This window comes from Indicator indicator, chromosome 32, assembly GCF_027791375.1.
Source record: "Indicator indicator isolate 239-I01 chromosome 32, UM_Iind_1.1, whole genome shotgun sequence".
Lineage (NCBI taxonomy): Eukaryota > Metazoa > Chordata > Aves > Piciformes > Indicatoridae > Indicator > Indicator indicator.
Genome location: NC_072041.1, coordinates 8,601,531 through 8,737,966, shown reverse-complemented (window position 1 = coordinate 8,737,966; position 136,436 = coordinate 8,601,531). Strand labels below are relative to the sequence as shown.

At 61.3% G+C, this 136,436-nt stretch overlaps 7 protein-coding genes across 7 annotated transcripts in view; 4 read left to right on the top strand and 3 right to left on the bottom strand.

Moving 5' to 3' along the window:
- Positions 1-11,012, top strand: part of PHC2 (polyhomeotic homolog 2) — a 15,718-nt gene extending 4,706 nt beyond the window's left edge. Inside the window, exons 5-14 of the mRNA XM_054394927.1 lie at positions 96-200; positions 272-485; positions 1,233-1,564; positions 2,605-2,764; positions 5,462-5,670; positions 5,759-5,888; positions 7,352-7,466; positions 7,561-7,705; positions 7,838-8,132; positions 10,823-11,012. Coding sequence (XP_054250902.1) covers positions 96-200; positions 272-485; positions 1,233-1,564; positions 2,605-2,764; positions 5,462-5,670; positions 5,759-5,888; positions 7,352-7,466; positions 7,561-7,705; positions 7,838-8,132; positions 10,823-10,977 — 1,860 coding nt within the window. The 3' untranslated portion in view covers positions 10,978-11,012. The remainder of the gene's footprint in view (positions 1-95; positions 201-271; positions 486-1,232; positions 1,565-2,604; positions 2,765-5,461; positions 5,671-5,758; positions 5,889-7,351; positions 7,467-7,560; positions 7,706-7,837; positions 8,133-10,822) is intronic.
- A 3,906-nt stretch (positions 11,013-14,918) lies between these two features.
- Positions 14,919-29,770, bottom strand: ZNF362 (zinc finger protein 362). Its single transcript, XM_054395008.1, has 9 exons — positions 29,746-29,770; positions 27,253-27,340; positions 20,932-20,995; positions 20,563-20,809; positions 20,085-20,406; positions 19,754-19,978; positions 16,981-17,059; positions 16,703-16,861; positions 14,919-15,035 (listed from the first exon to the last, which is right to left on the bottom strand). Exons 1-9 carry the CDS (start codon positions 29,753-29,755, stop codon positions 14,919-14,921), a joined length of 1,311 nt encoding a protein of 436 aa, XP_054250983.1. The 5' UTR covers positions 29,756-29,770.
- Positions 29,771-39,251: 9,481 nt separating this feature from the next.
- On the top strand, positions 39,252-45,540 carry LOC128977460 (E3 ubiquitin-protein ligase TRIM62). Its single transcript, XM_054394999.1, has 5 exons — positions 39,252-39,659; positions 40,334-40,429; positions 42,868-43,124; positions 43,630-43,745; positions 44,990-45,540. The coding sequence occupies exons 1-5, from the start codon at positions 39,252-39,254 to the stop codon at positions 45,538-45,540; spliced, it is 1,428 nt and encodes a 475-aa protein (XP_054250974.1).
- A 2,508-nt stretch (positions 45,541-48,048) lies between these two features.
- Positions 48,049-49,183, top strand: SVBP (small vasohibin binding protein). Its single transcript, XM_054395086.1, has 3 exons — positions 48,049-48,077; positions 48,757-48,878; positions 48,971-49,183. Exons 2-3 carry the CDS (start codon positions 48,759-48,761, stop codon positions 49,055-49,057), a joined length of 207 nt encoding a protein of 68 aa, XP_054251061.1. The 5' UTR covers positions 48,049-48,077; positions 48,757-48,758; the 3' UTR covers positions 49,058-49,183.
- A 952-nt stretch (positions 49,184-50,135) lies between these two features.
- On the bottom strand, positions 50,136-57,032 carry TMEM269 (transmembrane protein 269). The gene is made up of 7 exons (XM_054394878.1): positions 57,008-57,032; positions 55,798-55,842; positions 53,560-53,713; positions 52,500-52,597; positions 52,264-52,407; positions 50,341-50,541; positions 50,136-50,245 (listed from the first exon to the last, which is right to left on the bottom strand). The coding sequence occupies exons 1-7, from the start codon at positions 57,030-57,032 to the stop codon at positions 50,136-50,138; spliced, it is 777 nt and encodes a 258-aa protein (XP_054250853.1).
- A 98-nt stretch (positions 57,033-57,130) lies between these two features.
- On the bottom strand, positions 57,131-64,491 carry LOC128977368 (proproteinase E-like). Its single transcript, XM_054394877.1, has 9 exons — positions 64,458-64,491; positions 64,275-64,348; positions 64,094-64,191; positions 62,894-63,028; positions 62,668-62,804; positions 61,741-61,886; positions 61,457-61,635; positions 58,806-59,064; positions 57,131-57,241 (listed from the first exon to the last, which is right to left on the bottom strand). The coding sequence occupies exons 1-9, from the start codon at positions 64,489-64,491 to the stop codon at positions 57,131-57,133; spliced, it is 1,173 nt and encodes a 390-aa protein (XP_054250852.1).
- Positions 64,492-69,992: 5,501 nt separating this feature from the next.
- On the top strand, positions 69,993-135,406 carry HSPG2 (heparan sulfate proteoglycan 2). Its single transcript, XM_054395119.1, has 93 exons — positions 69,993-70,052; positions 77,460-77,592; positions 80,000-80,083; positions 80,846-80,955; positions 81,061-81,119; positions 81,480-81,640; positions 81,840-81,965; positions 82,724-82,975; positions 83,622-83,741; positions 84,350-84,481; positions 86,189-86,333; positions 86,895-87,043; positions 87,117-87,263; positions 87,822-87,985; positions 88,067-88,243; positions 89,494-89,690; positions 89,767-89,914; positions 89,993-90,120; positions 90,486-90,572; positions 90,827-90,885; positions 91,006-91,073; positions 92,145-92,285; positions 93,141-93,314; positions 93,786-93,965; positions 94,045-94,163; positions 94,246-94,357; positions 94,748-94,861; positions 94,941-95,068; positions 95,146-95,232; positions 95,322-95,371; positions 95,462-95,550; positions 95,627-95,767; positions 95,866-96,057; positions 97,584-97,676; positions 97,768-97,848; positions 97,935-98,165; positions 98,291-98,404; positions 98,503-98,630; positions 98,707-98,793; positions 103,273-103,499; positions 103,696-103,806; positions 104,211-104,311; positions 105,363-105,543; positions 107,083-107,142; positions 107,352-107,474; positions 107,568-107,708; positions 108,351-108,493; positions 108,578-108,713; positions 108,793-108,938; positions 109,021-109,159; positions 109,240-109,394; positions 110,326-110,464; positions 110,586-110,737; positions 111,923-112,061; positions 112,237-112,394; positions 113,069-113,207; positions 113,281-113,432; positions 113,530-113,668; positions 113,754-113,905; positions 113,992-114,130; positions 114,211-114,362; positions 114,827-114,965; positions 115,048-115,199; positions 115,954-116,092; positions 116,169-116,312; positions 116,410-116,544; positions 117,093-117,274; positions 117,763-117,955; positions 118,054-118,233; positions 120,558-120,818; positions 121,768-121,963; positions 122,044-122,141; positions 123,034-123,300; positions 123,381-123,493; positions 124,447-124,594; positions 124,679-124,795; positions 125,484-125,568; positions 125,673-125,817; positions 125,913-126,012; positions 126,115-126,224; positions 126,308-126,416; positions 126,497-126,595; positions 127,564-127,785; positions 129,012-129,244; positions 129,602-129,692; positions 131,970-132,104; positions 132,186-132,239; positions 132,345-132,420; positions 133,963-134,041; positions 134,152-134,222; positions 134,318-134,401; positions 134,476-134,579; positions 135,243-135,406. Exons 1-93 carry the CDS (start codon positions 69,993-69,995, stop codon positions 135,404-135,406), a joined length of 12,516 nt encoding a protein of 4,171 aa, XP_054251094.1.
- The last annotated feature ends 1,030 nt before the right edge of the window (positions 135,407-136,436 follow it).

Here is a 136,436-nt window from a genome sequence, read left to right as displayed (position 1 = left end):
GCCAGACTGGGGAGGCCTGGGGACACCTGTGTCATGCCACTGCCCCCCACGCCCCCCATGGGCTGCCCCCAGACCCACTCTCTGTCTCCCCCCAGCTCATCTTCACACCCACGGGCCCGGTCAGTGCCGTCCGCCCCGAGAGCCCGGCGCCAGCCCCGCCACCGGCCCCGCCGCCTGCCCCCCAGCCCGCCGCCCCCCAGGTGAGCCCCACACGCCCCCCAGCCCCCCCAGAACCGTCCCCCAGACCCCTCCTGACCTGCTGCCGTTGCAGGTGCACAGCCTGGCCCTGCGCCCCGCCGGCCCCCACCTCCCTACCCTGGCCATGAAGCCCCCCGGGGGTACCCCACCCCGGGCTGCCCCCCCCCGGGGGCCCCCACCTGACCCTCCTGCCGAGCACCTCAAAAAAGCCGAGGGGGCCGATGCCCGCGCCCACCCCCTGGCTCGCGCCACCGCCCCCACTGCTGCCCACCCGCTCGTCAGCCCAGGTAAGGCTCCGCGCTGTGCCGCGGGGCGTTGCTCTCACACCTACCGATGGTTTGCTGCCCGCTCCGAGGCGATGGCCAGCCCTCTCCTGCCCGCTTCCGGGGGCTGTTGCCCCCACCTCGGGTACTCAGAAAGTCAGGAGGAGGTGAGCGGGATGGGCACAGCCCTCGGGCAGCAACCTGCGGGGGGCTGTTCACTCCCAAACCTCTTGATGGGGCTTGGGTTTCTCTCCTCTGCATGGGACTGGCGGCCCCCAGGGGTGCATCCAGGAAGTCTGGGTGAGGTGCAGCCCCCAGCAGCCTGGGTGGTGTTCACTCTGAAGCCTAATGATGCCCCACACTGGTTTCCTTTGCCTTGGCACCCTGCCTGCAACTGGATCCTTGGGGGCCTACACGTCCCCTGAGGGGCCCTGCCTGGAAGGGCCTCAGCATCCATGGGATCCTGCAGCCCCTGTGGCTTGAGACTCTGCAGTGAGGTGCAGAGAGCTGGAGCAGTGAGGGTGTGGGCCAGGGGACAGGAAGGGGGTGCTGGAGCTCTTGGGGGTGCTGGTATGGCTTCCAAAATGGGGGACACTCCTGCAGCAGCAGCAGGAACTGGCACCACTGCTTGTCAGTAGGCACCAGAGTGAACAGATGCTAAAGAGCAGCCCTGCTAGAGGCAGAGAAGACCCTGGGGGTGGGTAGTATCCATCTGAACTAAAGTACTGGTGACAAGCTGGGGCTCCCTGTCCCCCATCACTGTCCCTGCAGCCTACACCCCGCTGCAGCCCCCCCAGTTCCTGCAGCAGCAGCAGCCAGCACCGAAGCCGATGCAGACGCAGCAGCAGCAGCAGTTCGTCATCCAGCAGCAGCAGCTGGCACCCCGCGGGCAGCCCCCCCAGGGCTCCCCTGCCAACCCCCAACTCCAACCCTTACCCCCTCCCAGCCCTGGCCCGGCCCCCCAACCCAAAGTGGGGGTTCCCCAAGGAACAGGAGGGGGTGAGGGTGGTGCCCCCAACGGGCACCCCACCTGCCACACTGCTCCCCGCAAGTTCCAGCATGCCTCTGCCGTCATCCTGCAGCTGCAGCCCGCAGGCCCCACGGTGAGGGGCCCCCCTGAGCCTCCCAGCAGGGCGTGGGGGTGCAGGGAGGGGAGGGACCTGTCCACTTGTGGTGGGGGGAGGAAAGATTGGGGGAGCTGGGCTGGGTGGGGGGTGCAGGGGCTGGATCCGTGCATGTGTGTGAGGGGGCACGCACGTGGCAGAGCTGCACCCAGGAACCTGCTCCATGCATGTGTGCATGTGTGAACCTGAGCCCTGCACATCTGTGAACCTGAGCCCTGCACATGGGCATGCATGTGCTTGATGCACGTGTGTGTGCACGCTCACGCCAGCTTCATGCCTCTGTGTGTGGTGTGCCAGCTCCTCGGGTGCATGCTCAGGTTTGCCATATGCACCTCCCCCTGTGTATTTGTGTCCCTCAGCTGTGCCCAGGGCCTGATGGATCTGTGCATGTCTGCATGTGTGTGCAAGCGTGTGTGCACGTGTGCCTGCTCCCTGCACACCTGTGCCAAATCCATGCACGGATAAAGGCCAGCTCCATGTGTCTGTGTGCACAGCTGCAAGTGTCTCATCATGCGTGTGCTTGATCCACATGTGTCTGATCCATGCACGTGTGCCAAATCCATCTGTGTCTGTGCACACCTGCTGGTTCCACAGCTGTCTGCTCTGTGCGTGCGCAGGCTCCTGCTAGAGCCATGTGCACACGTGCTGGATCCATGCACAGGTGTGTGCATGCATCTCCCTGATCCATGCACATGTGCTTGAGCCATGCACATCTGACTCACGTGTGCATGGTCGTGCAAGGCCTACATGCATGTGTGTGCATGTGCACACTGGCGCCACATGCATCTGTGCATGCATGCACCAGACCCGTGCATGCCTGTGTGTGCATGCTGGTTCCATGCAGTCGTGCAGACACGTATGTCAGGTTGCACAAGCATGTGCACACGCCTGCCACATCCACACCCACACTTGCATGCTCAAGTGTGCACGCGCATTGGTGTGCACTGCTGTGTGCCACCCACACACACGTGTCTGACTCTCGCCCTCGCGTGTGCCCCACTCCCTTCCCGACACCGCAGCCCCCACTCGGGGTCCCCGAGGGCACCCGCCGGGACCCACCACCCGCCCCGAGGAACACCGAGAGCCCGCCCGCCGCCCCGTCGCAGCCCCCCGCCCTCTCGCCGCCCGTCGCCCCCCCGGGCCCCGACACCCCAGAGGGTGAGCGGACCCCCACGCACGGTAAGAGCTGCCCTGCATCCCCGGGGAACCCATTCGTGACCCTCAGTGAGCCGCAGCAGAGGGAAGCCTAAGTGCCGGCGGAGGGAGCACACTGAGCACGGGGGTCTGCCCTGGCCTTTGGGGGTCCCCAGGCGAGGGCCTCCCCCTTTGGCCGTGGCTGCGGGGGGCACCGCGCTCAGGCGTGCGGACGGGAAGCTGCGGCCCCCAGTCTCGAAGAGACACGTGCTGCAGGGGCGTGGTCTCACTCTCCGGGGTCCCGCCTTCCCGCCCCCGGATTCGCGGAGTGCCGCCGGAGGTGTGACCACGTTCTCCGTAGCCCCGCCCTTTCCCCGCCGCTCTACCCCTCCCGGCCCGCAGGGGGCGCAGGCTGCCCAAGGGGGCGTGGCTCCGCGGCCCCCTCCTCCCGCCTTCAGCCTCCGCCCGCGGGCTGCGTGGGCGCGCGTGCGGCGGCAGCCAATCGGGAGACGCGGGGCGTGGCCCCGCTGCAGGCCCCGCCCGGCCCCGCGCAGCCGCCGCCGCCGCCCCGGCCCGGCCCGGCCCTGCCGCCGCCTTTGTCCGCGCTCGGCCGCCGCCACTGCCGCCACCGTCGCCCTTTGTCCACGACATGGGGCCGCCGAGCCGCTAAGCGCCGCCGGTGAGTGCGGCCTGGCCCGGCCACGCCCAGGCCCGCCCCGGCCAGGCTCGGCCTGCTCCGGCCCGGCCCGGCCCGGCGGGGCGGCGGGCGCTGACCTCACTTCCGCATCCGGCCCCCCCAAACCCCCTCTCCGGTCCCGGCTCCGCGGCCCGGGCGCAGGTAGGGGTGGGGGCAGTGGGTTCCGACGCCGGACAAAGGTGGTGGGGCCTACAGGGGCCTAGCGAGGCCTACCGGGGCCTTGGCGGGCCGGGCGGGGACAGAGCAGATCTTGCTGGGGCAGCTGGGGGGCTTACTGGGGGGGAGGGCTGCTTCCTGGGGTGCATCAGGTCTTACTGGGGCTGTGTGGAGGCGTACTGGGGCATCCTGGGCCTTACTGAGGGAGGTGGGGGATTTCCGAAGTGGCTCTGGCGCTGCTGGGGTCTGTTGGGGTGTACTGAGGTCTCCCTGGGATGTTTTGAGGCTGGCCTGGGGCCTTAGTGATGAGGCTTTAGTGGGCTGGACTGGGCCTTAGCGGGGTAGATCGGATTTTTCGGGACTAGATCAGACCTTAATGGGGTCTGCTGGGATATGCTGGGGCTTTACTGGGCTTTTATTGATGTGTATTGAGGCGTTACTGGGGGCTTACTGGATGTATCTGGGGGCTCTTCAGGGTCTGGAGGCTCTCTGGGCTCCAGCAGGACAGTTTGAGGTGCACTGGGCGGGGGCTGGGGGCTCCCTGGGGCCTCCGTGGATACACGAGAGCTCTTTGGGGCTTACTGGGACCCACTGGGCCACACTGGGAGCGGCAGCAGCTGCTCTCCCCCCGCCCCCCTTTGCCGGAGCAGCCCAGCTGTATGGTAATAGCGGCCCCGGCGTCACCGCCGGCGTCACCGCGTCCCCCGTAACCAGCTGCGTGTGTCGTGCCGTCCCCCGCCCCGTCACCGCGGCCCCCTCTTAGCAGCGCTCTGTGTTCCCTCTGGCACCGCATCCCCTGTAGCCGTCTGTATGTATCGACACCCGATCCCTGTCCCCATGTCCCCGTAGCCGTTTGTGTTTCTCCCTGCCATCCCCGCTGGTGTCCCCATGTCCTCGGGAACCGTCCGTGGGAGCCCCCCCGCCCAGTCTCCACCAGTGTCACCACTTCCTCTGTAACCATCGCTGTCCCCGTGTCCCCCTTAGCCGTCCATGTGTGTCCCCCCACCACTGCATCCCTCACGACTGCCCCCAGTCACTGCTGCTGTCACTGTGTCCCCCATTACCGCTGGGGTCACTACATGTCCCATAGGGGTCTGTGTGTGTCTGGTCCTGTCCCCTGCAACTGTCCTGTGTCCCCATCATTGCCGATGCCACCATGTACCCCCCATCACTCTGTCCCCTCTGTGTTTGTGTCCCCTCATGCCCGTGTCCCCTGTGACTGCCTCATCTGTGTTGGTGTCACTGTGTTCCCCATCACCAGCCCGTGTGTGTCCCCCATTACTGCTGGTGTCACTGTGTGTGTCTCCATCACTGTGCCCCCCACAGCCATCTTTAGTGTGTTTCCTGTCACCACTGGTGTCCCTGTGTCCCCCATAACTGTCCACATGTGTACCCCTCGTCACTGTGTCCCCTGTAACTGCCTCGTCTATGTCCCCTCTCACTGCTGCTGTCACTGTAACTGCCAGCATGTGTGTCCCCCATCACCATGTCCCCCATCTGTGTCCCTGTCACTGCTGATGTCACCACGTTCCCCACAAATGCCTTTTGTGTGTGTTCCTTGTCACTGTTGGTGTCCTTGTGTCCCCTGAAACCACATTGTCTGTGTCCCCCATCACTCCAGGTGTCACTATGTCCCCCAAAACTGTCCATATCTGTACCCCTCATCACTGTGTCCCCTGCAATTGTCTGTGTGTCCCCCATCATTGCTGGTGCCCCCCGTACCTATCCGTGTGTCCTCCATCACTGTGTCCCCTTTAACAGTCTTGTCTGTGTGTCCCTCAATGCTGCTGATGTCCCCCATAACTGTCCATCTGTGTGTCCCCCGTCCCCGTGTCCCCCGTAGCTGTCTGTCTGGGTCCCCCCCGTCACCGTGTCCCCGGTCCCCGCAGAGCCGCCGGCCGACCGCCTTCATGCGCAGCCCCCGCCCCTGGCCAGCGTTCCCGGCATGACCTCGGGCACCGGGAGCTCTGCCGCCACCGTCGCCGGCGCTGCCCCCCACAATGGTGAGAACAAACCCCCCCAGGCCATCGTGAAACCCCAGATCCTCACCCACGTCATCGAGGGCTTCGTCATCCAGGAAGGGGCAGAGCCGTTCCCGGTAAGGTATCCCCGCCGCCGGCGGTCCGGGGAGCGGGGCGGGGGCGGGGGGGCGGCGGGGGGCAGCTGCTGGTGTTGTCCCGCCGCAGGTGGGCCGCTCCTCGCTGCTGGTGGGGACGCTGAAGAAGAAGTATGCACAGGAGCTGCTGGCGGAGAAACTCCCGCAGCAGGACAACACCACCACCACCGACTCCGAGATGGAGGAGCCCTACCTGCAAGGTAGCGCCCGGCCCCCCGGCATGGCACCCCCTGACCCCCCACCGTGGCACCCCCTGAACCCCCGGCGTGGCACCCCCTGACCCCGCCATGGCACCCCCTGACCCCCCGGCGTGGCACCCCCTGACCCCGGCGTGGCACCCCCTGACCCCCCGGCGTGGCACCCCCTGACCCCCCACCGTGGCACCCCCTGACCCCGGCATGGCACCCCCTGACCCCCCAGCGTGGCACCCCTGACCCCCCGGCGTGGCACCCCCTGACCCCCCGGCGTGGCACCCCCTGACCCCGGCATGGCACCCCCTGACCCCGGCATGGCACCCCTGACCCCCCGGCGTGGCACCCCCTGACCCCCAGCGTGGCACCCCCCAGGCTCCCAGCGTGGCACCCCCCAACCACTGGCATGACACCCCCCAACTCCCCCCCGGCATGGCACCCCCCAGGCCCCCACCATGGCACCCCCAGGCTCCCAGCGTGGCACCCCCTGAACCCTTGATGGGGTTCCACAGATCACCCCAAGCCCCTGCCAGGTGGCCCCAGAACTACTCCATCCTCAAATGGGATGGGAGGACCCCAGCTGGGCACCCCCAGAACCACTCCATCCTCAAACAAGGAGTGGTAGAACCCCAAACGTGTGTCCTCACCAAATGGGGTGCAGTAGAGTTCCCCCCCAGCTCCCTGTTCCATGCCCCAGTGGGGTGTGGTGGAGCTCACCCCGTCCAACTGGGTGCCCCCAGGCAGGGTGTGGTAGAGACCCACTTGGGTTCCCCACAAATTATTTCCTCCTTAAGTGACACCCCAAGAGAACCTCTCCAAAACTGAGTGTGTGTGTCCCCCCAGCTTAACTGAGCACCCCCAAAACAATTTCCTCACTAAGTGGAGTGCAATAGAGACCACTCCTCCCCAACTGGGTACCCCCAGAATGATGCCCTCCCCGAGTGGGGTGCAGTAGAGACCCTTCCTCAACTGGGTATCCCCAAATTATTCCCTCCCCAAGTGGGGTGCAGTAGAGACCCCTCCTCCTCAACTGGGTACCCCCAGAATGATGCCCTCCCCAAGTGGGGTGCAGCAGAGACCCCTCTTCCCCAACTGGGCACCCCCAAAACGATTCCCTTTCCCATGTGGGGTGCAGCAGACCCCCCCCACACACCCACCTGGGTTTCACCTCACCCAACTCAGTCTGTCCTACCCCCAATTTCCTCCCCAAATGGGATGTAGTCGAGCCCCCTCTCCCCAACTAATTGCCCCCACCCCATTGGTTGCCCCCCCAAAAAAGACCCCCACTCCAAGCAGGCTGTGGTGGAGACCTCCCCCTCCCAACTAGCTGCCCCCAGCACGGTTCCCCCTTGCAAGCAGGGAGCAGCATCCCCTCCTCCGGCCCCCCCCCCCGCGCCCAGGCGATGTTTTGGGGCTCCCCTCGGCTGAGCTGGTTGCGTTTCTCTCTCTGGGTGTCCCTGCACGCCCCCCAGAGTCCAAAGAGGAGGGGAACCCCCCCAAGCTGAAGTGTGAGCTCTGCGGCCGAGTCGACTTCGCCTACAAGTTCAAGCGCTCCAAGCGCTTCTGCTCCATGGCTTGTGCCAAGAGGTACCCCCAGCCCCCCAACCCCCCCTGCCCCACCCCAAGGGACCCTCTGTGTCCCCCCGCCCCCGTCTCACCCCTTCCCTTCGCCCCCCTGCAGGTACAACGTGGGCTGCACGAAGCGGGTGGGCTTGTTCCACCCCGACCGCAGCAAGCTGCAGAAACCCGGCGGGGGTCCCCCGCACGGCCGCCGCCGAGCCTGCAAAGGGACCCTGCCCGCCCTCGGCAAAGACACCAAGAAGCAGGTGAAGGCGGGCAGGAGGATGGTGGGCCCGCAAGATTCGGGGTGGGGGAAGCAGGGGAGGAGAGGGACGGGAGGTCGGGGGGCGGCGGTGAGCCCGGAGGAGGGCTTGGGCTCTGACGGTGCCGGCCCGCAGCCGCCGGTGTCCCTGCCGCCGGGCTCGGTGACGGCGTCGTTGCAGCTCAACCACAGCCAAGAAGATTCGAGCCGCTGCTCGGACAACTCGAGCTACGAGGAGCCCCTCTCGCCCATCTCCGCCAGCTCCTCCACCTCCCGCCGGCGGCAGGGCGACCGCGACCTGGAGCTGCGCGACATGGAGCTGCCCGACGTGCACGTCCGCGACCTGGCCGCCATCGGCCACCGCTTCCTGCCCAGCGAGCCCAGCAAGTGGAACGTGGAGGACGTCTACGAATTCATTCGCTCCCTGCCCGGTCAGCCCCCGGGGGGACGGAGGCTGGAGGGAGGCGGGATACGAGGGGTGGGGGAGGGGCTGGGAGGTGAAGAAGGCTTTGGGAAGGGTGAATGAGGGGCTGGGGAGATGAATGAGGGGGGTCGGGGTGGGTTTGGGGGGTAAATGAGTCAGGGTGGGGTGAGTTTGGGAGGGTAGTATGAGGGTTTTTTTGGGGTGCAGGGGTGGTTTTGAGGGGTAAATGAGATTTGGAGATAAATGAGGGGGGTTGGGGTGCTTTGGGTGGGTAGTTGGAGTTTTTTGGGGGTGCAGAGGAGGTTTTGGGGTGGTGTTGGGAGGTAAAGAGTGGTTTGGGAGTGATAAATGAGGGTTTGGGAGATGAATGAGGGGGGCTGGGAGGGACTTGGGGGGTAAATGAGTCAGGTTGGGGTGGGGAGTTGGAGTTTTTTAGGGGTGCAGAGGTGGTTTTGGGGTAGCTTTGAGAAGTTAAATGAGATTTGGGGGAGACAAATGAGGGGGTTGGGAGGGTAAACAGAGGCTGGGGTGGTAATGGGAGGTTTTTTGGGGGGCAAAGGTGGTTTTGGGGTGGTTCTGGGTGGTAAATAGGGATTTTGGGGTGGGTTTGGGGGGTACATGAGGGGTTTGGGGTGGTTTGGGGGGTAATGGGGTTTGGGGGGACGGGGTAGATGTGGGGTTTGGGAGGGGTAAATGAGGTTTTTTTGGGGGTGAAGGTGGTTTTGGGGTGGTGTTGGAGGCTAAAGAAGGATTTTGGGGGTGGTTTTGGGGGGGTAAATGAGATTTGGGGGAGATAAATGAGGATTTTGGGGGTGGCTTGGGAGGGTAAGTGGGGATTTGGGGTGCATTTGAGGGAGGGAAGGTATTCTGGGGGGACTAAAGGTTTTGAGGGGAGGTCAAGAAGGGGTTTGGGATGGTTTTAGAGGGTAAGTGGAGGCTTGGGGGTGATTTGGGGAGATAAATTACTGTTGAGGGGGGTAAGTTTATTTTGGGGGTGATTTGGGGGTAAATAGGTTTTGGGGGGTGGTTTTTAAGGGGTAAATGATAGTTTTGGGGGGGTGGAGTGATTTGGGGGGCAAATGAGGTCTGGGGGGGGAGAAAATGAGAGGTTTGGGAATGGATTGGGAGAGGGCACTGAGTTTTGGGGGGTAAGGTTTTTTTTCTGGGCTGGTTTTGGGGTGCAAATGAGGTTTTGGGGGGTTATGGAAGGTAACTGGGGGGTAAATGAGAGCTCTGTGGTCATTTTGGGGGTCATTGGATTTTTGGGGGGGTGGTTGGGGGGGAGCTGGCATTTTTGAGGGGGCTGGGGAGTCAATTGAGGGTTTGAAGTGAGGTTTCCTTGAGGGGTAATAGGGGGTTTTGGGGGTACACAAGGATTTTGGGGTGGCTTGGGGCATAAAGTGAGGGGTTTGAGGAGTTCAGTGAGGGGTGTGGGGGTTTAGGGGAGCAGCTGAGGTTTGGGGGTGTTTTGGGGCAGTAAGTGAAGGATCTGGGATGGTTTGGGGGCTCAAAGGAAGGCTTGGAGGTGGTTGGGGGGTTTAAAGGAAGGTTTGTGGAGGATTGGGGGGGTTAGATGAGAGGTTTGGGAGGCAGTGAGTTTTGGGGTGGTTTGGGGCAATGAGTGAAAGGTTTGGGGTGGTTTGGGGGCTTAAAGACTTTGAATGATTTGGGGGGGTTAGATGAGGAGTTTGGGGGGTCATGGGAGTTTGGGGGGAGGTGTGGTGTTGGGGTGGTTTGGGGCAGTAAGTGAAGGGTTTGGGGTGGATTTGGGGCTTAAATGAAGACTTTTGGGGCGAGTTTGGGGTTTGTGAGTGATTGGGGGGGGTTAGATGAGGAGTTTGGGGGTAATGGGAGTTTGGGGGGGCAGATGTGGTTTTGGGGTGGTTTGGGGCAACAAGTGAGGGGTTTGGGATAGTTTTGGGGTTAGATGAAGGGTTTGGGGGGTAATGGTTTAGGGGTGGACAAAGGTTTCGGGGTGGTTTGGGGCAATAAGGGAGAGGCTTGGGGATGGGTTGGGGGTTAGATGAAGACTATAGGACAAAAGATTTTGGGGTGGTTTGGGGCAATAAGGGAGGGATTTGGGGATGGTTTTGGGGGTTAGATGAGTCTGGGGGTTTAGGGGTGGACAAAGGTTTTGGGGTGGCTTGGGATAGCAAGTGAGGGGTTTGGGATGGGTTTAGGGGTTAGATGAAGGGTTTGGGGGTAACAGGTTCAGAGGGGGGACAAAGGAGGTTTTGGGGTGATTTGGGTGTACAAGTGAGGGGTTTGGGGGTGGTTTTGGGGGTTAGATGATGGGTTTGGGGGATAATAGTTTAACGGGGGACAAATGAGATTTGGGGGTGGTTTGGGTATACAAGTGAGGGGTTTGGGGTGGTTTTGGGGTTAGATGAAGGGTTTGGGGGGAACAGGGGTTCAGAGGGGGGACAAAGGAGGTTTTGGGGTGGTTTGGGGCAGTAAGGGGTTAGGGGCTGAGGGGTTAGATGAGGAGCTTGGGGTGTAATGGGGGTGGTCATTAGGGGTGGACAAATGAGAGTTTGGGGTACAACAAGAGAGGGGTTTGGGGCTGGCTTTGGGGGTTAAATGAGGGGGCTCGGGGGGTAACGGTGGTGCAGGGGTGGACAAAGGAGGTTTCGGAGGTGGTTTGTGTTGCGGAGGGGTGCGGGGGGGAGGGTGGTGAGCGCCCCCCTGTGGCCGCAGGCTGCCAGGAGATCGCGGAGGAGTTCCGTGCGCAGGAGATCGACGGCCAGGCGCTGCTGCTGCTGAAGGAGGATCACCTGATGAGCACCATGAACATCAAGCTGGGGCCGGCGCTCAAGATCTACGCTCGCATCAATATGCTGAAGGACTCCTAGAGCCGGCCGCTGGGGGGGGGGGCACCCATGGGACACACACACCCCACACGCACCCCACCATCTGCCCACCCCCACCCCACCCCCAAAACCCCGCCCTAGCCACGGGGAGGTGGCTGTGGAGTATGGGGGGTGGGGAGCCACATCTGAGCACAACCCAGTCCCGGGGTGACCCCCCCCGGGTGTGTACATAGCCCCTAGCTAGAGTGTCCCCCCCCTCCCCCACCTTCCTCTCAAATACGGGGGGGGGGGTCACCCCCCCCTTTCTTCAGCAGGGATGGGGGGGTCCCCACCTCTCCCCATTGTTCCCCCCTCCCCATAACGGCAGGGCGAAGCAGGATGGTTGCCTTAACGTGTGCCCCCCCAGGCCCCCCCAAAACCTCAGCCAGGATTTGAGCTGCCACCCCCCCGGGGGAGGGGCATCAGCTCCTGGAGGGGGGAGGGGAGCTTGAAGGCATCACCCCCACACACACTGGGGCTGGGTTGGGGGCACCTCAGTCGAGGACAGTGATGGCAGTGGAGGGGGAGGGCTCCCAGGCAGGTAAGGACCCCCCCACACCTCCCTCACACCTCCCCCTCCCCCCCCCCAGGCTTTTTAAGAAAAGAAAAAAAAAAAAAGGAAAAAAAGAAGCTCCCAGGAGTCCTCCCCTCCCCCAGCCCTTTCCTCCTGAGTTTTTTGTTTTTGTTTTTAATAAACACTGAAAAAAGAAAAGGGAAAAAAAGAGACTTGGCTGGTGAGGGGGAGGGCAACTTAGCCTCCCCTGTCACAGCCTCCCCCTTGGGTCCTTCCTGGGTGCCCCCAGGTGCCAGTGTGGGTGGTGGGGATGGGGCTGGTGTCACACCCCTCCCCCACCCAGTCCCTGTGTCCTGGCCTGCAGGACTCAGGAAGGGGGTGGCTGAGGTGTCCCCACTCCGTGCCAGATCCCAGGTGGGACCTTGGGAGGTGCCACCCCTGTGAGTAACCCCCAGAGTCCCAGGGGCAATGGGAACACAGAGCCCCAAAGTACAGGAGGGGACATGCACCATGGTGGTCCCTGGAGCTGGGGACCATGGTTGTGAGGTGTCCCCACAGCTGGCACCCATGATGGTGACATCCCTGGAGCTGGTGGCCATGGTGGTTAGGAGTCCCCAGAGCTGGTGGACATATTGGTGACATGTCCCCAAAATTGGCACTCATGGAAAGGTGTCCCAAGAGCTGATGTCTATAGTGAGGTGTTCCTGGAGGTGGTGACAAGTCCTTGGAGCCAGTGCCTGGCAGAAGGTTTCCCCAGAGCTGGTGGCCATGGTGGGGAGGTGTCCCCAAAGCTGGTGGTTCTCACCAGGTGTCCCTGCCAGGGATGTTCATGTCAGTGACATGCCCCTGAAAGTGGTACTGTGGTGATGTGTCCCTGGACGTGGTGCCCCCAGTGAGGTGTCTCTGGACAGAGCAACATGGAGCTGGTGCCTGTGATTAAGGTGTCCCCAGAGCTGATGTCCATGGTGAAAGGTTCCTGGATCTGATGGCTGGGAATGGTGAGGAGACCTTGGAGCTGGTACCCATGGTGAGGTGTCCCTTGGAGGTGGCAACGTGTCCTTGGAGCTGGTGGCCATGGTGGTGAAGTGTCCCCAGAGCTGGTGTCAGTGTTGCTGAGGTGTCCCTGGAGGTGGTGGCCACAGTGAAGCATTCTTGGAGGTGATGAAACTTGCCCAAAGCTGGTGGCTCTGGTAAGGTGTCCCCAAAGCTGGTGCTCGTTCTGGTGCCATGGAGCTGGTGCCCATGGTGAAGTGGCCATGGTGAGGTGTCTCTTGGAGGTGGCAACATGGAACTGGTGCCCACATAGGTGAGGTGTCCCCAGAGCGGGGGCCTGTGGGGAAGGGTCCTTAGAGCTGGTCTCAGCTTTGAGGTGTGCCAGGTCTGGTGCCCACAGCTCATGGCACAGAACCATGGAACCCTGAAATCGTTTGGGTTGGCAAAGGCCTCCAGGATCACCCAATCCAACCATCAGCCCACAGCCACCAGGGCCACCACCCCATGTCCCACAGCGCCATGGCCTTCAACGTTCCTTCAACACCTCCAGGGCTGTCCCCATAGCCCAAGCCCTGCTGGCCTTAGGGAGGTGTCCCCAGCTCAGGGTGACCCCAGGGGGGCTGCAGCACTGCCACTCCGGGGGGGGGGTTCACAGCAGTGACCCTCCAACCACTGGTGGGGTGACCAACAACCTTCACCACCCCCAGGAGGACCAAGCAGGCCATGCCCTCAGCAGGAAGCTCTGCCCACCCCGGTGCCCTCTGCACAAACCACACCAACAGCTCCGGGACCAATTCACTGCTTTGCTCCTCTTTATTCTTCGTTCCTGGCAGCTGGGGTAGGGGGGGGGCAGGGGAGGGTCCCTCCTTCCCACCCCCACCACCAACACTCCCGGTGGGAGCCCCCCCCCTGCTGTGTATGCCTCAAACCCCTCCCCTCCCCCAGCTCCTCCAACCACCACAAATCACCACAGCAGGGCGGGGGGGAGGAGGGGGAGGGTCAAAAAGGTTGTTTTTTTTTCTCCTCCATTTTCACCTTTTTTTTTTTTTTTTCTTTTTTTTAACCATTTTTTCACCTTTTTTACTAAGGTAGGAACTAGCTCTAGGGAGGTGGGGCTTGGTTTCTTTTGTTTTTTTTTTTTTTTCCTCCCCTCCCCCCAACAAAAAAAAAAAAGCCCCCAAATTGGGGTGGGGGAGGGGATGAAAGGGGGAATCTGGGGGGGTGGGGGTTAAGTGTATAAGAGACTATTTACAAGGTATTAACATGCCGACAAAAGGAGGTTACACATCGCTATGGTACAACATCGAGGGGGAGAGAGCAAGGAAGGAGGGAGAGAAAAAAAAAATAGAGGAGGGGGGTGTTTAAAAATTAAAGGAAGGTAAATGAAACCCCCCCCCCCTCCCCCCCAAGCAGAAAAAAAAAAACAACCCCAAAACAAAAACAACAACCCAAAGGAAACACTGAGTTAAGGCTTAAAAAGTGTATAAAAAAATAACACAGCTCAGCTCCCAAACTGGAACCAAAAGGAGGTTTTGTTGTGGCTTTTGAGGTGGGAGATAGGAGGGGTAGAGGGGGGAGGTGTATGGACACCCCCTCCACTCCCCACTAAATACCCCTCAGCTCTATTTACAGGCACACGGCAAAGCCACTCCCCCTCCCCCCACACACACATCCCCCTCCAAAAAACAGGGATTTTGGAGGGGGTTTCCTTGGAATTTTAAGTGGGGAGGAGGTTGGATGCAGCTGCAGAGTTCTGCCTGGCCTCAAAATGCTTCTCCCCACTCTCCCCTTACCCCACTTTGCAAAAAAAAAAAAAAAAAAAACCTAAAAAACAAAACCGAAACAACCCCAAATTGGTTAAAAATCCCTCCCCTCCCCCCTCCCCCCGGAGGCGGCGGCCGCTGGAGTCCATACTGGCAGGGGGGGAAGCAGGCCCTTGGACGCCCCCTCCCCAAAGCTTCATTTCTGTCTCCGTCCAGGGTGGGGTTTGGGGCTCATTCCTCTGTTCTTAGCAGCACCAAAGTTCTTGGCCAATAAATATAGAATATATATTTGTATCCAAAAGTGATGGGGAGGGGTTGGGAGAGAGGGAGGGCGGGGCAGGACCTCCCCCTTCCCACAACCCCACCTCCTGCGGCCCCCCCAAGCCCCTCCCCTCCCTACCCCACCCTCCCCCCTCCCCAAATTACCCCAACCCGCCGAGATTCAAAGTGCTCTGAAACCGTCGTCTTTGGATGTCACCAAACCCACGGGGAGGGGACAACACGGCCCCAGGGGCGTCCGGCCAGGGCTGGGGTGCTGCAGGTGGGTTCCCTCCTTCTTCCTCTTTCTCCTCCTCCTCCTCGGTGGTGCTGGTGGGGGGGGGGGGGGGTGGTCTCCTGTCCGTCTGTGTTGTGTGTCCCCCCCCCGGGCCCCGAGCCGCCGCCGCTGCCCGCGGTTAGATGAGGGAGATCCGGACAGGGATGCCCGGGGACTCGGTGCGCTGCGGGGAGTGCTGGCTGACCAGGTGCTCCACCACCGTGTGTTTGGACATGTGCTTCATCAGGTATGTCTCCTGGGGAGGGCAGCAACCAGTCAGCATGCTGGCACCACTGGAGCTCAGCCAGCCCAACCCCCTGCCCCAGCAGGGCACCCACAGCAGCTTGCCCAGGAGCACAATGCCCAGGGGGGGTTGGAAGCTCTCCACACAAGGACACTCCACAACCTCTCTGGGCAGCCTGCTCCAGGGCTCAGCACCCTCACACCAAACAACTTTCTCCTTCTGCTCAGGTGGAACCTCCTGGGGTCTAATTTGTGCCCCTTGCCCCTTGTCCATGACTCAACAAGGCCAAGGGCTGGCTCCTGCACTTGGGTCACAACAACCCCAGGAAGGCTCCAGGCTTGGGGCATAGAGGCTGGAACTGCCCAGCAGAGAAGACCTGGGGGTGTTGGTTGGCAGCAGCTGAAGATGAGCCCAGGGTGTGCCCAGGTGGCCAAGGAGGTCACCAGCAGCCTGCCCTGAACCAGCAAGAGTATGGCCAGCAGGAGCAGGGCAGGGATTGTCCCCTTGGACTGGGCACTGATGAGGCCACACCTCAAATCCTGGGTTCAGGTTTGGGCTCCTCAATCCAAGAAGGACATTGAAGGCTGGAGCAGGTCTAGAGAAGGTCAACCAAGCTGGGGAAGGGTCTGGAGAACAGGGCTGGAGAGGAGCAGCTGAGGGACCTGGGGGTGTTCAGCCTGGAGAAGAGGAGGCTGGGGGGAGACCTTCTGGCTCTCTCCAGCTCCATGACATGGGGACAGAGCCAGATAGGAGCTGGGATCTTCTCCCAAGGAACAAGACAGGACAAGAGGAAATGGCCTCAAGTTGAACATAGCAGGGTTTAGGTTGAACATTAGAAGAAACTTCTTCACACAAACTGGCCCAGGCTGCCCAGGGAGGTGGTTGAATCCTCATCCCTGGAGGTGTCTCAGTGCCAGAGAGATGTGGTGCTGAGGGCCATGGTTTAGCCCCAGCCTTGGCAGAGTTAGAGAAGGGTTGGACTGGATGCTCTGAAAGGTCTTCTCCAACCAGAATGATTCTGTGGTTCCATGATTCCTCTCCCTGGCCCCAGCATCTTGCCCCCCACAGGCCCTTTAGCTCTTACTGAGAATTGCTCAGATCCCCTCTGGGGCTGCTCTTCTCCAGGCTCTCAGCCCCAGGGCTCTCAGCCTTTGCTCCTTCCAGAGCTGCTCCAGGCCCCTCAGCAGCTTCCCAGATTCCCCTGGACTCTCTCCAGCAGTTTTCTGTCTCTCTTGTGGGAGCCCAGGACCAGACCCAGAACTCCAGAGATGGCCTCACTAGGGCCGAGTAAAGGGGCAGGAGAACCTCCCTTGACTGGTTGGCCACACTCTGTGCACCATTTGCCTTCTTGGTCACAGAAGTACCTTGCTGGCTCCTGGGCAGTTTGTCCCTCAGCACTCCCAGGTCCTTCTCCTTGGAGCTGCTTCCCAGCAGGTCCCCCCTCACCTGTACTTCTGCAGGAAGGGACCAGGACCCTACCTTGCCCTGGTTGAACTTTCTGAGGTTCCTCTGCCCAACTTCCTCTGCCCAACTCTGCAGCCTGGCCAGGCCTGGCTGGATGGCAGCACAGCCTGAGGGGGCATCAGCCACTCGTGCCAGTTTGGGATCCTTGTTTTTGGGTGCTGGGGGGGTGCTGAGGGGATGCAGGGGGGTGCTGAGGGGGTGCAGGGGGGTCTCACCGAGGTGTAGGCACGGCCACACATGCTGCAGCAGTAGGCCTTGGCGTGCTTGATGGCGTGAGCAGAGAGGTGGATCTGCAGTGAGGCCGAGTCGGTGTAGGCCCGGTAGCAGTTGGGGCACTTGTAGGGCTTGTCCTTGTTGTGCTGGCGCTGGTGGGACTGGGAAACGGTGGAGAAGGAAGGTTATGGTGGACACTGTGCTCCCCACGACCTCCCCATGCCGGGGAGGGGGTTTGGGGGTCCCTCAAGCCCCTCCCGGGTCCTCCCCTGGCGCTGACCTGGAGGTTGGAGAGTTGCGTGAAGGCCTTTTCGCAGCCGGGGTGTGGGCACTTGTAGGGTCTGTCACCAGTGTGGATTCTGGGGACGGAGGGACATCAGTCACTGTCCCCTGTCCGCCCCTCCAGCACCCACCCCAGCACCCCCAGTGACCCCACAGCAGCTGGAGGGGTCACAGCAGGGATGGGGACAGCAGTGACAGCACCCCGTGGAGCAGTGGGGGTGAAGAGCCCAGCAGGGCAGAGAGAGAGCTGGGACAGCACTGGGCTGAGAGCCAGGAGGGCTGGAGGTGAGAAAGGTGCTGGAGGTGATGAGTGTGAAGGGGACAACGAAGGTGCTGGAGGTGATGAGTGTGGAGGGGACAACGAAGGTGCTGGAGGTGATGAGTGTGGAGGGGACAACGAAGGTGCTGGAGGTGATGAGTGTGAAGGGGACAACGAAGGTGCTGGAGGTGATGAGTGTGGAGGGGACAACGAAGGTGCTGGAGGTGATGAGTGTGGAGGGGACAACGAAGGTGCTGGAGGTGATGAGTGTGGAGGGGACAACGAAGGTGCTGGAGGTGATGAGTGTGGAGGGGACAACGAAGGTGCTGGAGGTGATGAGCGTGGAGGGGACAACGAAGGTGCTGGAGGTGATGAGGGTGGAGGGGACAACGAAGGTGCTGGAGGTGATGAGTGTGGAGGGGACAACGAAGGTGCTGGAGGTGATGAGTGTGGAGGGGACAACGAAGGTGCTGGAGGTGATGAGTGTGGAGGGGACAACGAAGGTGCTGGAGGTGATGAGTGTGGAGGGGACAATGAAGGTGCTGGAGGTGATGAGTGTGGAGGGGACAAAGAAGGTGCTGGAGGTGATCAGCAAGGTGGAAGTGATGAAGGCAGTGGAGATGACAAGGGTGGTGGGGATGGATGAGCATGGCAGGGACAAGGGTGGTAGGGACAACGCAGGTGCTGGAGCTGATGGGTGTGGTGGGGATGATGAAGGCAATGGGGACAAGCCTGGTGGGAGTGGATGAGCATGGTGGGGAGGAAGGTGGTGGGGACGATGAGGACAGTGGAGATAGCTGAGTGTGGAGGGGACAAAGAAGGTGCTGGAGGTGATGAGTGTGGAGGGGACAAAGAAGGTGCTGGAGGTGATGAGTGTGGAGGGGACAAAGAAGGTGCTGGAGGTGATGAGTGTGGAGGGGACAAAGAAGGTGCTGGAGGTGATGAGTGTGGTGGGGACAATGAAGGTGCTGGAGGTGATGAGTGTGGTAGGGACAATGAAGGCAGTGGGGACATGTTGGTGTGGTGGGGACGGATGCTCATGGTGGTCTCAGTAGGTAGTGGAGATCATCAGCATGGGGGGCTCGATGAAGGTGGTGGATACTATGAAAGTGCTGGAGATGATGAGCATGGTGGAGATGATGAAGGCAGTGGGGATGAGAAGTATGATGAGGATGGATGCTCATGGTAGGGACAGGTTAGAGTAGTGGGAATGAGGAGCACAGTGGAGATGTATGAGCACGGCAGGGAGCAACGAAGGCGCTGGAGATGATTGGACTATGCTTGGACACAAGGATCTTAAAGGTCTTTTCCAACCCAAATGATTCTTTGATTCTATGATGGGTGTGGTGGGGACAATGAAGATGCTGGAGATGACAAAGATGGTGGGGGTGGATGAGCGTGGTGGGCTCAGTGAAGGTACTGGAGATCACCAGTGTGGTGGGGATTGATGAAGATGATACAGACTGTGAAGATGCTGGAGATCATGAGATGATGAAGGTGGTGGGCATGATGAGCACAGAGAAGTGTGGTGGGGATCAACACAAGTGCTGGAGATGACTGGACTGCATTTGGACTCAATGACTTAAAGGTCTTTTCCAGCCTACCTGACTCTATGATTTCATGATGGGGACAATGAAGGTGCTGGAGATAATGAGCATGGGGGGCAACGAAGATGGTAGAGATCATGAGCATGGTGAGGTGTGTGAAGGTGGTGGAGATAACAGGTGCCTGGAGATGCTGAGCATGGTGGGGATGATGAAGGCAGTGGCACCCATGAACGTGGGAACAGGTGAACATGCCAGGGATGAAGGTGGGGATAGGGACCATGAGCACAGTGGAGACAAGTGAGTGTGACAGGCACACTGAAGGTTCTTAAGATGATATGAGCATGATGGGGCTGGACTGGCATGGTGGGAGCAGTTGACCACCATGCTGGTGTTGATGCAGGCGCTGGAGATGATGAGCATGGTGGGGACAAAGAAGGTGGTGGAGATGGTAAGCACAGTGGAGATAGGTAAGTGTGGTGGGAAGCAATGAAGGTGCTGGAGATGACCAGCAGGGTAGGGTCAGTGAAGGTGCTGGAGATGACCAGCAGGGTGAGCAGAGGTAAATGACCATGGAGGAGCTGATGAATGCAGTAGAGATAAGGAGAGTGGTGGGGCCAATGAAGGCAACAGGGACTGACTGGCATGGTAGGCACAGATGAACATGGCAGGGATCTTTAGTGTGACAGGGACCATGAATGTGCTGGGGAAAATGAAGGTGGTGAAGATGATGACCATGATGGGGGTGACAAAGGCAATGGGGACGAATAAGTGTGGTGGGGGTGGATGGACATGTTGGGGACAAAGAAGGTGGTGAGCATGATGAACACAGTGAGGTCCATGAGTATGGCACGAGAGACGCGGGGTGGACGCCCCAACACCCACTGAAGGGAGACAGGGCTGAAGAACCCCTCCAAAGCCCCTCAGAGCCCTCCCCAGCCCCTCTGACCTCCACCAGGCCCTCTGACCTGGTGTGCTGCTGGAGGTGGGAGAGCTGGCGGAAGGACTTCTCGCAGTAGGAGCAGTGGTAGGGTTTGACGCCCAGGTGGATGCGGAGGTGCTGGGCCAGGTAGGAGGCGTTGGCGAAGGACTTGGAGCAGTGAGGGCACTTGTGGGGCTTGGCCTCTGTGTGCGACTTGGAGTGGATCTGCATCTCCGACTTGGTGAAGAACGTCAAGGGGCAGACCTTACACCTGGAGAGGTGGGCGGGTGGAGAACCCCGCAGGGACCAGGCTGGGGTTGGGGGGAGCACCCCAACGGCACCTTGGCCTCCCTCCCAGCGGGCGGGTGGGTGCCTACCTGTACGTCTTGCCCTCTTTGGCCGTCTCCCCAGAAGCCAGGATGGGATAAGGAACCACCAGGACTGGTGGGCCCGAGGGATTTTCCGCCTTGATCTTCTTCCGGCCTCGCTCGGTCTTGGGTGCTCCCAACAAACCGTGGCCCTGGATTGTCTTTATGGAGTCGAGGAGTGGGGGGCTGGTGATCCCTGAGATTAGGGTGGGCGAGGAGGCGATGAGGCGACTCTGGCTGGTGGAGGTGGGAGTTGAAGGGGTGGTGGTCCCTGTCCCTGGGCTGGACTCCGAGGTGCTGACCGCCGGAGCACGAGAAGCCAGCCCCAACCCTGGTGAGCAAAAAGAGAGGGCGGGTGTTACATTTTGAGGGGGTCCAACCTTCCCTCTTCTCCCCTAAATTGAGGGGAACCCTCCCCAAAAACATCCACAGAAGCCACCAACCCTCCCACACCATGGGGGTCTGCAAAAAGTCTTCGTGGTGGTACCTGTGACGGTGCTGGTGGCTGGCCGGGCGTGGAGGGCCACATCAGGCTGGGGGACAGCTTGAGGATGGAGACCTGGGACTTGCTGGAGTTTGGGGAGGGACATGATGGACTGGCTGCTATCGGCGGGGGAGGGGGGCACCAGGAGGGGCTGCTGGGAGGCCACCGAGGTGGGGGGCAAGTGTGGGGGTCGGATCTTCTCTGCCATCAACTGCTCCTTGATTTTGTTGATGAGGACAAGGTTGTCCAGCTGGTGGTGGGGTGGGAGAAGAAGGCATAGGTGGGTCAGAAGTAGAGGAGTCAGCACCTTCCATGTCCCTCTTTCCTCCCCCCTCCCAAAAATCCCACTGGTGGGAGCAGGGGGGGTCCTACCTGGCTGGGCATGGTTGGGGGGGGCGGCCAGAAGTAGGGGTTGTTGAAGCGAGGTTCCGCCATCCTGTGGGGAGAAAAGGTGGGGGTGGGTTATGGGGGGGGCACCAGACACTGCACAGACCCTGCCCCTTCCCATGTCCCACCTCCAACCCCCCTCAAAAAAAGAAAACAACCCCCAGGCTCTGTAAGAGGGCAGGGAGCAGGCAGGGAGCAGGCAGGGCTGGGGGCAACATATAAGGGCCTTGAAGACCCCAAAATACCACTGAGGATGAGGAGTGTAGATACCTCCAGGGCTTAGATTTGGGGTTTTTTACTCCAGATTTTTGCCTCTGGCAAAATCTGGGGTAAAAAACCCCAAATCTAAGCCCTGGAGGTATCTATACTGCTCCTGCAGTATCTCCAAGGAGGGATTCTAGAGGTGGGCACAACGGTGGCACACTGAACATCAACCCAACCCTGCTTGGGCTGATTCCACACCCCAAAATACCACCCCTAATCCTAAGGGAAGCTCCCAAGGGAATTTCAAGGCAGCATCCAGAGAGGCTTGATTGGAAACCAAACAGCAGCAGGGCCAGGACGTGGTGGGAAAAGGAATTTCTTGGAGACAGGGAATGTTAGGAAGGGGGACACCAAGGACACTGGCATCACTGGGCAGCACTGCACTGGCAAACCCCATTCTGGGGGCAGGGGGGGTAAGGGGTAAGGGGTCTATGAGACCCTGATGGGATGCAGAGAGGAGGTCCCTGGGGAGATAAGGATGGGATCCTGGGAGAAACCAGACCAGCAAAGCATGTCCCCAAAAGCCATCAGTGGGGTGGGATTTGGGGGTGACTACGGCAGAGCGGCGGCAGTTGGGGAAAGCAAGGCAAGGCAAGGACATGGCTGCTGGATGGGTGGCCTCCTCCAAGGGGTGATGGTGCCACCAGGAGCATCCCTGCTACCACAGAACAAGTGCTGTGGGGTGGGATGGGACAATCAGCCATCCATCTTCTCCTCATCATCATCACGCTCACTTGGTGTCCCTTAGTTTAAGTCAGAGCCTGGACTCTGGTGGACTGCATGCAGAAAAGGGCTGCCGGTCCCAGCAAGAGGGGTACTGGATCCCACTGGGAATTGAGCACCCCCACAGCTGCGGGCCCAACCCCTCCAGGCTGGTTTTGTGGGGGAACTGAGGCAGGGAGGAGGGGAGCACCTGACTGTGGCGATTCGGAGCGGCGCGGGCCAAGGCGAGTTTCAGGGCAACACAGAGCGAGGGCTGCAGGCAACACCCAGGAACCAGAGATGTTTTGATGGCAGACCCCAAATCCCCCTTCCCTGCCTCCAACTGCTCCATGCCACCCTCCACCTGCACCAAATCCTGTCTTTTTCAGTGAAAGCAGCCCCAGATCCTCACAGTATTCCCTTGGTAAGTTTGCAGATAGCATCAAGTTGATGTGCTGGAGGGCAAGAGGCTCCACAGAGGGCACTGGCCAGGCTGGTTGGATGGGTGGACTGGAGGTCAACGGGATGAGGTTCAACAAGGCCAAGGGCTGGCTCCTGCACTTGGGTCACAACAACCACATGAAGGCTCCAGGCTTGGGGCATAGGGGCTGGAAACTGCCCAGCAGAGAAGACCTGGGGGTGTTGGTTGGCAGCAGCTGAAGATGAGCCCAGGGTGTGCCCAGGGGGCCAAGAAAGTCACCAGCAGCCTGACCTGTAGCAGCAAGAGTATGGCCAGCAGGTGCAGGGCAGGGATTGTCCCCTTGGACTGGGCACTGATGAGGCCACACCTCAAATCCTGGGTTCAGGTTTGGGCCTCTCACTCTGTGAAGGACATTGAAGGCTGGAGCAGGTCTAGAGAAGGTCAACCAAGCTGGGGAAGGGTCTGGAGAACAGGGCTAGGCAGGAGCAGCTGACGGACCTGGGGGTGTTCAGCCTGGAGAAGAGGAAGCGGAGGAGAGACCTTCTGGCTCTCTACAACTCCCAAAAGGTTGGAGCCAGATGGAGGTTGGTCTCTTCTCCCAAGGAACAAGAGACAGACAAGAGGAAATAGCCTCAAGTTGCCCCAGAGGAGGTTTAGGTTGGACATGAGGAACAATTTCTTTGCTGCAAGAGTGGTCAGGCACTGGCACAGGCTGCCCTGGGAGGTGGTGGAGTCCCCATCCCTGGAGGTGTTCAAGAAACCTGTGGCCATAGCACTTGGGGCCATGGTTTAATGGCCATGGTGGTGTTGGGCTGATGGTTGGACTCCATGATCGAAAAGAGCTTTTCCAACCCAAACAATTCCCTGATTCTATGAATTTTCCCCATTTTCTCTCCACCCCCACATCTGCAGCAGAGCCAGGAGCCCCAGTGGGCACCAGCTGCTCTCTATAGGTTCTATAGGGTCTACACACTGCCCACAGCCACAGCTAACCCACAGCTACACAAGGATGTGTGGAAGATCCCTAGGGATGATGGGAGAAAGATGGAGGAAGGGGCTGGAGCAGCAGGAGATGGGGCCAGCAGTGGAGGGAAATGTTCCTGTTGTGCAGCCAGGCAGGAAAGCTGGCAGCAGGCACGGGAGAGCAGGGAGGAAAGCAAGCAGAGGGCAGGCAGGAGTGCAGGAAGCAGACAGGTAGGAGTGCAGGCAGGAAAGCAGGCAGAGGAGTGTAGACAGGAAAGTAGATAGTGAGCAGGCAGCAAGCAGGCAGGAGTGCAGGCAGACAGCAAGCAGCAGGCAGATCAGTGTAGGCAGGAAAGCAGGAAGCAGAAAGGCAGGAGTGCAGGCAGGGCAGCAGGTATCCAAAGTACAGGCAGGAAAGCAAGCAGCAGGCAGAGGAGCCCAGGTAGGGAAGTGGGCAGGCAGAAAAGCAGGCAGAGGAGTGCAGGCAGGAAAACAAACAGTGAGGTGCAGGCAGCAGGACTCTGGGCACCCTCTGCCATGGCTGAGCACCCCGGCACAAACCCCTCCAGCTCGGCTGTGGCGTGGGAAAACAGGAAGCCGGCACTGGGATGAGAAAATGGGATTCTTGGAGCTGCTCCCCCTTCCCAGCAGGTGCCCTGCGACCTCCGTCCTTCCCATCTGTCTGTCCATCCATCTATCCCTCCTTCTCCCTGACCCCAGAGCATGCCGGGCTCCCCCAGAGCCAGCGCTGGTACCAAGAAACGATCCAAAGCATCCCCAAACCACCATCAGGCCGCGGCACGAAGCACCACCAGCATTCCTCAGACCCCTCATGCAACGCTCCAGGGGGGCTGGCAAAGGCACGAAGCACATTTTGGGGAGGGAAGTACAAATATCACGTGTGCCCCCCTCCCTGCCTCCACCCGGGGAGGTCTTATTGCACTCATTCTAAACTCTCTGCTCAGAGCAAGATGAACCCAGAATCAAGAGGAAAGAAACGGTCAGTGTGCCAAAAAAAATCCCAAAAGTCCTGTTCCTGTCCCGATTTCGCATCAGGAATGGTGCAGAATTTCAGCAGGAGAGGCTTCCCCCCTCTGCCAGGGCTGGGATGGCAGGGGGAGGGAGCAGGAGGGGATGGAAAGCAGATGGAGAAATAAAATAAATATCTAACCCCCCCTTTTTTCTAGATTCTGGGCTAACTATGAAAAATGGAAGCTGACATGCAGCAGAGGGAGGAAAAACATGGAAGGAAACCCATTAAAATGGAAATTAAGCAAGGTGGGGAATGCTGCAGCATGCCTGCCCTGGCTCTGTGGGGCACGAGGGGCATGGTAGGGCTCTCTGTGCCCCCCAGAATTTGGCTGGTTAGGGGATTTTTCTGTGGCATGGTGTGGGAGAACACCAGGCGTCCTCCACCAGCACTGGATTTGGCCAACTTGGGGATGCCAAAGGTTGTCCTGAGAGGTGTCGGCAGATGCCAAAAGCATCGTGGCCACCCAAGCGGGCATGGATGGAGAGGGAGGTCAGAAGAGCAAGCAGGAAGATGCAGGAAGCCCCAAAAGGTGGGGCTGAACCCCAAACCGCGGCGGGACGGCATAGTACCCAGCACCCACCGCACAGCGGGGCGAAGCAATAGCACCTTGGGCCAACCCTAAAGACACCAAAACCATCACCTCGGCACCCACGGGGAAGGCAGAGAGCAAGAGAAGCCAGGGCAAGAGGCAAAGGGGAAAGAGGGCTGGTGGCGGCGGCGGCAGCGAGGGGTCGGCGGTGGCGAGGTGACCGGGTGGGACGCCGGTGTTTTGGTACTCACAGGCTGGCCTCAGTAGCCAGGTGGCCGCAGCTGCCTGGGGAGACGTGTCGATGAGGCTCCAGATTGATGGGAGGTAGATGATGGCACGGGTGGGCACGAGCTCACTAGAGCCTTCCAACTTCCTACCCAACTGCCGCTAAGTCAAGCTACAGTTCTCTAGGGAACGCCTCTACCTTGGCAGCCCTCTCTGTCTCGCCTTCGCTGAAATAAAAAGAAACAAGAGATTTCTTTGCACGGCACCGCCGGGAGCAAAGGGACAGCCGCCGGGGACCGGCAAACCCCGAGGCCAGCGAGCCATCACCCACCCGCTACAGCCAGCCAACAGGGAGGCGAGAGGAAGGGACCTGGGGTGCCTCAACGTGCCCTCGGCCGTGCAAGAAGCTGAGCCCTCAGCGACCCCAACCTGTCCTGGCAAGTGTGTCAGGGCACAGCCTCCCTCCCCATGCCAAGCGGCGAGCGCTGGAAAGCTGACTGCGGCCCAATTCGGCGCGGGAGGGATAGAGCCAAGAAGGGTGGGGGTCCCCTGTGTCTTGTATGTCCCTCACCACCATCAGACAGACAGGGGATGGTGACATAGCCATGTCCCCATCACCTCCTGCAGCTGGGCAAGGGCAGAACGTGGCTCTGCCCTGCTCCGTGCCTCAATTTCCCCCGAAAACCAGGACACCACGGCCCCTCTCCCCACTAGGGACAGATTTCCCCTGGAGCAGGAGGAGTTTATCCAGGGAAAGCGAGTGCCCAGCCACAGAAAAGAAAAACAACAAACCCCAATCCCAGAGGACCGGGGTGGGAAAGCAGCATCCGGCACCATCCCGCGAAGGCACATCCCTTCCCACCCGGATTGTCCTCATCCGGGAGGGATTTACCCCAAAGCAGAGGGGGCAGAAGGCAGGCGAGGCCGACGGGGGGGGGGGGGGGGGGGGGGGGGGGCAGACCACGCGCCAGAAGAATGCACCCAAGATGGAACCAATTAAACCCCCTCTGCTTCCGCCCCCCGAAGGGCTCTTCACTGGGGTTTCTCCTGTGAATTTTCAACAAAACCAACCCAAAACAAGCCCTAGTGGAAAGCTCATCCCAGTCTGGGGCCGGGGAGGGGGGTGGGGTGGGACGGGGTGGTCCCTGCTGGGAAAGGGGGGATGTGGGCACAGGAATGAGGAGCCAAGCACCGGTGTGAAGCTAAAGGAGAGGCAAAGCCACGCTGGGGACCACCACGGGGTGTCCCCTCAACATCCCAGGGATGAAGAAGGAGAGGAGGAGTGAAGCGGGGAGGCAATGCTCCCTAGAAGATGAGGGGCAGTGTGACCCCAAACCCTCAGGGTCTAAACACTGTCCATCTGTCCTCTCACCGATGGGGACACCTGTGGGCACAGGGAAACCTGGCACCCACAGGGTGACACTCATGCCAAACACTGGACCTGCGTCCCCCTGCCAAACACACCATTCCCCAATGCTGCAGGGGGGTACCTGCTTCCCCAGACCCCCAAATACAGCCACCCCCCAAAAAGAGACCAGCAAGGCACCTCACAAGGCAAAGCAGCCAGCATGGGGGGAAGAGGCAGCAAGGGGAGAGTCTGGAGAGCACCCATGGGTGCCAGTGGGCACGGAACCCGAGGCACAGGCAGCTGAGCAGGGGATGGGTTGCCCGAGGAGGTAGTGAGCGCGCACCGGATCCAACATGCACTTGTGACATTGCACCCCCCAAAATCCACCGTGTGGAGGCCAAAAACACAACAGGGGAGGGGGTACGAGGGAGAGAAAGATTATTTGACACAGATAAATGGCTGCACCTTAAAAAAGACATGTCAAGTCGTCACACACCGTCAGCGGGGTCCCCTCTGCCCACCGGATCTGTTCCCCTCCCTTCCCCTTCAGGGGAGTGGGGTGGGCAGGTGGCCCCAACACTCCCCAGAATCCCCCAGGAAGGCTAAAAGCTGTCCCCACCGACATACAAATATATATATGCGTGTGCTAAGAGCTCTCTTCTGTCCATCCCTATGCCGTTATGTGCATATATATATCATTTTTACATGCAAGGATCCCACTCCACGCACACACCCCCCCACCTAGGTTGCTTAGAGTTTAGAGCTCTAGCTGGGGGTTGTCTTCCCCGCTCCGGTGCCCTGGGGACAGCCGGGATGCCCACCTCTGCGAGTACTGGCGTTGCTTCCCCTTATCCGCCGCGTCCATCTCCAGCTCTAGCTGAGCCCGGGTGCTGCACGCGGGGCGTTTCTCTACGGGGGGACAAGGAGGACAACTTCACACACCCCGAACCCACCGCCAGCCCCCGGCGCACAAGATCCCGCAGCGAAGGAGGAGGAGGAGGAGGAGGAGGAAGAGGAGAAGGAGGAGGATGAGGAGGAACAACAAAAGCGAAGCGGCTCCGACCTACCCGACCTGTGGGAGCGTGGGGTTTTGCCTGGAAATAGAGAAAAAAAATATAAAAATAATAAGAATAATTTTTTTAAAAAAAACAAAAGTAAAAAGATGGGGTTTGGGGGGGATGGTTTTTTAACTAGCCCGGCGAGGACCCCCCCACCCCAAGCTGCCGGAGAGGCCGAGGGATGGGGAGCTGGCTGTAAAATCAGGATTGAAATCCATCCCTGGGCTGCCTCTTGGCAAATTGCACGCCGGGAGGGCCCAAAAAACTTTTTTTACCTCCTTGCTAAAATATCTCTTTTACAATCTCAAAGGCCTCAGGCTTGAAGCCACTATCGCCTGGCTCCATCCTCCCCGGGTTCAAAAACCCAGCTGATGTCTGAAGGACCGTGGTGGGGAGTGTGGGGAGGAAACAAATAACCAAACCCAAAGCGAGGAGCATCCTCCGACCTTGCTGGGAGAAAAAAAAAAAAAAACAAAACAAACATACAAAAAGAAATCTTTTTTTAAATAAAGAAAAAAACAAACAAAAAGCAAGAAAGGGGGGGGGGGGAGAAATGGGGGGGAAAAAAGGAATAAAAATCAGCAAATTAATAATTCCTGGGGTTAAAAAACGCATCTGTGGTCACGCCGGCTTGAAGCTCCCCCCCAGGCCCCCCGACGTGGCAGGGAGATTATGGATGTATAAATAGTATATGGCTAAATATATGTCCAGGCAGGCAGACAGACAGACAGACAGACCGACCGACCTCGGAACAGCCATGGAAATTTGGGTCCCTCGCTAAAGCTGCCGCATTCCTGCCAAAACGCCATGCGAAAAAATCAAATCTATACTCTTTCCCCCAACCCCACACACACTGCTCTCCCTCAGACCTTCCAGCCAGACTTTCTAGACAAAACCGGTTAATGCGGAAAGAGAGGGAAAGGAAGAGAGGAAAAAAAAAACCAAAACAAAACCAAACCAAAAACAAGTGGAGGAGGAAAAAAAAAAAAGAAAAAGGAATAAAACCGATGAGAATCATCATAATAACCACCCCCCCTCCCTCCCCGAGCGTCTTCCGCCACCCCCTGTGTAAGGAAAAAAAAAAAAGGCAGTGAATAAATCAAAAAGCCACGAATAAAGGGGAAAAAAAAAGGCAAACAGCTACACCACCCCCCCCAAGAAAAAAAAACATGCAACATCCACCAAAATAGGTACGTTCAGCTGCAATTAACTTTTCCATTAGACCATCCAGAGCGAGAGAAAAAAGAGAAAATCCAGCAAAATGGATATTTTCCTGGATGTCCCCTTTCCCCCCCCCCTTTCCTCCCCCTCCCCTCCTTTTCCTTCTTCCTCCTCAGCGAAAGGGAATTGGGGGGGGGGGGTGGTGTAAAAAAAATGAAATAATGTTAAAAAATACTAAAAGGGAAGGGAGGGAAAAAAAAAAAAAAAAGCGAAGTTTGGCGTTAAGTGAAGTTGAAATCCTCGACCTGGGAGGGGAGATTGGGGATGGGGGGGGGGGTGGGGGTGGGGGCTTTTTTTTTTTCTTTTCCAGACAAAAAGGCCGGGGGATGGGAAGGGGGGGATTGGGAAAAGAAGGGGGGGGATTGGGAAAAGAAGGGGGGGGATTGGGAAAAGAAGAGGGGGGGGGGGGGGTTGGCCCGGCCTGGAGCTTTCTTCCCCCCCCCTCCCCCTTTCACCCGCCGCCTCTCCCACATTCTCAGACGGTTTTATTAAAATTCGCAGACAAAAGGAAAACAAAAATGGCAGCCCCGGCTTATTTTTAAATCGCCAGGACGGGGACGCCATATTCTGCAGATCTGCGAGGAAGGGAAAGAGGGAGGGAAGGGGAGGGAGACTTGGGGGGGGGGGGGGGGAAGGAGGAGGAGAGGAAGAGAAACGAGAGTGAAAAAAAAAAAAAATTTAAAAATTAGAATTAAAAAAAAAAATATTTCGATTTTAAAACACACACACACACACACCCTCCCTCCCCCAAAATGCAGCGCTGGCAGAAAAATAGAGAAGCGTTAGAGGAGTGTGGGGGTGTGGGGCCGCCCCACACACCAGAGTCATACCCGGGGTGAGGGAGGGTTTTGGGGTTGGGGTGGGGGTGGGAGGCTGAGGTGTTTTGGAGAGATATGGGGGGGAAAGGAAGGGAAGGAAAGGGGGGAGGGAAGGAAGGGAAGAGGAAAGGAAGGGAAAAAAAAAAAAAGAGAGAAAAAAAAAAAGCACCGGGGGGGGGGGGGGGGGAAGGAAAAAAAAAGCAGACACTTCCTATACCAACAGCCATGCTGCCCCGCCGCTCCCGCCGCTCCGCCGCCGCAGGAAGATGGGGCCCGCGCCGCCCGCCTCCGCGCCCGCCCCTGCCGCCCGCCCAGCCCCGGGACGCGGCGGGCCCGGCCCGGCGCCGCCTTCACCCCCCCACCCTCCCCCGAAACCCCCACGGTACCGGCAGAAGGGGAACACAGGGGGAAATGGGGGATGGGGTTGGGGGAGCTCTGAGGCATCCCAAACCTTTGCTGCCCCTCAGCGTTCTCCCCCCCGCCCCCGCCTCGAAGCGCCTCAGAGCGGCCTCCCACCCGGATCTCTTCAGAGTCCCCCGCGGTACCCTCAGACCTCCCTGGGTCTCCTCAGTGGATTCCTTCGGTTCTCTTCAGCACCCCCCACCGCCAAATCTCGGTACCCCCGGTTCTCAGCATTCCGGATCCCCTCAGATCCCTCCAAAGCTTCTCAGTACCCCCAGTTCTCAGCTCTCCGGATCCCTCCAAAGCTCCTCAGCCCCTCCCTGGATCTCCTCAGAGCCCCCGAAGCTCCTCAGACACCCCCCCCCTTCCCCACTCCGGGGTCCCTCAGGCCCCCTGGGTTGAGGCCCTTCAGTTCCCCTCAGCTCCCTCAGTTCTCCTCAACCCCACCACATCTCAACCCCCCCCCCCGATCCTGTCACACCCTCCCCTGTTCCCCTCAGACCCCCCCCTGGATCTCGTCATTACCTTTGGCTCTTTTCACCCCCCCAGGTTCTACTTAGATACCCCAAATCTCAGCCCCACTGGCTCTCCTCAGTTCTCAGACCCACTCCCAGATCTCCTCAGAGCCCCTGAGTTCCCTCAGCCCCCCTGGACCACCCCAGCTCCCTTAGTTCCCCTCAGTCCCCACAAATGTCCTCAGCACCCTCACTTCTCTTCACCCCCCTCCCCCCTGGTTTGCCTTAGTCTCCCCCTTCTAAAAATCTCTTCAGCCCTCCCAGGGCTCCTCAACTCCCCTCTAGATTCCACTAGGCCCCAAATTCTCCTCAGACCCCCCCCCCCCAAATTCTCAAACCCCCCTCCCAAATTCTTCTCAGACCTTCCAAACGTCTTAGTATCTTCAGCCCCTCTGAATCCTCTCAGCCCTCCCTGTTCTCCTCAGTCTCCCCTCAAATCTCACCCCCCTCCCCAGTTCCCCCCAGTTCTACTCAGCCTTCAGACCCCCCCCACATCTTCTCAGACTCCCCAGGTTTCCTCAGTCTCCCCCAGCTCCCTTCATCCTCCACCAGTTCCCCTCAGCCCCCTCCCCAAACCTTCTCAGTACCCCCTGGCTCTCCTCACCTCCCCCCCTGCTGGTTCTCCTCAGCTCTCCCAAAGCTGCTCAGCACCTTGGTTCTCTTCAGCCCCCCCGGTTTGCCTCAGTTCCCCCACAAATCTCTTCAGCCCTCCCAGGTCCCCTCAGTCCCCCCTGGATGCTGTCGCCCTCCCTCCCACTTCCCCCAAATCTCCTCAGCCCCTCTCTCTGCAGCCCCACAGCTCCCCTCAGGCTATCACCCTCCACCTTTGGGGCCCCCCTTGTGGGTCTTCACAGCCCCTGCAGGGACTGTGCCTCCCACCCAGTCCCCCCATTTTTGCTTCAGCCTCTTGAAGGTTCCCCCTGTTTCTCTGGATGTCTCCCCTTCATCTCAGGGTCTCCCCATCCCCTCTGTGGGTCTCTGCATCCCCCAGGATCTCCCCAACCCTCACAGCTTTGTCAGCCCCTTCAGCCTCCCCATTTGCTTTCTCCTTTCCAAGTCCTTTCCAAGAAAGATCTTTTTTTTTCTTTCTTTTTTTTTTAACTTAAATTTATTTCTCTCTCTTTTTTTTTTTCTTCATCATTTTATCCATGTGTCTTCCTCCTTCTCACCCCAAATCAGCATTTGCAGCCCATAGGTAAAGGAAAAGGGAGATAAATTCCATCCAGTTCCCTTCTTTCTTCTCCCAGGCCCAGGGGATGATGATGCTTCTGAGTTTCCAACTTTAAAATAATTCAAAGACAACCCCAAATAGTAATAGTAGTAATAGTAATAATAATAATATCCTCACAAACTGGAGGGGGGGGATTTTTTTCATTATTTCCCAAAAGGGTCCAATAAGGAGGGTGAGGGAGAAGGATGCTCTGTGTGGATGGAACCCTAATTAGCAAACCCAAATGATACCTCTGAGAGAGAGGTAGAAAGTGGGGAAGGCTGTGGGGAAGGCCCTGGGATGGGATGGGATGGGGTGGGATGGGATGGGCTTCCAAGAAGTGTCCACCAAGGTGTGGGCCTTGGGCATCTGGTGCTTTGGGATGAGCTTCTAAGAACTCTCCACAGAAGTATGGGATGTCCATCTGCAGCTGCCCCAGGTGAATGGAGGGGGTATGAAGGCCCCAAGGAAGGTCTAGATCAAGGCAATGCTTTGCAGTGATCCTTTGGGTTTGGTTGTATCCTCTACCCACATCTCCTGCTCTTCTTTGGCACCACCAGCAACAGCTGGCCTGGGATTCCCCCCATCACCCAACATTTCCCCATCCTGGAAGGTCCCCAGATCCGTAAATTGTCCATGACTCAACCCAGAACCGGAGCCAGCAGCTCCCAAACTCCCCTTTCATCTGATTTTCAGATGGTGACACCTGGCAGTTGCCACTCAACACTGGCATCACCACAAAAGGGGACACCAGGAGAGCCTGGAACATGTTGGAGCTTCTCTGGTGTCCCTTAAGCCACTGGTGTCTGTCACCAGTGCCGCCAATTTCCTCCTGGTTGGGTTGATTCCCACTGAGGATTTCACTTCTGCTGCAGTCTGAGGCTTTTGGCTGCTGGGACTTTTTTTTTCCTTGGCTGTGATTATGAAACTTCTGGTTTTAAACCTCTGCACCACCCAAGGTGATTCCCAATTCCTTAGGGGCGGGGGGGGGGGGGGAGGGGAAAGGATTTATCCTGTGGCAGGAGGATCACAGTGAGCATGAGGAGGTCCATCAAGGCTTGGTGAACATCTCCTGGGACTGTCCACATAAAAGCTGGCTGAGATAAGCAACGCTCCAGGCTTTTTCTCCGACCCCAGGTTGGGTGGATTTAATCTTGGGTGTGGGAAAGGGGCCCCTTTCCTGGGGAGGTGGTTGGTATGCAGGGATAAGAAAATAAAACAAGAAAAATAAACCCCTGCCTGGCTCCATCTTGGGTTGAAAAATGGAGGAAATAAGCACTTGCCTCCCACCAAAAAATAAATAAAAGCGATGGTTCCAAGGCTGGGTTTGCTCCCAGGAGTGATCCAACCGCGATTAGGAGGAGGGAAGCAGGAGTGCAGGGAACTCAGCGCCAGAAATCACCACCCCAGGGCTTCTGGCAGAGCCACAGGGCTGCTACACCTGCAGTGTTCCCCCCAGCAGCCTGCTCTGGCCTCACCGTAAAGCTGGATCCATGTGGCACAGCACCAGGGCTTTGTAAAATCCTCTCCAGGTGACTCGGTGGAGAAAGGGAGATGTGAGTGGAGTGCAACCTTGGATGTCCCAGTGGGGAAATGTGGGCCCCAAGAGGATTTTTTGGTGCCTCCAAGGTCTTTGTCCCCAGCTGAAACAGGTTGCCCAGGGATGTGGTTGAGGCCTCATCCCTGCAGGCATTCAAGATCAGACTGGATGTGGCTCTGGGCAGCTTGCTCCCGTTGGAGGTGCCCCTGCTGCCTGCAGAGGGGTTGGACAAGATGACCTCTGAAGGTGCCTTCCAACCTGCTGTGATCTGTGAACTGGGACACCATGAAGGAAATCCTTTGGGCGAAGCCCCTCTAAAACTCCTCCATCCTGCTGTTTGCTTCCAAATTCTCCCATTTTCCATAAAATCCTGGTGGCAGCACTCACCACCTACCCCCAAGGTGGCTGGTGGCCATGCTGGGCAGTGGCAGTGCCAGCATCCCTGGTGCTGCTTGGGCTGGATGGGGGAAAAATCCTCATTCCTGGGGTTAGGGAACTGATAAAGCAGGATTTTCACCTGGGATTCGTGAGAACTGGATGCCAGTGCCAGAGGTGTTGGAGGGGGAGACAAAAAAACCTGAAGGCGCAAAAATTTCCTTTCTGCTTGCAAACGGGAGGGGCCGCTTGGTTCTCTAATTAGGTAATGAGTTAATTAGGATTAATTAGTTAATGTTTGCAAAGCACTTAGGAGATGAAAAGCACCAGCACGGGGTGGTTTGGTGCCTCGGCAGGGCACTCGGTGGAGGTTTCACCTCCTCACCACGATGCCCTTCAGAGAAGACTCCCAAAGCCCAGCCTGGCCAGCCCAGGCTTCAACCCTCAGAGGAGAAGGAGGAGGTCTGGAATGATGAAGGATGCTCCGGGCGCTCCGGAAAGGATCCAGGATGGTGGAACACACACCCAGAGCCAAGCGGGCACGTCCCGGCGTGCCCATGGTGCCGGCAGCACCGAGTCATCCGGCGGTGGGGTGGAAAATTCCAGTGCTGCGGCTCTGGGGCCTCCCTTCCCGCCGGCATCCCACCAGCACACGCGGCACACGTGGGAAGGAGCAGGGTTTTCCCTGCCCGCCGGGCACAGCGCCATGCTTTGCCGGATCACCTCTCATCCTGGCATCCTCCAAGGCACTGCAGGCAGGGCTGTGTACCCCAAACCCGCCAGGATCACTCCATCATAGACAGAATCACAGAACTGTCAGGGCTGGAAGGGACCTCAAGGCTCATCCAGTTCCAACCCCCCTGCCATGGGCAGGGACACCTCACACCACAGCAGGCTGCTCACAGCCACATCCAGCCTGGCTGCAAAAACCTCCAGGGATGAGGCTTCCACCACCTCCCTGGGCAACCTGTGCCAGTGTCTCACCACCCTCATGGGGAACAACTTCTTCCTAACATCCAATCTGAATCCACCCACTTCCAGTTTTGTTCCATCCCCCCCCAAGTCCTATCACTCCCTGACACCCTCAAAAGTCCCTCCCCAGCTTTCTTGCAGCCCCTTGCAGATCCTGGAAGGCCACAAGAAGGTCTCCTGGGAGCCTTCTCCTCTCCAGACTGAACAACCCCAACTCTCTCAGTCTGTCTCCAGAGCAGAGCAGCTCCAGCCCTCTGCTCATCCTCCTGGCCCTTCTCTGGACACCTTTCAGCACCTCCAGATCCTTCCTGGAACAGAAGCTCCAGAACTGGACACAGAGCTCCAGGAGTGGTCTCAGCAGAGCAGAGTAGAGGGGGAGAATCCCCTCCCTGGCCCTGCTGGCCACACTTCTCTTGCTGCAGCCCAAGATGTGCATCCCCTGGCACGCTGCAGAGGCAGACCCTAAAAATGCCAGGATATCCATCCTGGCATGCTGTAGTCAGGGCCTCAGATCCCCCACACACCAGGAATTGTATCCTGGCATTTTCCTGCACACTGGAGCTGGGGTTGCATACCCCAAACCTACTGGGATCACCCCATTCTGGCATCCTCTGGCACACCAGAACCTCAGATCCCAAAAGCACTGGGATCACTGTCCTGGCATGCTGGAGTCAGAGCTACAGACCCCTACACCACCAGGATTGTCCCATCCTGGTATCCTGCAGCACACCAGAGTCAGTGCTACATGCTTCCCTCCCTCCACCACCCCCAGAAAAAAATAGGATTGCCCCATCTTGGCATCCTTCAGCCCACTGGAGCCAGGGCTGCATACCCCAAGGTGCTGGGACTACTCTGCCCTGGCATCCTCTGGCATGCTGGAGCCAGGGCTGTGTACCCCAAAAACACCAGGATTGCCCCTTCCTGGCACCCTCCAGGATGCCAGAGCTACCTACCCCAAACACACCAGGATCACTCCATCCTGGCACACTGGAGCCAGGGCTGTGTATCCCAAAAACACCAGAATTGCCCCATCCTGGCATCCTCCAGGACGCCAGAGCCACATACTCCAGAAACACTGGGATCACTCTCCTGGCACCCTGGACCTGGGGCTGCATACCCCAAAAGCACCAGGATCACTCTGTCCTGGCACACCAGAGCCAGAGCTGTGTACCCCAAGAACACCAGGATCCTCTGGGGTGCCAGAGCTGAGGCTGTGTACCCCAAACACTGGGATCACCATATCTTGGCAGTCCTCTGGCACACCAGAACCATGCACCACAAAACCACTGGGATCACTCTATCCTGGCACACCAGAGCCATGAACCCCAAAACCACTGGGATCACTTCATCCTGGCAGTCCTCTGGCACACCAGAGCCATGTACCCCAAAAACACTAGGATCACTCTATCCTAGCACACTGGAGCCAGGACTGTATACACCAGGTCCAGGATTGCTCCATCCTGGCATCCTTTGGGACACCAAAGCCATGTACCCCTAAACCACTGGGATTGCCCTCCTGGCACACCGAATCCAGGGCTGTGTACCCCAAAACCAGTGGGATCACTCCATCCTGGCATCCTCCAGTGTGCCAGAGCTGGATGTACCCCCCCCAAATGGCACAGTGGAGCCCTCCCCACTTCCCGCTGGGATTCCCAGGAGATCACCAAGCCAATTTCCTAATCAACCAGGATTAATTCCCTGCTTTGCCCAAACTCCTGTCGCGGTTTCCCTCCGGTGCCATCGGGATAAGGTCGGCAACACTGCCCGGCCACCAGGTGGGTCATGACGCCCCAATTCCCTGGATATTTGGGATACTGACTAAATCCTAATCCATTAACAATCTGGAATGGGCTCTCTCAGACCTGAGTCTGGATTTGGGGTGAAAAAAAAGGAGGTTTGGGGTTGGTTTTCCTCTGCCGGCTCCATTGTTGCTTTTGAATCATCCAATTCCAATCATTCCCTGGTGGATCCCTGAGGTGGGAAAAACAGGAAAACCTTCAAATCCAAATGGGGAGGCATTAACAGGGGGAGAGCACTATTACCTCGAGGGAGTGTAAGTATTTGGGGGGTGGGGGGGATTTTTATTATTTCGGGGCCTTTTTCGAGCGCTGGAGGCCGTCGGGAAGCGGCACAATGTGGGTGGGGTACTCCCCGGGGGTTGTGCCACGCTGTCCCCCGTCCATGCCGGGGACACACAGAGGGACACTGCGGAAGCAGGATGTGAGTCCCACCGCCAGGGCTCCTTTAAGGCTCCCCCCCGGGGCGGGCGGTGCCGCGCAGGGGACAATGGGGCGGGGGTGGCCCCACGGGTGGGAGGAGGGGGCGTGGGCAGGAAGTGCTGCGAGGCTCCTCCCGCTCCTCGCCCACCCCCGAGCGCTGAGAGGCGGAGGAGGGAGCGTTGGCGACCCCCGCCCCCCTCTCTCCCCCAGCTCCCAACACATACCCCCCCTCCCCCGAGCACCGGGAACCGGACACCGGCACCGGCGGGGTGAGGGCAGCGGTGGCGGCGGCGGGGGGCGGCGTGGAGCCGGGGCCGTGGCGGGGGCTGGTCTCGAACCCGGGGTGTCGGCGGGAGTGGGACTAGGGGCGGGCTCCGACCCGGGGTCCCCCCCGGTTGCAGCCTTCCGGCAGCCTCTCCCCCAGCCTCTGCATTGTCGCCGCTTCCCTGGGCCCCCCGAATCATCTTCACCCCCGGTTCCTCCCTGTCGCGACCCCTCCGATCCCCTCTGTTGCTGCCTGACGCCCAGTTCCCCCCTGCCACTACACCCCCTCAGCGCTCCCCATCGTAGCCTGACGCTCAGTTCCCTCCCACTGTCACTCGCCAGACCCCCCCTCATTGCAGCCCGACCCTTTCGTTCCCCTCATTGCAACCCTACCTGTGCCTGCCATTGAAACCTGACACCCCCTCCCCGAATTCCACCCCTATTGCAAGCCCCACAGCCTCCCCCATTGCATGTTGCTTCCCAGTTCTCCCTCCTGCAAGCCCCTCATTGCAGCCTAGGCCCCCGGTTACCCCCATTTCAACACCCTCAGCTCCCCCTCATTACAACGTGACCCTCAATTCACCCCACTGCAACTCCCCAGCCCTCCCCATTACAGCCTGACCCCCAATTCCCCATATTCCAACCCCCTCTCTGCATTCTGACTCCCAATTGCTCCCAGTCTCTCCCCCACAGTCCTCCCTATTGCAACCTGGTCTCCCCAGTTCCCTCCCATTGAAGCTCCACTATTATACCCTGACCTTCCAATTACCTCCAGTTGGAGCTCCCCAGCCCACTCATTGCATCCTAACCCCCCATTTCCCCGTACTCCAACCCCCTCATTGCATCCTGACTCACAGTTGCCCCCCCATCCCACCCCCTCAGCCTTCCTCAGTGCCATCTGACCCACTGATTCCTCCTCATGCAACACCTGCAGCATTCTGATTCCAAATTCCCCCTCACAGCATCCTGACACTCCCCTCATTTCACCCTGAGCCCACTCCCTGCATTGGAACTCTCCCAGCCCCTTCCATTTCCAACAGACCCCCAGTCCCATCCCTTTTCCCCAACCCCTTCCATTTCCACCAGACCCCAGTCCCATCCCTTTCCCCAACCCCTTCCATTTCCACCAGACCCCAGTCCCATCCCTTTTCCCCAACCCCTTCCATTTCCACCAGACCCCAGTCCCATCCCTTTCCCCAACCCCTTCCATTTCCACCAGACCCCAGTCCCATCCCTTTTCCCCAACCCCTTCCATTTCCACCAGACCCCAGTCCCATCCCTTTCCCCAACCCCTTCCATTTCCACCAGACCCCAGTCCCATCCCTTTCCCCAACCCCTTCCATTTCCACCAGACCCCAGTCCCATCCCTTTCCCCAACCCCTTCCATTTCCACCAGACCCCAGTCCCATCCCTTTCCCCAACCCCTTCCATTTCCACCAGACCCCAGTCCCATCCCTTTTCCCCAACCCCTTCCATTTCCACCAGACCCCAGTCCCATCCCTTTTCCCCAACCCCTTCCATTTCCACCAGACCCCAGTCCCATCCCTTTTCCCCAACCCCTTCCATTTCCACCAGACCCCAGTCCCATCCCTTTCCCCAACCCCTTCCATTTCCACCAGACCCCAGTCCCATCCCTTTTCCCCAACCCCTTCCATTTCCACCAGACCCCAGTCCATCCCTTTCCCAACCCTTCCATTTCCACCAGACCCCAGTTCCATCCTTTTCCCCAACCCCTTCCATTTCCACCAGACCGCAATTCCATCTCTTTCCCCAGATCCCCAAATCCATCCCTTTTTCCCAACCCCTTCCATTTCCACCAGACCCCAGTCCCATCCCTTTTCCCCAACCCCTTCCATTTCCACCAGACCCCAGTTCCATCCTTTTCCCCAACCCCTTCCATTTCCCCAGGCCCCCCAATTCCATCCCTTTTTCCCAACCCCCTCCATTTCTACCAGACCACCAATTCTATCCCTTTCCCCAACCCCTTCCATTTCCACCAGACCCCAATTCCATCCTTTTCCCCAACCCCTTCCATTTCTACCAGACCCCAATTCCATGCTTTTCCCCAACCCCTTCCATTTCCCCAGGCCCCCCAATTCCATCCCTTTCCCCAGCCCCCACATTAGCAGCCTCACCCCCATGTCCCTTATTCCGCCTCCTAATCAGCTCCTCACCTCCTCAGGCCTCCGGCTTTAGCCGCTGTGTGTCCCCCCTCAGCCCCAGGCCATGGCTTGCAGCCTGAGGGACGAGCTGCTGTGCTCCATCTGCCTGAGCATCTACCAGGACCCGGTGAGCCTGGGCTGCGAGCACTACTTCTGCCGCCGCTGCATCACGGAGCACTGGGCGCGCCAGGAGGCGCAGGGCACCCGCGACTGCCCCGAGTGCCGCCGCACCTTCGCCGAGCCCACCCTGGCGCCCAGCCTCAAGCTGGCCAACATCGTGGAGCGCTACAGCGCCTTCCCCTTGGACGCCATCCTGGGGGCCCAGCGCGGCTCCTTCCCCTGCGAGGACCACGAGAAGGTGAAGCTCTTCTGCCTCACCGACCGCAGCGTCGTCTGCTTCTTCTGTGACGAGCCGGCCGTGCACAAGCAGCACCAGGTCACCAACATGGATGACGCCTTCGAGGAGCTGCAGGTGAGGACACCCTTCCCTGCCTGCCCTCTTTCTTGCCTGCCCTCTTTCTTGCCTGCCCTCTTTCTTGCCTGCCCTCTTTCTTGCCTGCCCTCTTTCTTGCCTGCCCTCTCTCTTGCCTGCCCTCTCTCTTGCCTGCCTTCTGCTACCTCCCCTCTCCTTGCCTCCCCTCTCCTTGCCTCCCCTCTCCTTGCCTGCCCTCTCCTTGCCTCCCCTCTCCTTGCCTCCCCTCTCCTTGCCTCCCCTCTCCTTCCTCAGCCATGGTCCCACCAGGACCCCGTGCTGCAAGTGTCTCCTCTCATCTCCAGTGTCCACGTGTCCCTGCTTCCTTCAGTGCTGGCTCCTGTCTGTTCCTGCACTCCTTCTGCCCCCTTCAGTTCATCCCTGTGCCTCCCTCCTATCAATCTGTCAATCCATGTGCACTTCTGTGCCTGCTCCCATGGGATTCTCCCTTTTCCACCCACACTGGGGACCCTCAACCCACCTGGCCACACCCCACAAGTAGGACCCCCACAAACCAGCACCCCAGCTCTGCTCTGTGCCAGCAAGAACCCACCGTGCCCCTGCCACCCCCTTTCTCACAATCCCACACCCCACCAGCCAGCTTTTCCTAGGAGAGCTGCTTGCTGGGATCCTTTTTTTTCCCTAAATCCTCTGTTTTCTGTGGTTTGTTCCAGCGGGAGCTGAGGGAGCAGCTGCAGGGGCTGCAGGAGAGCGAGCGAGGCCACACGGAGGCCCTGCACCTCCTCAAGCGGCAGCTGGCAGAGACAAAGGTATGGATGGGGACACAGCATCACCCCCCAGGGGCTGGGAACAGACCCCTGACCCCCACCCCAGCCCCTCCTGAGCCCCTCTGACTGGTGGGAATGGATTCACAGATTGCATTGGGTTGGAAGGGACCCCCCAAGGGCATCTCGTCCAACCCCCCTGCAGGCAGCAGGGACACCTCCATCTGGATCAGGCTGCCCAGGGCCACATCCAGTCTGATCTTGAATGTCTGCAGGGATGAGGCCTCATCCCTGGGCAACCTGTTCCAGCTGGGGACAAAGACTTTGGAGACCCCATCCTCACCTACTCTGAGCCTCAATGACCCGATTCTGGCAGCTCCAAAGCCCCCAGTTTGGTGGATCTGCCTCATCTTTTCCTTCCTGACACCTTCAAATTCCACAGTGTGATGGATCTGTCCCATCTTTTCCTTCCTGACACTCCCAAATCCCCAGCAGGTTGGCAAAGCCACCCCTCAAGCAGCTGAGCTTGCTTGGAATGCCCTGGGAGCAGCTTTTATTTGCCTTATTCCTTCGTTTTTCTCTGCTATTTCTCTCCTTCCCCCAGCTCAGGGGCTCAGAGAGGGGCAGTGACTTCTCCAGCCCCACCAAGAGTCTCCAGGATTTCTGGGTGGGGGTATCCATATTTGGATTCTTTTGGAGCATTCAGAATTGTTTGGGGTTTATTTGGGGAATTCTGGAGGGGTCAGGGCAGGTTTTGGGGGGTCCTGACCTCTTTCTGACCCTCTAAAAGTCCTCAGCCAAGAGCCTGTGGGAGATGATGAGGGAATTGTTGAGGTTGATGGGGCTGAGAGGGTTTATTTTGGGAGTTATGGATTCATGGAGGGGTTGGGGCAGGATTTTAGGGGGTCCTGGGCCCCACTTGCTCCCCAAAATCTTAGCCAAGAGTCTGTGGGTGATGATCAGGGAATTGTTTGGGTTCATGGAGCTTGGGGGAATTCATGGGGCAGGTTTTGGGGTGTCCTGGCCCTCACCTACCTCTCAAAAGTCTTCAGCTAAGACCCTGTAGGTGGCAATCATCAGGGAATCGTTTGGATTCCCAGGGCTGCAGGGGTTTATTTTGGGAATTATGGATTCATGGAGGGCTTGGGAGAGGTTTTGGAGTGTCCTGACCCCACCTGTCCTCCAAAATTCCTCAGGCAAGAGCCTATGGGTGATGGTTGGAGAATTGTTTGGGTTCGCAGTGCTGTGGGAGGTTATTCTGGGAATTACGGATTCATGGAGGGCTTGGGAGAGAATTTTAGGGTGTCTTGCCCCACAGTTCCCCCCTAAAACCCTCATCCAAGAGCCTACAGGTGACAATCATCAGGGAACTGTTTGGGTTCACAGGGCTGTGGGAGGTTATTTTGGGAATTATGGATTCATGGTGGGGTTGGAGCAGGTTTTGGGTGTCCTGACTCTCACCTGTCCTTCAAAAGACCTCGCCCAAGGGCCTGCAGGTGACAGTCATGAGGGAATTGTTTGGACTCACAGGACTGTAGGAGTTATTTAGGGAATTATGGATTTATGGAGGGGTTGGGAGAGGTTTTTATGGTGTCCTGATCCCCATTTGCCCCTAAAATCCTCAGCCAGGAGCCTGCAGGTGACAATCATCAGGGGACTGTTTGTGCTCACAGGGCTGTGGGGTTTGATTTGGGAATTATGGATTCATGATGGGCTTGGAGCAGGTTTTGGAGGTCCTGACCCTCACCTGTTCCCAAAAATCCTCAGCCAAGAGCCTGTGGATGACAATCATCAGGGAATCATTTGGGTTCACAGGGCTGTGGGAGGTTATTTGGGGAATGATGGATTCATGATGGGGTTGGAGCAGGGTTTGGAGGTCCTGTCCCTCACCTGTCCTCCTCAAGTCCTCAGCTAAGAGCCTGCAGGTGACAATCATGAGGGAACTGTTTGGGTTCACAGGGCTGCAGGGGTTATTTAGGAAATTGTGGATTCATGGAGGGCTTGGGAGAGGTGTTTAGGGTGTCCTGACTGCCAGCTGTGCCCCTGAAGTCTTCAGCCAAGAGCCCATGGGTGGTGGTTGGGGAACTGTTTGTGTCAATGGAGCTGTGGGGAGTTTATTTTGGGGGGAATTATGGATACATGGAAGGGCTGGGGGGCCAGGTTTTGGGGTGTCCTGATCCTTACCTGTCCCCAAAAGTCCTCAGCCAGGGGCCTGAAGGTGACAATCATCAGGGACTTGTTTGGGCTCACAGGGCTGTGGAGTTTTATTTTGGGAATTACGGATTCCTGATGGGATTGGAGCAGGTTTTGGGTGTCTTGACCCTTACCTGTCCCCAAAAGTCCTCAGCCAGGGGCCTGCAGGTGACAATCGTGAGGGAATTGTTTGTGCTCACAGGGCTGTGGGGGTTATTTGGGGAAGGTTGGATTCATGGAAGGGTTAGAGCAGGTTTTGGAGTTCCTGACCCTCCCCTGTCCTCCTCAAGTCCTCAGCCAAGAGCCTGCGGGTGACGATCGGGGAGGCCTTCGAGCGGCTGCACCGGCTGCTGCTGGAGCGGCAGAAGGCGATGCTGGAGGAGCTGGAGGCAGACACGGCCAGGACCCTGCGGGACATCGAGCAGAAGATCCAAAGCTACAGCCGGCAGCTGCGCAAGGTGCAGGAGGGCAGCCAGATCCTGCAGGAGCGCCTGGCTGAGGCTGACAAGCACACCTTCCTGGCTGGCGTCGCCTCCCTGCCCGAGTGGTGCGTGGCACCCGCGTGCCCCAGGCCCTCCCCTCCCCTTCCCTCTTCTCCATCGACAGGGAACTGCTTGAGAGAGTCCAGCACAGAGCCCCAGAGCTGCTGCAGGCAGTGGAACATCTCCTGTGAGGCCAGGCTGAGGCAGCTGGGGCTTGGAGCTGGGAGCAGAGCAGCCTGAGGGCTGCCCTCAGTGCTGGGGATAAAGCTGTGCAGGGCTGGAGCCAGGCTCTGCTCAAGGATGGCCAAGGACAGCACAAGGGGCACTGGGGGCAAGCTGGAGCAGAGGAGGAGGCAAGGAAACAGAAGGGAAAACTTCGTCAGTGTGAGGATGGCAGAGCTCTGGAGCAGGCTGCCCAGAGAGATTGTGGAGTCTCCTCTGGAGAGCTTCCAAACCCATCTGGATGTGTTCCTGTGTGACCTGCCCTGGCAGGGGGGTTGGACTGGATGATCTTGAGAGGACCCTTCCAACTTCTAATGTTTCTGTGATTCTGTGGTCTCCCCTTCACAGGTTGAAGGGGAAGATCCATGAGACCAACCTGACCTATGAGGACTTCCCCACCTCCAAATACATGGGCCCTCTGCAGTACACCATCTGGAAATCCCTCTTCCAGGACATCCATCCTGGTGAGGGGTGGGGAGAGGGCCGGGGGGCCTCTGTGACAGGGACATTAACATCAAGGAACTGGGAGATCATGAGTTGAGGGATGGGGACAAAGACATCATCAGCAAAGGGTGGGGATATACCAGTGAGGGATGGGGGAGTCCCTGTGACATCTGGGGACAGGGACATCACAATTGAGGAACTGAGACATCATGAGTGAGGGATGGGGACCCACCAGCAAGAAATAAAGACATCACCAGCAAGGGATATAGACAAAGACATCACTAGCAAGGAACAAGGACAAAGACATCACCAGCAAGGGTTGGGGAGGTACCAGTGAGGGATGGGGATGGAGGCATTGGTGGTGAGGGAGAGGGACCCAGTGGTGAGAGGTGGGGATGGGGACATTACTGGTGAGGGATGGGGATGTGCCAGAGTGGGATTGTAATGGGACATCACCAATGAGGAATGGGAATATCCTGGTGAGGGATGGGGACATGCTGGTGAAAGTTAGGGATGTACCAGCAAGGCATGGGGGACAGGGTCAGCGAAGGTTGAGGGTGTCACTGGCAAGGGATGGGGACCTGCCTGTGAGGAACAGGGACATCACCAGTGAAAGTTGGGGATGTCACCAGCAAGGAATGGGGAGGTGTTGGTGAGGGGTGAAGATGGGAATGCCACCAGTGAGGGAAGGGGACCCACCAGTAAGGGAAGAGAATGGGGACCTCACCGGCTGGGGATGCCACTGTCAGGGATGAAGACATCACTGGTGTGTGATGGGGACCCACTACTGAGGGAAGAGGATGCACCAGTGAGGGATGGGGATGGGAATGTCACCAGTGAGGGACAGGGATGGGAATGTTACTGTTGAGGGAAGGGGATGGGAATGTCACTGGTGAGGGAAGGGAGTGGTATGTCACTGGTGAGGGAAGGGGATGGGAATGTCACTGGTGAGGGAAGGGAATGGGAATGTGACTGGTGAGGGAAGGGGATGGGAATGTCACTGGTGAGGGAAGGGAATGGGAATGTGACTGGTGAGGGAAGGGGATGGGAATGTCACTGGTGAGGGAAGGGAATGGAAATGTGACTGGTGAGGGAAGGGGTCCCACCAATGAGAGGTGGTGATGTGCCGATGAGGACCCACCAGTGACCTACTCCGCACACCACAGTGGTTTGCAACCCAGCAGGGCAAAGCCACCTGTGCTGGGTCCTGGGGCTGTGCTGACATCTGTGTGTGTGTGTCACCCGCCGTATGTGTCCCCTCCAGTGCCGGCTGCCCTGACGCTGGACCCCGGCACCGCTCACCACCGCCTGATCCTCTCCGACGACTGCACCATCGTGGCCTATGGCAACCTGCACCCCCAGCCGCTGCAGGACTCCCCCAGGCGCTTCGACGTGGAGGTGTCGGTGCTGGGCTCGGAGGCCTTTGGCGCGGGGGTGCACTACTGGGAGGTGGTGGTGTCGGAGAAGACGCAGTGGATGATCGGCTTGGCCCACGAGGCCGTCAGCAGGAAGGGCAGCATCCAGATCCAGCCCAGCCGCGGCTTCTACTGCATCGTGATGCACGACGGCAACCAGTACAGCGCCTGCACCGAGCCCTGGACGCGGCTCAACGTCAGCAGCAAGCTGGAGAAGGTTGGAGTCTTCCTGAACTACGACCAGGGGCTGCTCATCTTCTACAACGCCGATGACATGTCCTGGCTCTACACCTTCCGCCAGCGCTTCCCGGGCAAGCTCTGCTCCTACTTCAGCCCCGGGCAGAGCCATGCCAATGGCAAGAACGTGCAGCCCCTGCGCATCAGCACCGTCCGCATCTGAGGGGGCGCCGCTGGACCCCCACCCACCGTGGGGCTGCTCTGGCTGCTGGCACTGCCCCCTGTGCCCCCCTCCATCCCCACCTCTGGCTGGTGCTTCCAGGGGGGCATGGGTGCCATGGTTGCAAGGGGTGGGGGGAGGGCCGGGCTGCTGCAATAAAAGGATTCAGAGAGATGGGGCTGGGTGGTGGAGAAGCCCATAGGGTGGCACTGGGCTGGACTGCACTGTGCCATGGGTGCTGGGTCATGCTATGGATACTGAGTCACGTCATGTGTACAGTGCCAGCTATGGTGGGATGTGCCATTGTGTGCCATGACATGCCATGCATACAGTGGTATGGTGTGCCATAGGTAGGACACTGTGCCATCATGTGCCATGCCATGTGTACAGTGCCATGCTATGGTGGGACATGCCATATGTATGGCACAGTGCCATTGTGTGCCATGCCATATATACAGTGCCATGCCATCATGTGCCTTGCTGTATGTATGGCACCATGCCATGGTGTGCCATGCCATGCCATAAGTAGCTCACTGTGCCATCTTGCACGGTGCTGTGCCATGCCATATCTACTGTGCCATGTTGGAATTATGGCACCAAGCCATACACACTGTCTTATGCCATACATGCAGAGTTGTGCTATCATGCACTGTACTGTGCCATGCCAGTACATGTGGCACCATGCCACAGTGCATCACACTGTGCCATGGTGTATTTATGGCACCATACCATCATGCATCACTCCATGACATGCCATATGTGCCATGCTGTGCCACGCTGTCCACGTGCTACTGTGCCATCATGTATTGCACTGTGCTATGCCATACATACTGTGCCGTGCCATGCATATGGCACCATGCCATTTTGCACCATGCCATACGTATGGCACCGTGCCATTGTGCACTATGCCATGCATACTGTGCCATGCCATACATATGGCACCATGCCATACATGTGGCACCGTGCCATACATACTGTGCCATGACACCAGGCCATTGTGCATCATGCCATACATACTGTGCTGTGCCACGTGTATGGTACCATGCCATCATGTACCATGCTGTGCCACACCATACCTACTGTGCCATGCCATGTTTACAGCACTGTGCCATCATGCACCATGCTGTATGTACTATGTGTACTGTACTGGGCCATATGTACTGCACCATGTTGTGCCATATATGCTGCACAGTGCCATGGTGTGCCACACTATGTACCCTGCCCTGTATATACTGTGTGCCATGCTGTACCTTGGTGCTCTGTGCCATGGTGTGCCACACTATGTACCCTGCCCTGTACATACTGTGTGCCATGCTGTACCTTGGTGCTCTGTGCCATGGTGTGCCACACTATGTACCAGTCCCTGTATGTAGTGTGCCATGCTGTACCTACTGTGCTGTACCTTGGTGCACAGTGCCATGGTGTGCCACACTATGTACCCTGCCCTGTACCTGCTGTGCTGTACCTTGGTGCACTGTGCCATACATACTGCCATGTGCCACACTGTCACAGCCCAGGGGACGCCAGGGAGGGGTCTCTGTAGGGGGTGGTGCCCATGTGTGGGAGCAGTTCCCATAAAGGGGATGGTGCCCATGGGGCTGTGCCAGGGGAAGGGCTGGGCTGGGGGGGGGGCTGTGTGTATATAGGGGGCAGACACCACAGAGGGGGGCTGTGATATAGGGCCCTGTGTATGGCTGTGTAGGGGGTGAGGTATACAGGCTGGGATGGGAAGGGTAGGGGCCATAAAGAGAGGGGGGGTGGGCTGTGTGGGGGTGTGATGTATAGGGGTGGGATATAAACAGATGGGCTCTATAGGGGATGTAATGTATAGGGGTGGGCTGTATGGGGGTAGGGGGTGAGCTATAAAGGAGTATGATGTATAGGGGTGAGGAATATATAGAGGAGGGGGTTCTATAGGGGATGTAATGTATAGGGGTGGGCTGTTTAGAGGGTGAGCTGTATGAGGGTAAGGCACAATAAGGGGTGGGCTGTATGGGGGTAGGGGGTGAACAATAAGCGGGTATGATGTATGGGGTGAGGGATATATAGAGGAGGGGGCTCTATAGGGGATGTCATGTATAGGGGTAGGGCTCTATAGGGAATGGGCTATATGGGGGATGATGTATAGGAGTGTGATGTATAGAGGGGGGCTATACAGGAGATGTGATAGTCGGGGAGCTCTGTAAGCGGTGAGCTATATGGGGGGTGATGTATAGGGGCGTGATATATAGGGGTAGGCTATACAGGGGTGGATTGTTTACGGGGTGGGCTGTATAGGGGGGTGATGTATATAGGGTGGGCTGTGCAGGGGATATATGTAGGGATGGACTGTTTAAGGGGTAGACTATCCGCGGTAAGCCTCTATAGAGGGTGAGCTATTCGGGGTGCGCTATATCTGGGTACGGGGCCCACCACCCTCTGCGTCTTTCCGCCCGTCCACCAGGTGGCGCTGCCGCACCCTCGTGGTGGCGCAGCGCATGCGCAGTGTAACGGAGGGGGATGCCCCTCGCCGCCATCTTGCCCCGGGCAAGGCCCCGCCGGTACTGGAAAGCGGGGGGGCGGAAATGGGGGGAATGGGAGGCTGTGAGGGGACATTGAGGGGCTCCGGCGCCGGGAGGGGACTGCGGGGCACGAGTGGTTGTGGTGCTGAGGGCAGGCCGTGGGGCACAGGGGGCTGTGGGAATGGAGAGGAGGTTGTGGGGTGTGAGGGGGCTGTGGGGCCTGAGGGGGCTGTGGGATAAGGGGGGGAATTGTAGGGCACGGATGGTTGTGGAGGGCTGTGGGGCCTGAGGGGGCTGTGGGGGTGCCGGGGAGGTCGTGGGGTACGGGGGCTCTGTGAGGGGCTGGGGGACGTGGGGGGTGCCGGAGGGGTTCTGTGGTGCGCCCCTGTCTGTGGGCCTGAGGGAGGCCTATGGGACCTATGGGGGTAGTGGGGAGGGAGAGGAGGTTGTGGGACGGTCATCTGGGGGGTTGTGGGGCACAGCTGCCGGACCTGGGGAGAGCCTGTGGGGCTCGGCATGCTTGGGGGGGCACCTGTGGAACTCAGGATATGGGGGGGGGGGTCCTGTTAGACCCTAGTTTGGCTGAGGGCGCCGTGGGGCAGCGGTAGAGCTGCAGGCCCAAGGGGGCTGTGTACCCAGGCGCAGCCAGGGAGGGGCTGCCCATGGGGCTGAGGGCTGTGAGGGGGTCTGGAGGGTGACTCCCCCGACACTGCTTCAGCCATGGAGCCGAGCGGGGCGGGGCGGAAGGAGAGGCCGAAGCCGCGGGAGCCGGCGGCTCGCCTGGAGAAGGCCAAGCAGAAATCGGCCCAGACGGAGCTGAAGCAGAGGCAGAGGGCGGAGGTGAGCGAGCTGGGCTCGGGGGTACACACGAAGTGGCAGCCCTGGGGCTGAACCCTCCCCTCCCATCGCCTCTTTCTGCCCCCCTCCCGCAGATCTATGCCCTCAACCGAGTGATGACGGAGCTGGAGCAGCAGCAGTTCGACTCCTTCTGCAAACAGATGCAGGGCTCTGGAGAGTGAGGGGGCACACACAGCCCCCCCAACTGACTCTGGACCCCCCCACATCTGCCGCCCACCCTTTTTTCTAATCCCTTTGTTATTTATTATCTAATATCTGCTGCTTTTTTTATATATAATACAAATAAAATCTGGTGGTTCCTCTTTCCTCCTGGCTCCTGGTTCCTCAGCGGCTCTGTCCCCGGCTCGGTGCCGGGTGGGAATAGCGTGGGGGAGGCCAGATTGGGGCTGGGTGCCAGAGCAGCTGCAGCCACCAACTGCCAGCTCTGTCCCAGCTCACACCAAGCTGGACCTCCACTGCCACTTCCCTGCCAAGGGTGATGATCCTGCCCTCCCGGTGCCTGGAGGTGGCTGCTCCATGGGGCTGCATCCAGCTCTCACAGCTGCTCGCGCCACAGGAACCTCCCCAGGGACCCCCTGAGTGTTTCACTCGGCTCAAGGTTTGACCTTCGCTTCCTTCCTCCACCCACACGCCCTCTGCTTTGTCTAGCATCCTCTGGTTTTCCAGAGGGTTTGGATCCATGCCTTCAAGCCCTTCTTCCCCTTCCCCCCCACCTCCTGCACCCCAGTGAGCAGACACCAAGGGGGATGTTGGAAAATCAAACACATTTGAGAGGCTATTTCCCTCCAGTGAAGAGTGAGATAATAAACAGCAAAATGCTGCTGGTGAATCAAGTCTCCAAAGCCCTCTGGGGAGTTGATTTGGTGTTTCCTCACTTAGAGGAAAAGTTGTCCTTGTTTTCTGGGGGGGGTTTAAACCTCCCCCTTGTAATAAATTAATGGTGTCTGATGCCTCAATTCCATGTGCCCCTGCACAGGGAAGGGTTTGGGGGTTCCTGGAGCAGGGTGGTTCTTCTTGCAATAGGGCTCACACCCCCATGAGGGACAGGGCATGGGGAGGGTGTTTTGGGGCTCCTCCAGAGCAGGACCTTTCCCTCCATTCAATTTTTCCCCTTTTCTAAGCAGGCTTCCTCTGAGGCTGGGATTTGATTAAAAGGTTGAAGGAAGATGCTTGGTGGAGGAGGCAGCAGCACCCAAGAGGAAGAGGAAGGCTTTACTGGGCATTAGGTGAAGGCACAGGTTAGGTTTCACAGCTCCAGATGGCAAAGGGGAAGACGATGTAGGATATTGACCAGGCGAGGAAATAGACTGAAGCCACTGCTGCCGGCGAGAGGAGGACAGCCACCACCCCTGTGGGATTGGGAAGAGCCTTTGGGACCTGCCCCTTCCTTCACTTCCCCTGTCTGGGAGGGTTTGATCACCTCTGCCTTCAGCCTCACCCTTACCTCCAGCATAAACTGCTTTCTTCCAGAGCTGGGACTCCAGCACCTTGTCGTGAGGGTAGAGCCCCTGGTCCAGCATGAAGAGGATCATGATGGCAGCGGTGACACGCAGCAGGGCGAGGTCCCCCCCCAGCAGCAGGAAGGTGCCCACCAGCAGCGAGGAGGCGTAGGGACAGGGCAGCCCCCGGTAGGTGAAAGGGATCCCTGCTGGGTGCCAAAAGGTCAGCCTTGGAGGGGTGTGAAAAACCCCAAATGGCCCCCAAAAAAACCCAAATCATCCACAAAAAAAACCCAAATCGCCCCCAAAACCCCCAAATCACTCCAAAACCCCGACAAATCACTGCAAAAAAACCAAATCACCCTCAAAACCCCCAAATCATCCCAAAACCCCGACGAATCACCCCAAAACCCCAACAAATCACCCCAAAACCCCCAAATCACCCCAAAATCTCCAAATCACCCCCAAACCCCCATATCATTCCCCAAAGAGATCACCCAAAAAACCTCCAAATCACTCCATAAAGCCCCAAATCACCCTCAAAACCCCCAAATCACCCCAAAACCCCCAAATCATTCCCCAAAGAGATCACCCAAAAAAACCCCAAATCACTCCATAAAACCCCAAAACATTCCCCAAAAAATAAATCACCCTAAAACCCCAAATGACTGCAAAAAAAACCCTAAATCACTCCATGAAACCCTAAATCACCCCCCAAAAAACCCAAATCACCCCAAATCACCCCAACCCCCCCAAAACCCTAAATCAGTCCAAAAAGTCACCCTAAATCACTCCATAAAACCCTAAATCCCCTGAAAATCCCCAATCATCCCCCAAAAATCCAAATAATCCTCCCAAGAAAATCATCCCAAACCCCCAAATCACTCAAAAAAAACCCCAAAATCACTCAAATCCCCCCCAAAACCCCCAAACCATTAAAAAAAATTAAATCATCCCAACCCCCCAAATTATCAAAAACCCCCAAATCATCCACAAAAAAAATCCCAAATCATCCCACAAACCCCCAGTCACTCCCATATCACTCCATAAAACCCCAAATCCCTGCCAAAATCCCCAATCAACCCCCCCAAAAACCCATATCACTCAAAAAAAAATCAAATCACCCCCAAAACCCTAAATCACTCAAAAAAAATCAAACCACCACCAAAAAAACCCAAGTCACTCAAAAAAAAATCTCATCTTCAAAACCTTAAATCACTCAAAAAAAACCTCAAATCCCCCTCCAAAACCCCAAATCACTCAAAAAAATCAAATCACCCCCAAAACCCTAAATCACTCCAAGAAAACCTCAAATCACCCTCAAAAAAACCCAAGTCACTCAAAAAAAAAAAATCAAATCACCCCAAACCCTTCAATCACTCCAAAAAAAATCAAATCAGCCTCAAAAAAACTCAAATCACTCAAAAAAAATCAAATCACCCTCAAACCCTAAATCACTCCAAACCCCCCCAAATTATCCAACCCCCCCCAAATAACCCCCCCAAAACCCCAATCACCCCCAAGCTCCCCAAATCACTCCGTAAAACCCCAAATCCCTGCCAAAACCCCAAATCACCTCAAAAAACCCCCAAATAACCCCCCCAAGACCTCCGTATCACTCCATAAAACTCCAAATCCCTGCCAAAATCCTCAATCACCTCAAGAAAACCCCAATCACCCCCTCAGACCCCCAAATCAGCCCCCCCAAAAACCCCAAATGACCCCCAAAAAAATCCCCAATCCATCACCCAAAACATCCCAAATCGCTTGCCCCAAGAAAACCCCAAATCACTGCAAAAAACCCCAAATCACTCCCCACAAAAACCCCAACTGCCCCGAAAAAACCCACCAAATCCCCTCCAAAGCCCCTAGATCACCCAAAAAACCCCAAATCCACCCCAAAACCCTCTCCCTGGCACTGCAGTTACCACTGGAGAAGAAGCAGAGCCGAGCGAACACGGCCATGACGTAGGCCATGACCAGCAGCCCTGCCAGGACACCCTGCGGCTGCAGCAGCAGCGCCGTGCCCAGCCCGAAGGTGGTGAAGTCAGCAAAATCATCCAGCTTGGCACCTGTGGGCAGCCAGCAGGAAGCTGCCAGGTGAGTTTTTGGGGAGTGGGAGAATCCCAGGCCCAGGGTGGGGGCTGGTTGAGGAGAGACTCACCCAGCGCCGAGCAGGCGTCGAGCCGGCGAGCAACGGCTCCGTCGGCCAGGTCGAGCAGGAAGCCCACCAGCAGTAGCCAGCAGGAGTAGGAGTACTGCCTGGGGAGGGCAGAGAGAAGGCAAACCCAGGGTAAACTCCAGCATAGGAGGTTCCACCTCAACAGGAGGAGGAAATTCTTCACTGGGAGGCTCACAGAGCACTGGAACAGGCTGCCCGGAGGGGTTGTGGAGTCTCCTTCTCTGGAGACTTTCAAGCCCTGTCTGGATGTGTCCCTGTGTGACCTGTGCTGGATTCTATGGTCCTGGCAGGAGGGTTGGACTCAAAGATCTTTAGAGGTCCCTTCCAACCCCTAACATTCTGTGAACCTGTGTGACCCCTGCTTCATAACCACAGAATCACAGAATTGTTAGGGTTGGAAGGGACCTCAAGGCTCATCCAGTGCCTAGCCCCTGCCCCCCTGCCATGGGCAGGGACACCTCACACCACAGCAGGTTGCTCACAGCCACATCCAGCCTGGCCTTAAACACCTCCAGGGATGAGGCTTCCACCACCTCCCTGGGCACCCTGTGCCAGTGTCTCACCACCCTCAAGGGGAACAACTTCTTCCTGATGTCTAATTTAAATCTCCCCTCCTCTAGCTTGGATCCATCCCCCCCAAGTCCTGTCACTCCCTGACACCCTCAAAAGTCCCGCCCCAGCTTTCTTGCAGCCCCTTGCAGATCCTGGAAGGCCACAAGAAGGTCTCCTGGGAGCCTTCTCCTCTCCAGACTGCACAACCCCAACTCTCTCAGTCTGTCTCCAGAGCAGAGCAGCTCCAGCCCTCTGCTCATCCTCGTGGCCCTTCTCTGGACACCTTCCAGCACCTCCAGATCCTTCCTGGAACAGAGGCTCCAGCACTGGACACAGAGCTCCAGGTGTGGTCTCACCAGAGTGGTACAGAGGGGGAGAATCCCCTCCCTGGCCCTGCTGGCCACACTTCTCTTGCTGCAGCCCTGGATAACCTCTTCCATTTCACCCCCTTTCTCCCTCGTTGTTTTTTGCCCCATCCCCACCCCCAAACCTGTTGAGGCTGCAGAGGATGGAGGCGAGCCCGGCCACCAGGTTGGCCATGGAGAGCCCGTTGGCCGCATTCTTCCGCAGGAACTCCAGCGTCCGGCCCCGGCCCGCTCCCGCCCGCTCGCTCAGCACCAGCTTCTTGGTGGACTGCAAAATACCTGCAAAGCGCCGTGCGGGGCGCTGAGCCGCCCAGCCCACCGCGGTGCCGCAGCCACGGGGGTGCTCAAACCGCCCCCCGCAGGGCGCAGGTCCATGCTGGGGGCGGGGGGATGAAGCTCACAACCTCACCCCTCCCACCCCCCGCCCCCTCTCCAGCGCTGGCAAACAGCTGGAGAGGGGATTTTGGGGGGAGGCTGAAGGAGGTTTTGGAGAGGGGCTGGAGATTTTGGAGCTGCTGGAGGAGGTTTTTGGGGCTGTCGAAAGGGATTTTACGGCTGCTCGAAATAGATTTTGGGGCTGCTGAAGGAGATTTTAGGGCTGCTGGAATAGGTTTTTAAGGCTGCTGAAATAATTTTGGAGCTGCTGAAAGAGATTTTGGGGCTGCTGGAGAAGGTTTTGGGGCTGCCGATAGGGATTTTATGGCTGCTCGAAGTAGATTTTGGGGCTGCTGAAGGAGATTTTAGGGCTGCTGGAATAGGTTTTAGGGCTGCTGAAGGAGATTTTAGGGCTGCTGGAATAGGTTTTAGGGCTGCTGAAGGAGATTTTAGGGCTGCTGGAATAGGTTTTAGGGCTGCTGAAGGAGATTTTAGGGCTGCTGGAATATGTTTTTAGGGCTGATGAAATAATTTTGGAGCTGCTGGAAGAGATTTTGGAGCTGCTGGAGAAGGTTTTGGGGCTGCTCGAAATAGATTTTGGGGCTACTGGAATAGATTTTAGGGCTGCTGAAAGAATTCTGGAGCTGCTGAAAGATTTTGGAGCTGATAAATGAGGTTTGGGGGCTGCTGGAGGAAGTTTTGGGGCTGCTGAAGGAGATTTTAGGGCTGCTTGAAATAGATTTTGGGTCTGCCGAAAGATTTTATGGCTGCTGAAAGAGATTTTGGAGCTGCTAGAGAAGGTTTTGGGGCTGCTGGAGGGGATTTTAGAGCTGCTGAAATAGATTTTGGGACTGTTGAAAGAGATTTTATGGCTGCTGGAATAATTTTGAAGCTGCTGAAAGAATTTTTGGAGCTGCTGGATGAGGTTTTGGGGCTGTTGGCGGAAGTTCTGGGGCTGCTGAAGGAGATTTTAGGGCTGCTTGAAATAGATTTTGGGGCTGCTGAAAGATTTTGGAGCAGCTAGAGAAGATTTTGGGGCTGCTGGAGGAAGTTTTGGGGCTGCTCAAAATAGATTTTGGGGCTGCTGAAAGAGATTTCATGGCTGCTGAAGGAGATTTTGAGGCTGCTGGAATAGATTTTAGGGCTGCTGAAAGAGATTTTGGGACTTGAAGATTTTGGACCTGCTAGATGAGGTTTTGGGGCTGTTGGAGGAAGTTTTGGGGCTGCTGAAGGAGATTATGGGGTTGCTGGAGAAACTTTTGGGGCAAATGAAAGAGATTTTGCAGCTACTGAAGAAGATTTGGGGACTGCTGAAGGAGATTTTGCGTCTGCTGGAGAAAGTTTTGGGGCTGCTGAAGGAGATTTTGGGACTGCTGGAGAAAGTTTGGGGGCTGCTGGAAAAAGTTTTGGGGCTGCTGAAGGCTTTCAGGGCTGCTAAAGTAAATGTTGGGGCTGATGGAGGAGATTTTAAGGCTGCTAATATCGATTTGGGGACTGCTGAAGGAGATTTTGGAGCTGCTGAGGGAAATTTTCGGAGTCCTGGAGAAGCTTTTGAAGCTTCTGGAGGAGATTTGGAGGGGTTCTGCCTTGCTGGCTGTTCCCCTCCTCAAACCAAAGCCCCCCCCAAAACTTGTAGCAAGCATCAGGGATCATTTGTTCGCTTGCAAAAACTCTCTTGAGGTTGGGGGGGGTGGGGGGAGGAAGAGAGGGAGGAGGAGGAGAGAACAAAAATCAAACCAAAGACACCAATCCAAACAGTAAAAATAAGTATTAAAAAACCACAAAACCAACAGCCAACCCAAGCAACAAAAAAAAAAAAAAAAAAAAAAAACAACAAAAAAAAAGAGGACAAAATAAAGCCAAACCCAAGCTTAGACTAAACACCAACCCCACACTTTTTAAGCTCTATGGATCTTATATACCTATAGGGCTAAGCTTTAGAGAGAGAGTTTAAGGGTCATGTCCTACTAGTGGGCTTTGCACCCTGCCTTTGCCGTGGTCCCAAAGCCAGGCAAGCTGGGGAGATCCTTCATCTGAAAGAAAACAGCAGGTCAGAGCAAGACAAAAACCACCCCCTCCCCTCGCCAGCCCCCCGCCTTTTACCCTCTCCCTGCTGAGCCCAGGCCAAAACTCATCACCTGGCCTGCCACCAGGATGCTGCCAAAAACACCTCCCCAGGGGGTTGGAGCGAAGAAAAACCAAAACAACGACGCCGACAACAACAAAAACCAAACCAACCAAACCCCAAGAACCACCTCAGGTTGCAAAGGATTCAAAGAATTCCTGAGTATGGGAATCTCCCCCCCTCCAGGCTTGGCAGGAGGGCTGCGGCCAGGGCTGGGGTTGGGTGACCTTTGGACACCGCGCCCCGAGCCGCCGGTGCGGGGCTGAGCTGGGTGGATGGGGATGGAAAATCCTCCCCCTGACCACCAGCAGCCACCGGCAGCCCCCAGCCCCAGCCTGCCGCTCTGGAGGGGTCTGGGGGGGAGGTGAAGTGAGGGTGCTCAGCACACGCCTGGCGCTGTGCCCCCGGCTGCTTCTCGGTTGGCGTTTGGAGTCTCCAAAGGTGACAAAAGGACCAAAAATGGTGCTTGTGGGGGCTCGCTGTCACCATCCCCACCCTCCCCTGTGCCAGGCAGGATCAAGCTTCCATTACCAAGGCTGCCACTGCGCCGGCTCCGGGCACCGGCACGCATCACAATCCCTGGGCATCGCCACAGCGCCCCGGGCTCACCCCTGCCTGGCATTCCTAGCCCCAAAAGCAAGGAGCTGGGGCAGGAAGGACCTTCTCACCCCAGAGACAGTCATGAAAGGAGGGGGAAAAGGCAGTTTGGGTTCTTCTTTGCTTTACAGGGCAGCTGTATGCCCCAGGAGAGGGTCTCACCCCCCCAGCAAGGGGTCTCACCCCCCAGGAGGGCATCTCACCCCCCCAGGAGGGCATCTCACCCCTGCAGTGCTCCCCAGCCAGAGGAGGTGCAGATTCCACCTATGTTTTTGGGGCTCCTTTATTGTTTTGAGCCTCTCCTGCCCCAGCTTGCAGGGCCCAGCAGGCAGCGCTTGGCCCCCAGCATCTTGATTGGTTTAAGCTAAACTCCCCCCCTGCCAAAGGGCATTTTTTGGGTATGAGGGGAGGGGGGAGGGGAAGGAAACACCTTGCTCAGGGGCTGGGTGGCACGGGGGCATCACGCTGGCACTTACCAACAGGCGGTGACACCATCCACATGGCTGCAGGGGTGGCGCTGGGGGCGCCGCGGGCAGGGGAAACTGAGGCCCGGGGGGCAGGTGGCAAGCGCTGGCCGGGCACTCGGTGCCACCACTGCGTTATATAAGGAAGGGCCTCGGCGGCTGAGTCACCCCCACGGGGGTGGGTCCGGCCAGAGGCCACCAGGCTTTTCGGAGGCGGTTGGCACCACCGGCGAGGGAGGAGCTGCCCTGATAGCTGGGGGGGGGGGGGGGAGCTGGGGGGGGGCCATGCCAGCCCCGCAGCACCCGTGCCAGCCCCGCAGCACTCGTGCCAGGCTCGAAGGCCTCGTGCCAGGCTCACAGGACCAGTGCCAGGGTCACAGCGCTGATGCCAGGCTCGCAAGCACCCGTTCCAGTCTTGCAGCACCCGTGCCAGGCTGATGGTACCCTTGCCAGGTGTGGACCACTCATGCTACACTTATGGCACCTTTGCCAGCCTTGTAGCACCCTTAGTAGGTTTGCACCACCCATGCCAAGCTTGCACTGCCCATGCTGTGCTCGCACACCCATGCCAGGCTTGCACCGCCCACATCAGGCTTGGAGCACCCATGCCATGCTCACGGCACCCATACCATCCTCACAGCACCCACACCATGCTCGTAGCACCCATACCAGGCTTGTGCCACCTGTATCAGGCTGGCAGCTCCCATCCCAGGCTTTGCAACATTCCTACCATGCTTTTTAGCACCCGTGGCAGTCTTGCACCAGCCATGCCAGGTTCACAGTACGCATGGCAGTCTTGTACCCCCCATGCCATGCTCACAGCACCCATTCCACTTTTGTAGCACCCATGCCCGGCTTGCAGCACCCATAACAGGCTCACAAGCACCTGTGCCAGCTTTTCAGCACCCACACCAGTCTCTTGGCAGCCATATCAGTCCTACACTACCTGTACTATGCTCATAGTACCCATGCCAGTCTCACAGCATCTGTGCCATGCTCACAGCTCCCATGCCAGTCTCACAGCACCCACACCATGCTCACGGCACCTATGCCAGGTTTGCAGAACCCATGCTAGTCTCACAGCATCCACACCATGCTCGTAGCACCCATGCCAGTCTCACAGCACCCATGCCAGGCTCACAGCACCCACACCATGCTCACAGCACCCATGCCAGGCTTGTAGAATGTATGCCAGTCTCACAGCATATATGCCATGCTCACAGCACCTGTGCCAGTCTCACAGCACCCACACCATGCGCATAGCACCCATGCCAGGCTCGTAGAACATATGCCAGCCTCACAGCATCTATGCCGTGCTCACAGTACTCATGCCAGGCTCGTAGCACCCCCACCAGTCTCACAGCACCCACATGATGCTCACAGCACCCACACCAGCCCCTGGCACCTGCTGCCAGTGGTGGGCAGCACATCCCTGTGCCCTTTCACACCAATTCACACCACCAGCACTGGGGGGGGGTCAGAGCCGGTGCCCATAAGAGCCCTCGGGGTGCCACTAGCTGAGGTGCCCCCTGCAGGTGTGCCCCCAGCCCGGGGCCTCCGGCAGGGCAGGGGGTAGGGTGCCCGGGGCAGCACCCAACTTGTGCAAGGGTGTCACGAGTTGGGGCGGCCTCAGCCCCCCCAGCTGGGGCAAAGGGCCGGAGCGGCAGGGCCGCGGCGGGGAGGGCAAAGGTCCTGCGGCGACAAGGGGACAATAAAACTTATACAGCCCCCGCGCCCGCCCTGGGGATTTTCCACCCCAGCCCCGCGGCCGGCGGGCGGGAGCCGGGGGGGGGGGCGCTGCTGGCCGTACCCATGCCCGTCGGGTGCCCGGCGCTTGCTGTGTGCCCCGGCCGGGGGTCCCGGGGGTGCTGGCACGACAGGGTGGCCGCTGAAAGGGCTCTTTGTTGGCGGTCACGCGCCGGTGCCAGCCGTTGCGAAGCGACCGCCGGGTCGGGAAGGAGCCACAGCCACGGGCGGCCTGGGGCACCTCAGGGGGCATCCCCCTGGCTTCGGGGCGCCTTGAGGGGACCAGTCCTGGGGTGCGCAGGGTGTCCGCCGGGTGCCCAGCACTGGGAGGGGGCAGCAGGGCACGTGGCTGAGGCCATCCCCGAGTCCTCATGGTCCCCATGCCCATGGCTTCAGGGCACCTAGGGGTGCTTGTCCCCTTGGCACATGAGTGTCACTGGGTTCCCATCCCCCTGGCTTCAGGGCACCTAGGAGTGCATGTCCCCTTGGCACATGGGTGTCATTGGGTGCCCATGCCCATGGCTTCAGGGCATCTCGAGGTGCTTGTTCCCTTGGCACATGAGTGTCACTGGGTGCCCATCCTGGTGGTATCACAGCTCCTCAGGGTGAACGGTCCCTGTGGCATCTGGGTGCCTGTCCCCATGGTAATAGGGCATCTGAGTGTACCCATCCCCATGGTATCTGTGTGTCTGCTGTTGCCCATGCCCATAGATTCAGGGCATCCCTGGGGGCCCATCCCTGTGGCACCCTGTGGCATCCTTGTGGCACCATGGGCTTCTCAGGGCAGTCAGTCCCCATGGTATCTGGGTGCCCATCCCTGTGGCACTGGAATGCCTCTGAGTACCCATGGTATCATGGCTTCTTAGGCTCCTATGGCACTGGGGTGGCACTGGGTGCCCATCACTGTGGCAGCAGGGCACATGGCTGAGGCCATCCCTGTGTCCTCCCAGTAGCCATTCCCACGATATCTTGGCACCTGTGTGTGCCCATCCCCATGGCATTGTGGTTCCTAAGAGCAAATCATCCCTGTGGCATCTGGGTGCCCATCCCTGTGCCACTGAGACATCTCTGGGTGCCAGTGCCCACGATATCTGGGTGTTCCTGAGTGCTTGTCTCTGTGGCACGGTGGCAGCAGGACACGTGGCTGATGCCACCCCTGTGTCCTCAGGGTCCCATCCCTGTGGCACCGAGCCCCCCCGAGGTGCCTGTCCTTGTGGCATCACGGTGCCTCACAGTGCCCATCTCACAGGGCACCTTGCGGTGCTTGTCCCCATGGCACCTGGCTGTCTTCAGATGCCCCTCCCCATGGTATCTGGGCACCTCTGGCTGCTTCCCATGTCTGCTCAGCCAGTGCCACCCAACACCCCCATGCCACTACCCCATGTGTGCCCACACCCCAGCACAGAAAGCTAGATGGTGCCAGAGCTGTGGTTTATTTGCCCGATGCCAGGCTGGGAGGTCACCACTGCTGCTGCCACGCTCAGTGCTGGCTCACGACCTGGAAAGGAGAAGCTCCTCAGGGGGGTGCAGCACTCTGGCACCCCAGCACTGTGGCACCCAGCACCGTGGCACCCAGCACCCTGGTACTCTAACAGCCTGAACCCCATGGCACCTTGGCATTCTGACACTGCAGCACCCCAGTACCCTGGCATCCCATCACTCAGCTCCCCAGCTCCATTACCCTGGCACTCCTGTGCCGTGGCACCCTGGTGTCTCAGCATCCTTGTACCCTGGTACCACAGCACCACTATACCTTGGCACCATGGCACCCCAAAGCCCTGGTACCTCAGCATGCTGGCACCCTCTTAGCCCAACATGATGGCATCCAAGCACCCAGTGCCTTGGTACCTCAGCACTAGGATCCTAGCGTTCTGGCACCTTGGCACCCCAGTACCCCCAAGGCCTTGTGCCCTGGCACCCCAGACATACTGATACTCTGGCTCCCTGGTGTCTGGGTGCTCTGGCACCTTGGCACCCCAATGCCCTGCTACCTCAGCTGCATGGCATTCCAATACTCCACCAGCCCTGTGCCCTGGCACCCCAGCACCCTGAGATATTGACACCCTGGCATCCGGTACCCCAGTATCCCAATATTATGCCAGCCCAGCACCCAGGTGCCCTGGCACTAGCACCGTGACATCATGGCACCCTGTTGCCCCAGCACCCTGGCACCACGGCCCCCAACACCCCAAGGTTACTAGCACCTTGGCACCATGGCATCCCATTGCCCCAGCATGCCGGCACTCCAGCACCACAGCACCCTGGCACCCCAGAAACCCAACATTATGCCAGCCCAGCATGCAGGTGCCCTGGTACCCTGACACCTTGACACTCTGGCACCATGGCCCTCTGATGCCTCAGGGCACTAATACCCTGGCACCACGGCATCCCACTGCCCCAGTACTCTGGCACCCCAGTACCCCAACATTATGCCAGCCCAGCACCCTGATGACTTGGCACCCTGACTCCTTGACACCCTGGCACCATGGCCCCCTGACACCCCAGGTCACTAGCACCCTGGCACCAAGGCACCGCATTGCCCCAGCACCCTGGCACCATGGCCCCCAACACCCCAGGTCACTAGCACCCTGGCACCATGGCATCCCATTGCCCCAGCACCCTGGCACCCCAGTACCCTGGCACCCCAGTACCCCGGCACCCCAGTACCCCAACATTATGACAGCCCTGCACCCTGGTGCCCTGGCACCATGACACCCTGGCACGCTGGCAGCTGTGCCCACCTCGTTGATCCAGTCCTCGAAGGCAGACACCCGGGTGAAGACTGTTGGCTTCTTCTCGGTATTGCAGCCCAGCGCGGAGACGAAGCTGGCGATGCCATGCACCTGCCAGGTCCCATCCTCAGCCTGGCAGTTCAGGGGCCCTCCGGAGTCGCCCTGGGGTGCGGGGTGAGCGGGGGGGGGGGGTGTGTGTGTGTGTGTGAGTGCCAGGCGGGGGTAGGGGCGTCCCCAGCGTGCCCCCCGCCGCAGGCTGGCACTCACGTTGCAGCCTGCCCGCCGGCCGCCGCCGGCGCAGATCATGGTGCGGCGGATGGAGAGCGCTCCCCACCAGTCGGGCTGCGTGCAGTGCTCGAAGTCCACCACGGGCAGCAGGGCCTGCTGCAGCCGGTCGGGCAGAGGGCCCCCCGCTGCCAGCCGGGCGTTAGTGCGGCCGGGGGTGGGCACCTCCTGTCCTCCCTGCTGGCCCTCACCACCCCCGGCTTGCCGTCCGCCCATCCGTCCACCCACGGCCTCATCCCTCCTTTCTCCGGCTCCCCAGCCAGCTTCTCATCCCTGCTTCCATCCCTCCATCCCTCTCTCTATCTCCCCATCCATTCCTCCATCCATCCCAGCACTCATCCACGCATCCATCCATCCACTCTCCTTCCATCCGTCCACCCCTCTATCCCTCCCTCTCTCCCTCCCTTCATCCTTCCATTCATTCCTCTCTCCCTCCTTCCCTCCATCCATCCATCCCTGAAGCCCTCTATCCCTCTCTCCATCCCGCCACCCCTCTATTTTTCCCTCCCTCCTTTGCTCCCTCCATCCCTCCCTCTCTCCCTCCGTCCCTCTATCCCTCCCTCCATCCTCCCATTCATTCTTCCTCTCCCTCCCTCCTTCCATCCCTCCCTCCATCTCTCCATCCATCCCTCGATCCTTCTATCCCTCTCTCCAACCCTCCATCCCCCCATCCCCCTATTTCTCCCTCCCTCCATTCCTCTATTTCTCCCTCCCTCCTTTCCTCCCTCCATCCCTCCCTCCTTTCCTCCCTCCATCCCTCCCTCTCTCCTTCCATTCCCTCTTTCCCTTCCTCCCTTCATCCTTCCTTCCCTCCACCCCTCCACCCATCCTCAAACGCTTCAAGCCCTCCAGTCCTCCATCTCCCCACCCCTCGCTCCGTGCCCGTGCCCGCCGTGTGCCCGCACTCACTGGCGATGCGCCCCCAGCCGCTCAGGTAGCAGGGGTAGCCATCGGGCAGCACGGTGCCCGCAGGGGGCAGGTGCCCGACCTGCACCTGGGTGTTGAGCAGGGCCGGGCGCTGCAGCTTCAGCAGGGCGATGTCATTGCTGCGCAGGGACACACGAGGTACAGAGGGGACCGCTGGGGACAGTGTCCCCATCCGACCCTCCCCCGCAGCCGGGGACTCTGCGCTCACCCGCAGGCCACGCAGGAGCTTCGCCATTCGGGGTGGACAAAGATGCCGTCAGAGGCCACGGGGATGGTCTGCTCAGGACCCTCTGCAGCGCCTATGTCGAACTCGCCCAGCACCACCTGGTAGGTGCGCGTGGAGCTGCCCGGGGACAGAGGGGCACACCATGTGTCTGGTGGCACCTCAGGGTGCTGCAGCCCTCCTGCAGCCTTCCCTGCACCAAGCAGCTCCTCCATGCACCCAGAATCCATCCCTGCACCCAGCACCACCTCCATGCACCCAGAATCCATTCCTGCACTCAGCACCTCCTTGATGCACTCAGAATCTATCCCTGCCCCCAGCACCCTCTCCATGCACCCAGAATCCATCCCTGCCCCCAGCACCTCCTTCATGCACTCAGAATCTATCCCTGCCCCCAGCACCCTCTCCATGCACCCAGAATCCATCCCTGCACCCAGGACCCTCTCCATGCACCCAGAATCCATCCCTGCCCCCAGCACCCTCTCCATGCACCCAGAATCCATCCCTGCCCCCAGCACCTCCTTCATGCACTCAGCATCTATCCCTGCCCCCAGCACCCTCTCCATGCACCCAGAATCCATCCCTGCCCCCAGCACTCCCTCTGTGCATCCACCTCACACCCAGCAATCCCCTCCTGCACCCATCCTGCCCAGTGCATCACCCCTGCACCCATCCCTGCATGCCCTCCATGCACCTGCACCCCTCCTGCACCCATCCCTGCACCCCAGCACCCTGCATCTCCTGCTGCACTCCTCCTGCACCCACTCGTAAACCTCATGTCCCCTCTTGCACCCCATATCCCTTCTTGCACCCCATATCCCCTCTGGCACCCATCTCTGTACCCCAGCACCCTGCTTCCCCTCCTGCACCTATCCCTGCACCCCTCCTGCACCCACGTCCCCTCCTGCACCCATTCCTAAACTCCAGCACCCATCTCTGCACCCCAGCACCCCTCCAGCAGCCATCTTCGTACCCCAGCACCCTGCTTCCCCTCCTGCATCCCTCCTGCATCCATCCCTGCCCCCCAGCACCCATCTCTGCCCCCCCTCTGGCACCCGTCCCTGCGCTCCAACGCCCTGCACACCCTCTGTGCACCCATCCCTGCACCCCCACGTCCCCTCCCGCCCCCCTCCTGCCCCCCGCCCGTGCCCGCAGCCCCCGCAGCGCCCCCCGGTGGTGCCTCACGAGATGCAGTGCGCGGCTGTCATCACCCAGCTGGGTGCGATCAGGCTGCCCCCGCAGGTGTGCCTGTAGGTACCACTGCTCTGGTACTGCAGAGAGATCTGCAGGGACACCGGTGGGTGCCACGCAGTGCCCACGGGTGCCAACACATCCCCCCCAAGCTGTCCCCTCCCTGCCCACTCACCTGCCAGGGCCAGCTGTAGGGGACAGCATCCTCCCCATTGACCACCCGGGAGTCGGGCAGCACGGCAGCCTGGGCTGTGGGATGGCATCGTCACCCGGTGGGCACCCAGCACCCTGCCCCGGACTGGGGACACGAGGTGCGGGAGGGCTGGGGACGTGGGGCTGGGGCTTGGGGACATCTTACCGCCGGCCACCAGCAGCAGCAGGAAGCTCAGCATCTTGTCTTGGATCGGCTGGGAGGCCCAGGGCTGCTGCTGGCCTTAAATAGGGGCACCCAAGGGCACCCCTGGGAACGGGCACCCAGCACTCAGCTGCGGGGGGTTAACCATTAACCCCGGCCTAGGGGGGGACGTGGCACCTGGCACCCTTGCCAGCACTCCCAGACAAGACCCTATGGACCCCTGTGTCCCTATAGACCCCAGACCCCCCTGTCCCTGGTGCCCCCCATAGCTCCTATAACCCTGCTGTGTCCCTATGAGACCCCAGACTCCCTGTCCCTGGTGCCCCCCATAGCTCCTATAACCCTGCTGTGCCCCTATGAGACTCCAGACCCCCCTGTCCCTGGTGCTCCCCATATCCCCTCTGTGCCCCCATAGACCCCATACTCCCCTGCATCTGATGCCCCCCATAGTCCCTATAGCTCCCGTGCCCCTATAGGCCCCAGACCCCCCTGTCCCTTGTGCCCCCCCCAGCACCTCTGCCCCTGTAGACCCCATGACCCCCTTGCTCCTTGTGCCCCCACAGCCCCTATAGCACTTGTGCCCCTAGAGATGCCCTACCACCCCTGGTGCTACCCACCCTCACTATAACCCCTCCTGTGTCCCCCACAGATCCCACACCCTCCCTGTCTCTAGTGCCCCCCTAACTCCTATAGACCCCCACCCTATAGCCCTATGGCCCCTACAACCTCCTGTCCTCTATGGGACCCATGCCCACAGTGCCCACAGGCCCCATAGCCCCCTCTGTCCCCCACAGTGCCCCCAGGCTCCTGGTGTTCCCATATGGCCTCTGTGGCCCCCATGGACTCAGTGCTCCATACCTCTCCCCCTCCTACACCCCATACCCCCTGTGTCCCTCTTAGCCTCTAAAACCTCCCCACAGACCCCACACCTTCCTGTCCTGGTACCACCATAGCCCTGTTCCCCCCATGCACCCCACAGTCCCTCTGCCCCCTGTACCCCCCAAAATCCCCAGTGCACCTGGCACCCCTCACAGCCCCCTGTGCCCCCATAACACCCACACCCCTGGGGCCTGACAGTCTCTCTACAAACACCTGTGCCCCCTATAGCTGCTTGGCACCCCAGAGCCTCCTGTGCCCTACAGCCCCACACTGCTGTGCTCCTTGTGTCCCCTATAGCCCCATGGCTGCTGTGCTCCTTGTGTCCCCTATAGCCCCACACTGCTGTGCTCCTTGTGTCCCCTACAGCCCCACACTGCTGTGCTCCTTGTGTCCCCTATAGCCCCACACTGCTGTGCTCCTTGTGTCCCCCATAGCCCCACACTGCTGTGCTCCTTGTGTCCCCTATAGCCCAATGGCTGCTGTGCTCCTTGTGTCCCCTATAGCCCCACACTGCTGTGCTCCTTGTGTCCCCTATAGCCCCACACTGCTGTGCTCCTTGTGTCCCCTATAGCCCCACACTGCTGTGCTCCTTGTGTCCCCTATAGCCCAATGGCTGCTGTGCTCCTTGTGTCCCCTATAGCCCCACACTGCTGTGCTCCTTGTGTCCCCTATAGCCCCACACTGCTGTGCTCCTTGTGTCCCCTACAGCCCCATACTGCTGTGCTCCTTGTGTCCCCCATAGCCCCACACTACTGTGCTCCTTGTGTCCCTTATAGCCCCATGGCTGCTGTGCTCCTTGTGTCCCCTACAGCCCCACACTGCTGTGCTCCTTGTGTCCCCTATAGCCCCACACTGCTGTGCTCCTTGTGTCCCCTATAGCCCCACACTGCTGTGCTCCTTGTGTCCCCTATAGCCCCACACTGCTGTGCTCCTGGTGACCCCTACAGCCCCACACTGCTGTGCTCCTTGTGTCCCCTAAAGCCCCACACTGCTGTGCTCCTTGTGTCCCCTACAGCCCCACACTGCTGTGCTCCTTGTGTCCCCTACAGCCCCACACTGCTGTGCTCCTTGTGTCCCCTATAGCCCCACACTGCTGTGCTCCTTGTGTCCCCTATAGCCCCACACTGCTGTGCTCCTTGTGTCCCCTACAGCCCCACACTGCTGTGCTCCTTGTGTCCCCTATAGCCCCACACTGCTGTGCTCCTTGTGTCCCCTATAGCCCCACACTGCTGTGCTCCTTGTGACCCCTACAGCCCCACACTGCTGTGCTCCTTGTGTCCCCTACAGCCCCACACTGCTGTGCTCCTTGTGTCCCCTATAGCCCCACACTGCTGTGCTCCTTGTGTCCCCTACAGCCCCACACTGCTGTGCTCCTTGTGTCCCACATAGCCCCACACTGCTGTGCTCCTTGTGTCCCCTACAGCCCCACACTGCTGTGCTCCTTGTGTCCCCTATAGCCCCACACTGCTGTGCTCCTTGTGTCCCCTACAGCCCCACACTGCTGTGCTCCTTGTGTCCCCTACAGCCCCACACTGCTGTGCTCCTTGTGTCCCCTATAGCCCCACACTGCTGTGCTCCTTGTGTCCCCTATAGCCCCACACTGCTGTGCTCCTTGTGTCCCCTATAGCCCCACACTGCTGTGCTCCTTGTGTCCCCTACAGCCCCACACTGCTGTGCTCCTTGTGTCCCCTATAGCCCCACACTGCTGTGCTCCTTGTGTCCCCTACAGCCCCACACTGCTGTGCTCCTTGTGTCCCCCATAGCCCCACACTGCTGTGCTCCTTGTGTCCCCTATAGCCCCACACTGCTGTGCTCCTTGTGTCCCCCATAGCCCCACACTGCTGTGCTCCTTGTGACCCCTACAGCCCCACACTGCTGTGCTCCTTGTGTCCCCTACAGCCCCACACTGCTGTGCTCCTTGTGTCCCCTACAGCCCCACACTGCTGTGCTCCTTGTGTCCCCTATAGCCCCACACTGCTGTGCTCCTTGTGACCCCTACAGCCCCACACTGCTGTGCTCCTTGTGTCCCCTACAGCCCCACACTGCTGTGCTCCTTGTGTCCCCTATAGCCCCACACTGCTGTGCTCCTTGTGTCCCCTACAGCCCCACACTGCTGTGCTCCTTGTGTCCCCTATAGCCCCACACTGCTGTGCTCCTTGTGTCCCCTATAGCCCCACACTGCTGTGCTCCTTGTGTCCCCTACAGCCCCACACTGCTGTGCTCCTTGTGTCCCCTATAGCCCCACACTGCTGTGCTCCTTGTGTCCCCTATAGCCCCTCTCTGCTGTGCTCCTTGTGTCCCCTACAGCCCCACACTGCTGTGCTCCTGGTGTCCCTTATAGCCCCACACTGCTGTGCTCCTTGTGTCCCCTATAGCCCCACACTGCTGTGCTCCTTGTGACCCCTATAGCCCCACACTGTTGTGCTCCTTGTGTCCCCTACAGCCCCACACTGCTGTGCTCCTTGTGTCCCCTACAGCCCCACACTGCTGTGCTCCTTGTGTCCCCTATAGCCCCACACTGCTGTGCTCCTTGTGTCCCCTATAGCCCCACACTGCTGCACACCCTTGGTACTCCCACAGCCCCTACAGCCTCATGTGCCCCCTATAGGCCCCATAGTGCCCCACACCCCTGGTACCCCTGTGGCCTCCTGTGTTCCCCATATCCCTCACATCCCCCCCTTGCCCCTGATGCCCTCCTGTAGCCCCCTGTGTCCCCTAAAGCCTCCACAGAGCCTCATGCCCCTGGTACCCCTATAGCCTCCAGTGTCCCCTATAGCCTCCATAGCCTCATGCCCCTGGTACCCCTATAGCCTCCTCTGTCCCCTATAGCCTCCATAGCCTCATGCCCCTGGTACCCCTATAGCCTCCTCTGTCCCCTATAGCCTCCATAGCCTCATGCCCCTGGTACCCCTATAGCCTCCTCTGTCCCCTATAGCCTCCATAGCCTCATGCCCCTGGTACCCCTATAGCCTCCTGTGTCCCCTATAGCCTCCATACCATCACATGCCCCTGGTGCCCCCTGTAGCCCTGTGGGCATGCACGGGGTTGCCCCTAGTGTTCCCATGCACCCTTGTACCCCGTGGGCATGCACAGAGGTGTCCCCACTGACCCCGTGTCCCCGTGGGAGTTCCCAGAGGTGTCCCTGGCATCCCCACGCACCTTGCATCCCCATGGGAGTTCCTAGAAGTGTCCACACGGTGTCCCCACACGCCCCCCCCGTGTCCCTCTGCACGTTCCCAGAGGTGTCCTTTGCTTCCCCACTCACCCCTGTGTCCCCGAGGAAGTTCACAGAGGTTCCCACTCGTGTCTCCACACATCCCATGCCCCTGTGGGAGTTCCCAGAGGTGTCCACACGGTGTCCTCACACCCTCCCTTGTCCCCCGTGGAAGCTCACAGAGGTGTCCTTGGTGTCCTCACTCACCCCCTGTGTCCCCGAGGAAATTCACAGAGGTTCCCACTCGTGTCTCCACACACCCCTTGTCCCCGTGGGAGTTCGCAGAGGTGTCCCCACGTTGTCCCCACACACCCCCATGACCGTGTGTAACATCACAGAGGTATCCCCACACAGCCTGTGGCCCCGTGGGAGTTAAAAGGGCTGCCTCATGGTGTTCCCACCACCCCTGCAAGTTCCTAAAGGTTCCCCCTCATGTCCCCTACTCTGTCCCCACACACACTCGAGGCTTCGTGGGCATGCACAGAGATATTCCACAATGTCCCCACGCACCCCCAGTGTCCCCACACACACCTGTGTCCCCATAGAAGTTCCCAGAGGTGTTCCCACAGTGTCCCCATGTACCCCCCCATGTCCCTATGGGAGTTCCTAGAGGTGTCCTCATGGTGCCCTCATGCACCCCATGTCCCTGTGGACATCCTCAGAGGTGTCCCCACACACCTCCGTGTCCCTTAAAAGTTCTTAGAGGTGTCCCCACGGTGTTCCTGTGTATCCCATGTCCCTGTGTACGTCCTCAGAGGTGTCCCTGCTGTGTCCCCATGGACCCTGTGACCCCTGGAATTTCTAGAGGTGTCCCCAGTGTCCCCCTGTGTCCCTGTAAAAGTTCCCAAAGGTGTCCCCACGATGACCCCCACAGACCTCGTGTCCCCCTGGAAGTTCCCAAAGGTGTCCTCACACTGTCCCCATGCATCCTGTGTCCCTCTGGAAGTTCTCAGAGGTGTCCCCATGGTATCCCCCTGTGTTTCTGTGTCCCTTGTAAAAGTTCCCAAAGGTGTCCCCACGTTGTCCCCACGCACCCCATGTCCCCCTGGAAGTTCCCAAAGGTGTCCTCACACTGTCCCCACGCATCCTGTGTCCCTCTGGAAGTTCTCAGAGGTGTCCCCACGGTGTCCCTTGTAAAAGTTCCCAAAGGTGTCCCCACGATGTCCCCACGCACCCCATGTCCCCCTGGAAGTTGTCAGAGGTGTCCCCACGGTGTCCCCCTGTGTCCCTCGTAGAAGTTCCCAAAGGTGTCCCCACCTCTCCCCACGTCCCGTAAAAGTTCCCCCCACCGCGCCGTGGCCGCGCGCTGCCGGTCGGCCCCGCCCCGCCTGTCCCGGGACTGGGCGTGTCCGGGGCGTGTCCAGGGGGCGGGGCGGGCCCGCAGCCGAGCGGGGCACGGAGCGGGGCCGGGAGCGGAGCGGGAGCGGCTGGGCCGGAGCGGGGCAATGGGGCCGGGGCGGCCGGCGGCGCTCGGAGCCCTCCTGCTGTTGGGAGCAGTCCTCGGAGTGAGTGAGGGGCGCCCGGGGGCGGTGGGGCAGGGGGCGGGAGGGAGGAGCTGAGGCGGGAGGCTGGAGGGGTCGGGATTCCCCCCTGGAGCTGGGGTCACTTGAAGGAGTTGGAGTCCCCCCCCGCGGCCTCGGGGTGTTGTGTTCCCCCTCCCTCCCTCCCTCCCGGGGATTGGGGTCCCTCGGAGGAGTTGGGGTCCCTTAAAAGATTTGGGGTCCACTCGCGGAGTTGGGGCCCTCCCCCCATTACGGGGTCCATGTCGTGTCCCCCTCCCCCCCTGGCTCTGAGATCCTTTGAAGAATCGATTTGGGGTCCCCCCCACACGGCTGGGGTTCCCCCTCCCCAATCCCCCTCGGAGCTGGTGTACCCCTAAAGGAGTTGGAGTCCCTTGAAAGATTTAGGGTCCCGTCCCCACCCCTGGAGTGAGAATCCCCTAAAGGAGTTGGGCCCCCCCCCCCGGAGTTGGGGTTCGAAGGATTTAGGGTACCCCACCCCGAGATGGAGCTGCGGGAATTGGGGTACCCCCTCCGGGTACTGATCCCTGCACCCCGCCCTGCCCCATCAGGGTACTGGAGCCTCCCTGGGCACCAAGGGCAAGAGGGTGCTCGGTCCCTGAGGGATTTTGGGGTGTCTGCCCCCCGTACCCCATCCTCCAGTACCCCCTAAGAGAACTGGGGTCCCCTCGAGCACTGGGGGGGGGTCTCAACCCCATGCCCTGTCCCGGCTGCGAATTGGCGTTGGGGTCCCCCCATGAACGCAAACGGGGACCAGGGTGTGCCCAGCCCCATGTCTGCTCCTCAGGCGCTTGGGGTGACCAGGAGCACACGGGGGGTACCCCTGCTCTGTCCCCTCACGTAACTGGGGTTCCCCTAAGGCCCGGGGGTGGGGTTGTCCCCAATACCCTGTCCTGTCCCCTCAGGGAATTGGGGTACCCCAGACTCTGCCAGAAGAGAGGTTCTCCATCACTCCCCAAAGTCACCCACGGGTCCCTGCACCCCCCTAGCACCCCACTGCCCCCCTCGCCCTGGGTGGGGGCCACTACTAGGGGCTCCTCCTGCTTTTGGGGTGCTGCCTGCCCACGCTGTACCCCCTGAATCCCCTTCCCCCTCTCTGGCTAAATTTAAAGGGTGACGAGTGGCGCCGGCCACCCTAAAAATAACTGTCCCAAAATACCCCCGGGGGGGCCTGCGTCTGGGGGTGTCCCGGGGGGGGGGTGGGGGTGTCACACCCTGGGAGGGGTCGGCACACCCAGCTGGGGTGAGGTGGAGGGGGGGGAGGGGTGACACCTTTGGGTGCCCCCCAAGAGTTGCAGGGTGGGGCAGAGCACCCCCTATTAGATCGGAGGGGGGTCCCAAGGCGGGGCTGGGGGTCTGTTGGCGATGGCCGGGGGGGTGGGGGGTCATGCCTGTGCCGGGGGCAGGGGGGAAGGGGGGCAGAGGGGTGGTTTGGGGCTGGGACAGTGCCCGGGGTGTGGAGAACAGAGGGGACCTTGTTGCTCGGGGGCCATGCTGGCAGGGCTGCCCCCCCCTCCCCCCGTGGGATCACACCCACGTCCCGGGGGGGCTGCTGGGGACAAAGAAGGGGGAGTCCCCGACTTTGCATCTCCCCCAGCCCCATTCCGCTATGGGACAGGGGGCATTTGGGGACACTTCCCTGGGGTGTCCCCTCCCGGGGCGCTGAGGAATGTGCCTCCCCCCTTTAAAAAATGCGATGGGGATCCACCCACTCCCACGGGGGGGGGAGCAGGCGGGGGTTGGGAATTCCCCCCCCCCCCCCCCGTCCCCTAGGGCTGCGAAGGGTTAATGGGGGGGGGGGAGGGCGCAGCAGGAATGTGCGATAAGATCGTCAGGCCCTGGGGGGGGCAAGGAGAAGGGGGGGGCCACGCACACTCGTGTGCGCTCACGCGCACCCCCACCCTACCCCCCCGGGCCCCCCTGGCTTGCACGTTTGGGCTCGCTCGGGCTCGCTTTTGCACGCTCGTGTGCGCGCACACGCAGCCCCCCGACTCTGCTTGCACCCACGTTTGGGAGGGAGGGTGGGGGGGGTCCGTATTCCTCATGGGCATATTTGGGGACCCCCCCCCGGGACCCCCCAGCGCACGTGGCCCTGCGCGCTCCCGGCGAGATCCATCTCTGAGCCATCGCCAAAGATGGCCATGAGGAGGAGGAGGAGGAGGAGGAAGAGCAGGGGCCAGCTCGGGCGCCTGGGTGTCCACCCTCCCCCACCCTCCCCCAACTCCTGGGTCACCCCCCCTTCAACGTCTGCCTGTCCCCCCAAGCCCTGGTCCCCCTCTCCCCCCTGCTTTCCCTCCCAAAAGCTCAGATCGTTCCCCCCTCGGGCTCCGGCTTGCCCCCCCCCGAACATCTGGGTCCCCCCTCCCAAACCCTGCTGCCCCCCCTCAAAATCCTGTCTTCTCCCCAAAAGCTTGGGGGTGTCCCCCCCCCAGCCGGTCTGGATACCCCCCAAACCCCTTCTTCTCCCCCCAAATCCCTTCTTCTCCTCCCAAACCCCTGCTTCGCCCCAAAAAATCTTGGGCATCCCCCCGGGCTCCTGGGCGTGTGTCTTCCCCCCCCCCCCCGAACATCTGGACCCCCCCCCCGACATCTGGTTTCCCCCCTAAACCATGGTTCGCCCCCCCAAAAAGCTTCTGTGTGTGTCCCCCCCGGACTCCTGGGTGTCCCCCCAGCCACTTGAGAGTCTGGGTCCCCCCCGGACACCTCTGGCTCCCCGCAAAACGTTGGGGTCCCCCCCGGGACTCCTGGTCCCTCCTGGACTCCTGGGTCCCCTTGGCCCTGCTTCCCCCCGCTCCAAACTTGGCTTTTTTGGGATAAATTCGGAATGCAGCAGCAGGAGGGGAGGGGTGGCGGGGGGTGGGAGGGGGCACAGTGACTCTGACCCCGCAGCTGTTTGCGCCCCCAAATCACCGGGGGCGGGCAGGAGCTGAGGGAGGAGGAGGAGGAGGAGGGGGGGGGTTAAACAGCTGCTTTTGTCCTCCCCCCCCCCCCCCCGTCCCACATCCCCCAGGGACCAGCATCTCGCCAGCTGTTCTGGCACCCCCCCCAAAAACTGGGGTGTCTTGTTCCCACCCCCTCACCCCCTCCCAACAAAGCCGGGGGGAGCTCAGGGCTCAGCAGGGACCCCACAGTCCCGGGGGATTCCGGGAGGGAGTGTTGGGGAGGGGGGGGAAACACCTTTCAGCAGCGACCTTGGGGGAACAATGAGGCTGTGGGGGGGCCGCTATTAATAACCCCCCCCCCCCGGGGATTATTCCTGGTGTGCGTCACCTCCTCTTCCTCGCCCGGATGAAGTAAAGCGGGGGGGCACATCCAGATTTGGGGGGAGGGGGGGTGGTATCCAGATTTGGGGGGGGGGGGGGGGCATGTCCAGATCCGGGGAAGGTGCATCCAAATTGAGGTGGGGAGGGGGTTTAGGGGGATAGATCCAGATTTTGAGGGGGGGGTCACATCCAAATTGGGGGGGGGTGCGGGTTTAGAGGGGTAGATCCAGGTTTAGGGGGGGGGCACATCCAAATTGGGGTGGGGTTTAGGGGGGTAGATCCAGGTTTAGGGGGGGCACATCCAAATTGGGGGGGAGGGTTTAGGGGGTAGAATCAGGTTTAGGGGGGGCACATCCAAATTGGGGGGGAGGGTTTAGGGGGTAGGTCCATGTTTGGGGGGGGCATATCCAAATTGTGGGGGGGTCATATCCAGATTTTGAGGGATATGCTCAGATTTAGGGGGGGTATATCCAGATTTTTTTGGGGGGGGGGCACATCTGGATTTAAGGAGGTACATCCAAATTGGGGAGGGGGTGTCTCATCCAGATGTAGGGACACATATCCAGACTGGGGGGGGACACACATGCAGACTGGGCGGAGGTTACCTCCAGCTCGGTCCTATCTGGATTAGGGGGGGGGGGGGGCGTCCCATCCAGGGGGTCCCACCCAGATTTAGGGAGGTTACAACCAGATTGGGGGGGTCCTTCCAGACTGGGAGACCCCTTCCAGACTGGGGGGGGACACTGCCAGACTGGGGGAGCTGCTGCCAGACTGGGGGAGTCCTTCCAGACTGGGGGAGCTACTTCCAGACTGGGGGAGCCCTTCCAGACTGGGGGAGCCATTCCAGACTGGGGGAGCTGCTTCCAGACTGGGGAAGCCCCTTCCAGACTCGGGGAGTCCTTCCAGTCCGGGGGAGCTACTTGCAGACTGGGGGGGTCCTTCCAGACTGGGGGAGCTGCTTCCAGACTGGGGGGGGGGCTACTTCCAGACTTGGGGAGTCCTTCCAGACGGGGGGGGGGTCATTCCAGACTAGGGGGAGGTCATATCCAGGTTTGGGGTGATCCATCCAGGTTTGGGAGGATACATCCAGGTTTGGGAGGATACATCCAGGTTTGCGGGGGGGGGGTTGTGTGGCATATCCAGACTCGGGGCGGGGGGGGAGGGGTCCAGATTTGGGGTTCCCAATGCAGATTTAACGGGGGGTCGGGGGGGATTTGTGTGCATCCAAATTGCTGCACTCCAATGGTCCCCGGAGCGGAGGTGCCCGGCGGCCAGGGTGGTTCTTCCTCCAGGGTGGCTCTTCCTTGCCCTCCTCTTCCTCACCCCCTCCCCCCCCGGCTCCCCCCACGTTCCCCAGGGTGCGGGGCAGGATTTGGGCCGGCGAGTGGAAAATGTGAGCGGCGGCGGCGGTGTCCGGCCGGGCGCCGTGCCCCGGCCCTGGCGGCGGGGGGGACCCGGGCGCGGGGCCGCAGCTTGGGGGGAACCTTCCGGTAACCGGAGAGGGGAGAGCGGCCGGCACCGGCCACCGGCGGCCGCCAGAGCGGCAGAGGCCATTCTGCCGCCACTGCTGAGCACCCTCGAACACAGTGCCTGGGGGGGGGGGGGGGGGGCGTGGGGCTGAGCACCCTCGGACCTAACGCATTGGTGAGGAGTGGTGCTGAGCACCCTCGGACCCAACGCACTGGTGAGGAGTGGTGCTGAGCACCCAGAGACACAGTGCACTGGTGAGGAGTGGTGCTGAGCACCCACAGACACAGTGCCTGTGGGGGGGCATGGAGCTGAGCACCCTCGGACCCAACACACTGGTGGGGAATGGTGCTGAGCTCCCACGGAGACAGTGCACTGGTAGGGGGTGGTGCTGAGCACCCCTTGCCTCAGTGCAGTGGTGCTGAGCACCCACAGACACAGTGCACTGGTGGGGAGTGGGGCTGAGCACCACTTGTCCCAGTGCAGTGGTGCTGAGCAGCCCCAGACTCAGTGCAGTGGTGAGGGGGTGGTGGCTGAGGACCAACATGATCAGTGCAGGTGTGGGGGGACAGTGGCAGAGCAGCATGGCTGGGGGGGAGGAGCTGAGCACCCCCAGACTCAGTGCATGGATGGGGGTCAGGAGCTGAGCACCCCCAGACTCAGTGCATGGATGGGGGGGAGGAGCTGAGCACCCCCAGACTCAGTGCATGGATGGGGGTCAGGAGCTGAGCACCTCCAGACTCAGTGCATGGATGGGGGTCAGGAGCTGAGCACCCCCAGACTCAGTGCATGGATGGGGGGCAGGAGCTGAGCACCCCCAGACTCAGTGCATGGATGGGGGTCAGGAGCTGAGCACCTCCAGACTCAGCACACATTTGGGGGGTCAGGAGCCGACCCCCCCCCATGCTCAGCACCCAGCTGGCTGCTCCGTGCCTCAGTTTCCCCTGGCCCTGGCCCTGTTCCTCCCCCTCTGGGCCCTGCCCCCCTGCCCAGCTCCTGCCTAATCCCTGCCCCTTGTTTGCTCAGCAAAGTGCTGCCCTGACGGATTCCTCGGCGGGCACGGGGGGCACCCATCGGGGCCTGCACACGCCCGGGGGGCACGGGGATGGGGCACAGGCGTGGGCAGGGGGGGTGGGGGTGAGGGGATGGGGCACACCCGTGTGCAAGGGGTGTGAGGGTGTACAGGTGGGGCACAGGTGTGTGCAGGAGGTGTGGGGGCACAGGGATGGGGCACGGATGTGTGCAAGGGGTGTGGGTGTGTGGGCATGGGGCACACGACCTGGGGGTGTGGGTGCTTGGATCTAGGGCACAGGTGTGCAGGGGGTGTGGGTGCCCAGGCATGGGGCACAGGTGTGTGCAGGGGGTGTGGGTGCCCGGGCATGGGGCACACACCTGTGCAGCCATGTGCCAGTGTGCAGAGCTGTCCCTGTGCCCACACATGCACAGGGAGGTGCCAGTGCCCATCTGCAGCCCTGTGCCAGTGTGCAGAGCTGGGGCTCCGTGTGAGGGAACTGTTGGGATGGTGCCAGGTGCCAGGGGGCACACAGATCCCTGTGCCCCTGCACGCAGCAGCAGTGCAGATGCCTGGGCACAGCTGTGTGCCCTGGTGGCACCAGGGCAGTGCCATGGTGGTGTATGATGGTGCATAGTGCCAGTGCCAGGGTGGTACTGTGGTGGTACTGTGGTGCTGCATGGTGATGCCATGGCAGTGCCATGGTGGCACTGTGATTGTGACTGGCAGTGCCATGGTGGTACTATGAGGTGCATGGTGATGCCATGGCACTCCCTTAATGGTACCATGACAGTGCATGGCAGTGCCATGCTGGTACTGTGATGGAGCATGGTGGTGCCATGGTGGTACCATGACAGGGCATGGTGGTGCATGGCAGTGCCATGGTGGTGCCATGCTGATGTCTTCATGGTGTGTGATGGTGCCAGGGTGGCACTGTGGCAGTGCATGGTGGTGGCACAGTGGTGCCATGCTGGTAGCCTGGCAGTGCTATGTCAGTGGCACTGTGGTGCCATCCTGGTACTGTGGTGGTGGCACGATGGTGCCATGCTGGTACCATGACTGTGGCAGGGGGGTGCCATGCTGGGAGGCTGGCAGTGCTGTTTCAATGGCATGGTGGTGCCATGCTGATATCCTGGTGGTGCTGTGTTGCTGGCATGGGGCTGCCATGGTGGTACAGTGTAGTGGCACAGGGGTGCCATGCTGGTACCATGGCAGTGGCACAATGATGCCATGCTGCTATCCTGACAGTGCTGTGTTGGTGGCACAGTGATGCCATGTGGGTACAGTGGTGGTGGCACAGGGGTGCCATGTGGGTACAGTGGTGGTGGCACAGGGGTGCCATGTGGGTACAGTGGCAGTGGCACAGGGGTGCCATGCTGGTACAGTGGCAGTGGCACAGGGGTGCCATGTGGGTACAGTGGCAGTGGCACAGGGGTGCCATGCTGGTATCCTGGTGCTGCTGTGGCGCTGGCAGTGCAGGCATGCAGTGGGTGGGCACTGAGGCGGTGCCCAGGCTGTGACTCCATGGCACAGCTATGCAGCTCCAGCCCTGCCAGTGCCCAGCTGCTCACATCCCCTCCCCCCCTGCCCTGCTGCCGCGGGCAGTGCCCAGCCTGGCACCCAGCAGAGGCTGACTGCAGTGTCTCTCAGGTCAGCCATGGCAGCAGGGGCCTGGCAGAGAGCTCCTTCCCCGAGGACACGGTGCCAGACCAGCCCCTGGGCACCCGCGGGCGCCGCTACTACAGACAGCTCTCCGACGACGAGGACCTGGTGGCATCCGGAGGTGAGGGGCACAAGGGGCACCGTGGCTGAGGGGTGCCAGGGCTGAGGGGCACCAGGGCTGGATGTCATCTCTGGTGGGTGTCATCCTGGGTGCCAGCTGTGCTGTGCCCACTGGAGGTGCCACCAGGATCTGGTGCCACTTGGAGGTGAGGGGGCATCCTGGGTGCCAGTTGTGCTGTGCCCACTGAAGGTGGCACCAGGACCTTGTGGCTCCCAGAGGTGAGGTGGCACTGGGGACACCAGGGCTGAGGGGTGCCAGGGCTGGATGTCAACTCTGGTGGGTGCAGTGCCAGTTGTGCTGTGCTTATTGGAGGTGGCACCAGGACCTGGTGGCATCTAGAGGTGAGGTGGCACCAGGGGCACTAGGGCTTAGGGGCACCAGGGCTGGATGTCATCTCTGGTGGGTGTCATCCTGGGTGCCAGCTGTGCTGTGCCCCCTGGAGGTGCCACCAGGATCTGGTGCCACTTGGAGGTGAAGGGGCATCCTGGGTGCCAGTTGTGCTGTGCCCACTGGAGGTGCCACCAGGATCTGGTGCCACTTGGAGGTGAGGGGGCATCCTGGGTGCCAGTTGTGCTGTGCCCACTGGAGGTGCCACCAGGACCTTGTGGCTCCCAGAGGTGAGGTGGCACTGGGGGCACCAGGGCCAAGGGGCACCATTGCTGGATGTCACCTCTGGTGAGTGCCATGCCAGTTGTGCTGTGCCCATTGAAGATGGCACGAGGACCTGGTGGCACCTGGAGGTGAGGGGCATCCTGGGTGTCAGTTGTACTGTGCCCACTGGTAGTGGCACCAGGACCTGGTGGCACCCAGAGGTGAGTGGGCAGCATGAGTTGGTGTCACCATGGGTGTCACTGTAAGGGGGTGCCACCCTCGGTGCCACTCTTCCAGTCTGGGTTGCAGATGGCAGCAGGCCATGGTGGCAGCTGGTGCCATGGGTGAGGGGGTGCCAGCAGGGGTGGGATGCCAGGGACTCTGGGCTGTCACCTCCAGTGGGCATCACAGGGATGGGTGCCACCCTGGGTGCCACTCTCGCTGGCCCCACTGTAAATGGCAGCAGGACCTGGTGGCATCCATTCATAAGGTGGCACTGGGTGCCATGGGTGGGCATCACCCTGCGTGAATGCCACCTTAGATGGGTGCCATCCTCAGTGCCACACAGACTGGCCCCATTCCAGATGGCAGCAGGAGCTGGCACCACCTCTGGTGGCTTCTGGTGCCATGGCTGGGAGCCACCAAGTGTGCCACCAGCCCTGTCCCCAGTACAGGTGGCAGTGGTGCCTGGTGGCATTCAGCAGCAAGGTGGCACCAGGTGCCATGGAGGAGTGCCACCTTGGCTGGGTATTACCATAGATGTGTGCCACTCTGGGTGCCACCCATGCTGCTGGCAGCAGGACCTGGTGGCATCTGGCAGTGAGGTGGCACTGGGTGGGTGAGTGGCACTGTGGGTGCAGAGTTACCATGAGTGGGTGCCATCCTGGGTGCCATTTATGCCATGCCCATCAGATATGATGCCAGGACCTAATGGCATTTGGTGGTAAGGTGGCACTCAGTGCCCACATGGATTGGTGCCACCAGGGATGGGGTCACCACCTGTGCCACTTGTCTTGGCCCCCGTGCAGATGGCACTGCCACCCCTGGTGACATCTGGTGGTAAGGTGGCACTGGGGGTGCCACTGTGGGTGGATGCTACCATAGGTGGATGCCAGCCTGGGTGCCACTTGTCCTTTGCCCATCTCAGATGGCACTGGGACCTGCTGGCACCAGGTCTGTGGCAGTCATTGTGGGTAGGTGCCATCCTAGGTGCCACTCACACTGGAACCATTGCAGCTGGCAGCAGGACCTGGTGGTATCTGGCAGTCAGGTGGCACTGGGTGCCATGGGTGGGTAGGTGCCAGTCAGGTTGTTTGTCACCATGGGTGCCACTCACACTGTCCCTATTGCAGATGGCACCAGGACCTGGTGGCATCTGGCAGTCAGGTGGCACAAGGTGGGTGCTACTGTGGATGGGCACTAACATAGGTGGTGCCACTCTGTGTGGATGCCACCCTGGATGAGTGGCACTATGGGTGGGTGCCACCCTGGCTTCCAGCTGCAGTATGTCCACTGCAGAGGGCACTGAGACCTGGTGGCACCTGGTGGTAAGGTGGCACTGGGTGGTAAGGTGGCACTGGATGCCATCATGAATGTGTCACTGTGGGCGAGTGTCACTATGAGTGGGTGCCACCCTTGGTGCCACTCATGGTGCCTGCACTACAGATGGCACTGGGACCTGGTGGCATCTGGCAGTAAGGTGGCACTAGGTGGGTGCCAATGCGCTTGGGTGCCGCCAAGGCTGGGCATCACCCTGGTTGGCTGGCACTGTGAGTGGCTGCCAGCCTGGGTGCCAGCTGTGCCATCCCTCTTGCAGATGGCAGCGGCGAGGAGGGCAGCGCAGTGCCCTGGCCACTGGCTGGCACCACCCGGGCACCTGGCATCGGGCTGGCACCCACTGGTAAGGAGGTGCCCTGGGGTGGCCTCTGTGCCAGGGCTGGCTCCTGCCTCTCACCGCTCTCAAGCTCTGTCTCCATCCTCCTCCTCCTCCTCCTCTTCTTTCTTCTCTTCTTCCTCCTCTTCCTCGCTGGGCAGTGCCCAGGCCCCCCCCCGTGCCCGCGGGCATGGTGGTGGCCGAGGAGGAACCTCCCCTGAGTAAGTGCCACTGGGGGGCACCCCCCCCGTACCACCCTGGCTGTGCTCTCCTGAGGGGGGGAGGGGAACCCCGGAGGGGGAGGGGTCTGGGGGGAAGGGAACGCAGCTGGGTGAGGGGGCACAGCTGGGTGAGGGGGCACAGCTGGATGAGGGCACAGCTGGATGGGGTGTGTGTGGATGGGGGCACAGGTGGGTGGGGTGGCACAGCTGGATGAGGGCACAGCTGGATGGGGTGTGAGTGGATGAGGGGCACAGGTGGGTGAAGCACAGCTGGTAGGGGCACAGGTGGGTGGAGTGGCACAGCTGGATGGGGGCATAACTGGATGAGTGCACAGCTGGATGAGGGGACACAGCTGGGTGAGGGCACAGCTGGATGGGGTGTGAGTGGGTGAGGGGCACAGCTGGATGAGGGCACAGCTGGATGGGGTGTGAGTGGATGAGGGGCACAGGTGGCTGGGGCACAGCCGGCTGAAGGGGGGGCACCGCTGGGTACTTTCCGGAGCTCAGCTGCCACCTAACCCCCCCCTCCCCTCCCCCGCCGGCCTGTGCCCCCCGCCCCTCCCCCCAGTCTATTTCCGCGCCCTGGTGAACTTCACTCGCAGCATCGACTTCAGCCCCCGCCTGCAGCTGCCGGACTCCCAGGAGTTCCGAGAGATCTCCGAGGCCGTGGTGGACACGGTGAGGGCAGGGGGCGCTGGGGAGGGGGTGCTGGGCTGGGGGGGGGCACCCGTGGGGGCGCTCTGACACCTCCCCCCCATTCCCCCCAACCCCTTCCTTCTTCAGCTGGAGTCGGAGTATTACAAAGTGCCTGGGGAGCAGGTGGTCAGCGTCGTGTTCATCAAGTGAGCTGGGGAGGGGGCTGGGGGGGGTCAGGGGGGACTCGTGGGGGGGGGGGAGTGGGCAGAGCGTGCTGGGGAGGCTGGAGGGGGGTTGGGAGGGGTGGCCGTGGGGGGATATGAGGGGGCTTGGGGGGGCAGAGGGGAGTGTGGAGGCTGGAGGGGGTTGAGAGGGTGAGGGGATAGGAGGAGGTTTGGGGTGTTGGGGAGGTTTGGGGGTGATGGGGAGGTTTGAGGAGGTTTGGGGGTGATGGGGAGTTTTTGGGGTGTTGGGGAGGCTGTGCGGAGGTCTGTGGAAGGGGGGGGCGCAGAGGGCAGATTTTTGGGGTGCTGAGCCCCCCCTTTCCCGCTGGTGGTGCTCGGCAGGGAGCTGGAGGGTGATGTGTTCGTGGAGCTGGACGTGGGCTCGGAGGGGAACTCGGACGCGGCGCAGCTGGGGGCGGTGCTGCAGGACCTGCTGGCCGCGGGCTCCATCGCCTCCTACCACACCTCCCCCCGCGGCTTCCAGTTCCGCCGCCTGGGGGCTGGTGAGACCCCGCGGGGCAGGGGGGGAGCTGGGGAGGGGGCCGGGGCTAGGGGGGGGGGGGGTGCCTGGCAGGGTTTGGGGGTGCTGCGAGCAGGCCAGCTGGCCTAGGCTGGGATCCCCTGTGCTGGCAGGGCTCAGCCCCTTCCTGCAGTGGGGGTTTGGGGGGTCCATGCTAATTGTGCTCCCCCTCTCCCCCCCAGTGACCCCCCAGCCCCGTGCCTGCACCCCCCTGGAGTTCAGCTGTGGCAGTGGGGAGTGTGTGGCTGCTGAGTACCTCTGCGACCGGCGCCCGGACTGCCGCGATGGCTCCGATGAGCACGGCTGCGGTGAGACCCCCCAGCAGCACCCCCCGGAGCCCCCTGCACCCCCATTGCCTGCAGCACCCCCCCAGCAGCACCCCCCGGAGCCCCCTGCACCCCCATTCCCTGCAGCACCTCCTCAGCACCCCCCGGAGCTCCCTGCACCTCCATTCCCTGCAGCACCCCCCGGAGCCCCCTGCACCCCCATTCCCTGCAGCACCTCCTCAGCACCCCCCGGAGCTCCCTGTACCTCCATTCCCTGCAGCACCCCCCCAGCAGCACCCCCCGGAGCTCCCTGCACCCCCATTCCCTGCAGCACCCCTCCAGCAGCACCCCCCGGAGCCCCCTGCACCCCCATTCCCTGCAGCACCCCCCCAGCAGCACCCCAGAGCCCTGTGCACCCCCATTCCCTGCAGCACCTCCTCAGCACCCCCCGGAGCTCCCTGCACCCCCATTCCCTGCAGCACCCCTCCAGCAGCACCCCCCGGAGCTCCCTGCACCCCCAATTCCCTGCATCACCTTCTCACCCCCTCACTTCCCCCCTGCACCCCCATTTCCCCCCAACTCCCCTAAACCCCCTCACCCCCTATTCCCCCTGCACCCCAATTCCCCCCAACCCTCTCCCCCGCCTTGTCCCCCTGCACCTCCATTTCCCCCTTGCCCCCCCAATTCCCTCCTCCCAGCCCCCCCAGCCCCCTTCACCCCCCTGTTTCCCCCCTGCACCCCTCACCCCCATTCCCCCTGCACCCCAATCCCCCTCCCCTCACCCTCCCTTCTCCCCCCAGACCCTGGCACTCAGCCTCCCCCCACCACCACCTCTCGCCCGGCCACCAGCCGCCCGCTGAGCACCCCCAGCGCTGCCACCACCCCCCGGGCGCCCGGGCGGCACCCCCTGCTCCCGCGGCCCCCCAGGCCGGGGGTGGGCAGCGGGTGCCCGGCTGGCGAAGCCTCCTGCTCGGATGGGCACTGCGTGCCCAGGGACTACGTCTGTGACGGGGAACCTGACTGTGCCGACGGCAGCGACGAGCAGGCCTGCGGTGAGCGGTGCCAGGGGCACGCGGGCATGGGGATGGGGGGCACCCCGTGGGTGGCACCGCCCCTGCATGGCACCCACTGTCACCCACCGCCTGTCACCCGCCGCCTGTCACCCACCGCTTGTCACCCACCGCCTGTCACCCACTGTCACCCACCGCTTGTCACCCACTCCCTGTCACCCACTGCTTGTCACCCACTCTCTGTCACCACTGCCTGTCCATCATCGTTTGCCCATCACACGGTGCCCACTGCCCGTCCGTCACCCACCAGCCATCAGCCCTCACCCATCACCCACAGCCTACTGCCCATCACCCATCACTCACCACCCACTGCCCACCACTCCCCCACCCCTTGCCCACCACCCACTGCCCACCACTCCCCCACCCACCACCCATCACCCACTGCCTACCACCCATCAACCCTTGCCCACCACTCCCCCACCCCTTGCCCACCACCCACCACCCATCACCCACCACCCACAATTCACCAACCCCACCCCTTTGCCCATCAGCCATCACCCCTTGCCCACTACCCACCACCCACTACCCATCACTCCCCTCCCCCTTGCCCACCACCCCCCATCACCTGTCCCCCCCCCCCGCCCGTTGCTCACCACCCCCTGTGCCCGCTGCCTGTCTCCATGCCCAGGCACTCCCTCTCCCTGTGAGCCCAACGAGTTCAAGTGCCGCAATGGGCACTGTGCCCTCAAGCTGTGGCGCTGTGACGGGGAGAATGACTGCGGGGATGGCTCCGACGAGGATGACTGCCGTGAGTGCCCGCGGTGCCAGGGGGCTCGGGTGCCAGGCAGGGCTTGGGGGTGCCAGGCAGAGCTCAGTGGTGCCAGGCAGGGCTCAGGGAGTGCCAGGAAGGCCTCGGGGAGTGTCAAGTGGGGCTCAGGGGTGCTAGGTGGTGCCCATGGGGATGCCAGGTGGGGCTCAGGGGTGCTAGGCATGCCTTGGGGGTGCCGGGCAGAGCACAGTGGTGCCAGGCAGGGCTCGGGGAGTGCCAAGCAGGGCTCAGGGGTGCCAGGTGGTGCCCATGATGATGCCAGGTGGGGCTCAGGGGTGCCAAGCAGGGTGCAGGGGTTGCCAGGTAGAGCTTGAGGGTGCCAGGTGGGGCTCGGGGGGTGCCAGGCAGGACTCAAGGGCACCAGGCAGGGCTCAGGGGTGCCAAGCAGGGCTTGGGGAGTGCCAGGTGGGGCTCAGGGAGTGCCAAATGGGGCTCAGGTGCCATGCAGGGTTTGTGGGTGCCATGCAGGGCTTGTGGGTGTCAGGCTGGGCTCAGGGCTGCCAGGTGGCCTTGGGGGTGCCAGGCGGGGCTCAGGGGTGCCAGGCGGTGCCCGCGGGCCCCTGCTGAGGTGCTGGCACCTCCCTCAGCCACCAAGGCTCCGGAGGCTGCCTGTGGGCCGGCAGAGTTCCGCTGCCTGGCCTCTGGCACCTGCATCCGTGCCAGCTACCAGTGTGACCGCGAGCCCGACTGCCCCGACCGCTCCGACGAGGTTGGCTGCGGTGAGTGGCACCAGCGGGCACCGCTGCCAGGCTCGGGGCGCCCGGGGCCCTGCGGCTGGGGGGGGACCTTGTGGTGTGGCCGAGTGCCCGGCGGGGGCTGCCCCCAAGAGGTGGCACCAGGCTGGGGATGGTGCATGGCACTGCTCTGGGGACATGGTGCCCAAGGGTGTGGTGCCAGGCTGGGGATAGTGTGGTATGGCACCAGGCTAGGGATATGGTGCCCAGGGACATGGCACCAGAGTGGGGACAACATAGTATGGCACTGGGTTAGGGACATTGTGCCAGGGATGTGGTGCCAGGCTGGGCACAATGTGGTGTGGCACCAGGCTGGGGACATAGTGCCCAGGGGCATGGCACCAGACTGGGGACTCTGTGGCACAGAAGCAGGCTGGTGACAGTGTGCCCTGGCACCACGTTGGGGACACTACCCACAGCTGTGCCAGGGACCTTGTGAGCTGGCACTAGGCTGAGGACTTTGTGCCAAGACCCTGTGCCATGGCTCTGGGCTGGGGACACTGCATCTCAGCTGTGCCAGGGACTCTGTGCCATGGCACCAGGCTGGGTACTGAGTTCATGGGGACACTCTGTCCTGGCACCAGGCTGGCAACACTGCCATGGCACTGGGCTGGGCACACTACGTGCAGCTGTGCCAGGGACCTTGTGCCATGGCACCAGGCTGGGAACACTGAGATTGGGGACTTTGTGCCCAGGGATGCTATGCCATGGCACTGGGCTGAGGAGACTGTGTCATGGCATCAGACTGGGCACACTGTGTCCAGGGACCTCATGCTGTGGCACTGAGGTGGGCATCCTGTGCCATGGCACCAGGCTAAGGAGACTTCACTCCAGGAGCCTGTGCCATGGCACTGAGCTGGGGGCACTACATCATGGCACCAGGTGGGGGCATCATGCCCAGGAATCCTGTGCCATTGCACCAGGCTTGGCACACTGTGCCCAAGCTGTGCCAGGGACCCTGCGCTGTGCTGGGGACCATGTGCCATGGCACAGGGCTTGGGACACTCCACCCAGGGATGTGGCACTGTGCTGGGCACACTGTGTCCAGTGATCTCCTGCCATGCACCAGGCTGGGCACATCATGCCCAGGGACCAGGCTGGGAATCTGTGCCATGGCACTGGCACATAGCACATGGCACCATGCCTGAGGACCCCATACAATGGCACAGGGCTGGGCACACTGTCCCTGTGCCTAAACAGTGCCCCACTGGGGACCCTTTGCCATGGCACAGTGCTGGGTGCCACGCTGGTCACCCAGTCCCAGTATGGCACCCAGACTGGTGGGGCCAGGGTGGTGAGGAGATGGTGCCAGGTGGTGCCAGGGCAGGGCACCACCAGCACCCCTATGGGGTGGTGCTGGGGTATTGTTGAGGTGGTGAGTTGTGGTGCCTGGGCAGTGCCAGGGTGGTGATGGGGTGGTGCCAGGTGGGTTGGGCAGTGTCCCTGCAGGTGGTGGTGGGTGATGCCAGAGCTGTGCCAGAGGTGTGCCAGGTGGTGATGGGGTGGCAGTGCCTCTGCAGGTGATGATGGGTGGTGCTGGGGAGGTGCCAGGGTGGTGCCAGGGTGGTGCTCGGTGGTACTAGGTGGTGCCACGGTGGTGCCAGAGCGGTACTGGGTGGTGCCAGGTGGTGTTGTGTTGGTGCTGGGGCAGTGCTGGGCGGTGCCAGGGTGGTGACGGGGCGGGGCGGGCAGTGCCCCCGCAGGTGGTGACGCTGCCCCAGGAGTCGGTGCGGGCAGTGCCCGGCCAGACAGTGACCTTCACCTGCGTGGCCACCGGGGTGCCAACCCCCATCATCACCTGGCGCCTCAACTGGGGGCACACCCCCAGCAGCCACAGGTGTGTGGGGCGGGGCTGGGGTGGGGCATGGGGGCAGGGCTTAGCACTGGGGTGGGGGCTTCTGATTGGGTGGGGCTTGTGGTGGGAGGGGCTTGTGCCGGGGTGCTGGGCACTAGGGGTGCTGGGTACTGGGGGCACTGGGTGAACTGGGGGTGCTGGGGGTGCTGGGCACTGGGGGTTCAGTGTGCTGGGGGAACTGGGCACTGGGTGTACTGGGCACTGGGAGAACTGTGTACTGGAGGCACTGGGCACTGGGTGTACTGGGGGTACTGGGCACTGGGGGCACTGGGCACTGGGGGTGTTGGGTGCTGGGTGTACTGGGCACTGGGCACTGGGGGCACTGGGGGTGTTGGGTGCTGGGTGTACTGGGCACTGAGCACTGGGTATGCTGGGTGTAGTGGACACTGGGTGTGCCAGGCACTGGGTGCTGGGTGTCATGCATGCTGGGTGCCAGGTGTGCTGGGCTCTGGGTGTGCCATGCACTGGGTGCCGGGTGTGCTGGGTGTGCTGGGTGTGGTGGGCACGGGTTGCCCGGTGTGGCAGGCCCTGGGTGCCCTGCAGGGTGTCGATTCGGAGCGAGGCCGGGCAGGGCACCCTCACCATCCGCGACGTGAAGGAGGCCGACCAGGGAGCCTACACCTGCGAGGCCATCAACAGCCTGGGCATGGTGTTTGGCATCCCCGACAGCATCCTCACCGTCACCCGCCCCGGTGGGTGCCCCCTGCCCGGCCCCCTGGTGCCATCCTGGCGCCGCCGCCGGCGCTCACCCCCCCTCTCCTGCAGGGCCGTGCCCCGAGGGCCACTTCCAGGTGCCAGGCACCTCGCGCTGCCTGCCCTGCTTCTGCTTCGGTGCCACCACCTCCTGCCGTGCCACCTCCCGGCAGCGCCAGCGCCTGCGGCTGCGCTTCGACCGCCCTGACGACTTCAAGGGTGAGCTGGGCACAGGGGAGCAGCAGGGCATGAGGGAGCAGCAGGGCACAGGGGAGCAGCAGGGCACAGGGGAGCAGTAGGGCACAGGGGAGCAGTAGGGCATAGGGGAGCAGCAGGGCACAGGGGAGCAGCAGGGCACAGGGGAGCAGTAGGGCACAGGGGAGCAGCAGGGCATGAGGGAGCAGCAGGGCACAGGGGAGCAGCAGGGCACAGGGGAGCAGTAGGGCACAGGGGAGCAGTAGGGCATAGGGGAGCAGCAGGGCACAGGGGAGCAGCAGGGCATGAAGGGAGCAGCAGGGCATAGGGGAGCAGCAGGGCATGAAGGGAGCAGCAGGGCACAGGGGAGCAGCAGGGCATGAGGGAGCAGCAGGGCATGAAGGGAGCAGAAGGGCATGAAGGGAGCAGCAGGGCACAGGGGAGCAGCAGGGCATGAAGGGAGCAGTAGGGCATGAAGGGAGCAGCAGGGCACAGGGGAGCAGCAGGGCATGAGGGAGCAGCAGGGCACGAGGGAGCAGCAGGGCACGAGGGCACCCCAGGGGCTGAGCCTTCTCCTGGCAGGTGTCAACGTGACGGTGCCAGCGTCCCCGTCCTCGCCGGTGCTCTCTGCTACCCAGCTCCACCTGGATGTGGGCACAGAAGAGTTCCAGTTGCTGGACCTCTCCCGCCGCTTCCTTGCCCTCGATGCCTTCTGGGCACTGCCAAGCACCTTCCTTGGGGACAAGGTGACAGCAGGGTGGGGCTGGAGGGGGGTGGGGGTCGGGACGCCGATGCCACGGCTGCTGACTGCCCACCGATCGTGCCAGGTGGATGCCTACGGGGGAGAGCTGAGCTATGGGGTGCGGTACCGCCTGGGGCGGGGACCCCCCGAGCCTACCACCCACCCTGACGTGCTGCTGCGGGGCCACGGGCGCCAGCTGCGGGCACGAGCCGGTGCCACCCAGCCAGACGTCACCAACCGCAGACGTGTGACCTTCACCGAGGTGGGTGTGGGGTGCCACGGGACATGGTGGGGGTGGTGGGTGGGAGGTGGTGATGGTGATGGGTGGGGTGGTGGGTGGGAGATGGTGGTGGTGATGGGTGGGGGGGTGGTGGTGATGAGTGGGTGATGGTGATGGTAATGGGTGGGTGATGGTGGTGGTGATGGGTGGGTGATGGCGGTGGTGTGGTGGGTGAGGTGGTGGGTGGGTGATGGGTGGTGGTGGGGTGGGTGAGGGGTGGTGATGGGTGGGTGTGGTGATGGGTGGGTGGGTGGGTGATGGGGGTGGGTGATGGTGGGTGGGTGATGGTGGTGGTGATGGGTGGGTGGGTGGTGGTGGGTGGGTGATGGGTGGGTGGTGGGTGATGGTGGTGGGTGGGTGATGGGTGGTGATGGGTGGGTGATGGTGATGGTGATGGGTGGGTGATGGTGGTGGTGATGGGTGGGTGATGGTGATGGTAATGGGTGGGTGATGGTGGTGGTGATGGGTGGGTGATGGCGGTGGTGATGAGTGGGTGATGGCGGTGGTATTGCTGGTGGCGGGGTAATGCTGGTCAGCAGCTGATGGATGATGCCAGTGGTGATGCTGGTGGCAATAGGTAGGTGGTGGTGGTGGTGGGTAGGTGTTGGTGAGTAGGTGGTGATGGGTAGGTGGTGGTGGGTAGGTGGTGGTGGGTAGGTGGTGATGGTGGTGGGTAGGTGGTGGGTAGGTGGTGGGTAGGTGGTGGTGGTGGTGGGTAGGTGGTGGGTAGGTGGTGGTGGGTATTTGGTGGTGGTGGTGGGTAGGGGGTGGTGGTGGTAGGTGGGTGGATTGGTGGTGGTGGGTAGGGTGGTGGTAGATGTGTGGTAGGGGGTGGTGGGTAGGGTGATGGGTAGGGTGGTGGGTAGGATGGGGTGGTAGATGGTGGTGGGTAGGTGATGGTGGTGGGTAGATGGTGGTGGGTAGGTGATGGTGGTGGGTAGGTGGTGGTGGGTAGGTGGTGATGGTGGTGGGTAGGTGGTGGTGGGTAGGTGGTGGTGGGTAGGTGATGGTGGTGGGTAGGTGGTGGTAGGTAGGTGATGGTGGGTAGGTGGTGGTGGGTAGGTGGTGATGGGTAGGTGGTGATGGTGGTGGTGGGTAGGTGATGGGTAGGTGGTGGTGGTGAGGAGCAAGTGATGCCAGCGATGACGAGCGAGCGCTGGTGGTGCTAGCAGGCCGCTGCTGCCAGCGGTGATCTCCCCCCGGGGGTGACGCCGGTGTGCCCATCCTGGCAGGCCCACTGGGAGGACGAGGAGGGTGCCCCCGTGAGCCGGGAGCTGCTGCTGCTGGTGCTGCAGGATGTGGAGGGCATCTTCCTGCGGGCAGTGTACGACGGGCACATGGCCAGCGTGGGGCTCAGCGACGTGACCATGGACGTCACCGGCCCCGGCGACAGCGGCCTGGGGCCGGCCGGGGAGGTGGAGGAGTGCAGGTGAGCGGTGGCAGGCGGGCAGCAGGCTGGGGGCCGCCCCTGCTGGGCTGGCACCGTCACACCGCCCCCTCCCCAGGTGCCCGGTGGGCTACGCGGGGCTGTCGTGCCAGCGCTGTGCCAGCCGCTTCGAGCGGGTGAGGAAGGGACCCTACCTGGGCACCTGCTCCGGCTGCGGCTGCCACGGCCACTCCAGCACCTGCGACCCTGCCTTCGGGCACTGCCTGGTAAGGAGCGGGGAGGGGCCCTGGGGACGGGCAGGGGGCGTGGTGCTGCCAGGCCCTGATGCCAGCCCTGCCCCCCAGAACTGCCAGCACAATACGGAGGGGCCGCAGTGTGAGAAGTGCAAGCCTGGCTTCTTCGGTGATGCCACCAAGGGCACCGCCACCGCCTGCCACCCCTGCCCCTGCCCCTACACCGAGGCGTCCCGCAGGTCAGTGCCAGCCCCAGGGGGACCCTGCCCCACCCCAGAGCCTTACTGTCCTGCTGTGCCACCGTCCGTGTCCACCTATGCCACCCTCACTGTCCTGCTGTGCAACCCTCACTGTCCTCCTATGCTACCTTTGCCATCCTCCTGTGCCACCCTTGCCATCCTGCTGTGCCACCCTCACTGTCCTCTTGTGCCACCCTTGCCTTCTTGCTGTGCCACCCTCACTGTCCTGCTGTGCCACCCTTGCCATCCTGCTATGCCACCCTCACTGTCCTCCTGTGCCACCCTTGCCTTCTTGCTGTGCCACCCTCGCTGTCCTGCTGTGCCACCCTTGCCATCCTGCTGTGCCACCCTCTCTGTCCCTGCAGGTTCTCAGAGTCCTGCTTCCTGGACACCGATGGCCAGGCCACCTGTGACGCCTGTGCCCCCGGATACGCCGGGCGCCGCTGCGAGAGGTGGGCACAGGGGGTCCCGAGAGCCCCCACAGCCCCACCGGACACCCCTCGCCCAGCTGAGACCCCTCCCCGCTCTGAGACTCCCCTCCCCCATCACCCACCCTCCCCCATCCTATCCCACCCCTCTCCCACCCCCTCCCACCCTCATTCCTCCTCCCTGACCCTCTCCAACCCTCTCCTACCCTCCCCCACCCCCACCCTCCCCCACCCCTCTCCTACCCTCCCCCTCCTCACCCATCCCCCCTCCCCCCCAGGTGTGCTCCAGGCTATGAGGGGGACCCCATCCAGCCAGGTGGCAAATGCAGCCCCATTGGTGAGTGCTGCTTCTGGGGTGCTCCCCCCACACCCCTCACCCAGGGGTGCCCCCTCACCCACTCTGGGTGCCCCCTCCCTGTCTCTGGCTGCCCCCCACCCTCACCCTCGCTGCCTGCAGGTCAGGAGCTCGTCAAGTGTGATGCCCGCGGGGGCAAGGACGATGCCAGCGGCACGTGTCACTGCAAGGTGAGGGCAGGGTGCCAGGGGGTGAGGGGGGGGCTGGGTGCTGCCACCACCCCATGGCATCCAGGGGCATCCCTGTGTATCCAGTGCCATTCTCCATGGCACCCAGTCCAATCCCTGGGGCACTCCGTCCGACCCTTTGCCCTCAGCACCCAGTCCAATCCTCCTTGGCACATGTTCCAGCCTCCTATGGCACCCAGTCTGCCCCATGGCACCCAGTCCAACCCCCCCATGACACTCTTTCCAATGCCCCATGGCACCCAGTTCAATCCTCCTTGGCATTCAGTCCCACCCCTTGCCCTCAGCACCCAGTCCAATCCTCCTTGGCACACGTTCCAGCCTCCTATGGCACCCAGTCTGCCCCTGCCCCAATGGCACCCAGTCCAACCCCCCCATGGCACCCATTCCAATGCCCCCATGGCACCCAGTGTGACCATCTGCCCCATGACACCCATTCCAATGCCCCATGGCACCCAGTCCAACCCCCCCATGGCACCCATTCCAATGCCCCATGGCACCCAGTCCACACCCCCTTGGCACCCACTCCACCCTTCCTATGCCACCCAGGCCAACCCCTCCTTGGCACCCATTCCAACCCTTTGGCACCCATTGCAGACCCCATGGTACCCAGTCTGCAAGCCCCATGGCACCCATTGCAACCCTCCTTGGCACCCATTCCAAACCTCTTGGCACCCATTCCAACCCTCCTTGGCACCCAGTCCAGACCCCTTGGCACCCATTTCCAATGCCCTTGGCACCCATTCCAAACCCCATGGTACCCCTCCCCACCCCCTTGGCACCCATTCCACCCCACTTGGCACCCATTCCAACCCACTTGGCACCCATTTCCAACCCTCCTTGGCACCCATACCAACCCTCCTTGGCACCCATTCCCACCCCCTTGGCACCCATTCCAACCCCCATGCCACCCATTCCAACCCCCTTGGCACCCATTCCAAACTCCCTTGGCACCCAATCCAGCTGCCCAGTGCCACTCCACTGCTGCCCCTGTGTGCCAGCTGGTCCCAGGCCCAGCCCCTGGCACCCCCTGAGTGCTGCCCTCTGTGCCCTCAGCCCAACGTTCGTGGGCAGCTCTGCGACGCCTGCGCCGCTGGCACCTTCCACCTGAGCGCTGCCAACCCCGAGGGCTGCCTGCCCTGCTTCTGCATGGGCATCACCAGGCACTGCCACAGCTCCGCCTGGCACCGCCACCAGGTACTCAGGGCCGTGCCAGGCCGTGCCAGGCCTTACTGTGTCATGTTGAGCCATGATGTGCTGTGGGATGTGGTGTGGTGCCATGCTGTGTTGTGGCATCTGGTGCCATGCTGTGCCATGTTGTACCATGCTGTGCCATTCCACATTGTGCCATGCCATTCTGTGCCATGTTGTGTCATTCTGTGCCATGCTACATTGTGCCATGCCATGCTGTGCTGTGCCATGTTGTACCATTTTGTGCCATGCTGTGCTGTGCCATGTTGTACCATTCTGTGCCATGCCACACTGTGCCATGCCAGGATATGCAATGTTGTGCCATGCCATGCTGTGCCCTGCTATGTGTCATCATGTCATGCCATGCTGTGCAATGTTGTGCCACAGCAGTACCATGCCATGCTATGTTGTGCCAGGCCATGCTGTGCAGCATTGTGCCATTTGGTGCCATGCCATGTTATGGTGTACCATATAGTGCCAGGCTAATGCCATGCTGTGCCATGCTATGCAATGTGCCATGTTGGGTTGGGTTGTGTCATGTCATTATATGGCACATTGTGCCATCCTGTGCCATGGCATGTCACTACTATGCCATGCTATGCCATGCCATGCTATGATATGCCAAGCCATGCCCTGATTTGTTGTGCCATACCAGCTAGTGCCAGGTAGCGCCAGGTTGTAACTTACCATGCCATGCTGTGCCATGCTGTGCCATGATGTACTGTGCCAGCTTGTAACTTGCCATGCCTTGCTGTGCCATGCCGTGCCGTGATGTGCTGTGCCAGGTAGTGCCATGCCATGCCATGTGGTGCCATGCTGTGCCATGCCACACCATGCCCAGCCACAGGCCCTCCCTTCCAGGTGCTGCTGACAGCGGAGGGCACTCCGCCGCTGCCCCTGGCCAACCTGGCTGGCACACAGTCGGGCACCGGTGCCACCTTCTCCTCCCCCCGGGAGCTGCTCTTCGATGCCTTCCAGACCCTGCCCCAGGATGTCTACTACTGGCTGCTGCCCGAGGCCTTCACCGGGGACAAGGTGCCCGCCACGGGCACAGGGGCAAGGGGAGGCAAGGGGGCCAAGGGTGGCAAGGAGGACAAGAGTGGCAAAAGGGACAAGGGTGGTAAGGGAGCCAAGGGTGGCAAAGCTGGCAAAGGGGCCAAGGGTGGCAAGGGGGCCAAGGGTGGCAAGGAGGGCAAGGGTGGCAAGGAGGACAAGGGTGGCAAAGCTGGCAAGGGGGACAAGGGTGGCAAGGGGGCCAAGGGTGGCGAAGCTGGCAAGGGGGACAAGGGTGGCAAGGAGGGCAAGGGTGGCAAGGGGGCCAAGGGTGGCGAAGCTGGCAAGGGGGACAAGGGTGGCAAGGAGGACAAGGGTGGCAAGGGGGACAAGGGTGGCAAGGCTGGCGAGGGAGACAAAAGTGGCAAGGATGGCAAGGGACAGAAGGGGGCCAAGGGTGGCAGGAGGGCTGTGCCCGTGCTGTGCTCAGCCTCACCATGCCCTGCGCTGCAGGTGACGTCGTACGGCGGGGAGCTGCGCTACAGGGTGGCACACCGGGCACCGGCAGGTGCCCAGCCCCTGCCTCGCCAGCCTGCCGTCGTGCTGCAGGGCAATGGCATCCTCCTGGAGCACTTCTCCGATGCCAACCCCCCGCCCGGGGTGCCCACCACCGTCACCGTGCCCTTCCGGGAGGTGAGCGCAGCTGGGTGCCCTCTCTGGGCCCCGGGGTGTGGGTCGGGGTCAGGGCACTCAGCTGGGGCTGTGCCCGCAGCACGCCTGGCGCCGGGCGGACGGGCACGGTGCCACCCGCGAGCACCTCCTGATGGCTCTGGCCGACCTCGACCTCTTCCTGATCCGAGCGACCTACTGGGAGCGGCAGGAGGAGAGCAGGTAGCGGGCACGGGGTGGGCATGCCGGGCGTGCGGGGCGTGGGGCGGGCAGGGCACTGGGCACAGCCTGTCTTGCCCCACAGACTGGCAGACGTCAGCCTGGACGTGGCAGTGCCACACGCCACCGGCCGCCCGCCCGCGCTCGAGGTGGAGGACTGCACCTGCCCGGCCGGGTACCGCGGAGCCTCCTGCCAGGTGCGACCCCTGGTGCCCACCCAGCCCTGCCCCACCCTTGGAGTGGTGCCCACCCTGCTTGTGCCTCTGTGCCTTCATGGGCAGTGAGTGGTGCCCACCCTGCTTGTCCCTATGTGCCCCTGGCAGTGAGTGGTGCCCATCCTGGTTGTGCCTGTGTGCCCTTGAGGGCAGTGAGTGATGCCCACCCTGCTTATCCCTGTGTGCCCTCATGGGCAGTGAGTGGTGCCCACCCTGCTTATCCCTGTGTGCCCCTGGCAGTGAGTGGTGCCCACCCTGCTTGTCCTTCTGTGCCCTCGTGGGCAGTGAGTGGTGCCCACCCTGCTTGTCCCTGTGTACCCTCATGGGTAGTGAGGGGTGCCCACCCTGCTTGTCCCTGTGTGCCCACTGCAGGACTGTGCCCCTGGCTATACCCGCAGCACCTCTGGGCTCTACCTGGGCACCTGTGAGCCATGCCAGTGCCATGGCCACGCCGCCGAGTGCCACCCCGAGACTGGTGTCTGCCAGGTGAGCTGGGCACATCCAGGAGACACCCTTGGCACACCCCTGGTGGTGCCATCCATGCCATCACCTTCCTCCTCTTTAGGGCTGCCAAGACCACACAGAGGGTCCCCAGTGTGACAAATGCCAACCTGGCTACTACGGTGATGCCACCCAGGGCACCCCAGGCGACTGCCAGCCCTGTCCCTGCCATGGACCACATGGTGCCAGCCAGTAGGTGCCGCCTCCTGGTGCCCTTCATCCCTGGGGACGCTGGCAGGGCCTGACCCATCCCCTTGTGCCCTCTGCAGGGAGACCAAGATCTGCTTGGAGGACACGGACGGGCAGCCCACCTGCAGCGCCTGTGCCCCCGGGCACAGTGGGCGCCTCTGCGAGAGGTGACAGGGCACACGGGGCTGGGGCACTGGGGTGGCTTTTGGGGGGCAGCACCCCCTCCTCACTGCCAACTTTTGCTGTGCCCCCATAGGTGCTCACCTGGGTACGTGGGGGACCCGCTGCGGGGAGAGCCGTGCCGAGGTCGGTGCCACAGGGAGAGGGCAGGGCGAGGTGCCCTACGCTGGCACAGAGGGGGGCGCTGTGTGTAATCGCTGTTGTCACCCCCTCCAGAGCCAGGTGCCCCCAGCAGGCAGTGCCAGTGTGACCCACGTGGCAGTATCGGTGAGGGCTGCGATGCCAGTGGGCAGTGCCAGTGCAAGGTGAGCCTTTAGTGTGTCCCCGAGCCCTGGCAGGGGGTGGCAGGGCGATGGCACCCACCCCATGCTCTCCTCCCAGGCCAATGTGGAAGGTCCCCACTGTGCCACCTGCCGTGCCCACCACTTCCACCTGAGTGCCAGCGAGCCAGCCGGGTGCCTGCCCTGCTTCTGCATGGGCATCGTCCAGCACTGCACCAGCACCTCCTATGCCCGCGGCACCGTGAGTGTGCCCTGAGTGTGCCCTGAGTGTGCCCTCTGACGGCCCCAGCTGTGCCCAGTGCCCCCCACCCTGCTCACCACCCCTGTCCCCACCCCTAGATCCAGACGCCCTTCGCCCCTGGCAATGCCCAGGGCTTCTCCTTGGTGAACCGGCAGCGCAGCACCCGGGTGGGCAGCGGCTTCGTGGTGGAGCCTGGCAGTGCCCAGCCGCGCCTCAGCTACCACCGCTTCGGGGAGCTGCCCCCCGACTCCTACTACTGGCAGCTGCCACCCCCCTACCAGGGGGACAAGGTAAAGGGGGGTGTCCCCACACTCCACCCAGGGGCAGGGGTGCCCATGGGAGTGCCCAGCCTGCACCTGCTTCCCATGGGCACCCCTGGGTGCTCTGCCCCAAGGGAGGTGGCTGCAGCCTGCCCTGCCTCCTGCCCTGCCTCCTGCTCTGCCTCCTGCCCTGCCTCCTGCCCTGCCTCCTGCTCTGCCTCCTGCTCTGCCTCCTGCCCTGCCTCCTGCCCTGCCTCCTGCCCTGTCTCCTGCCCTGCCTCCTGCCCTGTCTCCTACCCTGCCTCCTGCCCTGCCTCCTGCCCTGTCTTCTGCCCTGCCTCCTGCCCTGCCTCCTGCCCTGTCTTCTGCCCTGTCTTCTGCCCTGTCTTCTGCCCTGCCTCCTGCCCTGTCTTCTGCCCTGCCTCCTGCCCTGCCTCCTGCCCTGTCTTCTGCCCTGCCTCCTGCCCTGCCTCCTGCTCTGCCTCCTGCCCTGTCTTCTGCCCTGCCTCCTGCTCTGCCTCCTGCCCTGTCTTCTGCCCTGTCTCCTACCCTGCCTCCTACCCTGCCTTCTGCCCTGCCTCCTGCCCTGCCTCCTGCCCTGACCCCTGCCCTCTCCTTCTTTGTTTTTTCCTCTTCCTTTCCCCTTCTCACTTCTCCCTTCCCCTTTCCCCTTCCTCGTCCCTATCTCATCCCATCACCTTCCCTATCCCTATCGCCTTCCTCCTCTCCCTCTCACCTTTCCCTACTCCATCCTATCTCCCTTCCTCTTCTCCTTCTCCCTTTATCTTTTCCCAACCCTATCTCATTCGATTTCCTTCCCCATTCCTCTCCCTATCCTCTTCCTCTTTCCTTTCTGCATCTCTATCCCATCCTTCTCCTTTTCCCTTCCTCATTCCCACCTTGTCCCATCACCTTCTCTTTCCCTTTCCCTTTCCTTTTCCCTTTCCTTTTCCCTTTCCTTTTCCCTTTCCCTTTCCCTTTCCCTTTCCCTTTCCCTTTCCCTTTCCCTTTCCCTTTCCCTTTCCCTTTCCCTTTCCCTTTCTCTCTCCCATCCCACCCCAATTTCAATCCCACCCCTACTCCCATCCCCACCCCAATCCCACTCCCAAACCCACTTCCATCTCCACCCCACTCCTACCCCATCCCCAACCCAATCCCACCCCGACCCCAACTCCAATCCCAACTCTACCCTAATCCCACCCCACTCCCATCCCCACCCCATCCCCAATCCTATCCCCAATCCCAACCCCACCCCAACCCCATTCGCACCCCAACCCTACCCTAATCCCACCTCTATCCCCACCCCAATCCCCACCTCAATCCTATTCCCACCCCAACCCCACTCCCATCTGCACCCCACCCAATCCCATCCCCATCCCGATCCCAACCCCATCCTATCCTCACCTCAATCCCATTGCCATCCCCACCCTAACCCCACTCCCATCTGCACCCCACCCAAATCCCAATCCCATCCCCACCGCAATCCCATCCCAATCCCAATCCCAACCCCACCCTAATCCCACCCCATCCCCCCCCATCCCCTCCCCCCACTGCAGGTGGGCTCCTACGGGGGGGGTCTCCGCTACACCCTGACTCACAGCCCGGGGGCGCAGGGAGCTGCCCTGCCCGACGCCGACGTCCAGATCACGGTAAGGGGGTGCCAGGGGGTGCTGGGGTTAACCGTCTTGTGACTGGCACAGGGTGGCACCAGGCCTCCCCCTGACAGCCCTCTCTCCGCAGGGCAACGACATCACGCTGGTGGCCTACCAGCCCGACCTGCCCCCGCACAGCCCCCAGGCCTTCGAGGTCATCTTCCGGGAGGTAGGAGCCCGCAGGTGGCTTTGGTCCCTGCTGTGCCAGGCCGCTGTCTGTGTGCCCTGCCTGCGACACCTCCCCTCTGCCCGCAGCAATACTGGCAGCGGCCGGACGGGCAGCCGGCGACGCGGGAGCACCTCCTGATGGCTCTGGCCGACCTGGATGAGGTCCTGATCCGAGCCACCTACTCCACCAGCACCGCTGCCTCCAGCATCGGTGATGTCACCATGGACACGGCCGTGCCCCCCCAGCCTGGCCTCCCCCCAGCCCTCCAGGTGGAGGAGTGCCGGTGCCCCCCTGGCTACCACGGCCTGTCCTGCCAGGTGAGGCTGGCATCCCCATCGTCGCCATCCAGCAACCCTTTCTCCCCGCCTGACCCCATCCTAGGGGTGTTTGGGGGGAGGGGTCACAAGGCTGAACCCCCCCTTTTCTCTGCCCCCCTTGGCAGGATTGTGCCCCCGGTTACACCCGCACCGGGGGGGGGCTGTACCTGGGGCACTGTGAGCTGTGTGAGTGCAACGGGCACTCGGAGAGCTGCCACCCCGAGAGCGGCGTCTGCTCCGTAAGCCTTTACATCATGAGGGGTTTCTTTTGGGGGGGCTGGGCTCTCATGCCAGCCATAACCCCCCCCCCCCAATTTATCTCATCCCCCCCTCCCAGGGGTGCTTACACAACACTGCAGGGGATTTCTGCGACCAGTGTGCCCCTGGCTTCTATGGGGATGCCACCGCCGGTACCCCCGAGGACTGCCAGCCCTGCGCCTGTCCCCTCCCCTACCCTGAAAACCAGTGAGTGCCAGCGCTGGGGTGTGGGGGGTTGCTGGGGAGGGGCTGTGCCCTCACCTCACCCTGCCCCTCCCCACAGGTTTTCCAGGACCTGTGAGAGTTTGGGAGGCGGTGGGTACCGCTGCACCGCCTGCGAGCCAGGCTACGCCGGGCAGTACTGCGAGCGGTGAGGCTGGCAGCACCCCAAATACCCTCCCCATGGGCTCACCCCAAAATGCTCACCCTGAGAAACCCGCCCTGACAGGCTCACCCCAGATATCCACCCCCAAATACTCACCCCATGGGCTCACCCCAAAATGCTCACCCCGAGATACCCACCCTGACAGGCTCACCCCAGATACTCACCCCCAAGCACCCTCCCTGTGGGCTCACCCCAAAATGCTCCCCCCAAGATACCCAGCCTGATAGGCTCACCCCAGATATCTACGCCCAAATACCCTCCCCATGGGCTCACCCCAAAATACACACCCTGAGAAACCCACCCTGACAGGCTCACCCCAGATACCCACCCCCAAATACCCTCCCCATGGGCTCACCCCAAAATACTCATCCTGATAAACTCACCCTGATGGGGTCACCCCAATATACCCACTCCCAAAACCCAACCCATGGGGCTCACCCCAAAATGCTCATCCTGAGAAACCCACCCTGACAGGCTCACCCCAATATACCCACCCCCAAAAACCCACCCCATGGGCTCACCCCAATATACTCACCCCAAACTCGGTGGGCTCACCCTGATATACCTCCCCTGGTGGGTTCACCCCAATATCCCCATCCCACTATACCCACTCTGAAATGTTCACCCCATTATAGCCACCCTGATGGACTCAGCCCAGATATCCAACCCCAAATACCCTCTCCCAAAAACCTACCCTGTGGGCTCACCCCAAAGTGCTCATCCTGATAAACTCACCTTGATGGGGTCACCCCAATATACCCACCCCCAAAAACCCACCCCATGGGCTCACCCCAATATACTCACCCCAAACTCGGTGGGCTCATCCTGATATACCTCCCCTGGTGGGATCCCCCCAATATCCCCATCCCACTGTACCCACTCTGAAATGCTCACCCCAATACAGTCACCCTGATGGACTCACCCCAAATATCCACCCCCAAATACCCACTCCCAAAAACCCACCCCATGGCTCACCCCAAAATGCTCACCCTGAGAAACCCACCCTGACAGGCTCACCCCAAATATCCACCCCCAAATACCCACCCCCAAAACCCGCCCCATGGGCTCACCCCAAAATGCTCACCCTGAGAAACTCACCTTGATGGGGTCACCCCAATATACTCACCCTGAAAACCCATCCCATGGGGTCACCCCAAAATACTCATCCTGATAAACTCACCTTGATTGGGTCACCCCATTTACCCATCCCCAAAAAGCACCCCATGGCCTCACCCCCAAAGTGCTCACCCCAATATAGCCACCCTGATGGACTCACCCCTATGAGCTCATCCTGATATGCACCCTGATGGATCCCCCCAAAATACCCACCCCAGAGTGCATACCCCCCCATCCCCACCCTGATCTGCTCACCCCAATATCCACTCCACCAGGCTCACCCCACTATACTCACCCCAAAATCCTCACCCTTGGTCTCTACCCTGCCATACCCACCCCAAAATGCTCACCTCAGCTCACATTGGCTCACCCCAATGTGTGCCCTGCAGTGGGCTCACCTTTATACCCACCCTGATGGGCTCACCCCAACATACCCACCCTGGCGGGCTTCACCCCAAACTGCTCACCCTGTTATACCCACCCCAATAGTCTCCTGCTGTACCCACCCTAATGCACCCACCCTGGCACACCCACCCTGATACACTCACCCTATGAGCTCCCCCCAGTATATGCACCCCAAGAGGTCACCTCTATACCCACCCTGATGTGCTCACCCCAATGTACCCACCCTGATAGGCTCACCCCAAAGGGTTCACTTTTGATACATGCACCCCAGTGTGCTCACCCTTGTGGGCTCACCCCAATAGACCCACCCCAATATCCTCATCCCAATGTCCTCCTGCTATACCCACCCTGAAATGCTCACCCCAATATTCCCCCCCTTGATGAGCTCACCCCAATGTACCCACCCTGATAGGCTCACCCCAAAGGGTTCACTTTGATACATGCACCCCAGTGTGCTCACCCTTGTGGGCTCACCCCAATAGATGCACCCCAATAGGTCACCTCTATACCCACCCTGATGAGCTCACCCCAATGGACCCCCCTCTGATAGGCTCACCCCAAAGTGTTCACCCCAGTGTGTGCTCATCCCTGTGGGCTCACCCCAATACATGCACCCCCCTGGGCTCACCCCAACAGACCCACCCCAATAACCTCATCCCAATGTCCTCCTGCTATACCCACCCTGAAATGCTCACCCCAATATTCCCACCCTGATGGGCTCACCCCAGAGTGCTATACCCACCCCAATATACTGACCTACATGAGCTCACCCCAATATATGCACCCCAGTGAGCTCACCCCAACAGACCCACCCCAGTGCCCTCTGCCATGCCCACCCCAGTATACCCACCCTGATGGGCTCACCCCAATGTTCTCTCCCTGACATGCCCACCTGAAAGTGCTGACCCCCGAATACTCACCCTTATACCCACCCTGACATACCCACCCCAAAATGCTCACCCCAATATACTCACCCCAGTGTTCTCCTGCTATACCCACCCTGGCACACCCACCCTGATATACTCACCCTATGAGTTCCCCCCAATACATGCACCCCAATGGGTCACCTCTATACCTACCCTGATAGGCTCACCCCAAAGTGTTCACCTTGATAGATCCACCCCAGTGTGCTCACCCCTGTGAGCTCACCCCAATACATGCACCCCCCTGAGCTCACCCCAATAGACCCAGCCCAATGCCCTCTGCCATGCCCACCCCAGTATACCCACCCTGATGGGCTCAACCCCATGTTCTCTCCCTGACATGCCCACCTCAAAGTGTTCACCCCCAAATACTCACCCTTATACCCACCCTGACATACCCACCCCAAAATGCTCACCCCAATATATTCACCCCAATGTTCTCCTGCTATACCCACCCTGGCACACCCACCCTGACATACTCACCCTATGAGTTCCCCCCAATACATGCACCCCAATGGGTCACCTCTATACCTACACTGATAGGCTCACCACAATGTATCCACCCTGACAGGCTCACCCCAAAGTGTTCACCTGGATAGATCCACCCAGTGTGTGCTCACCTCTGTGAGCTCACCCCAACAGACCCACCCCATTGCCCTCTGCCATGCCCGCCCCAGTATACCCACCCTGATGGGCTCACCCCAATGTTCTCTCCCTGACATGCCCACCTCAAAGTGCTCACCCCCAAATACTCACCCTTATACCCACCCTGACATACCCACCTCAAAATGCTCACCCCAGTGTTGACCTGCTGTACCCACCCCAATACACCCACCCTGGCACACCCACCCTGATATACTCACCCTATGAGCTTCCCCCAGTACATGCACCCCAATGGGTCACCTCTACACCCACCCTGATGGGCTCACCCCAATACCCTCTGCTATACCCACCCCAGCATACCCACCCTGATGTGCTCACCCCAATATTCCCACCCTGATAGGCTCACCCCAAAGTGTTCACCTGGATAGATCCACCCCAGTGTGTGCTCACCCCTCTGGGCTCACCCCAACAGATCCACCCCAATATCCTCATCCCAATGTCCTCCTGCTATACCCACCCTGAAATGCTCACCCCAATATCCCCACCCACCCTGATGGGCTCACCCCAGTGTACCCACCCCAGTATACTCACCCTGATGTATGCACCCCAATATACCCATCCCAATATGCTCACCCTGCTATCCCCACCTCTCTGGGCTCACCTCCATACCTGCACCCCAATATGCTCACCTCCCTAAACCCACCCCCATATATGCACCCCAATATACCCACTCCCATGGGCTCACCCCAAATACCCACCCCAGTAAGCTCACCCTCCTGTACCCACCCTGACACCTTCACCCCAGGATCTCAGCCCTGCTAGACTCACTCCCAGGGGCTCACCCCCAAATACCCACCCCCCATGGGCTCACCCTGATGGGCTCACTCCGATGTACCCACCCCACTGTGCCCACCCTAAGATGCTCACCCTGCTATATAGACCCCTCTGTGCCCACCCCACTGTGCCCACCCCCAAGATGCTCACCCTGCTATATAGACCCCTCTGTGCCCACCCCAAGATGCTCACCCTGCTATGTAGACCCCACTATACCCACCCCAGTGGACTCACCCCCATACATGCACCCCAATAGGCTCTCCCCACTATACCCACCCCAATACATGCACCCCAATATACCCACCCCAATGGGCTCAATCCCATACATGTGCCCATGATACCCACCCCACATACCCACCCCAATGGGCTCACCCCCATATATGTACCCACAATACCCACCCCACATACCCACCCCAGTGGGCTCACCCCCATACATGTGCCCACTGTACCCATCCTACTGTACCCACCCCGACATGCCCACCCCACATATGTCCCTACAATGCTCACCCTGCTGTACCCACCCCAGTGGGCTCCCCCCTAGTCTCTGCACCCCCCACCCACTCACCCCTCTCTCCCCCCACAGCTGTGCCCCTGGCTACTCAGGTGACCCCACGGCTCATGGGCAGGGCTGCGTCCCGGTGGGCTCCGCGGTGCCCCTGGCTGTCCACATCCACCCCCCGCGCGCCACGGTGGCACAGGGCAGCGCCATCACCCTGCGGTGCCAGGCTACCGGCCAGCCCCCCTTCTACTACCACTGGGCACGAGAGGATGGGAAACCCCTCCCTGAGGGTGCCCAGAGCCAGAGACAAGGTACTGGGTGGCACCGGGAGGGGGGCACTGGGGGTGTCCTCAAGGTGGGGGGGGCAGACGTGGGTGTCAGCTGTGTGCCACCCCCAGGGGAGGAGCTGTGTGCCCACAGTACCCACCCCACTATACCCACCCCAGGGGGCTCTCCCCCATACATGTGCCCACGTGGAGGTGGGGGTCACCTGTGTGCCACCCCCAGGTGAGGAGCTGCACTTTGCCAGCATCCAGCCCTCCGCTGCCGGGGTCTACGTCTGCTCCTGCCGCAACCTGCGGCACAGCAATGCCAGCCGGGCCGAGGTCATCGTCACCGGTAGGTCACCGTCGGGGTGGGTGGCTGGCACCAGGAGGTTGCCATCAGGGTGGGAGGCTGGCACTGGGAGGTTGCTGTCAAGGTGGATGACTGGCACCAGGATGTCACTGTCAGGGTGGATGGCTGGCACCAGGAGGTTGCCATCAGGGTGGGAGGCTGGCACTGGGAGGTTGCTGTCAGGTTGGGTAGCTGGCACCAGGAGGTCATTGTCAGGGTGGGTGACTGGCACCAGGAGGTTGTTGTCAGGGTGGGAGGCTGGCACTGGGAGGTGGCTGTCAGGGTGGTGGCTGGCACTGGGAAGTCACAGTCAGGGTGGGTGGCAGGCACCAGGAGGTCGCTGTCACCCATCTGGGGGCACATTGCTGTGGGCAACAGTGGCACTCAGCTCTCCTGCCTCGCTGCAGAGAGCCCTGAGAAGGCCATCACGGTCACCGTGGAGGAGAAGCGGGTACAGCGGGTACAGCCTGGCACCGATGTCACCTTCGTCTGCACTGCCAAGAGCAAGGTGAGCCGAGTGGGGCTGTGGTGCAGCAGGGCACCTGTGGGCACCTTTGGTACCCACCTGGGGGACATCCCTGGGTGGTGCTAATGGGGACATGCAGGGAGCAGGGACTCTGCGGTGTGCCCATGGGGCCGGGGGCACAGGGACACCCCTAGGTGCCCACCTTTCACACGGGGCACCCCTTTGGTGCCCATGAGGTCATGCAGGGCACAGGGACACCTCTAGGTGCCCACCTTTCACACAGGGCACCCTTTTGGTACCCATGAGGTCACGTAGGGCACAGGGACACCCCTGGGGCCCATCCAGTTATATGGACTCCCCTATACACCTTTGGATGCCCACCTGCCTCTATGGCACACACCCACACCCCTGGGTAGCTCCGAAGCACGGCATCTGTACACCCTTGGGTGCCCATGGGAGTAGCCAGGGTACATGGGTGCCCATGGGGTTGTGCAGAGCTTATGGGTGCCCATGGGGACATGAAGGGCATGGGAATACCCCTAAACCCCTATGGGCATATGCAGGGCACAGGGACACCCCTCGGTGCCCATGAGGTCATGCAGGGCACATGGGTGCCCTTGGGGCCATGCAGGGCACAGGGGAACCCTTGGGTGTCCATGAAGACATGCAGGGCACATGGGTGCCCTTGGGGCCACACAGGGGAGCCCTTGGGTGCCCTTGGGACTATGCAGGGCACAAGGGAACCTTTGGGTGCCCATGAAGGGCACATACGTACACTTGGGGCCACACAGGGCACAGGGCAAACCTTATGAGCCCTTGGGGCCACACAGGGCACAGGGCAACCCTTGTGTGCCCTTGGGGCCACGCAGGGCAAAGGGGAAGCCTTGGGTGCTCTTGGTGCCATGTAGGGCACAGGGCAATCCTTGGGTGCCCTTGGGACCACGCAGGGCACAGGGGAACCCTTGGGTGCCAATCCAATCATCCGAATCCTCCAAGCACCCTCGGGCACCTCCACCGCACCCGCAGCCAGCAGGCCCCTTCCGTCCCCGTGCCCATGCCCGTGCCCATGCCCGTGCCCCTGTCTCCCCGCCAGTCTCCTGCCTACACGCTGGTGTGGACGCGGCAGAGCCACGGGACGCTGCCGCCCGGCGCCGTGGACTTCAACGGGATCCTGACGCTGCGCCGCGTGCGGCCCGAGGACGCCGGAGTCTACGTCTGCACCGGCTCCAACATGCTGGCCATGGACGAGGGCACTGCCACGCTCTACGTGCAGGGTGAGCCCCGCTGCCCGTGCCCGCCGCGGGCACGCTCCGCATGTCCGCAGATGCCAGGGTGACGGACGGGCTCCAGTGCCCAGATCCCGGAGCGTTGGGCAGTCTCGACACCCAGATGCCAGGGGGACAGACAGGCTCGGTGCCCAGATCCTGCAGTGATGGGCACTCTTGGCACCCAGATGCCAGGGGGACAGCTATGCTCAGTGCCCAGATCCTGCAGTGATAGGCACTCCTGGCACCCAGATGCCAGGGTGACAGTCATGCTTGATGCCCAGATCCTGCAGTGATGGGTGCTCCTAGCACCCAGATGCCAGGGTGACAGATGTGCTTGGTGCCCAGATCCTGCAGTAACGGGCACTCTCGATGTCTATGTGCCAGGGTGACAACCATGCTTGGTGCCCATACATCAGAAAGATGGGCACTCTCAGTGCCCAGATGCCAGGGTGAAGGGCATGCTCAGTGCCTAGACACTGAGTGAATGCTTGCCAGTCAGGCCAAGTGATGGGCATGCTCACTGCCCAGATGCCAAGGTGATGGGCACGCTCAGTGCCCAGACAGCGAGGCAATGGGCATGCTCACTGCCCAGATATCAGGGTGATGAGCACACTTGTTGCCAGATGCCAAGGCAATGGGCATACTTGCTGCCCAGACACTGGGGTAATGGGCATGCTTGGTGCCCAGACACTGAAGTGATTCATTCACTTGATCCTTAGATGCCAATCTGATGGGCACCCTTGGCACCCAAATGCCAGGGTGATGGGCAGACTTGCTGCCCAGACTGTGGGACGGTGGGCTCACTTGGTACCCAAATGCTGGGCATGGTGCCCAGAAGCCCTGGCAATAGACAGGGTCACTGTTCAGATACTGGGGGTGATGGGTAGGCTCAGCAGCCAGATGCCAGGGTGATGGGCACCATAGTGGGGTTGGTGAGGCTGCTGACCTCTCAGAGCCTGGGAGCAGTGGCTATGCTCACTGCCCAGATGCCAGGGTGATGGGCACACCCAGGTGTTGAGGCGATGAACACACCCAGTGCATAGATGCCAGTACAATAAGCACTCTCGCCACCCCGGTGCCAGGGTGATGGCACTCTCAGTGCCCAGACACCCTGGCAGTGGCCAGGCTCTTGCCTCGACATCTGGGGCAATGAACCAATGGTGCCCAGACACTGGAGTTGTGGGCACTCTCAGCACCCAGATGCCAAGGCACTGGGCCCACTTGGTGCCCAGACACCAGGGTGATGTACACACTCAGTGCCCAGGTGCTGAGGTGCTGAATGCCCTTGGTGCCCAGGTGTCAGGGTGATGGGCTTGATCGGTGCCCAGTTGGCAGGGCAGTGGGCAGGCTCACTGTGTGCCCGGCTATGGGCACATCTGCTACCCAGACGCCCTGGCCGCAGGCAGCCTCGCTGCCAGATGCTGTGGGTGCTAGCCTGATGCCCAGACTCTGTGGCAATGGGCAATGAGCAGGGTGCTGGGCACCCTGCGTGCCCAGTTGTGGGAGCGATGGGCACCCTCTCCTGAGCCCCCTGCCCTCTTGCAGCCCCCTCGAAGACCCAAATGTTCTATGGCCCTGTGGAGTTCATGGAGGGGCACAGGCCTGGTGAGTCACTGCCCAGGGGCCCCGGGGGGTCCCCGCGCTGCCCCCCACCCACTGCATGCCAGGGCACCACCACGCACCCACCCTGCCAGCTGTGCCAGCCGTGCCACGCTGACCCCCCGCTTCCCACGACCCCCACCACCCGGGGCAAGCATCGTGGTGGGGGGTGCCCAGCATCACCCTGATCCCCCCACCCCCGCCTCTCACCGCAGCTGGCACCGCCGCCGCCCCCACCGCCAGCGTGGAGCCGGCGCAGCTGAGCGTGGCACCGGGGCAACCGGCAGAGTTCCACTGCCTGGGCACCGGCAACCCCCCGCCCACCCTCGAGTGGCTCGGTAGGTGCCCGCTGGGGTTGGGGGGGGTGGGGTGCGTTGGCACTGGGTCTGGGCACAGGGTGAGCAGGGGTGACCCCGGGCCGTGTGCCACAGGCTCGCTGCCGCCACGGGCGGTGGTGCAGGGCGGGACGCTGCGGATCGGCGCCGTGGAGCCTGCCGACGAGGGGCACTACGCCTGCCGGGCACGCAGCAGCGCCGGGCAGCACACAGCCAGGGCCTTCCTCCACGTGCAAGGTGAGTCCCAGCAGCATCAGCAGCATCCCCAGTGCCATCCCCATTGTGCCCACAATCCTCTTGTCCACGTTGTGCCACCGTCTGCATTGTGCCATTGTCCCCATTGTGCCATCGTCCCCATTGTGCCATCATGCCCATTGTGCCCATCGTCTCCATTATGCTTACTGTCCCGTTGTCTCCATTGTGCCACCATCTCCATTGTGCCACCATCTCCATTGTGCCATCATTCCCATTGTGCCCCTCATTGTGCCCACTGTCCTGTTGTTCCCATTGTCCCCACTGTGCCACTATCCCCATTGTGCCACCACCCCCATTGTGCCACCATCCCCATCGTGCCATCATCTCCATTGTGCCATCATTCCCATTGTGCCCCCCATTGTGCCCACTGTCCTGTTGTCTCCATTATGCCACCACCCCCGTTATGCCATCATCCCCACTGTGCTACCATTCCCATCCTGCCACCATCCCCATCCTGCCACCATCCCCATTGTGCCATCATCCACACTGTCCCCATCACCTTCATCATCCCCATCCCTCTCCCCGTTGTCCCCATCCTCCACATCACTCCTGTCACCTCCATCACCTCCATCACCCCCTTTGCCCCCACGTTCCTTGGTGCCACCCTGACCCCTGTGCCTGCAGGGCCTGGCAGCCCCCAGGTGCAGGTGAGCCCGGAGCGGACGGAGGTGCAGGAGGGCTCCACGGTGCGGCTCTACTGCCGCGTCTCAGGGTCACCTACTGCCACCATCACCTGGGAGAAGCAGGGTGGCACCCTGCCACCGCAGGTGAGCTGGCACCAGCACCCGTGGGTGCGCTGGGGGGGGTGTGGGCACACAGCGGTGCCGCTCACCCCCGCCCTGGTGCCGCAGTCCCATGCCGAGCAGGGTGACATCGCCACGCTGGTCATCCCCTCCGTGACACCGCCCGACGGTGGCATCTACCTCTGCGTGGGCACCAGCACCGCTGGCGTGGCCCGTGCGGCCATCGAGGTGGCCGTGGTGCCAGGTGAGGCGTGTGGGGGGCGCTGTCACTGTTCGGGGGTGGTTTTGGTGGGGCCACAACTCACCCACGTGCCCCCTGGCAGGGATGGCAGCGCCTGTCCGCATCGAGTCCTCATCCCCATCCGTCACCGAGGGCCAGACCCTGGACCTTGACTGCGTGGTGGCAGGACCTGGCTCCAGCACCGTGACCTGGTACAGGCGCGGTGGCTCCTTGCCCGCCGGGCACCAGGTAGGGCACAGGCAGCATGGGCACCCCGCAAATCCCACCCTGTCCCCCGCCCTGTGGCGCTGATGGGTGTCCCCACCCGCAGGTGTCAGGGTCCCGGCTGCGAGTGCCCCACGTCACGGCAGCTGACTCCGGGGAGTATGTGTGCAGGGCCAGCCTGGGCACCGGCGCCCGCGAGGCCTCCGTCATTGTCACCGTGGTGCCCGGCTCCAGCTCGTCCTATGGTGAGGCCAGGCTCGGTGGCACTGCTGGGGGCGTGCTGGGCCCAGACAGGTGACCACAGCTCCATCCCCCCTCCCTCCAGGGCCATCGGCTTCAGGTGTCCCTGTCCGGATCGAGGCTTCCTCGTCCACCGTGGCCGAGGGACAGAGCCTGGACCTCAACTGTGTGGTGGCAGGGCAGGGACAGGCCACTGTCACCTGGTACAAGCGTGGAGGGTCTCTGCCAGCCAAGCATCAGGTAGGGGACACCAGAGGGGGATGTCACCAAGGTGAGGGGGGTTGGGTGGACCCACAGCCCCTTGCAGTCTCTGGTGGGTCCATGTGAGGTAGCCTCATGCAAGCCCAGGTGGCTCCATGCAAGCTCAGGTGGCTCCATGCAAGCTCAGGTGGCTTCATGCAAGCTCAGGTGGCTCCATGCAAGCTCAGGTGGCTTCATGCAAGCCTAGGTGGCCTCATGCAAGCCCAGGTAGCTCCATGCAAGCTCTGGTGGCCCCACCCAAGCACTGGTGGCCTGTGCAGGACCAGGTGGCCTCATGCAAACCCAACTGGCCAAGCCCAATCATCTCTGTGCAAGCTCAGATGGCACTTGTGTGACCTTGTGTGGTCCTGTGCAAGCCTGATGGCCTCCATGCAAGTTCAGACGATCCCCCACAAGCCCCAGCAGCCCCATGGAAGCCCAAAGGGCCTTGGTGACCCTCATGTCCTTTCCTTGCATGGCTCTGTGCAAGCTCTGGGGGCCCCATGCAAGGTCAGCTGGCCCCATGTAAGCCCAGGTGGTCCATGAAAGCCCAAATGACCACATGGAAGTCCAACTGGCTCCATACAAGCCCAGGTGGCCTCGTGCAAGCCCCAGATGACCTCATGGAAGCCCAAGTGGCCCCATGCAAGCCCCAAGTGGCCTCATGCAAGCCCAGGTGACCTCATGGAAGCCCAAGTGGCCCCATGCAAGCCCAAGTGACCACATACATGCCCAGGTGGCCCCATGGAAGTCCCAGGTGGCTCTATGCATGCCCAGGTGGATCCGTATGACCCAGGTGGCCTCATGCAAACCCAAGTGACACCGTGGAAGCTCAGGTGGCCTTGTGCCAGCCTGGATGGCTCTGTGCTACTGCTGGTGGCCCTGAGCGAGCTCGGGGGTCCCTGCTGAGCCCTGTGCCCCCTCCCTGCAGGTGTCTGGCTCCCGGCTGCGGCTGCTGCAGGTGACCACGGCCGACTCTGGCGAGTACGTGTGCAGGGTGACCAGCGGGGCCACCACCAAGGAGACAGCTGTGATGGTGACAATCCAGCCCAGCGCCGCCAGCGCCTACCGTGAGTGGGGACAGGAGGGGACAGTTCCAGCGGGGGGGTCCCGGTGTGCCACGGCACCGAGCCAGGCCCCATGCTGGAGCTGGCACGGTCAGCAGTGTCACGCTCTGGTCTCGGTCCCCAGTGCCAGGCAGCACCACTCCTCTGCACATTGAGTCCCCATCCTCCACCCTGGCCGAGGGACAGACCCTGGACCTCAACTGCGTCATCACCAGCCCCAGCCAGGCCACTGTCACCTGGTACAAGCGGGGGGGGTCCCTCCCGGCCAAGCACCAGGTAGGGGACACGGCTGGGGATGACCCCAGGAGGGGAGGGGAGGGGAGGGTCAGGGCTGTGCCGCGGTCCTGTGTAAGACTAAGTGGCCCCATCAAGGTCAGGTGGCCTTATGCAAGTGCAGGGAGACCCCATGCCAGCCCTCCTAGCTCAGCCAAGCCCAGGTGGCCCCATGCAAGCTCTGCTGGTCCATGCAAGTGACTCCATGCAAGCTCTGCTGGTCCATGCAAGTGGCTCCATGCAAACCCAAGTGGCCCCATGCAAGCTCTGATGGTCCATGCAAGCCCAAGTGGCCCCATGCAAGCCCAAGTGGCTCCATGCAAGCTCTGGTGGTCCCATGCAAGCCCAAGTGGCCCCATGCAAGCCCTGGTGGTCCATGCAAGCCCAAGTGGCTCCATGCAAACGCTGGTGGTCCCATGCAAGCCCAAGTGGCTCCATGCAAGCTCTGGTGGTCCCATGCAAGCCCAAGTGGCTCCATGTAAGCTCTGGTGGTCCCATGCAAGGTCAGGTGGCCCTATGCAAGGTCAGGTGGTCCCATGTAAGTCCAGGAAGACCCCATGCCAGCCCTGGTAGCTCAGCCAAGCCCAGGTGGCCCCGTGAAAGCCCAAGTGGTCCCATGCAAGGTCTGGTGGTCCCATGGAAGGGTAGATGGCCTTACACAAGCCTAGGAGACCCTATGCCAGCTCTGGTGTCTCCATTCAAACTCAAGCAGCCCATCCCAAGTAGCCATTGTGGCCCATTGTATAGGGTTACCTGTGTTACGTGGCCATGGCACTTGGGGACATGGTTTAATGGCCATGGTGGCCTTAGGTTGATGGTTGGACTTGATGATCCTAGAGGGCTTTTCCAACCACAACAACCCTGTGATTCTATGGTTTTATGCAAGGCCAGGTGGCCCCATGCAAGCTGAAGTAGCCCTTGCAAGCCCGGGTGGCCCCATGGAAGTCCACATAGCCTATGCAAGCCCAGGTGGTCCATGCAAGCCCAGGTGGTCCATGCAAGGGCAGGTGGTCCATGCAAGGCCAAGGAGCCCATGCAAGTGCTGGTGGCCCATGCAAGCTCAGGTGACTTCATGGGAGCCCAGGTAGCTTGCGCAAGCCCAGGTGGCCCTTGGAAGCGCAAGTGGCCCTGTGTAAGCCCCAGCAGCCCCATGGAAGCCCAAGTGGCCCTGGTGTCCCCTCCCTGCAGGTGTCTGGCTCCCGCCTGCGACTGCTGCAGGTGACAGCAGCTGACTCTGGCGAGTACGTGTGCAGGGTGACCAGCGGGGCCACCACCAAGGAGACCTCCATCATGGTCACAATCCAGCCCAGCAGTGCCAGCACCTACTGTGAGTGGGGACAGGGGGGAACAGGGAACATTAGCCATGAGTGGGTGGCTCTGCCCTGTGGTGTCCCTGGCTCTGGAGCGAATCGCTCCCCAGGGAAGCCTCCTTGGGCTCCTGGTGTCCCTTGGAGGGCCACACGTGGGGGTTGCCACAGTCTGTAACGCACTCTGGTCCCCAGCGCCGGCCAGCACCACCCCACTGCGCATCGAGTCCTCGTCCTTGTCCTCTCCTGTGGCCGAGGGACAGACCCTGGACCTCAACTGCGTCATCGCCAGCCCCGCTCAGGCCACCGTCACCTGGTACAAGCGTGGGGGGTCCCTCCCGGCCAAGCACCAGGTAGGGGACACCTTAGGGCTGGGAATGGCCCTAAGGGGAGTGGCTGGGGCTGACCCATGGCTCTGTGTGAGCCCAAATGGCCCTGGTGACCCTCATGTCCTTGCCCTGCATGGCTCTGGGCAAGCTCTGGTGGCCCCATGCAAGGTCAGCTGGCCCTACGTAAGCCCAGGTGGTCCATGCAAGCCCAAGTGACCTCATACACACCCAGCTGGCCCCATGAAAGTCCCAGGTGGCCTTATGCATGCCTAGGTGGCTCTATATGACACAGGTGGCCCCAGGCAAACCCACGTGACCCCAGAGGAGCCCCAAGTGGCCCCAAGCAAGCCCAAGTGACTTTAGGTGGCCCCATGGAAGTCCCAGGTGGACCTATGCATGCCCAGGTGGCTCCATATGACACAGGTGGCCCCATGCAAGCCCAAGTGACCTTGTGGGAGCCCACATGGCCCTAGGCAAGCCCAAGTGACCCCATACACATCCAGTTGGCCCCATGGAAGTCCCAGGTGGCTCTGTGCATGCCCAGGTGGCTCTGTATGACCCAGGTGGCCTCTTACAAGCCCAAGTGACACCATGGAAGCTCAGGTGGCCTTGTGCCAGCCTGGATGGCTCTGTACAACTGCTTGTGGCCATGAGCAAGCTCAGGGGTCCCTGCTGAGCCCTGTGTCCCCTCCCTGCAGATGTCTGGCTCCCGGCTGCGGCTGCTGCAGGTGACCACGGCCGACTCTGGCGAGTACGTGTGCAGGGTGACCAGCGGGGCCACCACCAAGGAAGTCTCCATCATGGTCACAATCCAGCCCAGCAGTGCCAGCACCTACCGTGAGTGGAGTCTGGGGGCAGACAGGGGATCGTGCCATGGCCCTTGGGGTGACCCTCTCATCTCTCTCCCCAGCCATTGGCGTCACCCCCCCGCTGCGCATCGAGTCCTCGTCCTCCTCCGTGGCTGAGGGACAGACCCTGGACCTCAACTGCATCGTGGCAGGGCAGGCTCAGGCCACCGTCAGCTGGTACAAGCGTGGGGGGTCCCTCCCGGCCAAGCACCAGGTAGGGGACACCAGAGGAGCATTTTGGGGTGAAGAAAGGGGATCTGGGGTGTTTTGAAGGCTTTGTGTCCCCCTCCTCATGCGTGTTGCCCCCTCAGGTGTCGGGCACCCGGCTGCGCATCCCGCAGGTGGCAGCAGGGGACTCCGGGGAGTATGTGTGCAGGGTGGCATCGGGTGGCATCACACATGAGACCTCCCTCATCGTCACCATCCAGACCGGCGCTGGCTCCTCTTACGGTACCGGGGAGGGGCGGGCGGAGCCGTGGGGACGTGTTGGGGACGTTTGGTGGCTGCCCCTGCTGACCCCCATCGCCGCCCCCAGCCGTCGGCGTCACACCGCCGGTGAGGATCGAGACCTCCTCCGCTGCCGTCACCGAGGGACAGACCTTGGACCTCAACTGCATGGTGGCAGGACAGGGTCACCCCCAGGTCACCTGGTACCGGCGTGGGGGGGCTCTGCCTCCCAACAGCCAGGTGGGACATGGAGGAGGTGGCATCGCCCCGCAGGGCACGGCCCCAGGTCAGGCAGCTGACGTGTCCCCAACCTGTCACCTCCCCAGGTGTCGGGGACCCGCCTGCGCCTCTCGCAGGTGGCGGTGGCCGATTCGGGGGAGTACGTCTGCAGGGTGACCCTGGGCACCGTCACGCAGGAGGCCTCTGTCATTGTCACCGTGCCCAGCAGTGCTGGCACCTATTACAGTGAGTGTGAGCAAGGGGGCAGCGCTGGGGGGACAGGTGGGTGCCACCTCAGTGACCAAAATCCCCTTCCCCTGTCCCAGCCTCCGGCGTGTCCCAGCCCCTCCGCATCGAGTCCTCGTCCTCGGCCATCGCTGAGGGACAGACCCTGGACCTCAACTGTGTGGTGGCAGGGTCTGGCCCTGTCACTGTCACCTGGTACAAGCGCGGTGGCTCCTTGCCTGCTGGCCACCAGGTAGGGCACAGGGAGGGGTCACGCTGCGCCTCTCCTGTCCCTTGCCCTCTGGTGCTGACTTGTCCCCAAATTGTCCCCTCCAAGGTGGGACAAGGTGTCTGTGGAGCCAGACATCTGCAGGGAGGGGACACAGGGCTCAGCAGGGACACCTGAGTTTGCTCAGGGATGCCAGCAGTTGCACAGAGCCATCTGGGCTGGCACAAGGCCACCTGAGCTTCCATGGTGTCACTCAAGCTTGTAAGAGGCCACCTGGGTCATACAGAGCCACCTGGGCATGCATAGAGCCACCTGGGACTTCCCTGGGGCCACCTGGGTGTGTATGGGGTCACCCGGGCTTGCATGGGGCCACTTGGACTTGTATGGGGCCACTTGGCCACCAGGTAGGGTGCAGGAAGGGGTCACAGTGTGCTTGTCTTGTGCCCTGCCCTCTGGTGCTGACTTGTCCCCACATTGTCCCTTGCAAGGTGTCTGGCACTCGGCTGCGCATCCCCCAGGTGACAGCTGCTGACTCCGGGGAGTACGTGTGCCGGGTGACGTCGGGAGGTGTCACACAGGAGACGTCCCTCATTGTCACCATCGATGACGGGGACAACCCAGCCCACTGTGAGTGCCACCCTTGGGCTGACAGGTCCCCAGCAGTGCCAGGGACTGGTGGGGACATTCAGCTCTAACTCTGCTCACACAGCCTCTGGCATCACACCCCCCATTCGCATCGAGTCCTCGGCGTCCTCCATCACCGAGGGGCAGACCCTGGACCTGGACTGCCTGGTGGCTGGCCAGGGCCAGGCCACCATCACCTGGTACAAGCGTGGCGGGGCTCTGCCAGCCAAGCACCAGGTAGGGTGGGGACACCGCTGGGGGAGAGGAGCGGCGGCTGGGGTGGGGGATTGGTCCTTGGGCTCCTAACCAGTGCTGAGCACAGGGCAGGATGAATTCCCTGCTCCAGTAGTTAGGCCAAACCTTGAGTGCTGTGTCCGGTTCTGGGGCCCTCAGTTTAAGAAAGATGTTGAGATGCTGGAATGTGTCCAGAGAAGGGCAACAAGGCTGGGGAGGAGTCTGGAGCATGAGGCTGAGGAGGGCTCTGGAGCACGAGGCTGGGGAGGGGTCTGGGGCACAAGGATGGGGAGGGGTCTGGGGCACAAGGCTGGGGAGGGGTCTGGAGCACAGCCCTGTGAGGAGCAGCTGAGGGAGCTGGGGGTGTTCAGCCTGGAGAAGAGGAGGCTCAGGGGAGACCTCATTGCTGCCAACAACTACCTGAAGGGAGGTTGTACCAGGTGGGGGTTGGGCTCTGCTCCCAGGCACCCAGCACAGAACAGAGGACACAGTCTCAAGCTGTGCCAGGGGAGGTTTGGGCTGGATGTGAGGAAGAAATTCTTCCCTGAAAGAGAGATTGGCCCTTGGGATGTGCTGCCTGCGGAGGTGGTGGAGTCACCGTCCCTGGGGGTGTTTAAAATCAGCCTGGCTGAGGCGCTCGGTGCCAGGGGTTAGTTGATTGGATGGTGCTGGGTGATAGGTTGGACCTAGAAGGTCTTTTCCAGCCTGGTTAGTTCTGTGATTCTGTGTCACCACCTGGCTGCCATCCCGTCCCCAGGTTTCGGGGTCCCGCCTGCGGCTGTCACAGCTCTCGGTGGCCGACTCCGGGGAGTACGTGTGCCGGGCAGACCTGGGCAGCACCTCCCGTGAGGCCACCACCGCTGTCACCGTCACCTCCCGCGACAGCTCCAGCTACCGTGAGTGCGGCCGCAGGGTCCCGGCGGCGGGGGCTGGGGGACGTGGGTGACCTCAGTGGCTTCCTCGTGCCCGCAGGTCTGCAGAGCCCTATCATCTCCATCGACCCCCACAGCATGGCAGTGGCACCGGGCGAGGATGCCACCTTCAAGTGCCGCATCCATGACGGCGCCCAGCCCATCAACATCACCTGGCGGATGGGGCCTGGCCAGCACCTCCAAGGTATGGTGGTCCCCAGGGTGACCCTGATGCTGTCCCCGGGGTGACCCCGGCATGGTTCCCAGGGTGACCCTGATGTTGATGGCTCCTCCTTGCCCAGACAACGTGAAGGTCAGCAGCAATGGCTCAGTCATCTCCATCACCCGTGCCCATGTGGGCAACCAGGGCGCCTACCACTGCGTGGCCTCCAACCGCTTCGGCGTCGCCAGCAGCGTCGTCAACCTCCTGGTGCAAGGTAGGAGGTGGCTGAGGTGGCCCTGGCCCTGTCCTCCTGTGCTTCAGATGTCCCCAGGCTGTGGTGTCCTCATCCCCGTGTCCTCTCCATGCTTCAGGTGCTCCTGGAGTGGTGGTGCCCATGTGGCCTTACTGATGTCCTCCAGGTGCTCCTGGGCTTGATCGTGTCCCCATCCCCCTGCTCCAGATGCCCCCAGGGTGGTGGGATCCCCATTTCCATGTCCTCTCCATACTTCAGGTGTTGCTGGAGTGATGGTGCCTATGTCCCCATGCCCATGCCCTGGGGTTGTGATATTCCTATCCCCATGCTGATGTCCTCCATGGGCTCCAGACGCTCCTGAGGTGGTAGTGTCCCCACCCCCACGCTGATGCCCTCGATGGGCTCCAGGTGCCCCTAGGGTGGTGGTGTCCCTGCCCCTATCCACAGCCCAGTGCTGATGTCCCCCATGTGCTCCAGACACTGCTGGCTTGGTAGCGTCCCCCTGGCCACGTCAGCACCCTTAGTGGTGGTGTCCCCATCCCCATGCCGACGTCCCCCTCCTCCTCCAGGTGCCCCCACGGTGTCGGTGATGCCACCAGGCCCTGTGACAGTGAGGGAGGGCAAGTCCCTGAGCGTGGAGTGCCTCGGCCGGGGCGAGCCGCGGCCACTGGTGCGCTGGAGCCGGCCTGGCTCCCGGCAGAAGGTGGAGCACCAAACACTGCTGCACATGGACAGCCAGGCCGTGCTGCAGGTCAGCAGGGGCACCCCGGGGTGCTGCTGGGTGCCATTGGGTGCTACTGGGTGCTGCTGGGTGCCAGTGAGTGCCGTTGGGTGCTGCTGGGTGCCTCTGGGTACCACTGGGTGCTGTTGGGTGCTGCTGGGTGCCATTGAGTGCTGCTGTGTGCCACTGGGTACCACTGGGTGCTGCTGGGTGCTGCTGGGTGCTGTTGGGTGCTGTTGGGTGCTGCTTGGTGCCTCTGGTTTCCTCTGGTTGCTGCTGGGTGCCACTGGGTGCCATTGGGTACTGCTGGGTGCCACTGGGTGCCATTGGGTGCCTCTGGTTTCTGCTAGGTACTGGAGGGTGCTACTGAGTGCTGTTGGATGCCACTGGGTGCTGCAGGGTGACGCTGGGTGCTGCAGGGTGACACTGGGTGCTGCTGGGTGCTTCAGGGTGCTGCTGGGTGCCACTGGGTGTTGCTGGGTGCCACTGGCCACTCACTACCCAACCTGTCCCACCAGTTCTCCCCAGCCAAGCTGGAGCACAGCGGGAGCTACGTCTGCACGGCGCACAGCGCCCTGGGCTCGGCGCAGGCGCGGCTGGAGGTCACCGTGGAGCCGGCACAGCAGCACCCAGGCGCCCCCGAGGTCACTGTGCCCTCCACCGTCACCGTGGTGGCTGGGGACACTGCCACGCTGCACTGCACGGCCAGAGGTACCGGGGAGGAGGGTGGGGGCGGGGGGGCATTTGGGTGGGCATCCTTCACCATACCTGCCCTGCCCTCATGGTGACGTCACTGGCGTCACCCCTAGGGGAGCCAGCGCCGCGCATCGAGTGGTCAAAGCTGCGGGCACCGCTGCCCTGGCAGCACCGGGTGGTCAACGGCAGCTTGGTCATCCCCCGCGCCGCGCAGCAGGACTCAGGGCAGTACATCTGCAACGCCAGCAGCCCCACCGGCCACACCGAGGCCTTCGTCACCCTCGACGTGGAGAGTAAGGGGGGGATAGGGTGGCCCTGGGTCCCTCCTGCCATCTCCACCGACTCCCTTGCCCCTGCTGTTGCCGTCCCCTGTCTGGCTCCTCTCCGTCCTTAGCCTGCATGTGGCCATCTCCATTGCTGCTCCCACCCTGCCATCAAGCCCTTCCTCATGGATCCACCTTGCTCCATCCCACACTCATTCTCCTCTCCAGCACCATCTTCCAGCCCTTCCCATGGATGTGTCCCATCCCTGTGCACATTCATCTCTGCTTCTGCTCTGTCCTCCATCCATCCCCTGTTCATCCACCACTCACCCATCCCATCTCATACCCAACCATCTCTGCCCACATCCTTCCATCCACTCCTTCTTGGTGGATTCATCCATCTCATCATCTCATCTCATCTCATCTCATCTCATCTCATCTCATCTCATCTCATCTCATCTCATCTCATCTCATCATCTCATCCACATCCATCTCATCACACATCCACTTCCCCATCTTCCCTGAAGCTCCTCCATCCACTCCTTCCTTCTGGCTTCATCCATCACTCATCCATCCTGAATCACATCCACCTGTTCAACTCCTCTCACACCCTCCATCCATCCCTTCCTGGAGGATTCACCTGTTACTCAGCTGTCCCAGCACATGGCCATCCCTTCTTTTCCTAACTCCAGCCATCTCTGGTCCATCTCAGCACATGCCATCCCTCCGTCTTCTCTCAAACTTCTCCACACATCCCTTCCTTGTGTGTCCAGCTGCCATTTGTCCGTCCCACCTCACATTCATCTCTCCATCTCTGCACACACTCCTCCATCCACCCTTCCTTATGGATCCATCCATCTCTGCTCCATCCCAACACAAGCCCACCCCAACACGAGCCCACCCCAATCTCCCCGACACTCTTCTACAAATGCTCTCCTTGCCCTGTTGCCCCATTCATTGCTCTGCTGCCCCAACCACTGCCCCAACCACTGCCCCAACCACTGCCCCATTCACTGCCCCATTCACTGCCCCATTCATTGCCCCATTCACTGCCCCATTCATTCCCCCATTCACTGCCCCATTCATTGCCCCATTCACTGCCCTGTTCACTGCCCCATTCACTGCCCCATTCATTGCCCCGTTCATTGCCCAGTTCATTGCCCCATTCACTGCCCCATTCATTGCCCCATTCACTGCCCCATTCATTGCCCCGTTCATTGCCCAGTTCATTGCCCCATTCACTGCCCCATTCATTGCCCCATTCACTGCCCGTTCACTGCCCCCTTCATTGCCCCATTCACTGCCCCATTCATTGCCCCATTCACTGCCCCATTCATTGCCCCATTCACTGCCCTGTTCACTGCCCCCTTCATTGCCCCATTCACTGCCCCATTCATTGCCCCATTCACTGCCCCATTCACTGCCCCATTCATTGCCCCGTTCATTGCCCCGTTCATTGCCCCATTCACTGCCCCATTCATTGCCCCATTCACTGCCCCATTCACTGCCCCATTCATTGCCCCATTCACTGCCCCATTCACTGCCCCATTCACTGCCCCATTCATTGCCCCATTCATTGCCCCGTTCACTGCCCCGTTCACTGCCCCATTCACTGCCCCATTCATTGCCCCATTCATTGCCCCATTCACTGCCCCGTTCACTGCCCCATTCACTGCCCCATTCATTGCCCCATTCACTGCCCCATTCATTGCCCCGTTCACTGCCCCGTTCACTGCCCCATTCACTGCCCCATTCACTGCCCCATTCACTGCCCCATTCACTCCCCCATTCATTACCCCATTCACTGCCCCATTCATTGCCCCATTCACTGCCCCATTCACTGCCCCATTCACTGCCCCATTCATTGCCCCTTTCATTGCCCCGTTCACTGCCCCGTTCACTGCCCCATTCACTGCCCCGTTCACTGCCCCATTCATTGCCCCATTCACTGCCCCATTCACTGCCTCATTCACTCCCCCATTCATTACCCCATTCACTGCCCCATTCACTGCCCCATTCATTGCCCCGTTCACTGCCCCATTCATTGCCCCATTCACTGCCCCGTTCACTGCCCCATTCACTGCCCCATTCATTGCTCTGCTGCCCCATTCACTGCCCCATTCACTGCCCCATTCATTGCCCCATTCACTGCCCCATTCACTGCCCCATTCACTGCCCCATTCATTACCCCATTCATTGCCCTAGTCACTGCCCCATTCACTGCCCCATTCACTGCCCCATTCACTGCCCCATTCATTGCCCTGTTCATTGCCCCATTTACTGCCCCGTTCACTGCCCCATTCATTGCCCATCCTGGCTGTGCCAGGTGCTGATGGCACCAACCCTCCCCCCAGCTCCGCCCTACGCCACCAGCCTGCCGGAGGAGGCCACGGTGCATGCGGGCGAGGGGCTGCAGGTGCAGTGCGTGGCCCATGGCACTCCACCCCTGCACTACACCTGGGACAAGCTCAATGGCAGCCTCTCGGCACGAGCCGTGCACCGCGGCGGCCTCCTCCGCATCAGCCCTGTGCTGCCAGCCGACGCTGGCACCTACCGCTGCCAAGTCACCAACCGCGTGGGCACCGCTGAGACCTTTGCCCGCGTGCTTGTCCGCGGTGAGCCCCCATGCCAAGCTGGGAGAGGGAGTGGAGCTGTTAGAGGGCAGGAGGCTCTGTGGAGGAGTTCTGGACGGGCTGGAGAGATGGGCAGAGTCCAAGGGCATGAGGTTTAGCACAGCTAAGTGCCAGGTTCTACACATTGGCCACAACAACCCCAGGCAGTACTGCAGGCTGGGACAGAGTAGCTGGAGAGCAGCCAGGCAGAGAGGGACCTGGGGGTGCTGGTTGACAGCAGCTGAACATGAGCCAGCAGTGTGCCCAGGTGGCCAAGAAGGCCAATGGCATCCTGGCCTGCACCAGCAATAGCGTGGCCAGCAGGAGCAGGGAAGTCATCCTGCCCTGTGCTCAGCACTGGTTAGGCCACACCTTGAGTGCTGTGTCCAGTTCAGGGCTCCTCAATTCAAGAAAGATGTTGAGGGACTGGAAGGTGTCCAGAGAAGGGCAACAAGGCTGGGGAGGGGTCTGGAGCACAGCCCTGTGAGGAGAGGCTGAGGGAGCTGGGGGTGTTCAGCCTGGAGAAGAGGAGGCTCAGGGCAGACCTCATTGCTGTCTACAACTACCTGAAGGGAGGTTGTAGCCAGGTGGGGGTTGGGCTCTGCTCCCAGGCACCCAGCACAGAACAGAGGACACAGTCTCAAGCTGTGCAGGGGGAAGTTTAGGCTTGAGCTTAGCAAGAAGCTCTTCCCAGACAGAGAGATTGCCCTTGGGATGTGCTGCCCAGGGAGGGGCTGGGGTCAGCATCCCTGGAGGTGTTTAAGCAAAGCCTGACTGAGGCACTTAGTGCCATGGTCTGGGTGATCAGTGAGGGTTGGGTGATTGGTTGGACCTGATGACCTTGGAGGTCTCTTCCAGCCTGGCTGATGCTGTGCTGCTGTGATCCTGTGATGCCATGTGCCAGGGGGTGCTCACCCTGCTGGGTACCATCATGGCTTTTCATCCCACCCAGGTGACGCTGGTTATGGTGAGGACGCCCTTGGTGGTCCCCTGACGGTCCGGGTGACGCCGGGCAGCCTGCTCAGGGGGGTTGGTGGCACTGCCGAGTTCTCCTGCGGCGTCTCGGGGGACCCTCGGGCACGGCTGGAGTGGCTGAAGTTGGGCGGGGAGCTGCCCCCCAGCCACAGCGTGCAGGATGGGGTGCTGCGGTAAGGAGGGGGCACGAGGGGCTGGGGACCCCCTGCCTGTGCCCCCCGCGGGGTCCTACCCCTCGGCTGTGTCCCTGCAGGCTGCCAGAGCTGGCGTGGGGGGCGCAGGGGGTGTACGTGTGCCGTGCCAGCGCGCCAGGCGGGCAGGCGGAGGACAGGGCCACCCTCACCATCCAGGGTAGGAATGGCACCTGTGTGCCAGGGATGCAGGCACCCCTCAACCTGTCCCCCATGAACGCTGGCACCCTTGGACCCTCCATCTCCCCAAAACCAGGGGCACCCCTGGCCCGGTCCCCTATGCTCATAGGCAGCCTGGTACCTCCCATCTCTTCCCACACCCCACACACCCCAAGACTCCTCTTTCTTCCCACACCCACAGGTGCCTGGTACCCCCCATCTCTTCCAGCATCCTTGGGCACCCTGGCACCCTGCCATGTCTCCCCATGCCCATGGGGACCCCTGTACTCCAATCTCCCAATGCCCATGGCCACCTCGATACCCCAAATCTCTTCTCATGCCCACAGGCATCCTAATACCCCCAGTGCCTCCCCATGCTCATGGAGAGCTGCTTCCCTATCTCCTCACACCCCAAGGGCACCCTGGTGCCCCACATCTCCCTGTGCCCATCAGCATCTCCATACCCCCAACACCTCCCCATACCCATAAGCACCCCAATACCCTCAATCTCTCCCCACAGCCATGGGCACCCCAGTACCCCCCAGATCTCCTTCCACCCATTGGCACCCTGTTACTCCCCTTCTCACACCCATGAGCACCCTGGTACCCCCTATCTCTTAACACCCATGGGCACCCCAATATCCCACATGTCTCCCCATGGCTGTGGGCACCCCACTACCCTCCATCTCTCCCCAAACCCCTGAGCACCCTGGTACCCTCCCATCTCTCCCCATGCCCAACATCCCCAATCTTTCTCTGTGCCCACAGCCACCCCCGCCATCCCCCAGTGCCCTCAAGCACCCTGTTGCTCCTCATCCCTCTGGCACCCCAGCCCATGATGCCTCCTCCATGCCAGGGGGGGCACCCCAAAACCCTGCTGTTCCCCCTCCAAGCTCTTCCCAGGGCCTTGATCAACATCCGGACAGCGGTGCAGACGGTGCTGGCAGGGACAACGGTGGAGCTGGAGTGCCTGGGCTTGGGTGAACCTCGTCCCCATGTCACCTGGAGCAAAGTAGGGGGCCGGATCCGTCCCGGGGTGCTGGTCCACGAGGGCACCCTCACCATAGAGCAGGTGGAACGGGCGGATGCTGGGCAGTACCGCTGCACCGCCACCAACCCCGTGGGCACCGTCCAGTCCCACGTCATCCTGCACGTGCAAGGTGAGGCTGGGGCCGTGGGGCCGAGGGGCAGGGCACACAGGGGGTCACCCGGGGATGATGACACCTGGCTGTGTCCCCAGCCACCCCCCAGATCGCCGGGCAGCCCGAGGTGAAGGAGGTCTCGCTGGGTTCTGCAGCTGTTTTGCCCTGCTTGGCATCCGGCTTCCCGGTGCCAGAGATCAGCTGGAGCAAGGTGAGCTGAAGGGAGGTGCCCTCAGGCAGTGTGCAGGTGGCACCAACTTGGGTGGGAAGTTGATGTGATGGAGGGCAGGAGGCTCTGCAGAGGAACCTGGCCAGGCAGGCTGGCTGGCTGGGCTGAGGTCAGTGGGATGAGGTTCAGCAAGGCCAAGGGCTGGGTCCTGCACCTGGGTCACAGCAACCCCAGGAAGGCTGCAGGCTGGGGACAGAGTGGCTGAGAAGTGCCCAGCAGAGAAAGCCCTGGGGGTGCTGGTTGGCAGCAGCTGAAGGTGAGCCAGGGTGTGCCCAGTTGGCCAAGAAGGTCACCAGCAGCCTGGTTTGGGTCAGCAATAGTCTGGGCAGCAGGAGCAGGGCAGGGATTGTCCCCCTGGACTGGGCACTCTGAGGCTACTCCTTGAGTCCTGGGTTCAGGATTGGGTCCCTCACTTCCAGAAGGACATTGAGGAGCTGGAGCAGGTCCAGCTGGGGAAGGGTCTGGAGAACAGGGGTGGGGAGGGGCAGCTGAGGGACCTGGGGGTGTTGAGCCTGGAGAAAAGGAGGCTGAGGAGAGACCTCATTGTTCTCTACAGCTCCGTGAGAGGAGGCTGGAGCCAGGTGGGGGTTGGGCTCTCCTCCCTAGTGACAGGAGGAGAGGAAATGGCCTCAATTTGCTCCAGAGCAGGTTCAGGTTGGACATGAGAAGAAGCTTCTTCACCAAAAGGGTTCTCAAAGCCTGGCCCAGGCTGCCCAGGGAGGTAGTTGCATCCTCATCCCTGGAGGTGTTTCAGAGCTGCAGAACTGTGGTGCTGAGGGCCAGGACTTGGCACCAACCTTGGCAGAGTTAGAGAAGGGTTGGCCTGCATGCTCTGAAAAGGCTTTTCCAACCCAAACAACTCCACTCAGGGATGGGGGTGTGGGGTGGGTGGGGGGCACCTTCTGGGTGCTGACCCCTCCCTGGCTCTGCTGCAGCTGGAGGGGGAGCTGCCAGCAGGTGCCCGGGTGGAGGGCAACGTCCTGACCCTGCCAGCCGTGCGCCACGAGGACGCCGGAGTCTACGCCTGCGCCGCTGCCAACCGCCGCGGCCAGCAGACAGCTTACTACGTGCTGAAGGTCCGAGGTGAGGACGGACAGAGGGACAGACAGCCAGGGAGGGGGCAGGAGGGATGGTCCCCCCAGCCCTCCTGACGGCCTGTCCCCACAGAGCGCCTGGTGCCCTACTTTGGGCAGACTCCGCGCTCCTTCCTCCCGCTGCCCACCATCAAGGATGCCTACAAGAGGTTCGAGATCCTCATCACCTTCCGGCCCGACGCTGCCGATGGTGAGTGCCAATGAGACCCCCAGCTGCCCCCAGCATGTCCCCCCCATGGCCTCTCTTCCTCCCTCCCCTCTCCCTCCATTCGTCCCTCCATCTTTCCACTCATGCATCCTTCCCACATCCATCATCCATCCACTTCCTATCCATTCATCATCCATCCCTCCCTCCATCATCCATCCATCATCCCTCCCTCCACCCATCCATATCCATCATTCATCCCTTCCTCCCTCCCTCTCTTCCTCCCTCCTTCCCTCCATCTATCCATCATCCATCCATCCATCCATCCCCCCATCCATCCATCCTTCATCCATCCCTCCATCTATCCATCATCCCTCCATCCATCCATCCATCCATCCATCTATCATCTATTCGTCCATCCATCATCCATTCGTCCATTCCTCTATCTATCCATCATCCATCTGTCCATCATCCATCCATCCCTCCCTCCACCCATCCATCCATCATTCATCCCTTCCTCCCTCCCTCTCTTCTTCACTCCCTCCCTTCATCCATCATCCCTCCATCCATTCATCATCCATCCAAGACTCCCTTCCCTCCCATTCTCTGTTCATCTCCTCTCCCTCTGGGAGGTTTCTCCTCCCCCTCAGGAGTATTTTGGGGTCCCCCTGGGACATGACCCTCCCCCGGGGTGGGCACCCTCCTGCCTCACCTGCTGCCACCCCCCTGCCAGGTCTCCTCCTCTACAACGGGCAGCGGAAAACCAGTGGCGCCGACTTCATCTCCTTCGGTTTGGTGGGCGGGCGCCCCGAGTTTAGGTGAGAGCCAGGAGGGGGTGCAGTGGAAGGGGGCACACACGGGTGCCAGCACCCACACCCCCTCACACACCCACACCCCTTGTGCCCCCCAAAAAACCCCCAAGGTTTGACGCCGGGTCGGGCATGGCCACCATCCGGCACCCGACGCCACTGCGCCTGGGCGAGTACCACACGGTGCGGCTGCTGCGCAACCTCACCCGCGGGTCGCTGGCACTGGATGGGCACCCCCCGGTGAATGGCACCTCCCAGGTATTTGCAGGGTGCTGGGGGGGAGGTTGCTGGGTGTTGGGTGTGCAGGGGTCAGGCTGCTGGAGCTCGGTGCCCACCTGCTTTGTGCCCTTCAGGGCAAGTTTCAGGGGCTGGATCTGAACGAGGAGCTGTACCTGGGCGGTTACCCTGATTTCAGCACCGTGGCCAAGACAGGGCTGAGCCAGGGCTTTATGGGTGAGTGAAGGGGGTCTGGGGCGGGGGGCAGTCGCTGGGGTGGGGGTGGGGGGCTGACCACTGTGCCACCCAACCCCCCCCCCACCATCTCCATCCCTCCAGGCTGCGTGCGCCAGCTCCGCATCCAAGGGGAGGAGGTGGCCTTTGGGGACATGGACCTGCAGGCGCACGGCATCAGCAGCTGCCCCACCTGCCAGGACCATCCGTGCCAGGTGAGGCTTGGGGAAGGGGTGATGCCCACCCACTGCCACCCAACCCCAGCCATGGCTGACCCCCTGTGTCACCCTCCCCCCAGAACGGTGGCGTGTGCCAGGACGCCGACAGCGACTCCTACATCTGCCGCTGCCCCCCCGGCTTCACGGGCAGCAACTGCGAGTACTCCCAGGCCCTGCACTGCCACCCAGGTAGGTGCCCGTCCCCTGGGCATGTCACCCCCTGGGTGTCCCTCCCTGGAGGGCTTCTCACAGCTTGTCACCTCCCCCAGAGGCGTGTGGGCCTGATGCCACCTGCATCAACCGGCCGGACGGGCAGGGCTACTCCTGCCGCTGCCACCTGGGCAAGGCTGGCGAGAGATGCACTGAGGGTGAGCGTGACCAGGATGTGGGCACAGGGCTGGCATCACCCTGGGGACATGGCCATGGGGTGGGGATGGCCCCAGGGAGATGGGGGCATGGCTGAGGTCCACCGTGGGGACATGGGTGCAAGGTGGAAGCTGCCCCAGGGAGGTGGGCATGGGGCTGGGACCTCACTGGGGAAATGCACAGGGTGGAGACCACCCTGAGGATACAGGAGTGGCACTGGGGTCACCCTGGGGCCATGGGCGTGGGGTGGGGACTGCCATGGGGTCGTGGGCATGGAGTGGGGACCACCCTGCGGAAATGACACAGGGCTGGGACCACCCCAGGGACAAGGGCATGGAGTTGGCACCACTCTAGGGACCTGGCAATGGGTTGGGAACCACCCCAGGGAGATGAGGATGTGGCTGGAGAGCACTCTGGGAAGATGGACACAGGGCTGGCACCAGACACAGACATAATGGGGACGTGGATTTAGGGGAGATGGGCATCATGGATGTGATGGAGACAAGCCATTGGGTGCCATCTCCGGGATCTGGGCACAATGGGCATGGGGAACTGGGCACCACTTTGGGGAGACAGGCTGAGGACCAGCCTGGGTGGGCATGGGTCTAGGTAGCACTGTGGGGAAATGGGCACAGGGCTGGCACCACCCTGGGGAGACGAGCAGGGACTGGGAGTACCCTGGGGCACAATGGGGGTGATGGGAATTCAGGAGCAGGTACCACCCCGGGGTGATGGGCACCATGGGGGTGGAGGAGGGGGTCCCAGCTGGGGGTGATGGGCACCACGGGGGGTTCAGGATGGGGTCCCAGCTGGGGGTGATGGGCACCACGGGGGGTTCAGGATGGGGTCCCAGCTGGGGCAGGTGGGCACCACGGGGGGTTCAGGATGGGGTCCCAGCTGGGGGTGATGGGCACCACGGGGGGTTCAGGATGGGGTCCCACAAGCAGGCACTGATTTTGGGCTGTGGCAGGCGAGGTGGTGACTGTGCCATCCTTCAACGAGGAGGGAGCCTTCGTGTCCTACCCACCCCTCACCAACGTGCACCACGAGCTGCGGGTGGAGGCTGAGTTCCTGCCCCTGGCACCTGATGGCCTCCTGCTCTTCAGCGCTGGCAAAGCTGCCCCCGTGGAGGACTTTGTGGCCTTGGCCATGGTCGGAGGCCACCTCGAGTTCCGCTACGAGCTGGGCTCAGGTGGGCTGGCACGGTGCCAGCGGTGCTGCTGGCACCCTGGTGGGGGTTTAGTGGCACCAGGGTCCATGGGTACAGGTGACCTGGCGTTGGTAGGTGTCACTGGGGTCCCCAAGCTGCAGCAGTGGTGCCCTGGCATCGCCTTGTGGTCCCAAAGGATCTCCTGGCACCATTAAGGTCCCCAGGTGTCACCACTGTCCCCTGGCTCCCCAGGAGCTGCCAAGATTCCTGGGCATCCCCGAGGACCCCCCACCAGCAGCACTGGGGTCCTCTGGTGTCACTTGGGGCCCCTGGCATCACATCACTGTAGTCCCTTGGGGACACTGGCATCTCTGGGCAGTGCCAGCACCCCTGGGCATCACCAGGATTTCCTGGCACCAGTGGGGTCCTGGAATATCCCCAGGGTGTCCCCAGTGTCACCAGGGTCCCTTGGTGTCAGTAGGGTCCCAGTGCCATCACATCCCTGAGGTCCCACGCCATCACCTGAGTCCCCAGGCATCACTGTCACACCACCGGGGTCCCTTGGCATCATCCCAGGTGCTACCAGGGTCCCTGGGCATCAGTGGAGCCTCCTTCTGTCACTGGGGTCCCCTGTCACCACTAGGGTCCCCAGGCATCACCAGACTCCCCTAGCACAATTCAGGCTACCTCCCTGGTCCCCAAGCATCCCTGATGTCCCTTGGTGTCACAGGGGTCCTCAGTGCTGCCAGGCTCCCTGGGCATCAGTGGAATCCACTGGTGCCACCCTGTCACCACTGCCATCCCCCAGCATCACTGGGGGCACTTCCCAGGTCCCTAAACATCCCTGGTGTCCCTGGGGTCCTCTGTCATCACTGAGGTCCCTGCCAGGGTCCCTGCCACCACTGAGGTCCCTGCCAGGGTCCCTCAGCGTCACCTGGGTCCAGAAGCACTGCCAATGTCCCCAGGCATCACTGTCAGGCCACCCTTTGGTCCCTTGGCATCACTTTGGTCTCCAGGTGTTGCCAGAGTCCCTGGGCATCACTGGGGTCCCTTGGTGTCACTTGGGTCCCCTGGCTTCACAGCACTGGTGTCACTGGCATCCTCGGCCTCTGCCAGTGTCCCCAATCATCACTGCCACTGCACCAGGCTCCTCTGGCACCTCTGGGCTCCTCTGCCACCACCAGAGTCCTGCAGGACCCCCGGGGGGCATCTCCCAGGTCCCCAACCACCCTCGGTGCCCCCTGGATGCCACCCTCGTGTCCCCACAGGCACCGCAGTCCTCCGGAGCACCGAGCCGGTGGCACTGGGCCGCTGGCACCGGGTGACAGCCGAGAGGGTGCACAAGGATGGCAGCCTGGCACTGGACGAGGCTGCGGCAGTGAAGCGCTCAGCCCCCGGCAAGAGCCAGGGCCTCAACCTCCGCTCCCCCCTCTACCTGGGGGGCACCGAGCCCCCCCTGCGCCCCCCCACCAACGCCACCTTCCGGGGCTGCATCGGAGAGGTGAGAGCCCCCCCAGAGCCCTCCTGAACTCAGGCACCTCGGTGGGGACAGGGGGGTGGCAGTGGTGTCCCCATCCCTTTGGGACTGCATCAGAGAGATGAGAGCCTCCCCCAAACCTTCCTGTGTTCAGGCATCCCCTAGGGGGGTGGCAGTGGTGGCCCTGTCCCTTCTGGGGCTGTGCTGGAGAGCTGAGAGCCCTCAGAAGCTCTCACCTCAGGTCCTCTCAGTGGGCTGGGGACATGGAGGTGGCAGTGGTGTCCCCAGCCCCTCTGGGTCTGTATTGGAGAGGTGAGACCCCCCCCAAACCCACCTCGGGAGGCTGGGGACAGGGGGGTGACAGTGGTGTCCCCGTGGCAGGTGTCCATCAATGGGAAGAAGCTGGATCTGTCCTACAGCTTCCTGCGCAGCCGTGGCGTGGGGCAGTGTGGGCACAGCTCTCCCTGCCTGCACTCTGCCTGCCTGCATGGGGGCCGCTGCCTGCCCCTGCCCCTGCCCGCGGGCACCGCTGCCTACCGCTGCCTCTGCCCGCCCGGCTACGGCGGTGAGCACGGGGTGGGCACGGGGTGGGCGTCTGTGGGCATGGGACAGGTGTGCATGGGCACACATGGACATGGAATGGGCACACATGGGCATGGAGTGGGCACCTATGGGCATGGGACAGGTGTGTGTGGGCACACATGGATGTGGAGTGGGCACACATGGGCATGTGGGCATGGAGTGGGCACCTATGGGCATGGGACAGGTGTGTGTGGGCACATGGATGTGGAGTGGGCACACATGAGTGTGGAGTGGGCACATATGGGCACAGGACAGGCGTGTGTGGGCACACGTGGATGTCAAGTGGGCACATGGGTGTGGAGTGGGCACGTATGGGTATGGGGCAGGCATGTGTGGGCACACAAGGATGTGGAGTGGGCACATGGGCATGGGGGCAGGCATGTATGGGCGTACATGGATGTGGAGTGGGCATGGAATTGGCACATATTTGGGCATGGAACAGGCATGTGTGGGCACACATGGGCATGGAGGGGGCACGTGTGGGCACATGGGCATGGAATGGGCACGTATGGGCATGGGACAGGCATGTGTGGGCACACATGGGCATGAAGTGGGCACACGTGGGCATGAGATGCGCGTGTGAGCATGGGGTGGGAATGTGTGGGCATGGGGTGAGCATATGTGGGCATGGGGCAGGCATCTGTGGGCACACATGGTCCTGGTGTGGGTGTGTGTGGGCACATGTGTGGGAATGTATGGGCATGGAGTGGGCACATGTGGGCATGGGATTGGCACATGTGGTCTTGGGGCAGGAATGTGAGCATGGAGTGGCATGGAGTGGGCAGCTGCAGACCGTTTGCATGAGTGTGTGGAGTGCATGTGCTGTGCACTGTTGTGTGCTGTTGGCACGCATGTGCCGTGCATGTGTGGGCACAGGTGGCACCGTGTGGTGTGCACCATACATGTGTGTGCCACGTGTGTGTGCCTGTGCCTGTGTGTGCCCTCTGCAGGCATGCACCTCGTGCACAGGGGGGTGCATGCATTGCGCACAGGGGGTTGCTTGTGCATGTGTGCAGCAGGCACAACTGCATGTGTGCTGTGCAGCCGTGTGTGCAGTGCATGCGTGTGTGCTGTGCATGTGCACGACTGCATGTGTGCTGTGCAGCCATGTGCCCTCTGCATGCATGTGTGCTGCACACCTATGTGCTGTGCATGTGCCTGTGCATGGCTGCATGTGTGCTGTGCATGCCTGTGTGACCTGTGCTGTGCTTTCACACGCATCATGCATGTGTGCCTGCAGGGGTGTGCAGCCGGCGGGGGTGTGTGCAGCTTGCAGGTGTGTGTGCAGCTTACATTTGTGTGCAGCTTTCATGTCTGTGGAGCTTTCATGTGTGTGTGCAACTTGCAGGTGTGTGCAGCTTGTAGGTGTGTGCAGCTTGCAGGTGTGTGTGCAGCCTGCAGGTGTGTGCAGCTTGTAGGTGTGTGCAGCCTTAAGGTGTGTGTGCAGTGTGCAGGTGTGTGCAGCCTGTAGGTGTGTGCAGCTTACAGGTGTGTGTGCAGCCTGCAGGTGTGTGCAGCTTGTAGATGTGTGTGCAGTCTGCAGGTGTGTGTGCAGCCTGCAGGTGTGTGCAGCTTACAGGTGTGTGTGCAGTCTGCAGGTGTGTGCAGCTTGTAGATGTGTGTGCAGTCTGCAGGTGTGTGTGCAGCCTGCAGATGTGTGCAGCTTACAGGTGTGTGTGCAGCCTGCAGGTATGTGCAGCTTGTAGATGTGTGTGCAGCATGCAGGTGTGTGCAGCTTGCAGGTGTGTGTGCAGGTTGCAGGTGTGTGCAGCTTGCAGCTGTGTGTGCAGCATGCAGGTGTGTGCAGCTTGCAGGTGTGTGCAGCCTTCAAGTGTGTGTGCAGTGTGCAGGTGTGTGCAGCCTGTAGGTGTGTGTGCAGCATGCAGGTGTGTGCAGCTTGTAGGTGTGTGCAGTGTGCAGGTGTGTGCAGCCTGTAGGTGTGTGTGCAGCCTGCAGGTGTGTGCAGCTTGCAGCTGTGTGTGCAGCATGCAGGTGTGTGAAGCTTGCAGGTGTGTGCAGCCTTCAGGTGTGTCTGCAGTGTGCAGGTGTGTGCAGCTTGCAGCTGTGTTTGCAGCCTGCAGGTGTGTGTGTGCAGCATGTCTGTAAGCGTGCCCCGTGCCTGCCTGTGCCCAGGCTGCCTGCCCTGCTCATGCCCCCTGCTGCCCCTCGGTGTCCCCAGGGCCTCGCTGCGAGCGGGAGGAGGATGTCTGCCTGCAGCGCAACCCCTGCCTGCACGGTGGCACCTGCAAGGACGGCAGCTGCCTCTGCCCCCCCGAGTACACCGGGGCCTACTGCCAGCACAGTGAGTCAGGGCACATCTGGGCACACCTGGGGATGTGGAGGGCACACCTGGTACCCATCCCCAACCTCTCTTTACCCACAGACTTGGCACTGGCGGAGCTGGAGCAGGAGTGGCAGGAGGGCAGCGGGGGCAGCGGTAGGTCCTTGGGCATGCATTTTTCCCACCCCTTTTGGCACCCAGAAGCGATGCCCTGGGTGTGGCAGCAGGGTGGAGCCCCTCTCACCCCCCTTCTCCCTGCAGATGCCCCTGGACAGTTCAGTGCCACCTTCCGGGACGGCTCCTACCTGGCCCTGCCTGGTTACCTCTTCCCCCGTGGGTGAGTCACAGCAGGGACAGGGCAGCCTCAGCTGGGTGCTGCACCCAGGCCTGCAGCCTGGCACCTTGCCCGGGGTGCTGCAGCCTTTCCCACAGCACTGGAACACTGCCCACAGCGTGGCACCCATCACAACACTGCGCCCATCACAACACTGCACTCATCACAGCACTGCACCCATCGCAGCATGGCACCCATCACAGCACTGCACCCATCACTGTGTAGCACCCATCACAGCACTGCACCCATCACAACGCTGCACTCATCACAGTGTGGTGCCCATCACAGCACTGCACCCATCACAGCACTGCACCCATCACAGTATGGCACCCATCACAACACTGCACCCATCACAACACTGCACTCATCACAGCACTGCACCCATCGCAGCATGGCACCCATCACAGCACTGCACCCATCACTGTGTAGCACCCATCACAGCACTGCACCCATCACAACGCTGCACTCATCACAGTGTGGTGCCCATCACAGCACTGCACCCATCACAGCACTGCACCCATCACAGCACTGCACCCATCACAACATTGCACCCATCACAGCACTGCACCCATCACAGTATGGCACCCATCACAACACTGCACCCATCACAACACTGCACCCATCACAGCACTGCACCCATCACAGTATGGCACCCATCACAACACTGCACCCATCACAATGTGGCACCCATCACAGCACTGCACCCACCACTGCGTGGCACCCATGTCAGCACTGCCCTCATCACAGCACTGCACCCATCACAGCGTGGCACCCATTGCAGCCTTGCACCCATCCCAGCACTGCACCCTGCCTGGGGGGTGCACCCATTGTTGCACCCATCCCAGCACTGCACCCTGCCTGGGGGGTGCACCCATTGTTGCACCCATCCCAGCACTGCACCCTGCCTGGGGGGGTGCACCCATTGTTGCACCCATCCCAGCACTGCATCCTTGCTGTGGTGTTGCATCCATCACAGCATTGCAGCCTTTGTGGGTGCTGCCCCCTCCCCGCTGCATGTCACCCTTCTGGTGGTACTGCACCCTTCCTGCAGCACTGCACCCATTGCTGCTTGGCACCCTTGCTGGGGTGCTGCACCCGTCATGGCATTGCACCCTCCTGGCGTGCTGTAGTCCTCCTGGGGTGCTGCACCCATTGCACCACTGCATCCTTCTGAGGGTGCTGCACTGACCATGGCATTGCACCCTCTGGCTTGCTGCACCCATGGCACCACTGCATCCTTCTCAGGGTGCTGCACTCTTCACGTGGTTGCACCTTCCCCAGGTGCTGCACCCACTGCACCCTCCCCAGGGGGCTGCACCCATCAGAGCATTGCACCCTCTGGCTTGCTGCACCCATGGTACCACTGCATCCTTCTTGGGGTGCTGGCACCCTTCCCAGGTGCTGCACCCCTCCTGGTGTTGGCACCCTCTTGGGTGCTGTAACCTTCCCAGGGTGCTTCACCTACCCTGAGTTGTTGACCCCTCCCTGGGTGCTGCCCCACCCCAGGGTGCTGCCCCCACCAAGCCCTCCCCCCTCTCCTTGCAGCCCACCCGAGGCAGCTGAGACCATGGAGCTGGAGCTGCGGACAGGCAGCGCCGACGGACTGCTGCTGTGGCACGGGGCGGTGAGCAGGGGGGAGTGGGCACCACCAGGGGGGGCACCAGGGTGCTGAACACCCTTAGGGTGGGGGTCAGGGTGCCCCCCACCCTGCTCACCACCCCACTGCACCCGCAGGAGCCCAGTGAGGGTGGAAAAGCCAAAGACTTCCTTAGCCTCGGCTTGAAGGACGGGCACCTGGTGTTCAGGTGAGAGGGGGCACCCAGCGGTGCCCTGGGTCACCCAGGGGTGCTCCATGCCACCCAAGGGTGTCCCCTGTGCTGAGCCTGTGCCACCCTTGCAGCTACCAGCTGGGCAGCGGTGAGGCCACCATTGTGTCTGAAGACCCCATCAATGATGGCGAGTGGCACCGGGTGACAGTGACCAGGTGGGCAGGGGACAGGGTGGGGGTCAGGGTGCAGGGTGGGGGTCAGAGTGCAGGTACTGATGGGTCCTGTGCAGGGAGGGCCAGCGTGGGCTGCTGCAGGTGGACGGTGAGGAGCCAGTGAGCGGAGAGTCACCAGGAGCCAACATCATGGCCAACACCCAGGGCAGCATCTACCTAGGTACGGTGGCACCTGGGGACAAGGGAGGACATGGGGTGGGCTGTGGAGAGGGGCACTGGGTGGGCTTGCGGTGGAGAGGGGATGGAAACAGAGTGGGACATGGGATGGACATGAGAGGAACATGGGGTGGGACACCAGGTGGGACACAGGGTGGGATGCTGGATGGACATGGACAAAGAGTGGGACACAAGAGGGGCCATGGGGTGGGACACAGGACAGGACATTGAAGGGTCACAGGAGGGTTACACGATGAGACTTGGGATGGGACACAGGGTGGACATGGGGTGGGGACTACCTGACAGCATATGGGATGGAAATTGGGATGGAAATTGGATGGGATGTGGGGTGGGGCATGGGATGGGGCTTGGAGTGGTCCATGAAATGGGCATGAGCTGGGGTCACCTGATGGGACAGGGGATGGGACACAGGATGGCCATGGGGTGGGGATCACCTGACAGCATATGGGATGGAATTGGATGGGATGTGAGGTGGGACACAAGCCTGGGGCATGGAATGGGACTTGGGCTGTCCGTGAGCTGGGGTCACCCGATGGGACATAGCGTGGGACATGGGATGGCCATGGGGTGGGGACACAGGACAGGACACTGGGTGAGCTCCATGGGTTCCTCCATGTCCCTTTGTGTCCCCACATGTCCCCCACAGGCGGCGCCCCGGACCCCCGCAGCCTGACCTGGGGCAAGTTCAGCTCTGGCATCAGCGGCTGCCTGCGGGGCCTGGTGCTGGCCCCCGCCGGGACCCCCCGGCACCCCATTGACCTGCGGCACGGCGCGGTGGGGGGGTCCCCCGTGCCCCCCTGCCCTTCCTAATCCCCCCCCCTCTCCCCAAATCCATTCCGGGGGGAATTTGGCCAATTTTATTCATTTCCAAAAAAACCCCAAACCCACCCACAACCCAAACCCCAAGCCAGGAGGACACGGTGCTTGCTGCCCCGGGGTGACGCCGGGGGGGGGGCCGGGACCCCCACATCTGTTTACACCCCCCACCCCACCCCACCCCACACCGGACCGGACACCCCCCCACCCCCACCCCCCCAACACGCACACACAGAGACTGTGCCGGGGCGGCCGGGCCGCCTGGGTGCCCCCCCGGGGTGGTGGCGGCAGGGTGGGGCTGCGAGGGGCAATCGGGGGGCTGGGGGGACCCCTCCGTGGGGACAGTTAATAAAGAGAGAGAGAGAGAGCGAGCGACTGGCCTGGCTGTGCTGTGGGGGTGGGGGGCATGGGGGGGATGGGATGGGATGGGTGGGGGGCGTGGGGGCTATGGTATGGATGTGGGGGGGTGGTGTGGATGAGGGTTGTGGGGGGTATGGATGGATGGGGGCTATAGGGGTATGGATGGATGGGGGCTATGGGGATATGGAGAGTATGGTATGGATGGGGGCTATGGGGATATGAAGAGTATGGTATGGATGGAGGTTATGGGGGTATGGTATGGATGGGGGCTATGGGGATATGGAGAGTATGGTATGGATGGAGGTTATGGGGGTATGGTATGGATGGGGGCTATGGGGATATGGAGAGTATGGTATGGATGGGGGTTATGGGGATATGGAGAGTATGGTATGGATGGGGGTTATGGGGGTATGGATGGAGGGGGGTTGGGCATATGGAGAGTATGGTATGGATGGAGAGGTATGGGGTGGTGTGGTACTGATGGGGGCTATGAGGGGTTATGGTATGGATGGGGGGGTTGGGGACTATAGTATAGGTAGGGAGGTATGGGGTGGTATGGTATGGATGAGGGCTATGAGGGGTTATGGTATGGATGGGGGTATGGACGGTATGGTATGGATGGGGGTGTGGGAGGTATAGTATGGATGGGAGTATAGGTATGGTA

Coding starts and splice junctions, on each gene's coding strand:
- TMEM269 (XM_054394878.1), bottom strand. CDS start 57,032: ATGTGGATGGTGTCACCGCCTGTTG. Junction 55,843..57,007: donor GATGGTGTCACCGCCTGTTG/GTAAGTGCCAGC, acceptor GTTTTCTTTCAG/ATGAAGGATCTCCCCAGCTT. Junction 50,246..50,340: donor GAAAGCAGTTTATGCTGGAG/GTAAGGGTGAGG, acceptor CCAATCCCACAG/GGGTGGTGGCTGTCCTCCTC.
- SVBP (XM_054395086.1), top strand. CDS start 48,759: ATGGAGCCGAGCGGGGCGGGGCGGAAGGAGAGGCCGAAGCCGCGGGAG. Junction 48,879..48,970: donor AGCAGAGGCAGAGGGCGGAG/GTGAGCGAGCTG, acceptor CCCCTCCCGCAG/ATCTATGCCCTCAACCGAGT.
- ZNF362 (XM_054395008.1), bottom strand. Junction 20,407..20,562: donor AGCCACCAGCACCGTCACAG/GTACCACCACGA, acceptor TTTGCTCACCAG/GGTTGGGGCTGGCTTCTCGT. Junction 15,036..16,702: donor GTGGCCGTGCCTACACCTCG/GTGAGACCCCCC, acceptor TGCCCTCCCCAG/GAGACATACCTGATGAAGCA.
- LOC128977460 (XM_054394999.1), top strand. CDS start 39,252: ATGGCTTGCAGCCTGAGGGACGAGCTGCTGTGCTCCATCTGCCTGAGC. Junction 40,430..42,867: donor GGCAGCTGGCAGAGACAAAG/GTATGGATGGGG, acceptor GTCCTCCTCAAG/TCCTCAGCCAAGAGCCTGCG. Junction 43,746..44,989: donor CTTCCAGGACATCCATCCTG/GTGAGGGGTGGG, acceptor TGTCCCCTCCAG/TGCCGGCTGCCCTGACGCTG.
- HSPG2 (XM_054395119.1), top strand. CDS start 69,993: ATGGGGCCGGGGCGGCCGGCGGCGCTCGGAGCCCTCCTGCTGTTGGGA. Junction 87,264..87,821: donor CCGCCCTGACGACTTCAAGG/GTGAGCTGGGCA, acceptor TTCTCCTGGCAG/GTGTCAACGTGACGGTGCCA. Junction 97,677..97,767: donor ACGCCGACGTCCAGATCACG/GTAAGGGGGTGC, acceptor CTCTCTCCGCAG/GGCAACGACATCACGCTGGT.
- LOC128977368 (XM_054394877.1), bottom strand. CDS start 64,491: ATGCTGAGCTTCCTGCTGCTGCTGGTGGCCGGCG. Junction 64,192..64,274: donor CCTACAGCTGGCCCTGGCAG/GTGAGTGGGCAG, acceptor GTGTCCCTGCAG/ATCTCTCTGCAGTACCAGAG. Junction 61,887..62,667: donor CGGCTGGGGGCGCATCGCCA/GTGAGTGCGGGC, acceptor CCCGGCTGGCAG/CGGGGGGCCCTCTGCCCGAC.